At 39.9% G+C, this 144,179-nt stretch overlaps 1 protein-coding gene across 4 annotated transcripts; it reads left to right on the top strand.

Annotated features, from left to right (window-relative positions):
• Nucleotides 1-29,706: 29,706 nt before the first annotated feature.
• Nucleotides 29,707-136,522, top strand: zeb1b (zinc finger E-box binding homeobox 1b). Of its 4 annotated transcripts, none has more exons than XM_015354028.2 (10): nt 29,707-29,806; nt 96,669-96,860; nt 111,057-111,110; nt 123,940-124,098; nt 125,250-125,452; nt 125,635-125,740; nt 126,667-128,471; nt 130,440-130,457; nt 132,421-132,592; nt 133,936-136,522. In XM_015354028.2, the coding sequence occupies exons 1-10, from the start codon at nt 29,749-29,751 to the stop codon at nt 134,568-134,570; spliced, it is 3,402 nt and encodes a 1,133-aa protein (XP_015209514.2). In that variant the 5' UTR covers nt 29,707-29,748; the 3' UTR covers nt 134,571-136,522. The 4 variants fall into 4 exon arrangements, with proteins under 4 accessions (XP_015209514.2, XP_015209515.2, XP_015209517.2 ...); XM_015354031.2 differs by lacking the exon at nt 29,707-29,806 and adding an exon at nt 31,640-31,871; XM_015354030.2 differs by lacking the exon at nt 29,707-29,806 and adding an exon at nt 31,900-32,354.
• Nucleotides 136,523-144,179: the final 7,657 nt, after the last annotated feature.

Here is a 144,179-nt window from a genome sequence, read left to right as displayed (position 1 = left end):
TGAATGAGCAGTAGCTGTCCTAGTCCTTCTGTACGCCGTGGCATAACGAGAATAATAATAATAAGCATTCTTCATCTGTCCATTATTAGAAAGCCCCTTATTTCTGGTAAGAATCAGAGCAACTGGGAGCCCAGTTAAGGAGCAAGAAAGGATTCAATCCCCTGCACAGAGACAATTTACAGATCAGATTAATCTAATTAAGTTGTCTTTAGAAAGTAAGGTGGAACCAGAGCGTCTAGGGAAACTTCACACAAACGCAGGAAAAAATAATGTCAAATTCTGGACTCAAAGGCTGTGAGGCAACAAAGATAACCTCCATGCCACTGTGCTGCCCAGTTAGGGCATCACCTGTTCAATTCTTTATTTTCCTAATTTTGTGCAAACCATTCTTCAAAATGCTAACGTTTTTTTTATAGTTCTTTGCCAAATCCATCCATATATTTTCTCATTGGTTTAATCAGTACAGGGTTGCAGGGGAGCCGAAGCCTATCCCAGCAATCAAGGGGTGCAAGGCAGGGTATAGCCTGGCTGGGATGCAAAACCAATCGCAGTTAAATTATTAGTCAGCCTTCATAGGGGATGAGGCATTGGCAAAATAGCCACAAAGCTGGACAAAAAGGGGCACAGAGAAAGAGCTGTAGGAATGATTGCAGAGAAGAGAAGAGACAGTAGCAGTTAGCTCCAAGAGAGAATATATTCCCTTGTAGAGGAGGACTACAGAATGTCCAGGTAATTAAAGACCGATTCTAAGCCTGTAAGGAACTGGTGGTTTGTATTGGTGGACATAATGATATCCTATTTGTGGTATCCACCAGGCTAAAAAGAAATCTCTCCTTTGGTTAGTGATGCATTATTTGGAATTGGGAAACATGTTCCCTATCCAACAGGATGCTAGGCAGATGTTTAGCATCTGTTTTAGAGAAAAATGTAATCCTGAGTCCTTCTATTTGATAAGACACAGGCTCCTTATTTTTATCTTATGTACTATTGGTGCGTTGTGATTGACCTAAAGGCAGGTCCCCGCTTCTTACAGATGTGTAAATATTTGTACATACTGAAACTTGGTGTTCTGTATATTTGTAAATTTTGGTAAATAAGCATATGTTTTGGCTTTTTACATTTGCCTTCTGGTTATTGCTTTGTTGCCACGTTATGACAGAAAAACAACGAAAAGAATTAGAAGAGAAAAAGAAACCATGGGATACAGGGACTCTATTCCCTGACTATACTGGCAGTAAAACTGTTTAAACTCCTATCTTTGTTAACATTACCAACTGTGATCTCCAGCCAAAGCTTTAGCAATCTGAAATCATTTGAGACAGTTGTTAGATTAGTTCAGATGTTGGGTGTTTCTTGAATGAAATGTCATAGGTCCCCAAAGTGACTACTAAACACATACTGTATTCATTAAATGATTGATAAGAACTGTATAATTTTCAATTGGTAAGCATTTATTTTTCTTTGATTTGACTTTCAACACTGATTCAATTCATGCTAAATATTTATTTTTCTCAAAGATTGTTATAGTTTCAAGGAATTTTTTGTTTAAGCTTTAAACAGACTTAGAACAAAAAAAAACTAAACTGGTGAGATGAACTTTAGAATACACTTATAACTTACAGAAGATCAAAAAATAAAACCGCTTGGCCAAGACTTTGAAAGATATTAATGTTTACAGGAGCCAAATTATGGTTATGCTCTGGATGGCAATATTAAACAGTAAATCTAGACTTTATGGAACATGGGCTCAAACATCTGGAGCCTGGAAAAAACACACATTACATGATTTTATTGGATGATTGTGAACTTGCATTTAGAAGGAGTAAATCAATGTGGAAACTCAGCCCTAATTCCTATGGCATTTTTCATTCTGAACAACTACTTCCTAAGATAAAGCCAAGGAGTCTTTGTTCACAAAGGCTGTTAAACTACAAAATGAAACACTTCGAGATTATTTGAGCTTAGTTTCATCCAGACCATATCAGCAGAAAATGTAAAGCTGATCATTAAATGAAAACTAAATCAAAACGCTTAGCACTGGGTCATATGCGATAAAATACCTGAGGGAAACAAATATTTTGTTTTTGTATACTTCAGCTAATCCCAGAAGTGATGGTTATCAGGCATCAAACTGGAAATTATGCTTATTTGGTGCAAAACATGCCAACTTTACAGGAAGAAATCCATTGTATAAGAAATGCTACCCTCTTTTAAGAATGCTTCTTTCAGGTTGGTCAAAAAAGTGACCTAAGTTTTCACCCTTCATCTCTTCATCAAAGACAGGCACCTTGCCCAAACAGTTGTGTACAACTGGCTGAGAGCCTTTAAGGTAGGGAGGGTATTGTTGTCCAGAGTTCTCTTCTGTCAGAGACACAGTGACCTTGTAGATGCAAGGTGAGATTCAGAGGAGTCAGTCTTCACTTACTCATTTTCCCTTGTGTGCTGTTACGGGGTTTGTAGCCGTTAGCTGAGACATGAAAACTACAACCGGCATTTCCAAAACTGAGTGGGTGTCACTGAGTTAATTGGCAATCTTAATAAAAAAAAACACAGCTAGTTAATAATCCCCACAAGACTCAAACGAATGGTTAGGAGTATACAGTCCATCATTTACATCCCCATGTACTGTATGTCATTTACATCCCATTTGTGTCAGTAACAAGTTTGCATGTTTAATTTTAAAAGACCCAAATGTTAATTCTTGAGACTGAATAATTACAACGTTTAGGTACTGAGAGGCATTAAAACTGTGTCAAATGAAAACTCCATCCAGTAGCAGTTTATGAGGATTAGCAGTCCCCAAGAATCTGATGCATTATTGAGTATTTAGATATAGTGAGACTCGACTTCGCCTGATGCAGAGTGAGGAGTGAATCAAGGAGTAGCTGCAGAGGAGGAGGAGAGATGCATGAGATGAAATACAAAATGAGAGATATTTGCCTGTGATATGGTATACGTAGCTTCCAGAAATAACATTAGGAAGGATTAGTATTTAGAACGGCTTGGTTGTGGTCATCCGTCCCAGACTTCAGTTAAGATCATCCATTTGTTGCGATATTACTGCGTCGTAGTATATATACACTGTCGACCTGGTATACATCATATCAGAGCAGAAGTCTGTTTTTTGCGAGTCTGTCTTGGAAAAACCCTTTTGTGTAAGCAGTATTATTTATGGTGAGATAAAGTAGGTTTAACACATCCACGTTATTTAACGGTTTTAGTTTCATTATTGGTATTTAATTTAACATTCTATCTTAAACAGGAGATACTACTTCAGATTTGAGGAAAGAGTCTCGGTGCACAGAGTACAAAATCTGGTTTTATCCCGTGACCTGCTCCATCAGGTGCTGAATTGAGGTGGCCATTTGTAATTCACACCATATCGATGCGAATCTTGTAATTTGGTTTTAGCACAGCTAACACTATCATCACAGTATTGCCTAACAACAGACTATATTACTGAAAACACTTAACCTTATTAAGACTGTTCTGAAATGTCTTTAAAGACTGAATTGCTTCTTTTCTTGATTTTTTTAGATCACATATTACGTCTATTTGTACAGCAACGCCTTTGTCAGGAACATTTCATCCTTTCCACCATGATTCCCAATGTAGCTCATCTGGGGATACTACATTTGACACGAGAAAAAGTACAGTTGTGTTAATGGATTTAGAATAGGGGTATGTTAACCCAGAGCTTATTGTTATGTTTGTTTTCTTGATTTAGCAGGGAGGATCTATTTAATTTTAAATAAGATTTTGCTTCTATAATTGTGCTCTACTCTTGGGTATGCAAACCAACATAATTTTGTCAGCTTCTGTAGATTTTTGTAAGAATTGGCTCTGATTATTCATATAATATATTAGAATTTGCAATGCATGTTTTATGTTCAGGTTGTGATTTTTGCCCGATTATTAACATTTTCAATATATTCTTATTGTGTGATGACACTTGTCCCAGAAAATGTGCCAGCATCCTCAATGGATACACATGTAGGTGTAGCTTTGGGAGTGTTGCTACAGTACCTCTTACTTGACTTCTGTGTCCCCTAGACTTCATCCTGTCCTAAAATCAAAAGCAGAATTACATGGATGTTTCAACTCAATATTTCTGAAACATTGGTTCCAAAAAATGTATTTGCCTGCTCTGATCTTGAACTACAAGATGACAAAAATCAGTTCTCATTTAACACACCTGGATCTAGTTTTATTCTTAAAGGCAGTGCTGTGAATTTGCAATGAACACTAACAGACACTCTAAAGTGTAAAATGGCTTTCAGCTTCCTCCCTAATGTCCTAATTGTCTGGGTGCAGCACCGCCTGTAATGAGATCCTCCCACAGCTGTACAGATTGAGTGTGTGTAAACAGAGAATTTAAAGCCTGGTGAGCTGATCTGTATTAAAGGAGTTTCATATTACACTTCATTATTTGCTATCAGAATAAATAATCAGAATATTGAAAATACAAACTAAATAAAAACACAAATTTTATTTCCGTTACCTCTTTCCATTGCAGAAACTCTATCTACACACTGCTCAGAAAAAAAAACTGTACATACTGTATAAAGGAAAATGTCATTTATTTTCTGATTTGATGAACTATACCGCTATGTAACCCAGTGACGGGATGTCACCTTAGGTACAGTAATAGAGATTCTGATGAACAGTGAAGACAGAGACAGGAGAGAAAATGACGAGATGGGTTTTGTAAAAATCAATGTTTGGAATGGAAAGAGTGAACTCTGTGGCAATGCACTTTACATAGGAGAACAAGAAGACTGTGTACTTCAAACAGGTTCTGATAAACAATTACATGTGTAATATCCATGCTGTATCTGAAACAGAAGAGTCTTAGTCAGGAAGCTGACATGACAGCCGTGAACCGGGCAGGTTTTAAGATACAGAAACATGTGCTAGTGGTCAGACATATTTTTACTGTTTTTGTTAAAATACCCAATAGAAAAAAGGAACACCTGCCTGCTTTTTGTTAGAGAGCTAAGAACTGGCGCTCTCCAATAAAGGTATTAGTTTTGAGAGAGGTGGTGCTGATTATGAACATTGTGTTACCCGGACCTCACAGGAGTTTAAAACAGAGATGTCTTCTGAGTCCCATCCTATGCTGTGAATAGACAGTGTGATCATGTAATCAGGAAGCACACAATAACATGTAACTACACAACTATTTTCATCCTTGTACGGTACTATCCAATAAGAATAAATATAATAGAGAAAATGTAAAAAGGGGAGGATTACAGATATAAATTAATCACCAAAAACATATGTTAAAAAAATTTAACCAAAATAAGACCCAAAAAATCACAGAGCTAAGGAAATATCAGCCTGCAAACAAATTCCAGCTGCTAAATTTAGTATTTGCAATTTATTATAAATCAAACATTTATCAGCCACACTTCAAGTGCCTGTCCATTTTTTTCTGGTGGAAAATCCCCTCTCCAGCCCTAGAACATTTTAATAATAACATCCATATTTTTCTCTCTGGTTGATATTTAGGTTATTTCTCCTTGTGTTGAAGTAAACGCAGCATCGGAAAAAGGGATTTTCCCAAAAAATTCCAGAACAGTACTATGAAAATACACCAGAAAACCAAAGAGCAATGGCCTATTATTATTTCAGGATAATTAAAAAAAACTCCCTAGAAAAATAATAATTGCTCACACTTTTATAGAGATTTTCTGGACACTCCACTCAAAGCACTTTATGGGAAATGGGGACTCCCTTCCACCACCACCAATGTGCAGCCTCTACCTGGATGATGCAACAGCAGCCATAGTGCACCGGTACACTCACCACACATCAGCTATCAGTGGGGAGAACAGAGTGATGAAGCCAGTTCAGAGATGGTGATTATTAGGAGGCCATGACTGATAAAGGCCAGGGGGAAATTTGGCCAGTTCTCTAGGGTAACACCTCTACTAGCCAGCAACCACATCACTCTGCATTTTTTATTTTAACAGCATGGCCAAGAAAGAAGTGCAGTTTAGTCAACTTTTTAAATTTAATACATAAGCTACCTGACATACGTTTATGATGTACATAGCGTTCTGGAATGAAGTGGGTGCAGCCAAAGGTTAAGCTTTCACCTATGAAATGTTTCACATAGTACACTTTTTTTTTGCAAAGGTCTTTGCAGTTTCTCATAACAGCGTGGTACACTTCATAAACTAAACCCATCCATCCATTTTCTAACCACTTTATCTAATACAGGGTCACGGAGGAGCTGGAGTCTATCCCAGCAAGCAATGCGCACAAGGTAGGATACACCCTGGATAGGGTGTCAGGTGATTAACCTTTCTACCTTTCTACTTGTGCAGAGGCGTAGGTATTTTGGTTAAAGTAGCCAAATACCCTTCTATGAATGCATAGCTGTATGCAAAGTAACATGCAGTAACTGCAGTCACTTTCCACAGGTAATATCCTGTATGGATGAGGAGCCCTCTAGGCATTCTGGTCCAACATGAAACTGCTGCCCTGAAGCAGCTGGTGCTCTAAGAAGGCAACACAGATGGAAGGGCAGAGCACAAGAGGCAACCCCATAGCTGCACTAACGGCCTGAATGAAACAGGCAAAACTGCCTGGTGTGGGCATCAGTCCCCCTTAATGATTCCAGTTGTAAAGCAATCAGTACACGTCTTCAGTAAGCAGCGCCCTCCCCTTTTTGTTGAACCCAGGATTTTCCCCCCATTTGATCACAAGTGAGACTATTTTGATTCTTATAGCCGGCCAATTCTCTAGTGGTAAAAGATTTCTTAAAGAAGTCTTAATTTGGTCATCCTTATTTCACCCACAAAGAGCCACCAAATGGATGTTCGTTTGAGAAAAGAATTAAAGTAGGTTAATTCAAATTCATGACTTTTTTTTATCTTAACCAAAGCTCAAACTAATAAGCTTTTCAAACCCCAGCATTCAAAGCCACACAGGATATTATCGAAAACCTGATGTTCCACAACCAATACTTTCTGTTGGCCACCAATCAAATTTAAAAGACACACTTTGCTTCTGAGAATCACTAGAAGTTCCCAGAAGAACACATAGCTATTGACCTCCTTTACCTCTATATTGCTCTCGAAAGGTAAATTACCTGGATTATTCCTTTCATAAAGGTACATGCTTCTCATCCTGCCTCCATTCCAGCAGGTTTTCCTTTTTTTACAAGTCAGCCCTGGAAAAAAGTCAGGAAAAACGCAGGTCAGTTCGGGAACATTAAAGAAATTACAGCACTATAGACATAGACAGTTAAATACGGGTTGATTTAATAATCTATACTGTATATCTACTGTTACGTCTTTTTACGTTTTTGCATAAAAAAATAGGTTTGCACCCAGAAATGTGTGAGAAATCACAGAAAAAAAAATTACTGAGAGAAGCTGGGCCCAGGTGGTGAAAGGTTATAATTGTCAGCAGCCAATATCGCATTACCAAACGATACTCTAGACAGCCAATCGGGGAGCCAGGACGTACGGGCCAAACACAGCAACTCCCAGGACACCACTGTCACTGACCTGCAATTTCAGGCACTGGTCACGACTACAGTTACTGCCAGTGCTACCAACAATGAAAAACGAGAAGTGGTGGTTGCCGGAGACTCTATTCTCCAGACCTCTGCTGCTGAGAGGCTTTAGGTAACATAAGACGACTACAGTATGTTATCTCCCTGGAACAGAGATAGATATTGTTGATAGAGTTGACAGGCCCCTAGCTAAGGCAGGCAAAATCCTAGCTCTTGTATAAGCTTTCTATCCGTGGCAAATCCAAACATCTTGGTCACAAACTAAAGTAAACGGACAAATCAGTGGTCTTCTCAGATGAAGAGCATCATTGTTAATCCATCAACACAACACAGGGAAGAGGACATGGTGTGAAGAATAAGGCTTCAGGTCTCATGGTCACTGGAAACTCCCTACAGATGTGAAAAGTGGCACCTGAATGAGAAAGTCACTAGTCGTCTTGGTTCAAGGATCCACAAAGAAACCCAGAAACTTTTAACTTTGAATGGAAGGGGAAGAAGCTAAAAGAAAGTCACATGGGGAAGTCAGAAAAAGAACCAATGGCAAAAGACAACCTATGATCAGCTAACTGAAAGGTCATACAGTACCTAAAGGTATGGAGCATTGGAAACAAAATACATACATACCTGTGTAGAACCTACCCCATTAGCAGACAGGTTGTATTTTTTGGAATCACGGAGACATGGCTTACCAAAAAAGAGAAAAGCCTAACATCAGTGGATACACATAGTTCCAGAGAGACAGGAAATATAGAAGAGGGGGAGGTGTAGCACTGCACAGTACAGTATACAGTATTCAGACTTAGGAAATAAACCTAGCAGGATGAACTCTATATGGGTCATTACACATTCTAAAGCTATTGTAACGGCTCCCGCGAAGCATAGTTCAGGACCCTATGCAGACGGTATAATCCGTAAATAAGTGAAGAAGGACAACAGGTAGGAGACGACGAGGATCAGGATGGGTTGACAGACAGGGGGAGTGACGAGGCTGATCTGGTGATCGGGGGTTGTGGCAAAGGCAAATGAGTCCAAAGAGTCCAAGAGGGAAATCAGGGGCACATTCCACAGTCCAAAACTGGGGGATCCATCCAAGACGAGACAAAACATGGTTAAAATCCAGAACGGGACAGGGAATAAAAACAGGGTAACGAGGTCAGGCATTCCGAGTCAGGATGCCGTGATGAAGCCTATGCCGTCGGGTCTTTCCTGGATCTACTGGTAGGCATGCTTCCGGGCGTCCATCTCCCAATGCTGAGCCAGGAATAGTGGGAGCGCCAGGCTTAAATAAGGAGACAGAACAGGGGACAGGTGAAAGTAATCAACTAAAATACGAAAGAGTCGGAGCAGCCTTAAGAGGAAGGATCATAATCGTGACAGCTATAGCGTTGAATATAGCTCATTTGATAGCTTACCTAGTTTGTTGGAGCACTGACAACAGAAAATGATCGTAGTGATTTTGTCTTTTTGAACAATCAAGACAGAGGGAGGCAAATAGAGCTCAGAGGTAGATTAGAGAACTGTGTTCACAATATGGTGTGCTTTAAAGAATACTTTGAATCTGTACAGCCGGCCCGCAAATCAAAAGTTAGCAATTGCAGTTATGCATACTGTACTTTGAAGGCAGATCAAAAGAGACGGATAGGATAGACATAAAACCAATGGAGAATGGGTGGCAACAGTTAATAATGGGGAAACCTCTAGACAGTGAAAGGGAATTAGCTAATGTATAAAATGAGTATTTCACTCAGGTGTTCACTAGAGAAGAAGTCAACAACATGCCTCAGACAGAGCAAGGACAAGGTATTTTGTTCAATAGCATTAAGAAGAGGCATTCGTGTTATTTGTACTAGAAGCACTCAAGATTAATATGTTTCTACAGCACAATAGAAACCATTTGCACTTAAGGAATCCAGAGATGTTATTCATAAACGGTCGACACGATTCTTCCAACACTCACTCAAGACACTGGTAGTCATGTCATGTCATTTGCCAAACCGCTTTCTACCATACGGTGTCGTTGGAAGCCGGAGCCTACCCAACAAGCAACGAGCGCAAGGCAGGGTACACCCTGGACGGGGCGGTAGTCCATTGAAGGACACTGGTAGTACCTGTTCTTAGCTCGGGCGCCTCTAAACTTGAGGCTGTCCTCACACCTGGACCTCTGCAGCTCAGCTCCAGGACCGTCTCGTAAATTAAAAATTGAACACGCGATTTTTCAAGTTTCCAATTTCAAGGTTGTGTCAAAGACCGTAACTGTTTTATTTAGTTGGCTCATCGATTACATTTCCGAGAACAAAAGATTCTTATTTGCTCACGATGTGTGAATGCCTTAAAGATTGACTCGAAGAGGAAAAAACAGCCTCACAGACCCTCACCCTGAGCTGCGTTTCCGCATCTCTGTGCCAGATAGGTCAAGGGCCTACTGTCGCTTGAAACCTTGCTTATGTTTATGTTCAAACTAGCGACTTTCTTACATATCAGTATCTTTTTGTATAAACAGCTCATTATACAGTTAAAGCCAGGACTAAATCAATATTTGATTCACCAGCCAGCTGCAAATTACACAGTACCTGCTTGTAGCTTTTGTTTTGAGAGGCATATTTTATCTATCAGATGGAAACTAGCAACTCTTCAAAACACTATGTAATTAGATAGTCAAGGTGTTTAGAAAGAAAGCTCTTACATGAGTGCTACTCCGAACAGGATGCATCTTGTGGTGACTCCCGGAGCAGAATGTCAGGTCAGATTTTCCTTCAGCATTAAACATATCCCACTGACTAAGTGAACAAAAACAACTCTGAGTCGGTCTCAGAGAAGACAGAAAAAATTGAAGAGATTGTGCATTTTGCAAAGCACATCATTAACTTTCTTTGCTTTGTTTTTTTCTTGTGTTACTAAATATGGATAGTCTTATGCCGAAGGAAAAAAACCTAGTGTTAGGTTTTTGAATTTTTTAGAAAACCGATGGTGCTTTTGGTCTGGTTTTAGACATCCCCTCAGCTGAGATATTATTTCTCTGCATTTCCAAAGACACTAGAGAAGAATCCAAGGAAAATGGAAAACATTTTTAGTGTGTCATTTTGTTTCCACTGGATAATAACCATTTTTCCAGTCTATCTGTGTGTGGTCTGAAAGGCTCATCATCCATGTTTGCTGTCGAGAGTTTTTCCTTATAGTTTTCATCCAGAAATACAGTTTCACATATCGGTATTGCAATGCCATTCCATTATGATGATGTATGACATTGAGTATAAGTTTAAATGGTATCAAAATATGGTGGCATGATGCCAAATGTGGTTAGCATTGTTGCGTCTCATACAGTAGCTGGGGCCCTGGGTTCATTCCTGGGGTGCTATCTATGTTCTACTGGGTGTCAACAGGTCCTCCAGCTTCCTCTAAAGACACACTGCCAGGTTTATTGGCTTCTGGGAAAACTGGCCCTGGTGTTAGTGTGTGTGTGCCTTGTGATAGCCTGGTGTCTCATCCAGGGTGTATCCTGCCTTGCGGTTGTTGTTTGCCGGCTCCCCCTTGACCCTGAATTGGATAGAGCTGTTAGAAAATGGATGGATGGTATCAAATAAAAAATATAATGGGAAATTATTGCAAAACCCTACAACTGATGATTTTACATTAATAATTATTATATTTAGATATGCTCATGAACACATTTACCTGTAAATATGTACCCCCAAAAGATTCAAGTGGTCTAGATAAGGCATGACTATTCTTCAATGTCTAGCTTAAAGTTTGGTCTACGTGGCAGGAGGTTTTGTTTTTTAACCATATTATATAATCTAAATGTATGATTTTCATTTATACTGTATATGCAGTTCCTAACATTATTGGGTCAAAATTCTAGTGCCTGTTATACAGTAGTACTAATAAGTCAACAAAGCAACACAATTTTATATTTCCTTTGCTTCTCTCACACTGTATTTTAGCGTGTTGTACACTAAACAAGATAGATACTTTATTGATCCCGTGAGGGAAACTGCAGTGCAACAGCAGCTTAACACAGACAACACAGCCACAGTGTAACAAATGATGCAATAATACAACAATACAGTACATACAATTCAATATCTAACTTGACCTTCAACCTTCATGTTATTTCACATCTGGTTAACAGCAAAATGTAGCAAGTATAAAAGCATATTGCTTTATACTTTGAATAAGATGTACATTGAAGTATTTCTGACCGGTTCGCAAGACATTCTGATTCTTAGAATTCTGATGATTTTTTGTTGTTGTTGTGTTTTCATTTAAATTGTGGATACACGCAAAAATATGTGTGCCAACCATCACTTTTAACCTGCCAAATATGAGCAGCCTAATTAACCAGACGTGAACTGCCCCTTCAGGTCATTTTGGCTCAGTCGCACTGCAACAGAGAAGATATTGTCATCAGAGCAGCGGCCAGAGGACCCGCTGTTGTAGTTTGACATCCCTTCCCTAGAGGGTGCTCTATTTTACTCCTGTCAAAAGTTCCCTGTGATCGTTTATATGTGTTCCAGGTGTGCCTTGTTGTGTCTCCCCTTATTTATTCTTAGCTCCTCCAGTGCTCAGATGTCAACATTAGGGTACGGATGTCGCGAGGCACCGCCTAGCACCAGGATACCCTACGTCCATCTCCTGACGGCATAGGCTTCATCCCCGCCACCTCCCGTGTCCTGAGCCCGGGGTCTGGAGGATCTCGCCCCAGTATCCCAGGATCTCCATGTCGGTTGTCTGTTCGTGTTTTCCCCATTCCTGGGGATTTTAACTTCGTCACATCTCGGGATGGATCTATGGTTAATGGCCTCTTGGACTGTGCCCTGACCCTCCTTTGGACCTGCTCAGATTTGGACGCCATTCTTTGTCTTCCCTGCTCACTGTCTCACGGACTGTCACTGTTATTCTGTGCACCATTAAGCAATGAGGACTACTATTATTGCATATCGACAAAGGCCACTTGACTAATTCTGAGAATTTTAATTGATTTATTGATGTGTTAGGTTAGCCAAAGTAAAGGGTTTGAATACTTAATTGTTACCTTTGCATTTTGCTTTCATATTACTTATCTATTTACTTTTTTGTGTGTAGTAGGTTGTGTATATAAAAGGTTTTATCATGACTTCAAAGCGTCATGACTACCACAAGAGTTTAAAACAACAAAACAACAAAATGTGAAAACTGTCTGAATGTATTTGCAAGGCGCTGCACATATTTCACACCTTTTTTCTCCAGATCTCCCTTTGTTTAGACACTGTTTTCCATTTTTTCCTGAGCCCATTCTCACTTGCTCTGTCCTTTATTCTCCTGTGCTTTCTATTCAAGCTATCTTATTCACTCTTTCCCTTATACCTGAAGAATACCCAACAGCTGAATCTTTTTATTTCTTCCACTTTTCAGAATAGAATTAACCTTTCCTCGTACCTTTGCAACTTTCGCACACTCACACACCTCCCGATTTGAATGCGATCTTCAGTATATTCAGCCCATGTGACTTACCCATTGAACTACTGGATCGGTCGAAAGGCTTCGTGTTTTTCCATCTATCCGTAAATGTGGCGGGGGCACAAAGCCTGACAAGCAACGGGCACAAGGCAGATACACCCTGGGCAAGACGCCAGTCCATCGCAGGGCGCACACAGGCAAAGACAAACACACAGTTGCACCAGGGCCTTCTGGTGTGTTACTTCCCAGAGGCCAGTTAGCCTACCAGTATGTCTTTGGCTGTAAAGCAGCCATACTTACCACTGCACAACCATGTTTTCATAGATGTAAAATCACAGACCCTGAAAGAGTTTCTACTAAGATTTTTTTTAAATCATTATCCTGTTTGTGACAGTAAAGTTCTGGTCAACAAAACAGAAGACGGGAAGAAGAAAGCAATCCATGTGTCAAAGGATTACAATCAAACTATTCTATTTCTCTCTAGTGGCTTTAATTTAAAGTAACGTCTGCATAAACACAGCAAACGAAAGAAAAAAGATTTACACAACATTCAAGGTTGTATAAATAAATTGCAGGTGACATTCTATATAGACAAGTGAAAAATATTACAGCACATGCAAATAGCAAAAGCATCAACGATAAGTAAAATTTGAGAAACATCTGACTTTTCTTGACACATCATTTACATGTGGAGAAGCCATAAAAAAGGCAAACAAAATGTTACCATGCATAGTCAAATGTATAGAATTTAAATGAGGGATGCTGTATAAAAGTTGTACAGTGCACTAGTATGACCTCAAAAAATATACTGCTGCTCTTAAATCAGTATAGAAAAATAGCAACCAGATACAGTACATTCTGAGCTTAAAGGTACAGTATGTCCTACATTGACAGTCTAAAGGAGCTGATTCTTTTTTAGTTTCAAACACAGAACAGCAGTATTGAACCTCACCTAAATTTTTAAATCCTCAAAAACATCAACAAAGTCCCCACGCTGAATTTCTTCAGTATCAGAAACTACGTGGACATGCATTTCCAGTAGATCTGACAATAGGATGCATTTCTTTACACAGAGCGCTGTGGGAGTATAACACACACTACACTGCCAGGTAGTTGAAAATAGAATCCTGGCTTCCTTAAAGAAATAGCTGGGTGAGATCCTGAGGTTGAAAAGCTTCTACCAAAAGAATTATACAGGCTAAAGTGCCTCCACTAACCTTTCTTCTAGCAATACAACATTAATGGAGAAGGAGAAAAAAATCTGTGAATCGTGAGGGAATATACTAAATATTTTGGAGGGTGGGATAACTTGGTGGGATGGCAATACCAGTAAAAAAATAGTATACGATATGTGCATTCATCCATTTCATGGCGCAACAGGAATATTGTTGCTTAATGGAGTGAAGGTATGAGGACGTGGAATTCTCGGTTTTAAACGTAGTCCCTGGAAAGGCTGTTTTTGAATAACTTGTACTATATGATGATTGAGCTATGCAGCACTGTAGTTAGCAAGCATGTCATATGGGTGGGTGTGCACATAACTTTTTTAATCTTCGTTTGGAGATTTTTCAATGCTTATCTATGGACAGGGGAATGTGGATTAATGTATGGACTTAAATCAGTACTCTCTCCATTGGATTTTATATGATGACACATTAGTAATGGGAGTATGATCTATGAAAAGTGGTGTATTTTATATGAATTGTAGATACCTAATTTCAGTTCTGGTATCTGCACTTATATCAACCCCTGGTGTTGTGTAGGTTGAAGTCCAGTCTACATTAAAAAGGGGTGCATGACTTGAAAACAAGAATGTTAACGTAGGCCGGGGAAGATGATAGAGGCTTCACTGGCTCTTAAGGAGTCAGTCATAAAAAGTCACACAAAACAAATGGTATGCCATTTTTTGTGAAAACTGTGGGTGCTGTGACTGAAAACTGCGAAAAATATGAGAAGAAGGAACTTTACTTCCAGAATTCTCCATTAGCAAGCTCTGAAAACCACAGCCTTGCATCATCGTTTCAGACTGCCAGGGTAGCTCTGAAGAACCCTGAGCACTACCCCCAGGTAACGTCTCCTTCACAGAAGACTGATATTGATGAAGCATCCAGCTCTTAAAATCTGCTGGCCTGAAACGTTTAAAAGGATTGGGGTTACATCACCAGCTGTGTTGGCGGATTACTTTGTGATTTAAGCGAGAAGACAGATGCACCATCGTCATGTGTTCTCTCCTAAACAGGCACCACAAGCCTTGAAGCTATTATTGTCCAGCTTGATCAAAGAAATCTAGGTGAAAAAGGTGGGAGAGAATCCGAGCACCCAGAAATAACCCATTCAGACACAAGAACATATAACAAGAATGTACTGTAAAAGACACCCTAAACCAGAACTGAACCCATGATTAAATGTGATGAGGAACCAGAGCTTACTGCTGTATCACCAGGCTGTGGTAGGTGCTGACTATTTCTGATATTATTCCTATAACTTGAGATGTTTACAACTAATTTAGCTGTTAATATTTTCCTGGGATTTTTACTGAAGTAGAAGTCACTGACTGGCCTTCCTTACTGTTCCTTGAATTACATTAGTCCCTTTTCTATGGATAGGTACAATACGACATTTGCATTTTCTTAGCAGTGGAAACAGGTGTTATCATAATTAAGAGTCCGATTATCAAATGCTAGCCTTCATTTCTTTATGTGCTGTTTTAAAAATGTCCAATGTGCAGCAAAGTAGCTCTTTCTAAGAGCATATAGTTCCTGTAACACCTATGTTTGCTGTTACTTTTAACAAAAGGAATATTCACTATTCTTGTAAAGAATTCTCAATGTGAGGAATATCCATTCAATCCATTTGCCACTGTTGTAGCACTTGAAAAAATAAGGTTAGTTTAACCTCCAAAGCAACAATTCCTTTTTTCTCTGAGCCTTCATGTCCCTTGTAAGTGTTATTTGCAGCTCTCTGTACTGCTATTCTTGATTGACCTATTAAGTCAATTGGGCCATCTCTTTCTTGACTTAGGATTTATTTAACAGTGGAATGAATCTGCTTTGTGCCTCAAGCATTAAACTTTGAAAGTATAACCATCCATTCTCTACAGAGAATGCTATCTGCTCTCTACTGAGATATTGAAGACCTCTAAATTGGGATTTCCACCAAAATAGAGGCATACTTCAACCAACTGCAAACATAATTCTTTTTAACTGCTTTCCTTGTCAACATGCTTAGCATTAATCATGTACTCAATATCATCTACAAATGTTCCTTGAATTGCTATTTAGTAAAAAGACCTGTCTTCAAATTAATTGCAACAAGCCACTGTCAAGTCTCACATTTCTCTTCTAAACTGAACAAGTGCCTCTGTTCAAGGTCTGGCCTCCAAACTCCTACACATAGCCAAATCCAGCACAACTGAATTAAATAATTTGATCCTCTCCTTGCAAAGTTACATGAGACACTAGCTGCATTAATATTTTCCCAGTGAATAGTCAAAAATGTATATCACTACAAAGGAATCCATAAAAAAAGAATTCAAAGTCTATTCGCAATTGCGTAACACTATAGATAATATATAAACAAACTTAAAATATTTCCAGAATACATTCATCACGTAGTTAATGTGGGGGAAATAGGAACAGTTTTCCACACACATCAAACAGTGGACTAAGATATACTAATGAAGAAGTCAGGGAGACACTATTCTCACATCAAGACTTGTCAATCAAATATTTTGAAGCATATTGTAATACGTCTGAATAATAAATACTTCTTAGAAACTTCTCCAAATTAACTTCCCCTTTCCCATCAGCATTCAAGACCAAAATCAACTGGTGGACTGAAGAACTGCAACAGTTAATGCCACCGAATCACAGTTTTGTTAAAAGCTGTATTTTACTACACATTAAGAGGTCTTTCCAAAAAAACAATATACTGAAAAATGCTTCCAAAAGTGTCAGTACTCTTTTTATACTTATATTGTCACAGTAAAAAAGAACTAAACTTGATGAGTTTTTTAGTTATACATAGAAAGAGGTGGTTCTACGCATTTAGAGCCTAAAGGAAGAATAGTTTTTGCAGAAGTTTAAAGCTGAAAACAGTGCTGTGTGTACTATTAAAAAAAAACAGTACATACACAGTGCCACCAACACAATCACCAGTCATAATGATCGTCATCAATCAACACCATTCAAGACAATTAATCCTGCTCTGTATATATTATGCTCCACCTACAAAAATGATAATTACGTCAAATGATGTTCATTTAAAATATATAATGCTATACATTTTGATTTCTTTATTTGAATGTAAAGTAGCATAACTTTAAAACCTATTTGACAGCATAGGAACAAGTAATAGGTTTATTCCATGCTGAAAAAAAGAAGAAAGAAAACACAACGTTTCGGCCGTGAAGCTCCACGTTGTGTTCTCTTTCTTCTTTTTTTCAGCATGGAATAAACCTATTACTTGTTCCTTTGCAGCCTACGCATGCTGAAGCAGCTGCCCAGCTGAACTATTTGACAGCATGTCTACATTATGAGGACAGCTGGTTCAGGCAAGATGGCAGCTTCGGCCTGAACTACGTTCCCCAGGACGCCTTGGAGAATATCCTGTCTCCCCTAGTCAGCTGACCTGTTGCTGAGAGATAATTGGTCAGGAGATCAGTTAAAAATCAGTGTGTTTTTAGCTTTAGTTCCTTGTACTATAAAACAGAGCACTTGATTTGTATGGCTGCATTTGAATCTGGTTTCTTTGAACCCAGTGATTGAAAAGTCACCTGCTACAGTAAACCGACCCCAGGGTGTGCCACAAGATGTTGTATGTAGTATTGCAACAAAAAATTGCTTACTCTGTGTTTGGGCTTTAAAACTTTCTATATTTTATAAGAAAGCAAGTTTTATAAAGCCAAACATAGAATAAGCATTTAACGATTACAATTGCAAGGTGAACTTGATTCTGGAATATGTCCCGTGGGAACTCTTCTGTAAAAATCTGTACAGTATGTCCACACATGGTTTATTTAATACACTGATGCTTTTCTGCCTCATTCATAAACCCACTATCGGGATGGGTAACTTGACAGTCAATTTGCACTGATACACTTTAGGAGACTGACCATTACCAGCCTAGAGTCACAGTAATAGAAGTTGTAATGCAACAGAGTATCCACATCTGCTCAAGACAAGTTCTTGAATGGAGATTTTCAGCTTTATTATTTTAGGAAATCAGCTTGCAGAACAGAAATACATCCCCTGGATGCCTGTAAAAGAGTGAAAATACATTTATCATGACAGTCGCTTAATGAATCACAACTGGCCTTCTTCACATGATTTGAAAAATGTGAATGAAAGCAGTCAAGGCTCCATAATTATCCTTGTTAACTGCAGGAACATACAGTGCAGACCAAAAGCACTGGGACAGTGACGTCTAAGCTGATACTTCCACTTTGAACTATAATCATTTCTAATGGGGGGAAAAATCTGACTAATAAGTACAACTTTTAAGTATCTTATTTTAAAAAAGTCTGTGAGCTCTACCATTTTGGTTCTAAGAAAATAAACAATGTTCAACTATTTTGAAGGAGCAAAAGTACTGGGATAATTCATGTCTCCTGTTGGGTTAGTGTTCTTTGTTGGGTAATTCAGCATTTAATAAATTGTGAACATCCTATCAGCCTATCAGTCTCAGTTTGATTGTAATGTTTGGAGTCTGCAGTTGAAAATCAGAATGAAAACCAAAGTACAGTAATTGCTTAAGTAAAGTGGACGATTTTGAAGCTGAAAGGAAAGAAAAACTCATTCTGTCCCAAAACACAGATATAAGGCATATCAAAATGTTTTTTTTACCAGTCAAACCTGGTTCGAAGCCATGAAAAATATCTGTAGTTAATGACAGAAACATTATCAGATTTCAATTTTGATTGCCAGCAAAACCCAGTAGGTAAAATCACCTACAAACTCCAGAGTGTAGGGGTGAAGTTATCAAAATCCACAGTTCGCAGAAGATGAAACAGGCAGAATCACAAAGGCTAAACCACAAGACCTGGGCCAAAAACCTGGGCTGAACTGCGAAACATCTGCTGATATCCTGGATTTCTTCACTGGATAACTGAATTTCAACATTTCATGTGTGATAGCTTATTTGAATTTTCAAAGATGCATAATCATCCAATCTTCTTATGTTTAGCACTAGGATATTGCATGTGGATTATTGCTGATGTCTTGCTCGGGTCAGAATAGACTCCTCTTCTGAGTCTAGACAGTTTGTCAGTTAATGTTGGCACTCCTAATGTTTTTATTTTCTGTTCAGCTGGACATTTATCTTTCTGGTCAGGTCCTACATTTGCTTAAGTCTAGGGCAATGTTCTTTTTTTGTTAACCCCTAGTTGACTAGTTATTTTTTATTGGTCCAATGCCTGTTAGATGCTCAAAGGACCATATGTAGTTTCTTGTGGTATCAAGTACTCACAGTTTTCGAAAAGCTGAAGAAATGGGTACCCTCTCTTAGATGAGTTAAATGCACATGCAAGAGAGCTTCCTTCAGCCAGAGTCAAGCTTCAGAATCCTGGCAAGTTTGCTGAACCACCTAGGATCTGCAAACTGAGCCATCATATGTTGACTTTGTTTGTCTTTCTGAGACCTCTGAGATCTAAACATACTGTACCTACAGTTTGTGGCCATTTTTCTTCTCAACATTAAACACAGCCTCATATTCGGAATTTTCTTGTCAAGAAATACCCCATTAGAAAGATTTCACCTTTTATCTGTGCTTAGGCCAAGGATGGATTGCACATCATGGTCTTTAATCAGTGAAGTTCTTGAACTCCTTATTTATGTCAATCGCCATGCTGTGTCCTTTCACATGGATCTTTTCTCCCCTGTAGTCTGTCACGTTTTCATTCATTTTCAGCAAACTGCAATATTTACAAGAGATTAAGTTTTCTTGTACTCCTTTTCTCTCTCTCTAGGCAGGAATGTATTCAATGACATGAACAAAATGAAATCTTCATTCTCTCATATATTGCATGCAGTTCTGCTGCTTGGCAGCTCCTCACAAAGTGCTTTTCTTTCCACATTTTGTGCAGGATTTGCCAAATGCACGACAAGTTCTGGGCTTGTGACTGTCGGAAGCTGCCACACTCCTGGCTTAAAATTGTCCCTAGGCTGTTTCAGTTCTGTAGTCTGTCTTTTGTGAGCTTCCCACCTTTTTATGACAGGCGCAGCTGTCTCATCCTTTGCCAAGTGTTATTGCAGTTTCTGTGATTCGACACACTTTGTTCAATGTTAATTTCTCTCTCAAGAGTCTCTTAATCTATTATCTCAAGCTTTCCTACATCATACGTCACTCCTTCCATGGGGCATTGTCCATTTTCAAATGTTTATTTTAATTGTTTATTAATATCTGGTCTCTCAGTTTCTGATCAGTTACTTGTTTTATTCTTTTCTTTCTGCCTTGTCCCTCTTCTGCTGTCCACCTTTGAACTCAGCTTTTCACTGTGTCACATCCTGACGGGTCCAGAAGACATAACCATTGGCACTGTATTTTCTTCATGTTGTTAAACAAGTGAGCAGACAGGCATGAATTTCATAGGCTTTATAAAACTTTTGCTCAGTACACAGACCTGTGGTCCAGGACTCATTCACTGAAACTCCCTGATTCTGGTTGTGCTAAAGGACTGCTGGCTGTAAAGTTTTGTCAGGCAGAAATTGATGGCTATGAACATGTCAGAGAGCATACAGGTTCGATTTCTCTTCCTTGATTTTCACCAGACTTGGCAATCAACAGGTTAGTTCATTTCATAATCAGTTTCCAATCAACTCCTACACTAATGAGGTGATTTAATGCTTGTTCAAACATCACATTTATTGAAATGTATGTGTAGTTGACTTTTTGAAAAGCATACATGCATAAAGGTAAGTTTCTGTTCATCCTAAGTGTCCTAGAATGTTGATGAACACACACTTACAAGAGAACATAGGGAAACCTTGCTCTTTGCTTCTCTGTCTAGGTCTGGACAAAGTTTCTAAAGTTTCAACGACTGATCTGAATCCATGATTTCATGATCAGAAATAAATAAAGAAACGGTCATTTTAGAGTTTAATGGAACAGGATGAGAAGACCAAATTAAAAGATTAGATAAACACTGTCAAGTGTGTCTGTCACTGTCAATTGGATTTATGTCTATGTTACTATCAGAAATGAAAATTCCTCTTTAATTTCACTATAATATCTGGGCACAAAATATTCATCATTTATGTACAGATAAAACTAATTTGCCATTGTCGATTTTTTTATGAATCCCGTTCAAGTTATGCATACATAACATACATTTTGAGGGTATTGTCATGAGCGTCGGAAAGGACGAACAGTGGAATGGCAGGAGAGCGAAAATAGACCCTATGCGTAGCGGCGAGATGGGGGTTAGCCCGGGCTCAGCTGTTCAGGAAATGCTGTATAGAAACCTATGCCCTCAGGCCATGGACAGGAGTGACCTGGTGCTAGGAACAGGACAGAAGTAGAGCGCCCTCTAGGTGTACCGGGCGTGACAGGTAATGCCTAATGCCACCATACTATAATGATTGTGCCAGTCAATATTTTTATGAATCAGAAAAAAGCACAACAATACCATAAATAAACTACAAAGCAGGTTTTATGAATAACTCCCACGGGGTTTACGGTCAGTTCTCCTTGGAGCCACTGCTAAACATAGTGAGCTTTCTAAGTCCCAGCAATGATGACTATTTGTATTGACAAGATCATAAAATACATTAACATACATATTTATACATCTTTAAAAAATGAAACATGATTGTGTGTAAAGAAACATGTATCATAGTTTTTTTAATTCACATTTAATTTCTGGAGGACATTTACAAAAGTGACTTGAACCTTGTAAAACTCACAAAACCTGACAATTTAGGTTCATTTAAGGTGAATTTCATGCATGTTTTTTTCTCCACAAATGGTTCTCTTCTAAACCATTTCACCTGGCTCACTAATCCCACAGCTTCCACAATGCAACTGATTGGCACATACAGTGCCTTGCGAAAGTATTCGGCCCCCTTGAACTTTTCAACCTTTTGCCACATTTCAGGCTTCAAACATAAAGATATAAATTTTTTATTTTATGTGAAGAATCACCAACAAGTGGGACACAATTGTGAAGTGGAACGAAATCTATTGGATTTTTGAAACTTTTTTAACTAATAAAAAAATGAAAAGTGGGGCGTGCAAAATTATTCGGCCCCTTTACTTTCAGTGCAGCAAACTCACTCCAGAAGTTCAGCGAGGATCTCTGAATGATCCAATGTTGTCCTAAATGACTGATGGTGATAAATAGAATCCACCTGTGTGTAATCAAGTCTCTGCATAAATGCACCTGCTCTGTGATAGTCTCAAGGTTCTGTTGAAAGCGCAGAGAGGAACACACCAGGCAGGTCCGTAATACTGTTGTGGAGAAGTTTAAAGCCGGATTTGGATACAAAAAGATTTCCCAAGCTTCAAACATCCCAAGGAGCACTGTGCAAGCGATCATCTTGAAATGGAAGGAGTATCAGACCACTGCAAATCTACCAAGACCTGGCCGTCCCTCTAAACTTTCAGCTCAGACAAGGAGAAGACTGATCAGAGATGCAGCCAAGAGGCCCATGATCACTCTGGATGAACTACAGAGAACTACAGCTGAGGTGGGAGAGTCTGTCCATAGGACAACAATCAGTCTTACACTGCACAAATCTGGCCTTTATGGAAGAGTGGCAAGAAGAAAGCCATTTCTCAAAGATATCCATAAAAAGTCTCGTCTAAAGTTTGCCACAAGCCACCTGGGAGACACCCCAAACATGTGGAAGAAGGTGCTCTGGTCAGATGAAACCAAAATCGAACTTTTTGGCCACAATGCAAAACGATATGTTTGGCGTAAAAGCAACACAGCTCATCACCCTCAACACACCACCCCCACTGTCAAACATGGTGGTGGCAGCATCATGGTTTGGGCCTGCTTTTCTTCAGCAGGGACAGGGAAGATGGTTAAAATTGAGGGGAAGATGGATGCAGCCAAATACAGGACCATTCTGGATGAAAACCTGTTGGAGTCTGCAAAAGACCTGAAACTGGGACGGAGATTTATCTTCCAACAAGACAATGATCCCAAACATACAGCAAAATCTACAAAGGAATGGTTCACAAATAAACGTATCCAGGTGTTTGAATGGCCAAGTCAAAGTCCAGACCTGAATCCAATCGAGAATCTGTGGAAAGAGCTGAAAACTGCTGTTCACAAATGCTCTCCATCCAACCTCACTGAGCTCGAGCTGTTTTGCAAGGAAGAATGGGCAAGAATTTCAGTCTCTCGATGTGCAAAACTGATAGAGACATACCCCAAGCGACTTGCAGCTGTAATCGCAGCAAAAGGTGGCTCTACAAAGTATTAACGCAAGGGGGCCGAATAATTTTGCACGCCCCACTTTTCATTTTTTTATTAGTTAAAAAAGTTTCAAAAATCCAATAGATTTCGTTCCACTTCACAATTGTGTCCCACTTGTTGGTGATTCTTCACATAAAATAAAAAATTTATATCTTTATGTTTGAAGCCTGAAATGTGGCAAAAGGTTGAAAAGTTCAAGGGGGCCGAATACTTTCGCAAGGCACTGTACATGTGCCAGGTGACAGTTCTGCTGCGGCCTCAATTAAACATCCAACTTTTACCATGGTTTCAAATCACCTAAGCAACATGCTACAAATGAGTACAACACCAAAACATATTTTGATGAAGATGATGCTCAAGGAAATAGGGGCCATTCTTGAACTGCTCAAGGCCCTGATCAAGACCTTCTGGGATCATGCCCTGGTAATTCAGCATGCTGGTGCTTTTTAAATGTTTATGAAATCTACTATCTACTATAATATACTTTCATGTTTCATGATAATATATTTTCACGTGCATGTGCATGTATAGAGAGAGAAATTCCTTTTAACTTGTTAAAAACTGTAACCATAATTTATACTCTTGAAAATCTGCTTGTCCCTAACAAAAAGACAGCATGCTGATTTTTGATTAACTAGAAATTAATGTAATATACAGTGGATAACATCATGAATATTATAGACTGGCTCATTCGGTTAATTAAAGATTTACACAGTTGAGGAAATTATATTTTCTACTAATCTTATGCAAAAACAAGAAAATTAAAACAATCTGTTTTGTCAGAATGTCACGATTCTTGGAGATACAGCAGCAAATATCCCGTCACGCACTTCAAATGTGGGAATGTTCTGTGAAAAAGGCTACCTTTCAGTATATTACTATTGATACAGCTCACATCCCACATCATTGTTTGACCTCACAGTCTTCAAATGCCATTGATGGACTCATTACAGTGTAATAGGAGAAAGTTATGGCACCAGGCAGAGTTCCATTTTCTAATATCACTTGGTAGTCATCAGGTACAAAAATAACTCACTAGAATGGTAAAAGTTATTCCTGAAATTGATTATCCTTAAGATTAAAGACAAAACAGTACTGGTGTTCTAATGTGAATTTTGGTCTTGTACCATACAAAAGTTTTTTCTTCATTTCTGGAACGTGCTCAGGACATGTGACTGAATTATTGCCTATGGAGCCTAAAATTCCTTGATCTAATTGAGCACAAACCTGCTGAGTATTTTTTTTTAAGAATGGAACTGCATGATAAACACCACCCTTACATCGGAGAACAGCAAGGCCATTCTTTGTGAGGAGTATTAAATCAGAACAGAAAATCCCATGACTTGCACTGTATCACACAAGACCCTTGCTCCTGTATATGCTGCTACCTATATGTCAAACAAGAAAAATGAAAAGCAAAGTTCCAGCAAGGGTGTAAAAGATTAAAGATGCAGCATCAATAATGGAAATGGTTATTGAATGGCCCATCCAATGCATAGACAAAGTGTATGATGGTTTAGATAATAATGCACTTAACATGCTCATTTGTAAATCTCAAGTCAGTTTTGTCCACCACAGGCCATAAAGCTTACTGGCATACAGTTTAACACAACATTTAAATTGTCTAAGTCAGTAACGATGGGAACCTAGTTCACACTGATTTGGTTATTATGGATTTATGCCAAAAAAATTCCAATTACAAAACACTGCATATTCAAACACTCCAACCTGAACTTTTTGTAAAGGCACGACTCCACTAGTGAACTTTGTCAACTTCTGAAACTGTTTTAGATCAGTATTGTAATGGAAAGTCGTGTGATTGCTTCAGCATTACTCTGTTCTACTGTGGGAGCAGCAGACTGTATTTGTTAGTGTATAAGAGGAGTAGCAGAGGCTGAAAAGTAACATTCAGAAAAAATATTTCGGCGAACACCCACACTGCACCTTATTTACTTAACTTGTGCTGGAAACAAACATCAATGAACTATAAATTAACAACTGAATACCAGTATAGTACAATTACCGATAATAAAAATTCATTCTTACTGTCTGAAATTTAAAAGAGATTCGAACTGCTGCTCTGTCACCTTGCTCATTGGTACCTCTCACTGCTTCTAGTTTATAGACAACTACATTTGTTTAATGTAAAATTGTATACAGTAAAACCTCAATTCTCCATTTTGTGGGAAATGGAAGACAGGCCTTGCCTGAGAAGATACTTTAGCACTCCTACAGTACCATGTATCTCGCCAGACGAATCTAAAATGTTTCACTGAATATTGTTTTTCACTGAACTGTTTTCATTTAATGTGAATCTCATATTTGCACCCAGCTGTCATTAAAAATCTCTGTCGCATACCTTATATGACCAGCTATGTATGGATGCCTGATAAAATTGCTTCAGGATAAAATATGTTCTTGGACAGTCAGGTTTGAATTAAAATGCCAAGAACTAAAAAAATTATTTCACTGGATATTCCTAATATTAGGGCAGAATGCTGGTATGGTGGTTAGTGGTTAGTGGTGCTGCCTTTCAGTGCTGGGGTTCACTCCAGGACCTGGGCTGCTGGCTTGCCTGGAGTCTGTATGTTCTCTCTGTGTTTGTGAGGGTTTCCTGCTGGTTATTTGGTTAATGGGAAAATCGGTTCCCTTGATGTACGTGTCTGTGTGTCTGCCCTGCGGTGAAATGGTGTCCTGTCCAAGTTGTGTCCTGCCTTGCTCCCATTGCTTGCTGGGATAGGCTCTGGCTCCCCCCCTGCGACCCATTATAAATGGGTTATAAAATGGACGGACGGATTACAACCATTGGTGTATAAGGGACAGGGTGATTTTTAGGAGGCACTTTCTTCTATACACTCACAAATATGGTAATTGCAAACAATCAGCCAAACATCAAGCATGTTGTAATAAAAAAGACAATTTTTGACAAAGTTGCATGCTATTATCAGGTCTTAGCAATGCTTTTTTGCCATTAAAATATTATACCTATTCATGAATTGTATTCAAGTATTTTTCAGTTTCACAGCTTCTACAGTGTTTGCTTATTCCCCTACTTATTCCCCTACTTTGCCATGATCCACAATCATAAATTCTTTACAAACTATACCAAAATGCCAAACATTAATATAAAAGGCTCCAACTCCAACTCAACTTGTCAAAACTCTGTTAAGTTGGATTCACTGTGACACAAAGCAAACATAACCCAGATTCTCTCCTACACCTCAGGGGCTCAAATTATATAAAATAAGGCTTTCTAGTTGTTTGGAAATAAAGGAATAGGTTAATGGAAGATTAGGGCTTTTGTTTTCCATTACTCAATTTCATGTCACAATTCCAAACCTCTAGAACAGCATTTCTACTGATGTGCAAAATACTGGGACAAGAGGCTATAAAAGTGAAGGTAGAAAACTGCACTTTATAAATTCGAAATTAGTATCAGTTCCACTTCTTCTCAAACATGCGAATGAAACGTTACATTAACAGGAGACTATGGTTAAATATTAAAAGTATGAAGTGTATGTACAGTACGTAGTGAACTGTAACTTTGATTTTTTTTTGCTAAGTACCATGTTTCTACAGTTAGTATTATGGTGTCATAGCAGGTTATAATACATATCTTTCATAGGCTGACTCAACTGACTGGAATTCATTGCCATTACTTTCTTAATCGGTAAACAGTGCCTTGAAAAAGTATTCAGAACCTTCCAATGGTGTCCCATTTGGGGAACTTAAGAAATGATGCATACATCCTTTTAAAATGTTATACTATATTCAAAACCTGAATGCTCAGACTGAAAACTTTTAAGGCATTACAGTAAATGTGAGCAAAAACTCAAGTGTAAAAAACTGAAATTATACTGATTCTCTCAGTAATCAGACTTGTGAACTCAATATGTGGTATCTGGCAGCCATTACAGTTGCAAGTCACTTGGGTTGGTTTCTACCTGCTGAAAGGCGAAATTTCATCACAGATTTAGGTCTGAAGCAGGTTTTCCTCTGGGATTTGTCAATACTGTGCTCCATCTATGTTTTAATCAGTCGTAACAAGTTGTCCAGTCTCTGCTAATGAGAGGCAGAACTTTAACATAATTCTGTCATCGCCATTCTTGACTGTAGGGATGGAACTGAAGAGGGGAAGCACTATGTTGGGTTTGCATCAGATGTCATGCTTTGCATTCAGAGCGAAACATTCCAGTTCAGTTATCTCTGACCACAAAACCTTTTGCCATGCTTGCAGTATCTCTTTAGTACTTTGTTGAAAACCCCCATATGGGATCCGAGATATTTTTTAGCACCATGATTGTCTCCTTTGTCGAGTGGGATATCCATCCCACCCACAGAACTCTTTCGCAGTTGCCATTAGGCCTCATGGTGTCATCTCTGACCAGTATCCTTTTTGCCCCGGTGCTCAGTTTGGAGGGACAGCAATATTTAAGCAAAGTCTGAGTGTCTTCCACATCTTAAAGGTCACATTCACCTTTCTTAAAGAGATATCAGCGGCCATTTTCATAGCCTTCTCCTGATCTGTGTCTTTACACAACTTGACCCCTGAGTTGTTTTGAAAACACCTTAAAACCTTACAGAGAGAGTGCATTTATACTGAAATCATGTGAACCACTACTACTAAACACTGACAGTGTTCAATCAACTGATTGTGGTGCTCTTTAAGGTAATTTCTTTAGGTTTGCCAGAGCAAATGTTTTCAATGCTTGTATTCCCTTTAATATTTATATTCCTCTTTTATATGATCTATTCTTTCTTCTTTCTGTTTTTGCTTTGCAGAGTAGGTTCTGAATACGTTATAAATATTGTTACTTCAAAGTGTCATGACTGCAAGCTGTGAAAACTGTGTAAGGGTCTGAATACTTTTGCAAGGCACTGTATAGGAAAGATGAAAAAGGGGTTTAGACTTTTATAGATCTGTGAGTCATAGTCTTTTTAAAAGTTACCCGAGTGAGAAAGAAACAAACGAACTCGGCAAAGACAGATGTAATTATTATTATACACGCGAAATAAAAGCCAATTTCCAACATTTTCGAAATCACTTCAGAAATATGCCTAAACCAACCGTCTAACTTATAAATGTGACTAACATTTACGTTTGCTGCTTGGATAAAAGTAACGCACAAACTTGGTTTTACAGTTAATAAACGCCTTTCCAACTCCTCTGTGTCACGAACATTTTTTCACGCATTCTCACAAATTAAAGCACCACGCTTATGACCACTTTAACATTCCCATGTGGAACGACGATGAAGAGGTCTCTCAAATTACACTAACACTTAATACCAAAGTGACAGGAATTTCACCTTTTTCCCCCCCAGATAATGTTATTTTATAAGGCTTTGAAATAACAGGTGTGTTGCCCTAAAAACTTCCCCCACACAAAAAGCTACGTAAACTCTAAGCGGGCGTCTATTAATAAAACTTCAGTGAACCAAGGGGCTGATGTAATCCCCCTGAAACTGAATCTACTTCTGCTAACAGCCTCACGATCGCAAGAGGTGCGGCAACCTTTTTTTTTCTCATAACGGTGACAATTCGTCACAAGTTCAGCTCTGACAACTCGCTGGCGGTGAGAGCGGGTATTAGTCTTGCAGCTGCCCGGTTAGTCCTTCTGCAAAGCGACTGACTGCAAAGTCGTGACGCTTATTTTCAGCCACTCCTCGTGAGAAGGTAAGATTACACCACTCTGTGAAACGGATGACTAAAAACCAATGAGACGTCCAGGTGCCGAGACTGCCACCACCTGTGGTGCTGTATATCAGTTAAGACACGAACAGCTAAGCTCGTTGTCGTGGCTCGAACCTGGCTCGTTTGGGGGGACACCCTTACACCTTCTCGAAAGTCACGAAAAGGTATCATGAAGCGGGGCTCTTAAGATTATTTATCTCAGTCGATGGCTGAGGGGGTAAAAGACGGGAAGGTGGCTGTCAGACCGAAAGTTCCCACTTCGCACACGCGGATTTGCAGGCTCGACTGCACATTTAATTACCTGCACAAGACCCCCCGTACACACACACACCTCCACTCAACTACCGAACCGTGCCCTCCCCCCCACTACTCATAAAAGTCCACAGAAGCAAGTCCCACTTCATTAGCACACGTCTCCCCGCGGAACATGGACTCTGCAGCAGGGGGACGGTGAGCAGGCAGGGAGGAAAGAGCCAGCGAGAGAGGGGAAGGAGAGGGAGCCAGAGAGAGAGAGAGAGGTGTGTGTGCGGCGAGAAGGTGATGTCGTAAAGCAGAGTGTCGTAAACCAGGTGCAGGGAGGGGAGGTGGAGTGGAGGGAGGGGGGTGTGTGTGAGGGGGGGGCGAGAGAGGAGGTGACTCTCCAGCAGCATTTAGACACAGCGAAAGGATCATGGCGGATGGCCCCAGGTGTAAGCGCAGAAAACAGGCGAATCCGAGGAGGAATAACGGTGAGTAAAACTACTCTGGTCTGCCGGGCGATCCTTGGTTTGAGTGGAGAGAGGGGTGATTTTTGGATCCCCGACGCTCAGACGGCGGCGGGACCCCTCGAGCCTCGTTTTTTAGTGAGTCAAAGTGCAGGAAAGTAGAAAGTGAGCTTGTGCGCTGTATCCCTATGTGGTGCACCGTTATACCTGCCTTCGCTTCTCTCTCTCCGCCTAGCGGTCCGCTGCTCCCTGAACCGTTATACGCACCTAATCCCGTTACACTGGGGGGCTCCTTTTGTTTCCTACTGTCCGGTTTCTCCGCACTTCAATGGACCAGACGTCTGTTTGCTTGGTGTTTGATATTGCTAACTTTGGACAGGAAACTTCGGGCTGCTCTGTTTCTCGCTGTGTTTTTTTTAAACCTTTTGCTGAACTGAAACTTATTACCTGGTTTTGCAGCGCTGTGAAAACAACTATCCCGGCGGCACTGCGTCGTTCTGGGGACTCGGCTGCTTCCAAATAATATCCCAGCGATTGTCCAGACATTAGACTGGTTTGAAAATATCCCTGGGCGATGCGTTTCATTCTCGGAACTTCTCACCTGAACGCTGCTGAGTTTGTTTCTGCTTAGTAATAAATATGGAGCACTGTTGCTGCGTTAAGTTCTGTATTTTACTAATCTCTTTATAACACCAAGTGCGCGAATTAGAACGAGCTGAGTTTCTTTTTCTCGCACCTGTTTTTAAGTTTATTTTTTTATATAAATGACTTGACAAGGGTTGTTTTCCAGCAGCCTGGCTGGGTGACCTCTCCTGTTAGCTACGTCTTTTGTTGCAGCGTGTGAACTAAAGATCTTTTTTTAAAAAAATATATATATGTCGGAATCGGATGTTACCGTGCCACAATAAACACGCCCTGTGCGGGGCAAGGACTTCACAAAGTGCACAAAAAAGGGGGAAAAATACTGCGGTACTTTTTCTCTCTCTCTCTCTTTCTCAGGCTGAAAGCTAGAGATACCTGTTAGTATTATACGTGCTGGGTGGTAACGCTGTACAGAAAAGAGAGGGGCCCCTCTCTCTCTGTGTCTGTGCACAACTGCTGCAGTCTATATAAGGAATACATTTACATCTGCGACTGCCGCCGGACCGGGCATTCTGTGTATCTAATCACCAATACAAAGGTGCTGCAGAAAGCTTCTGGGACCAGCTCCCCTCTTCGCTTCCGTTTGCTGGACAGAGCTGTCACGTTTTCCTTTTTTTGTTTTCTGTGGTGTGTGTGTGTGCGTGCGTGCGTGTTCTGTATTTACAGAGATGAGAAACCAGTTTTTGTAAAAAGGAGAAAAAATGGAGCTTTATTTGCTATTGTTGGTTTTCGTGTGGGATTCCCCGCCTTGCCTGGTTTTGTGCGGAATTATTAAAGACGGGCTGTTGGAAGAGTGAACGTGGTCCAAGTCCTCTAACAAATCTCCTGTCAAAAGAATAAAAAAAAAAGAAAGTTTTACTTGTTTGTGGCAGATTTGTCAATACGCGTTAACCAAAGTCAGGTTGTTGTGAAGTCTTGTATTGGAAAGTGATTGATAAATATGATTTTTTTTTTTCAATAGTCGCCTTTTTTTACACCTATTTTGTTAAATTCATGGGCGGAGTGCTTCACATTTCTTGGCAAAAGATACTATTGGCTAATTTGATCAGAACGTAATTAATTTATTTGGATTTCCAGTACCTACATTTCGTTTTAGACTTGTTTAAAAGTGTTTTTGGAAGCTTTCGGGCTTTTAATGAATGTTGAGTAGCAAAAAAAAAAAGAAGAGAGGCTTTTCCTGCTTGCGCTGACGACATGTGTGTGACATATAAGTATTGAGCCACCCAGTGTCTGTAGCGGAGCTGTAAACATGTTTACCTGAACAGGGGGGAAAAAACGGGGCTTTGCTCTTGCAAATGTCCTCTTTAAAAACAATCCTGCAAATCTGATTTCGGGAGAATTAAATCCACAGACTGTGAAAAGGAATCGTTTCATGAAAGCCGATCTCTCTTTGAAAGCAGAAGGGAAAGAGATTCCTAAGCGCTGCAGCAAATGGCAACTTGTGCAGGTAGAATAAAAGATGGTGTTTAGTTTTCTCCTGCATGCTGTCAGCTCCCTTCTGTCCACCGGCTTCATTCTCATGGGAGGGATTTATTTACCACGCTTTATGTCGTTTTTTTCCTCCCTTTGTGTTTTTTTTTTTAATTCGGAGAAGTGATTTGTGTTCATCGCTTTTTATTTGACAAACGGGAGTTGTGTTTTTTTGGTGGGGGTTGATGTTAATTGTACGTACCGCCTGCCGACTATGCTGTAGCAAAAAAAAAAAGCTTGTCGAAAAATAAAAGTGATGCATAAGGTGGTTGCAAATGACATGTACTTTCCATTTGTACGGGTCGGTCGAGGCTCTGTATCACGCCCTTTAATGTTTTCCCTTCATTTTTCCATCTGTAACGTGTATCATTTCCTGAGTGAACCAGGGGAATGGCGATGTGATTTAAGCCGCTGCTGCAGTGCGTGCGGTGCTGCTTTATGATACGAGGAAACGGGCCAGGTAAGCAAGGTGATACCGGTACAACACCTAGAAGGTGGTGCCATCTAACGCGTTTTCTTTTCTTAATGCTAAGTATGCAATGTATGCGCTATGTAAATTTATTTTGTTGAAGGGTTTTTCTACAAAAAATAGAAATAAAAACCTTCCTTTTGTGGGGATCGCTTCCGCTGTAATCGTTCGTGCCCTCGTTTACAGGACTAAATAAGGTTAAAAATAGAGGAAAACGCATCATTCCCTGATCAAACTTGTACATATTTTCATCTTGTTTTTCTTGAAATGGGCACTTGGCTGCATCAGTAATAAAAAACATTGAATTTTTGTCATTGTTTTATAATTTGTAAGCGTTTATGCGTGAAAAGTGATAATTATGACGTTTTATTTTTTCCACTTTCTTGGATAGCTCCAGTTCTGTCGATTAGAACCATCATTTTAAAAAGGACGAGAAGAGTTTTTTTTTAATGTGCTGAAGAATTAAATTTTTAATACAGTAGCAGCATCATGTAGTTGTGTGGGGGGAGGGGCGGCTGTGAAACGCTAGTTGTGGTGATTTTACTTCTGTAAACAAGACAGTACACCTGTGGTTCAGCCTTATGTACTGGGAGTACTGTAATTTCAGGTAAATATCCATAGGTTAGTTAGTAGATAGGTTAGTTATCTTATTTACTGCTATTTTGTATTGTAAAATCTAATCTTCCTGTATGTTAAGGGTGCTTTGGAGATTGGTGAGGGGAAAAACGGTAAGTGGGTTTTTCCTGTGGATTAAATACAGGGTTTTCATTTGTGGAATCGTTGAAATCAGGTACACTGGTGAGGTCAATCTGAGGTTTTTGCAGTAGTTGGGAACTAATCGATAACAAAAGAGCTCCAGATTCTGCACAGTCACAGGCAGTGTGGTGCTGTGGCCTGCTAAGGCACTGAAGAGAAACTGAGTTCTGCTCTCCCCTCCAGGTGGCCCATCGGGACAGAGGCTTGTGAGGAAACAGGTCCTAGGCCACCCTGGATGCACCCCCTCCAAGTGTATAATGGACGTCAGATGTGTGCGTTTTTTCCACTGAGTCACTGAGTAAAGTGTCTCGGGTTTTGCTCTGCAGTGATATAACTCGTCGCTAGTCACTCTGGCTCCCGTAGGGCCAGGTTGGATATGTAGTGTCTGAGCGCTGGTCACTCTGGCTCCCGTAGGGCCAGGTTGGATATGTAGTGTCTAAGCGCTGGTCACTCTGGCTCCTGTAGGGCCAGGTTGGATATGTAGTGTCTAAGCGCTGGTCACTCTGGCTCCTGTAGGGCCAGGTTGGATATGTAGTGTCTAAGGGCTGGTCACTCTGGCTCCTGTAGGGCCAGGTTAGATATGTAGTGTCTAAGCGCTGGTCACTCTGGCTCCTGTAGGGCCAGGTTGGATATGTAGTGTCTAAGGGCTGGTCACTCTGGCTCCTGTAGGGCCAGATTGGATATGTAGTGTCTAAGCGCTGGTCACTCTGGCTCCTGTAAGGCCAGGTTGGATATGTAGCGTCTAAGCGCTGGTCACTCTGGCTCCCGTAGGGCCAGGTTGGATATGTAGTGTCTAAGCGCTGGTCACTCTGGCTCCTGTAGGGCCAGGTTGGATATGTAGTGTCTAAGCGCTGGTCACTCTGGCTCCTGTAGGGCCAGATTGGATATGTAGAGTCTAAGCACCAGTCACTCCGGCTCCCATAGGGCCAGGTTGGATATGTAGAGCCTAAGCCTCAATGATCTGGAAATAGCAGTATTGCGCAACCAACTGATTCCAGTAAGTTTGAGATTCCAGGGTGAGAATGGAAGCCAGAAGACAGGGTGGCCCTTGAGGCCCCACAGTGAGTAGCGGTGGTGGAGAGCAATGATCCAGCTGCGGTGCCGACTCTCATGAGTGGCCTCTCCTGTTTCTGAGGACAGCCTCTGAGTTGAAAAGGGCCGAATAACGGTCTAAAACTCCTGACCAATCGAATAAAGCCGTTCTGTGAGGGCAGATGTTTGTCGTGCCGTTAAATATTGGCCATGCAAGCTTTCACTTTTTTTTCACTTTCACTTTCACTGGTCATTTGATATCAACGTAGCGTTCAGCCACCCACCCAGACAGATGAAGGTGAGATTGAGTCCCAGCTGTAAATATCAAGGTGCTAAGACTTGGAAGGGGTGGCAGGTGTTGGCAGTTCTTGGGATCGGGCAGTTCTTTGTCATGGTTTCTTTGTTTGCTCCCCTTAGGTAGTGAGCTCTCGGCAGAATGGAAACTTAAGACCGCAATTTGGGAATAGAGGAATGCAGTCCATGTTAACATTCCTCACAGAATAAACAGACCTGCTTTGGACCAGCATTGTAGCTGCTTGAGAAGGAGATCCTGAACCCTTTATTTAATAGGAAATTAAAGATGCTTTAAGGATTGGATATTGCTTAAAACAAAGGTAAACTTTGTAAAATTTTGTAAAATTCCTGGCCGCTGTCAACTAATATTCTGAAAAGGGGGATTGAATGGCAGGAGATGTTTCTGAAGGTTTTATTCGTGATTGTTGGAAACACGGTCGCTGAAATAAATTAGTTGCCACAAACACTTTTGAGAGGCAGTGAGGCATGACGGTGAGTCTCGATACTTTCTTCATGGGTGACACACGGGTTTTAGAGGGGCAGGGGTGGACTCAGTCTGCCACTGGGGTCTACAGCCCTGCTCCTCTGGAGTGTCTTCTGGTTTCTATTGCAGAAGAGCTTTGAATGGCTCAGTTGAACAAACCAGTTGCTTAATTAGGGGGAGTTAACATGCGTTCCAGGTCTTTTCTCATTGACCATTTGAGGCTACCAATAAAACCTGCAGGACTACGCCTGTCTGGGACTAGGGATACAGACCCCTAGTCAACCATTTTCAGTTGTAAGTCCATCTGTTAACATTTAAAAATGTCTACCCCTGGTGTGTGGAGTTCAGTAAAAGAGGAAATTTTCATTTATCGGGCTGCTTTTGAGCAACTTCCTTTCCTTCATAGGAAAGTGCTAAGTCAGAAATAAGACCCCCCCCCCCCCCTTCCCTCCCCTCCACACACACACACTCTTTTATAAGACACAGTAGCCAGGGCACCTTAGTTGACCTTTGACCTAGGCACCCATGCGTGCTTTAGGTATGATTTCACTTTCTCTGCCTTTCTTTGTGAGTCTGAGAGCATGTCGAATTGTGTGTGTGTTTAGGTCCTTCTAATGAAAGGACCCAGCGGAATAACAAAGCAGAGGGGTTGTCCTGGGCATAATCCCCACGTTTATCTTGTTCGTTATATTGTTTGGTGGGGGAGGGTGTTGCTATGCTTCCTGAGGTGCTAGTGTGGGCAGTAAGTAGGAAGGTGATCTGTCTTTGCGTCTGGGCTTTGCATAACAACAGAGCGGCCCTCTTGAGATTTGCATGAGTGAATGTGTGGCTAGCTGGTTAGCTCCTTGTCTTTAGAGCTTGATAACTATTTGCTCTCTTCTCGGCACCGTATAGGAGGATAGGTCGATTAAATGTTTAATTATTAGAAATAAGCAAGAGAGTGTCACCTCATGAACGTTTCAGCCACCAACGGGAAAAGAGATCCTGAAGTGAATAATGTGACAGCTTAGCTGCTCTCATGTTTATGAATTTGGTGTCTAATTGAATCTGTTAAGAAAAACAAAATAACCGCTACTAATGTATTACCTCGGTAAACATTTGAAATGGACAAGAAGTAACGTGGCACCGATGTTTTGAATGTGTTCTTCATTGCCTAATTTTGTTTACTCATTCAGTCCTTGCCTTTGGTTTTCAGAAAATGGGAAAGGGAATGTACATCTGTAAACTGACACACTCTTTGAATTTTTAAAACGTTCTTCGTATTTACAGAACACTGCAGTACTTTTAACACATGGGAGGCAAAAATCTAGCTGGCCAAAGCATGTGGTGTTGATCTCGGTGTTTATTGAAAGAAAAATTATAATTTATGCCCTCCTAGGCTAAGTTGTGTAAATGACAAATGCCCCTTGAAATAAAGACGGGACTATTTAAAATGCATTTTCAAAATAAATTTTTCAGGAGAAACTACGATCCTATGTTGATAACCTTTGAGACATTTTCATTCATTTTGGGGAATTCGTTTATTTTACTTGAGGCACAAAATCAAATTCTGAATCTTTTATCATACAATATTCTTTGAAAATACTGTATATTTCTAACTGGAAAATATATTTTTTTCTTACTTCGATATGTTTTCATTAATGTTTCAAGACGTCACACTGGTGCAAAAATTCCTACTAACATTTCCAGCTGATTATCTGAAATTGGGTGGTTTTTATGTTTATAAATTCCATAGTCTCATTGCAGTGTTTCTACTTCAGTAATCCAATGATAGCGCTAAATGAGATGATTACTGTATATGCTCAGTGAGTGCTGTTCTAGGTCTTTCTATTTACCCCAAATTAATATGCATCGGGTCTTTTAATAATTTTAAGGGTTCATATTCCTAAACAGTTCATGCTTTGGTAAAGGCATTCCTATGGAGTAACCAGTTAACTACCAGTATTACAGCAAGTGTCAATTTCATCCAGAGATTCCAGCTGGACTTATTTCTCCTACTTTTTACATACAATTTACACATTTTACCTTTGATTGCTTTGGCTTTCTTTTGTCCTCAAAGGCAGATGTAATATTTAGAACAGTTGTTTCAAGAAAGGAGTTGCCCTTACTTGAAGTTAGCTGTAAGAATGGCTTTCCAAAGGCCTCTAATTATATATATATATTTGCTAAATCTAAGTCAGTTTCATTTACCTCCTGGACTGCAGTTCGATGTGCTTTATTGAGTTTTGTTAGACTGAATGCTTAAATGAGCTATTGTGTGTTAAGGCTTAGAGAGAAAAAGCCCAAGGAGAAAAGACCTAGTTACCTTTGCAGTTTGCCCGGTCTACCTCATACACTTTCTGTTTCAGAAGAAAGGGCCCATTCACTGGCTTCTGTATAGAGAGGGAGTAGTCTTTTCACACTGTGCTTGTGGGAAACTTCTTTCCATACTATGCATTTTATTTGCATATGTCCATTCTTTATATAAAAAAAGTCTTTTAAGACATTAAAGAATCTCTAGACCATTAAAAGAATTTATGAAATTCAATTTCTAATGCAAAGGCAGCTGCTTTGAAAGTGTTTTAGAATGTAAGGTTTTGAAATATTTCCCCCCACTTTTATACAAATAGGCCTTTTTTAAACTTTTTTTTTCCTTCTTTGCTACATTATACAATCCTCAAAATGGGCAAAATATTAGGTCTGCAGAGAGTAGAAACTTCTAAAAAAAAAATGTAGAGTCAGCATGGTTAGTAATACATACTTGACTGACCACATGAAAGAATACAAAATTCCTCTTAAGTGTTGTTGCCTGAGTGACAAAATATCCAGGAGGCGTTTTGTGGATGGCAGGTGTTTTTACACCCAGTACAGGGGTGTGAATGAAAGAGGCCCTCTAACTTGCCTGCTCGTGTTATAGGAACAAGGTAGATCCTGAAATAGCTATGAGTCTGGAATTTTTCCACAGTGTCATTACATTTCTTCTCCTAATCATGAGATTTGATCTCTTACTATATAAAAACGTGACCATGGTAAACTCTATAACTGTCTATAACTTTTAGTCAGAATTTCTGTGTGTTTTTGTGTTCTGTGTGTTGTCCTTTTTTCCCCTGTTGTAGGCTCTCAAACTGTATGTTCTGATCATGTTTTTTAGAACAAGCTGTTCCTATCCTATCTCTTTTTGTTTCTTTTCTACAGTTCTCAAATGTATGATCTGTCATAGCATCCTTTTTGTAATCTGTACTACACCTTTCTAAGATAAGATCACTTTATTGGCCATATACAATTTCTTGCATTAGGAATTTGTCTTTTTGCCTACCCCAGCTTGCTCTCCATGAGACACACAGACAGGGAGAGAAGCTTGGGGTCAGAGCGCAGGGTCAGCCGTTTATACAGCACCCCTGGAGCAGCTGGGGTGAAGGGCCTTGCTCAGGGGCCCAACGGAGTAGGATTCCTCTGCCGGCCGCGGGATTTGAACCGGCAACCTTCCAGCCAAGGAAGGATCCTGAAATCATCCAAAAGTGATGCTTTTCTGACCAGTAGATATGAATTTTCATTTCAATTTCAGATGTATTTAAAGGCATTGGAATATTATGTCCACTTGCAAAGAAAATTTGGTACAGCTTATGTTCTAGGAGAAATAATTTGTAATACTAAAGTTACTTCAGTATCTGTAGATAGTTAGTTTTGCAGCATTGCTTATAGTTTATCCAGATCTTTAGTTGCACAGTGGTTAGCATTGCTGCCTCTCAGCACTGGGGCCCTGGAGCTCTCTCTGTGTGGAGTTCTCCCATGTTTGTGTATGTTTCCTCTGGGTTCTCCGGTTCCATCCCAAAGTCCAAAGACATACTGGTAGGTTCCTTGGCTTCTGGGAAAATTGGCCCTAAGGTGAGTGTGTGCCTTGCGATGGAGTGATGTCCTGTCCAGGGTGTACCCCGCCTTGTGCCCGTAGCAGGCCAAGCTAACCTCTGGCTCCCCCTTGGGCCCAAGTTGGGTGAAATGGATGGAAATCTGGAGTAGTCAATGTATTGAAAAGCGCATTACAAATACTGCAACCAAATGAACATGTAGAAACGTGAGGTACTGCCATGGTATTTTCAGTGATGGGTCACATTCCTACAATGAGAATGAAGTAACTCAAGAGTTCTTCTCTCAGTAATGATTTCAGTCATCTGTGAAGAAGAAAATGAGACCCCTCACAAAAGTGAAGATCTCTGGCGTATAAAGGAACGGACCCATATTACTGAGTGATAGTTTTTCTGAATACCTCCTATGCCAGCTCATCTGTGTGCTCGCCTGTCATGGCGAATACACGTGGTATTGCTTACCATGTGGTATGATATGCAGTGATTAAATTCCCACCAGTCCTGGAGAATTCTGGGCAGTGACGGACCTTGAGATGACTTCAGCAATTTTCCCCTTTGTTAACATAAATCGGGGTCAGACAGGTGGTTTTGGTGGAATACCTTGTTAAATGGACCCCTGAGTTTTGTGGCACAGGAAAGCAAGGCTATGTGAGGGAGAAAAATATTTTTTTGGGGTATAGGCAAGGACCGAAACTGCACATGTGCATCATTGGCGATGGCTTAGTTAATTGGGTTCTTCAGGGCTACTTGTCCGTGCTGTCAATTGGAAACAGTACAGTCGCTGTGTTGATAAAACTATTTTAATAATCTGGGCTCTGTATCATTTTATGTGCTACGGTAAAGCTCCTATTGAAAGAAGTTGCCAGTGCGAGAGCCGCAAGGTCCCTGGTTGTGGCTGACGTGGCACAACACTTCCCCCGGTTTTGAGAGGAAAGTTTCGTACACTTACCCTACAGGTTTCCCCTTACACCTCCCCAAGGGCTTCTTGAGCTGGACCTGTTATCAAGCACCGTGCTAAAATAGTTTCCTTTTCCAACCTGGCTGTCTGCTAGCAGCAGGTGAAATCTTTAAAAATCGGAGTTGCACCACGCAGGTGACGTAGTGTTTATGTAGGTACCGAGTAGAAAAGAGATAACTCTACCAGATGTGTGCGACGTGTTTTTGTCATCACTTGAAGACTGTTTTGAGGAGGGGGGGTTACAGTCATAAGGCATTCTTAGAATTGAGATCATTTCTTGGGTATACAGAAGAACACATAATATCCAATTCCCAAAATGTGACTTTCTATTTTGGAAGCCAATAATAAGACTTTTCAATATAGCACAGAATGCAAGCTACCAATTATAAAAAGAAACTAGAATGGTATCCAGGTTCTGGCTGGGAATCTTCCCCCCCTCCCCCCTGTTTCTTTTACTTCCCTGTCAAGTTTCAACAGTGACTAAGGCTTAATTCATACAATGTGATTTAAATCAAAATTTCAGTAGAAAAATTAGTCATAGAACGTATTAGTCAGACTCTACGCCATGCTGAATGCCATTCTGCTATAAACAGATCACTAAATACAATACCTAATCTCAGGAGTAAGCCCTAGTTGCCAGGAAAAGGTGAAGTCCTAGCAGAAGGAGCCAAATATGAAAGAGCTGTGGGGCCTTAAGACAGGTGTGTCTTCCGCTGTAGTACCTGGAAAGGAAGTCCCAGAGCAGCAAGTACTTTAACGGAGTCAGTTGATCACATACTGTAGCTTTCCCATGAAGCCTCTTCGGAGAGGCTTAATTTCGTCCCTCTTCGCACCCGGTTCCTTTCCACAGCGAAGCGGGCTGCCGCATTCATTTCACAGCTGGCGTGTTTTTTGTCTTCGGAAGACGTAGCACGGTCTGGGGGGAAAAATACAGTAAACCCTTCGTTCATTGTGTCTCACACACAGACTTGCAGTATTTGTTCAGGTTGCTTATCATTTAACCCGGTTAATGAATTTACACTTTGTTTACCGGCCGGCCATTCTCTATTTATCCAAGGCCTATTTTTAGTTTCCGAACACTTCCTTTCCTTGTTGTCGGAGAGCATTCATCTCTGCTTGACAACCTTGGAAAAAGTTCCTTTCCACTGTACCTTGCAGCATAATGAGCTTGAATGTTCTGCATATTTTAGCTACTAAAGGGGTTAATTGCTATGCTATTTAAATCTTACTTTTTGACTTCTGTTCCCTCTTTTTAATTGGCTTTTTTTAAATACTTATTTTTTTAAAGGCAGTTTAATGTCGTGCCGTTTCCGCCTGTTAGTGAGGGAATTTCACAGCTGCGCCAGGGATTCTCATCGTCTGCTTCCGTCATCTCGGCAAATCATGAGAGAATGTGACCTTTCACCTGCGTTGCCTCCACCTGCTGATGTACAGTATTAAAAAGCGAGTAGCTTGAATTCGTACAATACTTTGTAGATCTGAGACTGCAGACTTGCTCTTATGTTTTTTTTTTTTTGAATCAATAAAGTAAGAACGGAAGATAATGCTCATCTCTTGGTCTGGAAATTTGAGATAATATTATAATGATAGCTTGTATTAAACAAAACTCCCAAGGTGTTTTAACTCATAAGTTAGGTTAGTTGGTGAGTTTTTACATTTCTATATCCATTTATTTTATATTTATTCACTTATTTTTGTGCTGCGTGTACCCTGTAGCAAAACATCTATAGGAATCCATCTTATTAGTGGTTGTTTTCACAAGTGGCCTGCAACTATGTTAATGATCAGCTCTGTTTCTCTGATCCTGGCAGCTGCGTTTGATACCCCATTCCAAGAGAGCAGGTGGCTCTTTGGCGAGCAGGAATTAAATTACATGTCTCATAAATAAACCCTGACAAAAGTTTGTGAAAATGTGGAAATTTGAAAGTGTTTCCTGCAGCGCAAAGGGGGATTTAATTTAACACCTACAAATGCAAAGTCTGCAAATTTTGAAGGACAATTTTTCCCATATAGCATTTCTCAAAATATCTGGTAAACATTTGTTTTGAAAATAGTATGTTGAAGCTCAGCAAAAGATTGTGACAATGTTGACTTCTTTGCTACTGTTTCATGCAGTGATGTCAAAATATTATTTTTGTACCAAGTGGTATTTTTAGCGTGGTAGTACAAGTGGAAGCAGTGAGGCCTACAGTTTCAAAGTTTTAGGGGCTAAAATACAGAACTATGAAATGCAGTATGACTGTAGTTTGAACTTGGAACAGGACTTTGTATATTGGTGCTCTTGTTCTGTAGGTGTTCACTCTAAATAGTACTGGGTAATGAAGAAAAGCATCGCTTCTGACTAGTCCCTTCAGTGGGAAAAACCATCCTAAGGAAATAACATGTTGGCATCAAGAGGAAGATATTCCAGTCCTGTTAGAACTTTTAGGTCAACAATTACACCTGGATACTGCCTCTGTATGAATATTAATGACCCTTTGTTGATCTGTGGTACAGGCTTTGGAATGTAGCATCTGACTTTCACCTATATTTGCTTTATTGTATGGTTGTTGGTTCCATACAAGTGTAATAGAAAACTTCAGACTAAAGTTTCAGCTATGCTGTTTCAAACGTCAGAACGAGTTATTTCAGGTGTAAAGAATGCACTTGATTTCGGTTTTAGGAATCCTTAGCCCTCCTTGTATTTAACTTCCTCCATTCCGTGCAAAACAACTGTATGAAAAGAATAGGTGCACAGACAAACACCCCTGGTGGATACAGAAGCCTGTGCTTTAATGGATTTTACTGGTGTTTGCACAGAAACGCCAGGTCTGTGAGGATGGTGCTCTTATTGCTGCTGAGCAGCCGAAAGAGGATCGAGTGACTAAATGTGGTTTTGATAGCTGCGTGAAGGCGTCGGTGTGCTTGTATGCATGTACTTCATTAATACGAGATCAGCATTTTTATTTCTGATGAACACACAGCTTTAAACGTCTCCTGCACAGAATCTTTTTTAGACTTGTATTCATAAGCTCTTTGTTTATCATCGTCTTAAATAAACAGCTTGTACACTCCGCAAAATGATGGACTGGGGCAAATGTGCTAATTAATAAAAATAATTAGTTATTACTCATGTCTTTATCCCTGACCCCAATCATATTTTAAACGGCAAATTTCACATTAATACCTTTTCGTACTTAATTGATTATTTTTATCTGATGGAGCACAGAACTTTTTATTTAATTAGCAGAGACTGTATAACAGTAAACCACATGCAGCTTTCCAATATAAAACCTGCACATGAAAAGGCAATTGTCTATAGTGGGTAAAAATGAAATTAATACATTGAAATAGATTGGATATTTTATCATGATAATGTGTTATCACCGTCTTCATTTCTACCATTTTTGGAGCACATGCTATTCCTTAGCCTCATGTGCTGCTTCCACTGCAGTGAAGAAAACGCACACAAGCAATCTGCTTGAAAGGTTTTATAAGACCTCTCCTCTTTTTTTTTTTATTCTATCCTGACTGGAGTTGCGAAATGAAAATGACACGTATTCCCTTCTAATATCTTTGCAGTCTTTTGTTTCCCCACCAGCAAAGGGCAGTGTGGTCTGGCAAGCCAAGAGTCACCCAGTCAGCTGCAGACAGATCTGGGATTCGTACTTAGAGACATCCTGCACTCTGACAAAGAGACAGAATGTCTCTGATACAGGGCTCCAATACAGTGTGCTCTAGTGCTTTGAACGCTTAAAATGAAGTCTAGTTTGATCACTTTAATAAAACTGGACTCTGGTCATATTAATGTTTTTTAAACCAGAGCAGTTGTGCAATTTGAATAAATATTGAAATACTGTACACATGGATTGCATTCACACATACTGTACTCATGCACATGTTATAGCAGCTGTTTGTTTTTTCACTTTTACAGACAAGTCATTTGTCATTTTATAGTTCCAAACTTGTTTTTTTTTATAGGCAAATAGTTAAAATGCCCATTAATGCTGTAGTTCTTAAAATACTAAGCAATTACTGCATTGTTGCCTGCAGTCCTCTAGAATTTACTCAGCTACCTTCTGTTTAAATCCGGGTATACTGCATTTTTATTCAATTAAACAAATGAATATCAGGAGCTACAATATGAGTAGGAAGGAATGTAAGCACCTGCTAAGATCCCTGATGCATAGCACTATGTAGTCCTTTATAAATTATTTGTGCAGTAAATGCAGTTCTAGAGCCTAACAAATGCACAATTTCCTGCCTCTCCAAGGCTTCATCATATACGGTATGATAGTCTGCTGTATCTTGTATGAAGAGGTCCAGAATGATACTGTACCCAGGTTTTATGTATAAAATACTTCATTTTAAATGTATGTGGATCTGGATGATTATCTCTGTTCATTAACTCTGTCTGGGTGTTATTACAATACTGCAGGATTAGGTGATCAGATTTAGAACAAGATTTACATTATCAGGAGGCTCAATTATTTATTATGTAAGAAACTCATACAATTGAATATGAGGGCATGTGACATTCTTAAGAACCTGCATTTTTCCAAACCTGTTGCATTTCCCCATGTTTACAGAGAACGGCGTTTTGATGAACCCTGAGAAAACTAATTCAATTGGTACCTGAACAGCAAAGTGGAATAGTTTCTGTAATTTTTGTGATCTATGAAAGGAGACGGAGAAAATCGTCTTTTGAAAACATGAAGTAGTAAATTATGTTTTTGCATCAGATAGGAATGTGTATCAATGGCATGCTGATAGGCATTCATAAAACACCTGGGGCCTTATAGTGAATCGAGTGTGGAAGAAAAACGTTTAAATGGTATCAAGAATTCTGGTAAAAGGCTAAAAGCTTGCTTTTGTGTTTACTGTAATTTTTTTTTTAAGCTTACCGAACTCGGCCGTTTGCGTGTCAGAAAAGGGGTCCCAGATGTGTTCTGTGAGAAAACCCTGAAAATAAAAGGTCAGTTTACAGAAGAACTTGCTTTGTGACGTTCTGAGAATAACAGCGACGAAATGGCAGAGATAAAAACCTGCCGTAATGCTAATTCAGCTCCTGGAGCCTATTAGAAATGTGTTCCTCAGCACATTTCAATAACAATTGAGTTGTTCTATTAAACTGACAGATGAAAGTTAGATAAGGTAAGCTGTCTTTTAAGTTAAAGTATTAGATGTGCAATGATCGTATATCATAGTTTTTTGTTTTCTATGAGAAGACCATAGCCTAGGGCATGGAAAATGTGGTTCTCTCTGGAGGTTTGCTGGCCACAGCAAGCACCAGCAGTATTTCATGTCCTGTTGGCAGGATGTGTAGTGTCTTCACAAGTCTCTGAGTTTGTCCCCATTATACTTCGGTCTAATGCAAAAAACAAGCCGTTTGCACATAACGGCTCTGTGGCTAAGGATCTGCGCCTGTGGCTGGAAGGTTGCCGGTTCAAATCCCGCAGCCGGCAGAAAAAATCCTACTCAGTTGGGCCCCTGAGCAAGGCCCCAACTGCTCCAGGGGCACTGTACAATGGCTGACCCTGCGCTCTGACCCCAGGCTTCTCTCCCTGTCTGTGTGTCTCATGGAGAGCAAGCTGGGGTATGTGAAAAGACAAATTCCTAATGCAAGAAATTGTAAAGGGTCAATAAAGTGATGTTGTTGTTGTTATTATTATTATTATTATTATTATTATTATTATAATTATTAGGCTTGGGATGGACACTAGGGTGGTGCTGACACTTATGCAGTCATAGTGAACTCATGTACCAGCTTCCAAACTACAGGTAGTGGGCAAAAAAAGAGGACCCCAATGTGAAGTCATTTCAGTAGGTTGTTGGGCCGCCGCCTGCGACCAATACAGCCTTTATAACCCATTGCACAGAATCTGTCGGCATCTGGGACGTGGCACCAGTCTTCCAGTCAATCAATTCGCCCGTGGTTGGCGGAGATGGAAAATGCCCTCTCGGTTGTCGTTCTGCAATATCCCTTAAGTGCTCAGTTAGGTTGAGGAGGTGACGGCGGAGGCCGCGACATTCTGCGTGGATAAATCGGTGTGTCGGGCTTATCAAACCTCCGGGCAGCCACGCGTGCTCTGTGAACGATGGCACTGTCATCCTGGGAGGCTCTGCTCCCAGCGGGAGACGGCTGCTGCAGCCTGGGGTGTGAAGGTGGTCATCAGGAAGCGATTTAGCTGTGATCTTGTCTTCTGGGGGAATGAGCGGTCCAGAACCATGCCAGAACGATGTGCTCCACAACGCTGGGGAGCGACCAGAACCCTTCAATGTTGGGACCAGCCCTTTGGGACTCTGTTCTTCTTCGGTTTAATGCCACACGTGCACTCGTCCAGCTGCTGCAGACAAGGGGAAGGGGGGACTCCGTTGCCTGTGCTCTGTGCACTGCTGGCTTGGCAGATTGTGCGTTGCAGTCCGACTATGTACGACCTGCTGATGGGTAATGGGTATCGTGTTCTGGGCAATCTTTTGATGGACCAGTTTTTGATGAAATGGGCCGCTCACTCGTAAGGTTGAAACAGACGGGCAACTAAAGATGAATCACCTGCAAGTTATGCCTCTCTCTTTGAATGAATGCGGGGAATATCACGGTCTTGGACTATTGGCTTTTGGTGATGCCTTTTCCCTCGGAGTTCCATGCTGGTACCTGTTGTGACTAGCTCAGGTTAATCTGTCTTAGTCGCTGCATCTCGTGCCAGATGTGTCCCAGCAGTCAGTCCTCTTTTAAAGTCTCTGAAGTCTCCTCTTCCAGCCATAATTACAGGTAACCAGGCATGCTGGGATGGTACTCGCTTGAGCTACATCCGTGTGGAAGCCCTTGCTTCCGATACACTTGATATCCCCAATTTATCCTGGTGTTTCTATTTTTGTTGCCCATATTAACCTCTAGGTACTGTCTTTGGCACAAGATACATAAGTGTTTTGTGTTATTGGTACGACACCTGTTTCTCTTGTTCAATTAAGGTAAACAGAGCTGGAAATAGGAGAATATGCATCCTGTGTTTATTCAGTGTTTTCAGAAATAATACATGGGGAATCCCAGTCCAAATCCAGCATTCCTTTTTTGGATTTCTTAGGTTGAAGACTTTTGTAATTTCTACCTGAAAAGAGAATTGTGAATATAGTTTTGTAGAGGGATAAAATGTGCTTTTAGTGTCCATTTACATTTTATTTGTATTTTAAGCCTAAGGTAATACTGGTAGTTTATTAGATGTCATTTTAAAATCTGTTTGCAAGCATTTTAAGATTGAAACATAGGTCTGCTACTTAAGCCACAGATCGTTGTTTTACATCCTGGAGCGGTCTGTTGAGAAAGAAATGCACAAGGATTGTTCTAATTGAAATTCAGAGTTGGTTCCAAAATGTTTGCCTGCTGTATTTCTTTTTCTCTTTTGTGGTAGTTTTTTGTGGTTTTGTGGTGATGGCTGGGAGTGTAACTGATACTATGTTGCTAAATATTGCTATGCTTGCTGTTCAAGAAGAGCGGTTTTCACACAGGTACCAAACATGCAGGCTTTGATTCTTGAATCTATACTCATTGTTTTTCTTTTCTTTTCATAAATTGGATGAGTGCTTTAACCGTCCAGTGATTTTCATCATTAAATAACAAATATCACTGTTTGTAAATGATGAAGAGCTGAAATTAAGAGTATTAATAGTGAAGTTTTTAAGCTTATGGCCTATTGAAGTTGCTTTGCTACAATCCACTGTTCTTGCTAATAAAAAGATGATTTCATGCAACAGCAGTTCATGTGTTAAAATATTTATTGAATCAAAGGAAAATCTACCAGCTAAGTGGCCTCTTATGTTGACTAACCAATAAATGTCTGTATTTAAGGGACAAAGTGTCAGTATGAAGTGTGCAGAAACTGTCTGAAATCAAGGCTTTAGTAGATCTGTTTTATTCAGAAGTAATTTAGAAGGAAGGCTTCTATAGGTGGTAGAATCACTGGGTCTCTGGAAGTGTTGATGATCATAAAATATTTTTTAGCATCATCATTTCAAGCTTCTGGCAAAAGAAAACATAGTGACGAACAGTATTGTACTGGTTCAAAACATCTTGTCTCTTATGTCTAGGGAGCTGTAAAAGTCAATTTTCTAAATGGATAATAAGCCAGCTGTTAATACATTTCTAGAACACTTTATGTGGAACAAGCCGACTTCTGCAAACAACCCAGGGAGTAGGGTTAGGAGTATTGTTCATGATTAGGGTTTTGCATTTAGTTTACTGAGTAATTTACTAATTGCTAGTCTACAGTAAAGTTTTAAATAACATGTCTTATGTCTCAAGCCACTTTTAAAGGAGCTATATAAAATGTTATCATTTGTTATGATAGTTAATCCTTTTTTTTATAAATGTCACTTACATTCCCTTATCTAAAATGTCACAATTTCCAGGACATCATTATTTCTGGTATGTAATATACAATATGTACTGTACGGAGTAAGAGTGTAATGTTGCTATCGTTTCTAGTCAGGTGCACTGTTGCAGGAATGCAGATCATCCTTATAAAGGGGGTTTGCATTGTTGTTCACACTGGTGGGAGCCAGTACAGTGTATTTAAAAAAAAAATCATTTACAAAACCTTTACCTAGACATTTAAATTACCCTCCCCCCCCTCCTTACAACAAGAGCACTTGCCTTTTTTGTTTAATCCTTCTGCCACATGAACAGCAGATCAATAAATACACCTGAGGTTTCCCTGAAGCTTTGTTTGATAGGAGACCCAGAAGGGGCAGAGGTGCTTTTACGACCACTCCCGCTGCTGGTGTAACGACAGACTTCGCCATAATAGAATTGTTGGGCTCCATCCAGCGGCGTGGAGATAAGCACTGTCCAGACAGCGCGAGCCGAGTGCGCTCAGGGGATGGGCAGCAGTGCATTAAGAACCAGGGAAAGCAAATCGGCCGCTTGCCCTGTGACAAAGTGCTGCGCTAGCCTGCAGCGCAGCCAGTAATATAAACCCTCTTCTATATTCAGCAATAATGGAGCAGCGAAGCTTGTGATTCATACAGGTAGATAGTGTTACCTTCTATGGCGAGCGTCTGTTTATACAAGCTGACAGGGCAGGGGAGTTATGAAATGAAAATAATGGCTTTGTTTACTTAGACTGTTTACACAAGCCAGATCAAACCCCAGCCTGCTCCATTCCATGTAGCATAAAGGACTGACCCCGCTTGCATGAATGTTTATATTACCGAGGCAAAGCTGAATGCTGAAGGGGGAAACTCCTTCATTCCATCAGCTGCAGGCCACGTTATATACCATCGGCACTTAATTGATCGATCGCTTGTGTCCGTAATGCTTTCTAAATGAAAATCCCACTTAATGTATTGATATTGGTCTGATATTACTTCCCCTTTTCCCAGGATTTTTCTGAGCAGATGTGATACAAAAGTGATTTTGCAGGTTGGGGCTTCAGCTGTAGGTTTGGAGAAGAATTTAAATGAACTATGTCACCTACCGAGCAGTAGAAGGTGGGTGGTTGCAGATTTTCAATGACCTATTTCAGAACGTGTTTTCTGCGTTCGTTTCTTTTGATTATCCTGTACTGTACAGCAACACAGATAAGCATATGACGAGTATTTTGTACCTCTTGTCATGCGAGTTCTGCCACCGAGTGTACTGTGCAGTGCTTATTTTAGTTTAATGCACTGCACTGCACAGACACAGTTCTCCTGAAGGCTTAATGTGCCTTTTACCCTTTTTTTTTCCTGAGGTCTCCTTGATTTACGAGATAGTCTCTGCACTTCCAGTTTAGTTTTATCGTTGTTACAAAAATACCCTTCTTGTTGACATTTTTTCCCTTCTAGAGCAACAGCACGGCCGATTTCATTTGTTTTTCATTTTTATAACTTGTTGTTTTGAGTCATGCTGCTTCTCTATTTCACATGCGTTCTTGGTGCGGCTAGGGATGGCTCCATTATACCTTTTCCCTCAATTTGTGCGTCCGAATATTTCGCTTCGGTGTGCGTCTCCTGTGAAGATCCTAAGGATCTACCATGAAAAAAATATTTTGAGCCACCTCTTGAGATAAACGTAACTCTTGCTGGATGTTCTCTAATGTGTTTTGTTCTGTCGTGGTTAATAAAAAAAGTGAATTGTATTGTAGAAATTAAATCTGTACTCGTCAGGTATATACATTACACATATGATGTTACAGTTACAGCATCATCTAGGCAGGGCCTTAAATGGCTGTAGGCTAGCTGTGTGCAGATCCTGCAGCTTTTTTCCCCTCTGTTCCTAGCCATTCCCCACAATCTCCAACAGCAGATGTTTCAGTTATTCTAAAATGTCAATGAAATCCAATTGGGACATAGAAATCCTGGATTTCTTGCACTCCAATTCCAGCTCATATCAGGAATGCAAGAGCAGATGCCTCTCTTAAATCAAATTTGAAAGCATAACTTCTTTATAACAGATTGTACTGGTGGGCATGTGTTGTGGTGTGCTTTTGCAGGGTGTAGCTTGGGATGCCATAGTCAAAGGGATCTTTGCTTATATTGGGAATAACTTTTTCTGAATATTTAAGAATTTATAATATACAATGTGGATTGCACCACAAAGGTCCAGCTGAGAGGTTTCCTGGGAGGTTTTCGGATATAGATTCCAGAGATAGTGTTTCCATCTACTGCATCAATTTAGAAACTTAAAGTGGGTTCTGCCCGTTTAAAAATATTTAGATTATGTGTTGTTGCAAATTCTTTGTTCCACTGCATCTGAGATGCAAAAGTACCATCGGTGCAGTAGCAATCCCTTTGAGTCGTTGGTCTTGTAGTAGTAATTTTGACATATTCTTAGCTACTGGTCTTTCAGATCATAAATCTGAATCCAGATAATTGATAAGAGAAAACATGTTTTGTACAGCTTAAGGGACTATATGATATGGAATTAAATGGTGGTTATAACTGGGGCCTTACAAACACAGCAGTGGACATTGTTCTAAAAGAGAAGGACAGCCACTATGCTGGGAAGAGTTCGATCAATTAGATACTGCATGTATGTCCTCAGCTTGAAGTACCCAGTCTTTTGTGTAATGGAGCTGTACTTGGGGCTGTAAATGGAGTCCCCAAGTACCTGATACTGATTAATACTTTAATCTCTTAAGGTTTTTTTTTCTTTAAAACGTAAATGTGGGAATGCTAATAGAAACCTGTTTTGTGTAATTAACTAAAATCTAGGTTTATAACCGATAGAAATGCATGTACTGACCTTTTTGTGATTTGTTAATTAGATACATGTATTGTAGAATATTATACATTTTTATGTTTGTATAGTCATGTGTGCTGTAAATTCCTATACTGTATACTCTCTATGTAATTTTGAAGTACAATAGTTTTTCTAGTGCGCTCTTGTACAACTTACCTAGTTGGACAATACTGCCTCAGAGCTGGGCGTTTGCGATTCAGCTTTAAAATTGGCTAGAACCAAAATCTGAAGTGAACGCTGCTTATTTATGTGTATTTACCCATTAAAATTGACCTAGAAGTACATCTGAATGCAGATTACAGAAAGGTGTTAATACAGCTAGGAAAGGAGCAAATGCTTCTGACCAGCATGAGAGCAGTGAGTCATTGCACTTCTGTTCCGCAGAAGGAAAAAAAAAAAGATTTTTAAATTCTGTTCTCTTCCTTCTCGGTTCCCTGCCTCAACCTCAGCCAGCTCCTGTAGGTGTCTGCAGCTCTTTGAGAGGAAAGGTGTGGAGGAAATGCTGTACAGTTTGACAAATGTGCTTTTCTCATTCTCAAATGAACCTGTAAGAATGCGTGAGTCCCAGTCAAGGCCACATGCCTCTCTTGTTTCCAACAGGGCTTAGCTGAAAATGGTTAACCCTCTAATCTGAGGTGTCCTGAGCACTTGAGTAATAGAAGACTAAGTGTGTTTCCGTGCAGCTGCATCTGTGAGTCCTGTCTAGCCAGGAAAGATGAGGTACAATTGCAGCTATGACTGGAATTGGGGAAAAAAAAGTCCCTAATGCTGTTGATATTCTCATAGGCCCAGCATTTGTGATGATCATCCTCTTAAAGTGATCAGTAATTTACTATAATGATTTTTAGAAAATGGGTATTTCAGTTTAAATCTAAAAGGGGGAGGGGATTAACTTAAAATATTCCCAGTTTAACTTGACATGACTAGCTGTTTCACTGTTTTGCTGAACAGCTGTTTGCTCCCTCGGGTCAATTTGGTAAAAGAGATGGTTTAATCCTCCTTGTCACTCATCCACTGGTTATCAAATGAATTAAATCATTTTAAGGGTTAAAACAGGAGGTTTAGAGATAGGCCATTACAGAATTCTTACGCAGTCATATTTGGAATTTGCACCTGCTTCATCACACAATGCCCTTGTTCCAGTATTTCTTTTGTTTTTTACAAGATAAAGAATTCCTCGCTAACACCAGACTGTAATTCTTACTGCATTTGGAGTCTAAATTGTTCAACATTTATCCCAATGCCTTATTTAGCTCGGTGTGAACAGCTAAATCCTAGGGCTTACTTTATTAAAATCTTGGAGAATGGAGGTTACACACCATCAAGCAAGTCTGAACTATGCTCTTCCTCTAGACTTGGGCTTAAAAAACAGCAAGTGTAATCATGGAGTCCCAGGAAGCACTACAGGAAATAAAGGTTGTCGTGGAAACATGGTCCTATTGATTAAATGAGCTCCTCAGTGCTGTTACATCTCCCTTTGGTGGCTGGATTTGTTGTAACTGATGTGGGCAGGCAAGTTTTCAAGCAAGAAAAAATAAAGCCCTCATTTGCACAAAAGCCAGCACATTATTAATATAGCCCTGGTACTCAATCTTTGGTTTTCTAGCTATACTGATAGTCTGTACAGTATCATAGAAAATCCTCTTAAAGGAGTAAAGATTTTCTTCGTTTTTGCATTTAAGGGCTAATGTTCTTTTAGATGAGGCAAAATACAAATATGACATAATTCTACACGAAATACAATCTCATTATCAAGTGCTAGATGTGGAAAAGCTCATTTTTCATTAAGTTTGAAAAGCTGAAAAGATTTTTGAGTCTTTGGAGAATTGTCTTCTTACCACTAGTGATCAAACAAAAATGTATATTATGTACATTAATAAAAATGTTAACATGTTCTGTCCTTTTAATATTCTTTTTTCCTGTGCATTTTGCTTTACTGTACTGCAGTTATTGGTTTCATCAAAACTTAACGTTAAAGTTAGATTTTGTTTTCATTCTGAGAACGTGTTGCTTGCTTTGCCAGACAAGGTTAGAGAATGGAAGTTAAAAACCTTGAATACGGTCACACGGTGTGCAATGTGAGCGTGTTGTAAGTGACTGGTCCACTACACTTGTGGCACAAATTGTTCAGCTGGCTTGTCACTCCGCTTTACAAAGGTCACTGAACATTGCGTCCATCAAGTTTCTCTCTTTCTAAAATTACAAAATTTGCATAAAAGCACAGATGGGAAACCTCTGCTTTACTGGAATGGAGGTCCCCCATCCATCCATCTCCTAAGCACTTTATCCAATACAGGGTTGCAGGGGAGCAAAGGGTACAAGTCAATTGCAGGGTACACAGGACACACAGACGCACTCACACCTGGGCCAGTTTTCCCAGAAGCCAACTAAACTACCGGTATGTCTTTGCACTGTGGGACGAAACCCACATGAACTCAGTAAGAACATACAGACTCCACGAAGATAGTTTCCCAGGTCCAAAATTGAACCCAGGACCCCAGTGCTTTGAGGCAGCAAAGCACTGCGCCACCAATGTTTATGTGCTCCCAAGCAGAAACCAAAAATTGGGTCTAACTAAATAAACCATTGCACTGTGCAACACAGGCCTGACTTTTTAGACTTGAGCCTTTTTGTGTATTGGGTCCACTGGCAATGCTGACCACAATGCCACGAGAAGAGTCTTCACCAAACAAGAAGGCCGAGTTGTCTCAGCAATGTCACGTTCTCCCCTGTCTGCTGCAGCTGGGAACGCCCAGGTGTGGCAGGAGATCTTGTGAAGTACGAAGTCCACTTTTAATCCCGGGGTTTCATGGTCTGGGACGTGGGTCAGTGGTCTGAAGTGCCACAGGATACCTCATGGAATCCATGCAGGGACCGTTCAAGCTTCCAGTTGTTTCCAGTGGTGGTTGGACTTGGAAAAACGCCGCCTGTCTGGAAAGTAAGAAAAGCACCTCAGTGTTTGTAAGTGACAGTGAGGATGCAGCTCTGGGAATTATTTCCTTGAATCTTCGTCTTCTGCCATAAAGTGTATCATCAAAGACTGTAAATTCCTATGTTCTCTGGAATAGTAGTCTTCTTTAGAAGATCTCCATTTGTTGTTTTGAAAATTTTCCATTTTCTGTACTTTTATACATTTATTGATAATTTGGTCAATATAGGCTGTATTTATCTTGCATTAGGAGCAGTGCCGTAAAAACCAGTAATATAGCAAGGAATGTGAAATTGTGAATGCTTTTCCTTCGATTGAAAGCCGTAGTTCCTAAACATTATATTCTGTTTTCGCTATAAAAGTAGTCTCTGATTTATTCACTCTGAAAATTGTGTTTTTGGTATAATGCGCTTCAAGAATGTATAACACTTCCCAATTTTGGACTCTGATTATTTCTCAGTTTAACATGCTTTAGATTGTCCAGCAACACACAAGTTGAGTAAGTATTCAAGATAACGTATAGTCTACTACCAAGTTGAGCAGCAGTCATCACTTCTTCTCCCTCTTACTAAATCTAGGCAATATATTGCTGAAAATCTTCAATGTAATCAATGAAACCCTACAGCAAAATAAGATACCGTGTGTAAAACCTTAAATTAAATTTGTTGTGAATAATTAAAAAAACCCACAACAAAGAAACAATCCTAAACCTTAACCTTCAGTTAATACCTCTGAATACAGTCTGAAAACCTAAATAAGAAAAATAAAACAATTTGTAATGTAACAAGACTTTCAAATAAGATACATTTAAAAGGCTGACTGGGTGTTAAGGCACTGAAGACAGTAGAGCAGCCCAGATGTTTCTATGAGCGCATGACTCATGCATTTTCCACACTGTTCTCCACCCACTCCTAACAATCCTCACTGCACGTTAACATAAAATTGATAAAGATTAGCATTGTTATAATATGACTTTTTTTTAGTACAACTACAGTACATAAACATCTTGCATAAATAAATGTGCAATTGTTTTTATTTGAGAGTTCAGCCCTCAGAACTGCATCTGCTCCCACTTAACGTGCGTTTTTTTAATTAAAAGTTTTTGATTTAGGTGATGTTTTCCAGTGATGCATCTGCTGTGTAAATGAAAAACTACCTGTACTGAAAAGTCGCCTTTAAAATTACTGCACGTACTGTAGGTGAAATACACTTGCCCATTGAAAAAAGCAATTATATAGATTCAAAGATAATTTTGAAGTTGCGGTAGCTTTTTTTAATGTATATAAACAAATGCGTTGACTTCACATTGCCCCCTTTATGATTTACAAGATCCCCAGAGACTCTAAAAGTGAAATGCAACTGTTCATCATGGCACCTCTGATTTACTTTCGATGGTCCAATACACAGCTCTGTCCTGAGAATTGTGCTCAGTTCATCTTGCCCAATACAAATCCTTAACAGATGTTTCTTCACACTTGTTTTAGTCATGCTTGCCTGCAGTATGAGTATATTAAGCCAGTGTCTAATGGATGAATAATGTAGCTGTGTAATGAAATACAGTATTCTGCAAGACCAAGCCAGCAGGCAGGCTGAAGAAGAGTGCATATTAAACCGAGGGTTGGGAAGTCCTGCTTAGAGTTCCGATTGAACTTTTCTAACCTCCCTTAATCTATTCATAGGGACAGATCTGTAACAGTGATGAAACTTGTAAAAGTACGTTTTTTGTATTGCATTCTATCTGCACTGTAGTATCTCTGTGTTGGCAAAATGGAGACATTTGAAGAATGCTAGCCATCATTGATCACATTAGAGCTCTCTCATACAGTAGTTCTGCTATGCTCTGTTGCTGCTTGAATGAGGGTTTTAGTGAATGGTTTGATTGCTTAACATGTGAACTATGACTTTTATGACCTCTTAAAGAGCAATTACCATGTCGGGCTCTGCAAGAATGGCTGTCCGGTGCCTGTTCTTATTTCTTACTCCAGAGTTAGCCGCCTTTTCATGGAAAAGTCTTGTAACTTGAGTACAAATAACAGCAGTGTAGAAATGGCGAATGCTGTGATGGTTTCAGGCATTTACCCTTACCACAGTTGCTTTTATTTACTTGTACTGCTCTGTGACAATATAGCAGGGATTTTGATCACCAAAAATGCAGACAATATGGGAGCTTTCATTTTGCTGCCCAAAAGCTCCTCCTTAATGCTGAAATTTAAAATGTAAAGCATACATACAGGAATAAGTAACACTACCCATCAACTACTGTAATTTAGAACATGAGAAATGACCACAGAAAACAAAAAATACAACTAATCTTACTTTTCATTTAATGCTGAAAAAATGTCAGATAATTCCTTATGTGCTCCTTACACTAACAAAGAGAGAAGTCTTCATCCTCATTATAAAAAATGATTTAATAAAAATATATTTGATAATGGCTGTCATTTAGAGACATTTTATTCTGGACACTTACTAGTTAAGCACAATTGGCTTAATAAACTGTGCATTAAAGGCAAAATCTCAATATGCATGTATTATAGAAAAAAAATATTTGTTGAATGTTTTTATTGTTGGCAGTTATACCGTAGTGACATTTGTGATCACCTTATTAGTAAGAGCTGATTGGGTGCAGGTGGTGAGGTGGTTTGATCTCTTGAGTGTTCATGTTTACCCTGTTCAAGCATATTTAAAAACACACAAGCCAATATATCTTAAGGGAGCCGAACCTTCATGCCACTGGCACTTTGGAGACTGGGTTAAGTTGGCATGCTGTCACGTACCGTCTGGAGGGTTCATAGCCGGCATTTTCTGATCTGGCAAGATGTTACCGTAAGACAGTCTGTCCATTATAGGCCACAATCTGGGTTAACCACAAGTTAAAACTCCTTGCCAAGATCGACACATCATGCTACATCTTTTTGCATTTTTGCACTGCCACTTCAACCATATCAGAAAGGCCAGATTGCAGTGACCCATAAACAAGCCGTTCTCATCTTAGAACATGCCACGTGCGAGTTCTGCGCCGACGAGCAGAACGGGAGTCTTTTCACAACGTTGTGAACATCAGCTTTCTTGTGGGATGAAAATGGGACTTAGGCCTCGAGTGTCTTCTTCACCAGTCTTGATCCCCATTCGACATCTGTGGGAGTAGCTGGTACGTTATGTGGCATCTTTAGCTTGGAGACCAGTGAACAGGCACATGCTTATGCAGTGGGCTTTTAAGTGTAAACAATCTATTAATGACAAGTATTCATCAGCACAACTTCCTCTGTCAGGTCCCGAGGTAAAGATTTGAATTGCGGGGCTTTCGGAGAGGTTGAGCCTGTAAAGGGCACTCACTCGTATGAGTGCATATGTGCATTTCCTGAATCTAGAATTGGGGCAGCATGGTGGCACAGCAATTAGCATTGCTGCCTCACAGGGCTGTGGCCCCGGGTTACTATCTGTGTGGAGTTCATATGTTCTCCCCGCGTTTATGAGCGTTTCCTCTCTGTGCTCTGGCTTCCTCCCACAGCCCAAAGACATACTACTAGGTTGATGTAGCTTCTGGGAGAACGGACACTGGCGTGCGTGCCCTGTGATGGAGTGGTGCCCTGCCTTACGCCCGTTGCTTGCCTCGAGAGGCTTTTGGCTTCCCTGTGACCCTGATTTGGAAGCGCAGTTAAAAATTGGATAGAAGATGAATCCAGGCAGTCGGGTTCAAGCCCGAGTTGTGTCGGGTGTGCTGGGGATTCACCAAGACGTGGCCCACGACCGGCCTTGTGGAAGTGTTGATGTCGGTCTGCCAATATTCCCTCGGTTTCCGGCTGTAAGAGATCACTGTGACTGCCTGGGCACTTACAGGCACACGGCGGTGTGGGTGAGGGACACACCTCTCTTCCAGTGGGCACTGAACCTCCAGTAAGGGGTTAGAGGCCGCTGATGCGTCTAAACATGTGGTTGCATGGTTTCAATAAAGTGGGATTCAAATAAAACAATGGACTTTTCTAATTTTTTTTCCAATTCAAACACATTAAAACATACAGGCACATGATATTTAATGGCTGGTAATCACAGTAATCCTTTTGTCTTAACTGCTTTCCATTATTCATTAATTGGAACATCAAGTATTTGTTATATTTATCATTGACATAAATCAGGAAGAACAGTGGTCCTATTACAGTTACCCATTGTACTAATTGTCATTTCAATTTGAACATTCACGTCTCATCTCTATTTTGATTTCTGTTAACCAATTCTTACCTCTCCCTATAGTTTGAAAAATATTTTTTATGTGGGACTTTAACAAAGGCAGACTTGATGATCTGTAGTAACTTGTCACCATCCTTATGGAAAGGGACTACATCAGCAATTCCAATAGTTGCCAAGGACAGGAAGAGAACTGTGTCAAATGTCTAATTGATAATTAAGAATTGAATCATATTCCTCCAGAACAATTGGCAGAATACCATCTGGCCCTAGAAAAGTATTCATATGAGTACTTTTAGTACCTGAATCGGGTCTACCTGTTCTATTGTAATACTATTATAATATCATATGCTGTTCTATTATGGTACTATTTGATAGTATCTGTTAACTATTTAAAGTATATTACTTTGTCATTCCACTGCCTGAGGCATGTTGTTCACTTCATTAGTGAACACCTGAGCAAAGTACACTCCTTTACCCATTTCCCTAAATATATGAATTATATAAATTACTACAATTCACATTTAATGGCCTGAACTAAAAATCTTCAACCCAAGAACTGATGCTGGTGATAAAGTAGGAGGCCAGATTGAAGAGGTAACAGGCAATGTAGCAAATATTATCACAGGTGTGATGCCATATATTTCACTTCCCACATACTCCCAGAATGAAAAGGGCAGTCACCCAAAGGTGAGTTTATATTTTAAATATTATTTTTGAGACCAGTGAGATTGAAATGCAGTTCCTTTCCTCTTCACAAAGGCAAAAAAAAACCCAGAACAAATAAAGAATGCTATTCCCATCCTGAGATGTGGTTGTAAAATAGAAGATTGAAGGGCTAACAGATTGATATAATCGTTCCTGGGTCATGGAGTCGTTTCTCAAATCCTTCAGTGTCTGCGTTTCTTTATTTGTAGTCCCTTACCTTGTCAGAGTTTCAAATAATGCGAAGGAAAATGTTTCATCTATCAGCAGCTCAGAATAGTAGCGAAGCACTGAGGAAGGATGTTTTCACAGTCACCTGACGTCGACAAAACTGACCCCGATGCTTTTTCCTTCCTCAGAAATCATGTGCAATTCTTTTTACGGCGTGTGATCAATGATTTTCAGTCTAGCCTGTCTCGGGCATAAGTAAACAGAAGCTTGTATAATTGTTTTTTTATTCTCACTATATGTGGTTTTAAAAATAGTAGTTTGACATCAGAAAAGAATAATTCACGCCAATGGGTTATTAAAACTATTTTAAAGAGTATCTTCTTTTATGATTATGCCACTTTGTACTAAATGAACTGTTGATAATATTGAAAAATAAAGTATCAATCTAAATGTTTACTGTTAATATAACAATGCTGCATAGGTTTATGTAGTAGATTTTGTAAAGTATCCATTTTCATAAATTGATGTTATATCAGGAATATCAAATGGCTTCATCTACTTTTGAAGACATTTTTTCCTCAGGTTAAATATTAATTTTCAAATACTGTACATGGATTTTTCTTTAGTAATTCAGTATTGAGATTTTTTTTCTCCTAAGGAGAGAAAAAGTATTCCTGAAGTCCTTTATGAAATCTGCAGCTTTCCATACAGGCAACAAAAAAGCAATTTCTAGCAAGGTACAGTATTTGCTAATTTTAGCAAAGTTTCTAAGTGAGGGCTATACATTATCTTATCTAGGCAGTGTCTTTTATCAGTATTGGCATCCTTGTTAAGGTGAGGCGGTTACAACTATTCTGTATGGTTCTGCTTATCGCACTGAGTGCCATGGCCTGACACGCTGGGCCCTGATATCTGCTTTAACTGCCACTAAAACTGCAAGCTGCTAGTGTTGCCCATCTGCACACACTGCTCAGCCCCAGAGAATTACTACCGCAGGGGTGGTTTTGCATTATAACCTTTTTGTTTTTAATCTTTATGAAGCAGACTAAGCTCTTCAACTTTCTTGATCAGTATGTAAGAAGCAGCCTGTACTAAACAAGAAGTCTTTTCAGCTGTGCACTTGTGACACTGGCTTTCTTTTGAGTATTGCGCAGTATCTGATGATCAGTGAGATCTGTGTTACCTTTGTTCTTGGGGTGTCTCCTCATTTCTTCATGATGGATTTGGAAGAGTTTCATCTGTCAAAATTGACGTTTAGAAAGGGCACCGATCCAGAGCCTTATGCTCTTGAACACATTTGCGTTTTTTACAACTTGAAAGCGGCACAAAACCTGAAAGCTCTGGCCATGCAGAATTTGGTAAAGCAACCTTCAGGTATTTCCTGCAAAGTGTTTCTAAAACTAAGATAGTTTTAAGATTTAAAACGCCTCTTCCTTCTGTCATTTGCAGTGTTTTTCTTTTGTACTCTTTGATATTTTGTACTGAAGCTTAACTTGTCATCTTTCTAATCCGCTTCTTCTCTTACCAAAAGGGTAGCAGGGTGTAGGCAGGTATGAAAACAGAGAAGGGGGGGCGATCTGTCCCTCGATGAATTTACTTCAGTGGAATGTAAACATTGGGACTAAACAAACTCCTTTCTGACGAAGCTGAGTGCACAGGGGCTGGCAGCAGTAGAGGAACTGCAGAGACACACTAGGCCTTGTGGAGCAGCAGACAAGGACGGTGGGTTCACCCCAAAGCATGGCCTTGCAGGGCCTTTATTTTATAACCTGTTCGTGCGGAGTGTTATTGGTCCCTCACCGTTTTAAGTTTGTTTTTATGCTTGCTGGTTTAGTGGCATAGAAATAGCACATGCTTACACTACAATCTTCTCCCGCGTGCCTTCTCCGTTTTTAGTTTTTAACTCTGCCATATTTTTTTCGGAGCTGTTCCACAAGGGGGTGTAAACTGCGTCTGGGGAAACAATGATTTGATTTGTGCTCTGGCCTTTAAACTAGGCCTCAAGTAGAAAAATCGTGTGCAATGTTTCTGTGAAAGAAATGTTAAATGTGTTTTTCCTTCATCTTTTTGTCAGTGAGAGAAAATAAAGATCTAGTTGCATAGACCAGTCCTTCCCTTCACTATGTTCAGCATCTTGTATCTCGCAGAACCTTGATTACTGCTTTGCCTCTCCACTCCCTCAGAGTTGTAACCACTCCCTCCCAGTCCCCCGGCTGTAACCCAACAGAGTGTTGAACAACTTTAAAAAATATCTAGATGGTGTAATAATTTCTTCACGCATTAAGATACACAAACTTGTAGGGCTTTGTGGGCCCACCATAACACTACAGTTAAAAAGCGGCCCCTTTTGAAATTAGAGGGCAAGATAAATTATTAGAATTATAAATTAACAGAAACCAAAATGTACTATACATGGAGTGTAACAAAATACAGCCTGTAATATTAGTTTCCAGAAACTGATTCACTGGATCCTTTCAGAAAAGTCCGGAAGTTTCAACCTTCTCTATGTTAATAATTCGATTTTTTGTTTTTGTTCAATTTGTTTTAAATAACACATTTAAGAACAAGTATTATGGTTAATTAACTGAGCATGGATGCTGTTTGCTCTCAATGTACAACATTATTAAAGTACTGAAAATGAACTAATTTCTACTGCATGTACAGTATATACTGTATGAGTGAGCTACAGTAACAGGATGTGATGTAAAGGAAGGAGAAAAATGGGAACTGTTCCACCCTACCATTACCTCAGATGAAATGTGACTCAAGACGGGGATAAAAATACCCAAACAATTGTGATTGTTTTTAAAAAGAGGTCGGCGCTGATGCGTAGCCCACAGGAGGCACCAGTAGGAAGTGCTCTTGTGAGGCTGAAACCTTCTAAACTTTAAGAATTTGCAGTGTAGCGTATGGTGCATTGTCTTCTTAACATGGGTTTACATATTCTACAGAAATGCTGGTTTTCTTCTTGAGCTCGGCCGCAGATTTGAGATTTTAGCTCTGCTGTTCCTTTGTACAGCTGGGTTAAATAGAAAACAACTAGCAGGTAAAACCTCTGCGGTCAAGCTCACGTCAGTTGGGCTCATACAATAAAGGCAAATTAAAGCTGTTAATTGGCAATTACACTGGTGATCAAAGGCAGGTGGATACCATTATGATGCTAGTGTTGCAGTTATTCTGCATCGTTGGCAACTGGGAATCCATATTTGCTTCCCAAAATGGGTTTGATATTCAGCCATTAACCCAGCTGATCACACCCTTTATAATGTTCAGCAGTATTGTGATTTCCAAAATTAACCAGCCATTTAAATTAAATGTTAAGTGTATTTCTTTTTTGCTTTGTGTAGGAAAGCAAACCCCTCACAGCAGTGTTGAGGTTTTTAAAGAAGGCCCTATCTGAACACTCTTCATTTATTACAGATTTGAAGGCCTCCCTCATATTTGTAGCACAGTTCCCTTTGTCAAAATGACTCGATTTCTCTTCTGACAGCTCTCCGTTTTGGGCTGTAGGTCCTCCGCATAATTGCACTTCAACAGTCATTTCTATTCCTAGTCTAGTTTTATCACAAATTGCCATTGTTCATTTAAGAAAAGCTTCAGATGGGAAACCTTAGATGAAACCTTAGCATCTCTTAAGGACGGATTTACCATGCTTTCTTACGCTGAGGTGTATGACTGCAAATAAACGCAAGTTTATATTAATGTTCATCACTGACGAAAACGTCGAGGTGCATAATGAGCCTGTGCTTCCTTACGATGGAGTTGCAGCCAGGACTGCACTGTTATTCATGCCGACTTCAGATTTGCCTTGTGTTGGCATAGATGTTGTACTGCAATACTACAGACTCTTTCATAGTACGTCCCCATACAGCACTGCTTGTTTAAATGTAAAAACTCCTTTTTATAGTATTTTTCATCAGCTTTTGCTGTTCTACTACTGCATAATTAATCTTGTGATTGAATGCTTTAATATTTTCTTCTAAATAAAATGGGCACTGTAGCATTTGTAGGAAATGTGGGAAAATGCGAGCAGCTGTTATATTTGCATAAACCTGACCACCTGAAAACTGTTGGCCTCAGTCAATACTAGTGCACTTCTGTAATTGTATGGTTATTGGGAAATGCATGTTTCCACTCTGGTGTTAGGCTGAGTGGTGCTATTTAAAAAATACGTACATTTTAATTTTGCCCATTGCTGGTGTCTTTCCACTAAAACAATGCCTGCAGTACACTTGCATAATTCATAGGTTTAGAATAGCAATTGATGGTATAAAATATGCATCAGGGTCCTTGAAGTATGAAATGGTCTTGTTTGAGAACTGGAAGCCATATGCTCAGATACAAGAAGCAGGTACTTGCCCCCTCAGAGGGAAGGAGGTTTTACATGGAGCCTCCTAAAATGGTGGTCTTGCAGCAGCAGCAGCAGCAACGTGGCCATGTGTCAGAAGGGCTGCGTTCTGAACAGGACAAAGAGGGTCAAACGGAGAGCGGGAGACCCCCGCTGCCGGCTGCGGATAATTGACGGGATCAGATTCTTCACTTAGGTCAGCTTGCCCCCTTGGGACTATAAAAAAAAAAAAAAAAGTGCGAGGCTAGCCGTTTCCTTGCCTCGCCTGCCAGCTGTTCTCCCTAGGTAAGTTGAATCGGTGCTTCTGCAGGTTTGGGCTGCGTCGCCTCACGCCGGCGTCTTCAGGTTCTGTGGCGCTGATGTGTTCCTCTGCCCCCCAGTTTGTTTAAAAGCGGAGCGGTAGAGACCCCGAGTAGCTTGGTCACCGAAGCGACAGTCTAAGCCTGTTGCGCTGCCTGAGTGCTGCCACCTCCCCCCTCTCTCTCTCTCTCTCCATCTCGCTTACTTTCTCAGGGATGTGTGGTTAGAAGAGTGGAGGGGGAGGAGGTGTGTGTGTGTGTGGGAGGGGGGCAGGGGTTGCGTAACACCTGAACTCATTATCTTCCTGTTCATTTTCAAAGAGAGTTATTAAAATGCTAAAAAGAGGTTGACTTTTTCCTTAATCCTTTTTCTCCTGGCATTGCGGTTTTTACTGGATAGTTTTTGTTTCCTTGGGAATAATGAAATATCTTAGTCTTGATTTGTCAGTAGATATTGTGCAAATATATGATTAATATATTAGCCATGGAAAGCTGAGAAGTGCTTCATTTACTCAAATGTGGGAAATGTGTTTGCGAAAAGGAGAGCTATCGTGACCATTTTTATTCATAAAATCCCAGATTTTGTTATTCTGAGTTGCTGTCGGTGACCGTGTATGAATATGTGTGGGAGTGTCATTTTTTTTTTTATGAATTCCAGTTTCATTTGAAGAGTTTGTGCCTCAACACATTCATTGTTTGTATGAAGATGATACAGTGTTGGTTGAAGTGGCATTTTGTTTTAATTGATCACTTACTGTAAAGGGCGTCTGCAGCATTCAGGAACAGAAGGGGAAAGACCCTCTGTGTTTTCTGGACATGGCGGTAGCAGGAACGAAACCAAGTGCTATTTTGATTTGTGTTTTTTCAGACTCGGTAAGAACACCTGTTGTCCTGATCTTTTAAGAATCAAGGCCCTTAATGCCCTGCAGTGCCACACAATCAATCCCGGTTAATTGGTGCCACTCAGCCTTCCCGAAATTGCCCCATTTCTAGTTGTCTGATATTAAACGTCAGATGATTGTGCGTCCAGTGGGGGAAATGCTGCTGCAGCCTGTGTATGTTGTGTGGAAAGTGTACTAGAGTGCTAGAAGTTGTGAGCCAAACTCTGGATGCCTTTAAATGACATTTAACAGTTGTCACTGTCGTAGTGATAAATGTTTACGGTATTTCTGACCCCAGGCTTTAACGTGCAAACGGAGTGAGATTTAGTGTCTGCGGCGCGTTGTAAACATGCACCGGCCTCTGTAAAAATAGACATGCACAGCAAAACGCAAGCTTGTAAACTTTTTCAGGGCACAGTGCTTTATGTGACAATAATAGGATGTTGCCACGGATGACTTACTGTGACGTATGACACTATCTACAACATAATGGGTTTATCTGCGTTCTGCTTAGGGTAAGTTTTTTTTTTTCCTCCTTTTACCTTAAGTTTATTTTACTTACTGGTACAAATGTACTGTTTTAGGAGTTACAGGTAGTTGGCAACACTTGAGTGGAGTGTGTTGAGGGAGAAGGCACTGTATCTGGACTGAATCTGCCCATATAGAGGTGCTTTCTGATGCTGCACATGTGTGTTGCCTGCGATTATATCTGTGCAGTGACCCAACATTGGTTGTAAGTGGCTACGTTTTGCTTGACAGACGTCGATCTTCAGGTCCCCAGATTGAACATCCAGAATTTCTAGTATGAATTGCTGGGCAGATTCTAATGCAGGTCTCCAGGTCGACTTAATTTAGTGAATGAAAGGCTTTGAATTCCTCACTGACAGGCAAGTGACTTTACAGATTGGGTTGACACTCTCTGTAAAGTAATCTGGGTTGGAGAACCATCATTTCTGCATTTCAGCTGACTGCAAGGGTTAGTTTTAGGTGATTACTTTGCAAGTTTTTCAAATTCTGTCACAGACATGCATTTTGAGACCTTCAGACATGCCAGATCTTCCACTGTCTCAGCAAAGTTAGCATAGAACCTTCAGCTTTTGTTCTTTCGTTTTAAAAATATTTAATTTGAATGGTCAGATCCATGAAGTCACTGAGTATTATAGCGAGTTTTTTGTACTGAGTTAGAAAATGTAATCATTTTTTTAAATCACTGTTTTCTTCATCCAAATTTGTCAAAAGGTAAATCTCTGCTCTTTGTACAAGACCTATTTTCCCTTTTTTGTCTATAAAACATTAAGCTATGGTAGTGGGATTGTTTTTTGCAACTGTAAGTCTGGTGTACTATCTTTTATCATTTTAGTTTCATTTGTACCTTTTTACCTGCAGTTTCACTGGTAATATCTTACCACAAAGTATGTTAGAAAGTTTTCATTTTGCGATTATCATCTGTAGTGATAAGGTGATGTTTTGCAGGTGGAATAACCCAAAGGAGGTTGGAAACTGAATGTGTGTGGAGGTGCTACTGTATCTCCCTGTGAAATCGGACTGAAACTTCCTATGCTCTCAAGTGTGCCTGTTTGATACAGAGTACTCTATCTCCTGCAGTGCTCTACTGCACTTCTCAGAATGCAGCATATATGGAGACTTGTGGGCAGTTTTGCAAAGTGACACGTTATTACTCATTTTTGCAATTTGCGCAGCTGGGTTCAAAAATGATCAACTATGCAAAAGCATCTCTAGCTCTAATGCCTGTTTCGGATGCCTTGGACAAGCAAATTATTGCTCAGCCTGTAACCAGGCACCTGAGGGGTACTGGCCAGTAGACATTCTGACTCCTCTAGGAACAGGTTTCCTTACTTTGTTCTAAAATTGGAATTGTAGCAAATAGATTGATAAGAATGACTGGGTTTTGCTGAAGAAACCTTCAAAATGTGTTCATACATAGTCTGTTACAGATGCATGGAGGTGACCTAGAATAGTTACCCCTAATTCCAAACTGGGGGAAAAACAGTCTATGTTCTGTAACAGGTGCTTTAAAACTTTATAATCTATTTATCTTTGTAAAAACAAAAACAGGCTCTCGGCTCTAATCTACTATGCAAAGAGTCTGGCAACATTTTGCAGTTTTTTTTTGCTCCGGGTGAAAGAGTATTAAACCAAAAACTCTGCGTGTTAAAGTACTCCGCTGACCTCTTATTTGTAATAAGCAAAATCAAATGAGCACTCTATGCAGGACTTTATGCCTTTTGTGAATCAGTGGTGAATAAGGAACACTGTTTTGCAGTTTGATTCAGTTTTGAATGCACTGTACAGAACTGGCATTTGTGTAGTCGTGTAAAAATGGAGGCTTGTGTGGGAGCAGCACCTTGACATCACACTGGTGCAGACACAATTATAAGGAAAGATAGAGATATTCTGGGTGAGCTCAAGGCACTGGCCCCCTCTGCAAACCGGCATTTCTGAAGCAAAAATCACAAGTGCTAAAGGAATTGCTGATGTGCTCGTAAAACATACTATTTTTACTTCACTCTATATCTTGTTTATTTGAAATCTGCTGTACAATTGCTGTTGACTTTCCCAGCTTGTTGTATGATATGCACTTACTGTGAACTTACTGTGTGCAGGCATCTCCAATAAAAATGGTTTTCTTTATCGGTTGTTTTTATATTATATTAAAAAAAATCTGATAAAAAAAAGGTTTGATTGGCTATTGATGTACTTGAAGACTTTTAAATCACTTCTTGTAGCAAAGGACTTATTACTCTAAATAATGCTCTTGAAGGGATATACACATGTCCCACAAGTTCCCAGAACCATAATTTCAGAAATGCTGTAAAAAGGACAGGAGTGTAAATCCGGGGAGCATTGTTCAATAGATTTTGGAATCAGACTCCTAGAATCAGAAATCCACTCTGTTGACCCCAGACTTCAAGATTGCCTTAATCTGGTAATCTCTTTAGGGTTCCCTTTTAAACTCACCCTTGTAAAATCCGATAAAAGACTACCCAATAATCTGAGCTGGATGACAATGGCTGTGTGAAAATGCATCAGACTTGGCTTCTGGTTAAGGCAGTCTCGAAAAAAAAGCTACTGTATTCACCGGTGTATTTTACATACTTGAATATCTTGAACATTCATGCAGTATAAGGTAAAGTTGCCACCGTTCTAGTGAAGCTGATTGTCACAATGTCTTATTGTATCTACAGGATACTGCTAATACTAGCTGTCAGGTAAATGTCACATGCAAGTGGGTTGCCTAGCTGCAAAAATCAGATTTTATTAATATTATACTGTGACGGAATGAGTAAATCTGGGCAAAATGAATGCTCCAGTGCATATAGTTTGGCAGTTTCTAAGCTAGATTGATGTACTTACAAATACAACTATGTATATTTTACCCATTGTAAATACTACTGAGACAAGAATTGATTTGTTAACTGGTAAAGAGTAAGACTGTTGGCTTTAAGGGATACGGTCATCCTCCCTACTCCCTTATGGAAGCATCAGGAATTAAAAGTCAGGTGCAATTTTTTTTCAGGTTTTTGTTCTTGTTTAGATATTGGCATGTTCAGTATTTTTAAAATAAAGTTTAACATGTGAGGTCCATTGGGCTACAATCTTACTTCTGCCACTTTTGAGACAACCTGCAGTATTTGATTTTTAACGTTTATTTCTTTTTAAAGCAGCAGTTAATTCTGCAGGATTTTTTTGTAAAACAAAAGGGGGTGTTTTTGAAATATCCAGTCTTGTGGTCTTGGATGCCGTGTCTCCTGCGTGTGCAGGTGCAGAGAGCCAGCTCAAACTAGTCTCAGCTAGCATGAACGCCATATCTGTTCGTTATCGCACCGTTATCTCTGGTGCAAGAACGGCAGGGAGGACGAGCATTGTATTGTTGGACTTCTGTAACGGCAGGGTAATTCCTCAGGAAAGGCTGCCAGGAGCTGATCAATGTCGTTGCCAATAACTTGTTGCGATCTGGGATTTCTGATGCTGTGTAGCTGAAAGTGTGAGAACGACCACAAAGATGGGGAATAATGTCGATGTCAGCAATGGGTTGTGGCCCATTTTTGATGGACTGATTGCCTGTAACTCCTTGCCAGGTTACAAACTTCTGTGAACACCCCAAATGGCCAGCAAAAGTGTGCTTAGTCTGGTCTGAACAAAGGAATTGTTTTCTTAATATGAATGGTGTATCATTTCTTTTTCTTTTCCTTTCTTGAGTTTCTACTGGTGTAATATACAGCAGGTTAAACCATCTTGTCGCCTGTGGCTAATGAACTCTCCCAATTGATGAGGTGATTTAGTGCATGTGCAACGCTCGGTCACTAGAGTGATCCTGGTCGGGCATAAATGATCAGTCAGTTGACAGAAACCTTTCATCGATATTCAAAATCCATGCGTTTTTAAAAAGCCTACCTTAAAAGCTACAAGTTTCTTCCAGGGTTCAGCTCATAGCTCACAACATCAAGGAGGAAATGGGTAAAAAGCCTTTCTGAAACGACAAGGACACTCATTCCACTCCATCGGTCAGGGCCACCGGGTTACTGAAGCTTTGAAGACAGACACCCCAAACTCTCAGAACAGCTCTGCGGCACTGTCACCCAATTGTCACCCTCCTGCATCACCAGCCATTTAGCGTGTTGCAGCTCGGAGTCCAACCAGCATTTTCTGTCTCTCCAGAGAAGGGTGCATGAGCATCGTGCTGGGCAGAGCAAGGTTGGGGATTTCAACAGTATCTAATTTCTTTATCGTGATCTGAAACTTTAATTTTATTTTCTGCTTAATCTGTGTCATCTTGGGAGCCACATTTTATATGTAGATACACTTGTGGACAAGGGTTCACACCTTTCTTTTTTAAGCCTGTGTCATCTATGGATTTATTAACGTGCGTGTTGGCACCCACTGTCAGAATTTGATTACTTCACTGAGTGTCCATAGTACTAGTTGTCAGAATGAATCGTGGAGTGAACTGAAAAGATATCTCAGATAAAGAAGTATAATTTAATGACCTATTTTCATTATTCACTAAAGTCAATGAGCAGTTCTGCCGAATGAACAAAACCAATACTTTTGGTTGTAACATTATATGTACTGTGCAAGTGTTTGATAACCTTGTGTTCTATCGAGATTATTTTCACTACAATGCAGATCTTGAAGTTGTCTTTTCATCAGGCAGTAGAATTGTATTCAGGGCTTCAAAGATCTGAAAACCTTGTATTTACAGTATGTGCCCAGTGTTTTTGTGGTATCATTTAATCTCAGGCGATAACCTTAAAATTGATCAAAGGATTGTTAGTATTCACTTTTTTTTTCTCATTAAACTCTATTTTAATGTATCAACTTATTTTCAGGCTGATACACAGCTGTGGTCCATTGCAGAATGTGGTGATCCCTGTTCACCCTCACTCGTTAAGTACTGCTTGTATCTTGCCTGTAACACGTGAGTTCAGATACAGCACAAGGACAGTCAGCTGTGTCATGCCCTTTTACAGTTAATAAAAGACGGAAAGCAAATACAAAAGCCATATACAGTCTTTAGATGTAATTATTAATTACTGTAAAAGACTGATGAAATATTTAATTCAGGAAAAAATGCCCAGGATGTCAATGTAACCTGAAACAGAAACAGAGAAAAAAACGTGTTTCGGTGCAGTGTGCTAGAACCATTAGAGAATGTAATCTGTCCTTCCAGCTGCTTCCTGTGGCAGGCCCAGGTGCTCAGATAGAGCCTGTCCATTCTCCTGAGACCTCCGTGTATTTTCACAGATAATGGCAGGAACTGGGTGACGATGGTGCCACAGAGCCTCTGTGTTTGAAACTATCGCGTGAGGAAACCGAGGGGGCTGCTGATCTGAAAAGCACGCCGTTTTTATGTTTACAATCATGAAATAATTATCCTCTAAGATACACCAAGGGAAATAAGACAAAAGGCTACATACAGTATGATAGTAATTTTCTCTTCAGAGTGCAGATAATGCTCTTCTTTGTCATAGGCAGGGGTGTAAATGGCTCAAAACTTAATTTCAGCAGATGTTTACGAAAGGCATCGACATAGAAACCCCACTGCCAAGTCAGAAACGGGGAACCATTACATTTTAACTTAACATCACTTCTCAAGGCCTTTACGACATTAGGCTTCCCAAGTGACTCATTTGGAAAGACCCTCAACCCACAGAACAGGATGTGTGCACCAGCCCAGAGGTCACGGGATTCAACCAGAGTCGCCCCCTGACTGATTTCGGGAGTCCCCAAACTACAATCGTGCGCCCCTCAGATAGGGTGGAGGGAGAGCCCACTGGAGGAACCCAGGTGGGTGCACATGTAAAGACAGCTCCCGCGGGGACCCCCAGACGCTGGTGACCCAAGTCACAGCCGATCTCCAGAAGTGTCCTTTCAGTGCCCTGCTCCTCCTTAGACGACACCTAAGCCCCACTGGGGTGCGTCTGGGTTGCTGTCCAATCTGGATTCATGTTTTAAATTTCACTGAACGGATAAAGATTCGATGCATTTTCACGGCATTTCACTTAACCACCCGTCTGACAGCATCCAGGGGTTACAGGATATTCAAATCCAGATTCCTTCTGAAGAACTCAGCAGGGAGTCTCTGATTCGATTATAGGTTCACAGTAAAGAGGAATTGCCACTTGGGCTTTCCTGAAGTAAAGTACTAAGTTCTGTAACGCTCTGTTATATGTTGATTTTGTAGCTGTTAATACTCAAATAACTTGCTGTTCTCATACAAAGGTTTGGTTAATATTGCCTGGTGCTTTACCTTCAATATTAAAATACATTGTACATGTGTTTTTCAATACTGTATTCATAAATATGCACTATTCAGAGCTCAAGCAGAAGTGTAAAGTTATTTTTAGTGAAATGCCTTTAATGCCTCTTATGTGAGTGTGTAGACTATTTCTAACTCCCTTAACCTAATCACCCCTTGAAAAATGCACTGTATAGTGAATCAATGGGAAATTTGATTTGTGAATCCATTGATTTGCTATACCAGCGCGCTTTTCAAAAACACATCCCCATAACACAAATATTAGCTGTAAATGCACAATTGAAAACACTGAGTAAGACGAAGCTGTGTAATGAAAGACTTCACTGTGGGACATCTGCATTGTCTCGACAGTGTGGGAAATAAATTCAAATGGACTGCGGGGATTTATATTTTTGAATGTAGAAGTTAATGTTGTACAGTTCACTGGTAGTACCTCATCTGCAATATAAGTCACCACGTTATAAGAAAACAGAACTCCAGTCGTAAGAAGAGCAACCAGGCTTTTCTGGTCTAAAGGAATGTCCCACATTAACAGGCTAAAAGAACTGAACTTTTTTAATGTCAACCAGAGGACATTTGGAAGACCTCCATCAGGTCTTCAATCCTCAAAAGACCTTTCGAATCAACTCTTGAGAATCAGAATTGAAACAAGAACCAGAAAACACAGGTGGGAATTCCAGAGTTCTGGAACTGGATACCCAGCTGTGCTCTCAAAGCTCAATACTTTTTCAAGAAATGACTGGATAAGGTCCCTGGATCAATTTAGCTCTTCGCAACCAAAAGGATCCGATTTCTGGAATGGCTTCCTCTCTTTCATAACCTTTCTTACGTACTTGTTTGCCTGCGGATATCTCCTAATAACCCCTAAATAAGCGCTACTGTCCTAGGTCACGTTGTCTAATGAAATTAGCTGAGGACATTAAGACACTCGCAGGCCTCCTTTTATCGCTTTGTCCTAGTTTCTCCTGAATGCTGCACTTACAGATGGAAGAGAGAGAGAGAAAGGAGGGTGCTTGTGACTTAGCTTTTTTGTTTTTGCAGCATTAGAACTTGAATGTCTTATTTTTAATGAATTCATTCTTGAAGTAGGGGAGCTCTGCAAGAGCCGTGCTGGTGTAATGACCCAGTGACGTGTCATTTCCATGTGCTGTACTGCCACTTTACCCACACCCCTTACAGTCAGGCAGTGGGCTGGATGGAGGTGCAGCCTCTCTCCTGGGGGGGAAGTCCCCGGCTCAGAGTAGCAGCTGAGTCTTGGGGGTTTCCTAAACAGGGCTGTCTGACTGAACTGTAAGTGGGAGTGAGTTTTTTTTTAGTTTGTAGGTCCACAAATCGGTATACTACTGAATGAAGTTGGAAACATTATAAATCTACTGAGGAGATATTCATTCTGAAACCCTCTTCTAAAGGTGATGTTATCATGATCATGTCTCCCTTCACGGGCTAGTATTTTCAAGAAGTGTCCTATAAGAGAGGTGTTGTTCCATACTTTACTTTTATACACCAAGATCACGTCCTCAAAACCATTTGAAAATCTATGTAATTATATATTATATAGATTTAATTTTGTCCAGTTATGAATATTGGCAGTACAAACTCTAAATCCCTTGTGTTTCATAATATTTTAACGGGTTGTAGAACTCTATTTCTATCTATATCTATATTATTAACGACCTAGACACCCCCTTGATTTTGCTACATATTCAGATTACTGTGGAAGGTTAACTGCAGTATGACAATTCATGACCAGTGATACCATCACAGCCTTTGACTTGCATTTTGACATTGCACAGCTTGATCATCTTTACCAGCATAGGGCTCTGGTGTATGAGACTACCAATGGAATTTTTTTTTTCCTGTCTCTTTTAAATTTGGGTAAATCCATTTTGAATTTACGTTTTCTGAAAGTCATGCATAGAAGTGTTGCTAACTAATCGATTTTATTTTTCAGCATCACTTAATTGTCTGACATAAGGCCTCCTCAGTCTTTATTTGGGAAATCGGTTTGAATAAATGGCCTACTGTTCTTTTACTGCATAATGTTTGGGAACAATTATAAAAGGTACCTTATTGGGTAATTTTGCTTAAAAGTTTATCTTTAGTCCGTTTAGTATTTCTGTTTCTGTGTGTATATATATATATAAACAGGTAAAGAACATTTGTGAGTTCTCTGAAAAATGACTTTTTTTTTTAGTCCATTTCTCAAATTTACTTGACCTGTTATAACAGAGTAACGTTTACTGAACAAGGCAGCTTTTAAATGAGTTCTGTTAGGAATTTACTAGCGATGTCATGCCCTAACTAGATGGGGGTGACCGCACACATGCTTTATCAAAGCTACTGGCTCCTTAATGGGGTGTAATTAACCCTTTCCCCTCAGCTGGGCTGTCTCCTAATGAACACAAATGGCACAGATCCGACATTCAAGAAAAAAAACATCCTGGCTTAGCTGGCTGTGAAGAAAGCCACTTCTCTACCTCAGGGAAGAACTGGGTGTTACTAAGGATTATAGGCTATGGGTCCATAGTCCCCAATGAAAAAGTGGCAGAATTGTGCAGGTAACTTAATTTTTCTTTGATATGTTAAGAAACACAATCAAGTATATTACATTTCTAATTGTACTTATTTAAACTAAGAAAATAATGCCATATCTTTTTAGAATCACACAGTGTATGTCACTGTATAACTGTTTAGTTAGTGTATTTCAGTACCAAATAATATAAAATGTTATAATCAAAAACTCAAAACTTCTAATAAATCATATATGCACTGAACCAGCCTTTCATCTTTTAAGGTCAGAGTGAAATGGAGCTTCTTGTTCAGGGATTTCATTTTGAATCACGGGTCTCGTTTTTACAATATAGCACACCATTTTATACATCTCAGTTTATTTGCAGGCCATGTATTTGATTTCTTTGCAAAGGGCAAATTCACCTGGTTTTGTCACGAATGTGATGCTTCGCTTCTGCGCGATTTTCTCGCACGGGTCACGGGCCAGTCACAGGGCACTTCAAAACACACTCATGTTTTGCTCTGTAATTTTCATCTCAACAGCAGGAACGGACAGTTGATGGGGATACATACAGAGGTGGCAGTGCTATCTATTTTTCTTCTAGTTATTTGTTGGGGCGGTGGGCGCTGCTGTCTCGCAGTCGAAGGTTTGGAGCAGAGTTTGGGCATGTGGAGTTTGCATCCTCTCCCCCTTTTCACATGGGTGTTGTCTAAATTGTCACTCTCCACAGCCCTCCGATGGACTGGGGCGTGTGATTCGTGCTCTCGGACCTGCCTTGCACCCTGCTCTTTCAGGATAGGCTGTGGGTTACCAGGGCCTATACCCAGGAATAAGCAACGTTCTATCGATTAGATGGATATTTATACAGGTTAACAGGTGAATAATCCAAAGTAATCTTTGGGCCAGGTACAGCCAGCAGGCTGGTATACAGGGGGTTTCTGTACCACGCAGCAGATACAAGAGATCAGAGAGGAAAGGATGGGAGATGAGTACAGTCGTGGGTGCTGTGGTATGGTAAACACTTCTTAAGTCCTAAGATTCCTCATCTCATTTATGTTTCTGAGCTTAGCTGTTTTTATTGTAACTTTGCTTGGTAAACGGGACTAAATCTTCACTTTTCTAGTGAAGAAATAAGTCTCGGTTATAGTACTGATGTTAAACCTGGTTTTTCGCACTTGGCTTGTGGCATTTTCTCCATGATCTATTACTCTTTTCTTGGAAAGAACAGCCCTTTGGAATGTCTATCCAATATAGTCTGATGCTCATTGAAGGAAAAGCACCCTTCATATACTGAAAAGACAATGTATTGTAAGTAGAGGCTTTCCTGAGGAAATGCAACGACAGTGCTTCACTTAGCTTGTCATCTCTATACCTTACAGGATGAAATATTTGGAGTGAAGGCTGGAAGTAAATATTCTTCCCACAAATAAAAGGCAGATTTGTTTTGGTTCTTGTGCAGATTTGCAGAACCTTAAAAAAAAAAATGCTCCAAAAATGCAGACCTTGTTAATGTCTTTGCTGTTCAGTTTTGCACTTATGTAAAGCATCTGTCATCTACTTTCACTGTTCCTGTACTTTCAAGTCTGTCATACGCAATGACTGCTCACCCCAAGTGAAGGGGTGACCTTTATCACCAGCAGAAAGGCTGTGCATCCCATGACTGCTGCCTTCTCATCTTTAAGCACAGAGCATTTCCTTCATCTTACTAAACTTGGCAGGGCTCGAAACACCGACTTGACTGCTTGTGACACAATTTACCCCCGAGCCAGTTCTTGCACAAATGAGCATTGTGGCTGACAAGCCAGCTTTGTCTTTTAAGTCATTAGCAGTTCCTCAGTGGGGTTTTTTTTCTCTCCTGCTAGTATTGCGAGACTAAGGGAGGGGGGGGGGGGGAGTTATGGGGATGTAAATGTGGGTTTAGGGTTTAGTCCCGACGAATTCGGTTTGATTTATTCCACTGATAGCTTGTCTGTTCGGTGATGTTACTCCATGCCGTTCCCTCCAAAATGGCCTGAAGATCACCCACATCTTTATCTCTTGCTGAGATGCGGTTCCTCAGTATGAAAGTAATGATGGATTGTGAGTGTCGAGGCAAAAACTACGAGAATAAAACGATCAATGGGTTCCATTCAGAAGAAATTCATAGCATGATTGTGTAGGAAGATTTCAGACTATGATATAGAAACTGCACAAACTGTAGTAGTGGAATTTAATTTTATTTTTAGGCCTCCATGGTGCATTGTGACTTTTTTTTTTGAAGCCATGGTTGTAAGAATGCTCTGAGTGAAGTGAAGTATATGAAAGAAGTGATTCTTTTTTAACTCCACATTATTCAAATTCAAATGGCAGTAAACCCATAAAAACAAGCCCTTTCCTCAGTGAAATACAACCAAATGCGTGGGAGTCCTTCTTGACCCTTTTGAGGGAGAACCTTTCTGTCTTTCTCAAGCAGGAAGAGAAGCGTGGATGAACAGATTAAAGTGTAGGCTGTGGCCTTGATTCTCTGGGGAGGCGCCTGGTTGGAGAATCACGCCTGGCCAGCTGAGATTTCTCCAGCGTCAGTTCACACCTGGTGCCCAGCAGTCACGTTAGGATGTGGGGGGTGAAGAGCTGGAAAAAACACTTGAGAATCAAATGAATGTGGATTTTGGCCCCCACAGACCGACATGGTGTTGGATTTCTGCAGTCCCAGGTGCTTATTATAGTACCATGTTTTTGGTTCTGCGCTGTGTTTTTGGAGGCTTCCCCTTTTAGCTGCAATTTTAAACTTTAAAGTCATTCGCTAGGAATTTTAAGTGTTACCACCGGAGCTCACTGGGAAGAGTGAAGTTCTCTCCAATGTTTTGGCAGAAACGAGAAACAAATCGGACATCCTGGATGTTTTCTGGAATTGACAAAATACGTTTTTACATTTAGTTTCCACCTCAGTGGATGTGTCTATGAAGATCAAGATAAGTTGTAAAATTATTCTCATATTCATTTACTGGTTGCAATTTCCGATGCTAAAAGCTTGCAGTATGCCTAATTTTTCAATTCGAAGTACAGGAAAGTGTTAGGTACCCCAGATGATCCTTGGCTATTAGTTGTAGAAAGAAATATCATTGTTGCCGTGGCTTTATATGAATTGAAATCTCTATCCAGTCAGCCGAGCATGATACATGCCACTTGACTCTTGGAAATGTCCGTTTGAGATGTCAGCTTGTGCCACTGCTTTCTTATTCCACACAGTATAGCAGTTTTCTAGTGCTGAAACATATTGATGGGAATTTGGCTGGAAGGCACCCTAGCCTCAGAATACAGGATATAATACATTGCCCGATGCCAAAAACATCGGTTCACTCAAACATGTTATTCAGAAAAGTACAAATTACACCTAGGACGGAGGCGAGAATGAAATCATGAAACGGAGGACATGATCTGCGGCCACAGCAGCCTTTGCCTTTTCAACACACCGGCCTACTCTGGGGAGAAACCCTCATCTCCCACCATCAACAGGTATCATCTCCCGCATTTTAATGTGATGGGAAAAGAGGGAGTGGAGTGAGCAGTCACCTGCTCCCACCCCAGGGCCGGCCCTGGACAAGAGCGTTCCAGCATTCACACACCACACACTGCCACGGATGCATGCGTGACAAATGTTGCTCTGTTCCTCAGCGGTTATAAAATTGATGAAAGTCTCCCTTCTGCTGTTTAGATGGAGTTGGAAAAAACTTCAAGGTGCGCACGAATGTAAGTGCAGAGGATAGAGAAAAGGTTTGAACATGGCGGCGTTCCGACTGAAACTATAAGCATCTTTGTGCAGCAGCTCTCACTGTGTCAGTTTGATTTTTAAGGGTATGTCGTTCTTTTTTTTTTTTTATAAAAAAGGATTTACAAAGGGAAGCTTAAGTAAAATCTGTGACTGAGGCTAACATTCCCGGATGTGAATCATTTGTTTGAAATACATTTTAAAATGAAGTGAAACCATAAATGAATTCCATTCAAATTCAAGATTTCACATCATCTAGATTGTGGAACCTGTTAATTATATAAAGGAAGCGTGCAAGATCTACGCCCAGGCCTTGCATAGTTCCTACTCTTCACTTAATGTAGGCGGTGAATAGGATTAAAATGATTTCCAAATACACAGCTAGTGTGACAAAGATGTGCATTCGAAAATTTACTACACATTCAAGAATGTAGATTGCATTGGGCTTCATTTAAAGATATCGGTTTGCTTACAATTAATCGTCTGATCAGTCCCCGTATGTTGTCAGCTGTTAGGACATTTAAATAGGGCACACTCCCTGTACGAATGTGACTTGGAAGCCTGTGGTTTGATATGCCTCCTCATGTTTAGCAAGTCGGTCAAATGGTGGGTCAGTCAAAAGGCAGGAATGTTCTTGTCTAGACTTGTTTTCTGACTTTTTTTTTTTTTACTTTGTCAAAGTAGTTAAGTCGGCAGCTTAGCAGGCCAAGTGACGCTGTGTGATGTAGGCATTACATGCCTGGAAAACTGCAGGAAGCTGTTTCTAAAAATAACTGGGAGATTTCCTTACGCTCCAAGTGTCAGTTTGCAGAAATCTGTGCTGCCCCCGTCTGTTGTATTTAACTTCAGTCCGAGGTACCCATAACACAAACTTTTTGACATCTTGAAGTTTTGGTTTCAGCTGACTAATACTATTCCTTGGATTTATCTATAGTACCAATATTTACATTTTCTGCTATCAGGCAGAACCCGTTCTTGATCCTGCTCTATTCATTGTATTTATACAGGTGTCCAATCATTTATTTTCAGCCCTTCGTTGATTTCAAATAATTTGTATGTTATTTGCTTTTTTATATAACAAAAAAATATATTTTTAGGATGGGTGGTGCTGGGATTTGAGGCTAGTGTTCAAATTTATTTATTTTTTACCGGAATTTAGGAAGTGTAGGACTTACGAATGTACAAATGTAAAAACAAAGTAGGGCCTAACTCTGCAGCTTTCTCAACAGGTATGTCCCTTGGGCATTACCAGATGTTTCCTCTGTTTTTTGTCAAATTATTTTGTTTCCTGCTTTTTAAGGTATAATTTTTAAACTGATGTAGCATGGTAGGACTCCACCTGACAGGCTTTTTAACATTGTAATTACACAGTATTTTGATCTTCTGCTTTGGTAACAAATTAATGTCTAAACAGTACAGACTTAATTCAAGGTACTGTGGATGACCATGTGTAATACAGGAAAGGCCACTGTACATTAGACCTAACACAATCTTAAAGGTGAAATGACCATGCACACTTGATGACACAGAGGTGATGTGGAAAGTGACTCTCCAACAGAAAAAATATGAAGGTGTGCAGGTGTGCTATATCATTTCATAATAACATACTGTAGTTCACTTTTGAAATACAATCACCACCTCCTCTTATTATTAAGGTTCAGGGGCTTTGTTAAGTACTGTGAATGTCCTCAGATATTCACCTACAATGAAAACATTTCTGCTCCAGAAGAGACAAGTCGGAACTATAGAGAAGTGAGTTTAAAACGGAGAACAGCAGGTGCTTATTTACCCAAAAGGTTGAACGAATATAGAACAAGCTGTCCAGCCATGTTATTGAAGCGTATACCCTGGCTTCTTCCGAAAAACAGATGGAGGCGATCCTCAGATTAATTACCAACTAGAAACTCAATGGGCTGAACAGCCTCCTCTCATTCCTCACCTTCCTTTCTTTTGTGATCGGTAATCAGGAGCAGAGGTGGAAGTCCTGTTTTGTTTTCGAGCATTTTGTTCCATTGGCTTCTCACTGCCGCTCCGAGAGAAATGCATTGGTGTGAACCGTGCACGAGCCTTGCCGACCCCCAAGGGCGTTTTGAAGCTGTTCTTTTAAAGAGGGAGACAGCAGGTCTAGAAGTAGCCAGAGGCTGCCCAGTCCCTCACCAGACTGTGCCAGTGGCCGCTCTCCTCCTGATTAGCGCACAGCTGCGTGACTGGAGGCTCAGGATGTCACTGCTCGCTTCCACCTTCTGTGCTGAAGGGAGCACACCTCCTGCTCCTCCCCCCACCCCCTCCTGCTGCAGACTGTGGAGACAAAGATAATTCGGCCCTGGTAGATTTAGATTTCTGCAGCTGGAATGGGTTTATGGACCATGCCTCTGTCCGCATACTGTCTCTGGTATGCCTGCCGTAAGTCTGTCTAATGGGGAAAAGCCTTCTTTGTCCCCTCAGTAGGTACGCAACCTTCCCAGCTCCAATACGAGGTTTCGTTTTGTTTTCTTTTTAGCCCTGTCCCTTCGGGGTTTCCCTCAATCCCGTCTTTGTTGAAACTATCTCGAGATAAAAGATCAGATCCGTTAAAGTCCCTGGTGAGAGGTAGCAGTTATTTCTTAGTGCTTTCTGTTTTTAACTGCCACAGCCTTTTGTACAGATTATATCTCGTCTACTGTACTGTTTCTTGAGAGACTTCAAAGTTTCAGATGTCAGATTCCTGCTCCATGCAGGTGCGCCAGCCCTTTTAGGCTTCACACCTTAGTGTGGTAGATACTCTGAAGTCCTGTAACATTTTAACTTCTCGGTTACATGTGGTTACATAAGGGCTTTGAGGTATCGAATATAATGGATCTTGAAAATGCAATTGTGTGATTCTTTGCTAGTTATATTTTCTACTCCTGTAGCATACAATACAAGGTTTTTATTTTGTCTACAGGAGCAAATTGGTGAAAAAATGCAGGCGACCTTCATACGGACTACAGTTTGTCTTAAGGGTTTTCTAAATTGCAATCAGTTCTCTTTCACCGTCCTTAAATAAACCCCAGCTTAAAACCAAACCATAAAAATACACAATCATTTCTCGGAAAACCGTCCTATTGCGCTATAATATACACGTTTGAAGTATCCATTATCTGCAAAGTGCCTTCCACCCGCCCAACATAAAAAAACAAAGTTTTTTAAATGGTTTTGAATATCTGATTTCTCACCAACATTTTTGGATAAACAGAGTTAACTATTCTCCACACGTCTGCTTCTAATTCCATTCAGCCCACTCCGCCAGCTGCCCACCTCTCTGCCTCGCCCTGCTCGCTCTGGCCTACTGCAGTAGTGCTGTAGTTAACCAGGGGTTGGCACATGAGCAGGGATGTAGGAGGTGGAGGACTCTGAGTCAACACTAATGCACACAAAGGTAGGCAGCTGCCTTTCATTTATAATTTACTAGTTAAATGCTTTGCATTCTGGGAGGTTAGCCTCCTCCGGAGTGAGGTGGTTGTTTTTTTTTGCAAACCCCCTTGTGTTTTGTCCATGAAGCTGATTATCACACACCGACAGGAAGGAACCTGTCAAATACTGCACAGGCCTTCGTGGATTTCATGGGGTTTTTATTTTCCCCGGTTACATATTTGGAACCTTCTTGTTTTTTTTGCCGTTTCTAAAATAATCTGAAAAAGTTTCAAGTTCCATGGTGTTGGCGCAGTGCATTAGTGTTCCCGTGCTTTTTTTTTCTGCTTGCAAATTAAATATTAAAGCTTATGTTGAGTAATGGTTCAGTTTTTTGTTTCCCGTGATTATTTTTACAAAAAAAAAAGCAGAGCTTTTAATACGTGATGTATGCGTGCTAAAAAAAGCTTTATTTGCATCAGGAATGCTCTGCAGAGCTCTTCACATCCTACCTGAGAATTGCTACCTGAGTAGGTGACCTGGGAAAAATAATTGACTTCTGAGCAAAGACTGAAATTATGCACTTTTAAAATTCTATTTACAAGTGAAATGACCAATTTGAAGTACCTTCTGTTGTGATTATTTTATATTTATACCATGTTAACATTTACCGGTTTCTTAATTTGGAAGAGGCATGTAAGTTTGGGTTTTCATATCAGAATTTTAAATTCTTGGGTTATGTTCAATATGTTCTCCTTAACAGGTTTTTAAAAACTGTATTCATAGTGAATTAAGGCTTTTCTTCAAATGGCAGAGAGCATTTCCTGTCCATGGCAAAATGAAACGTACGGTACTTGAGAAACAGCAGCTCTGAGCCCAGCTTGTTTTAAACCACAACTGGGTGTTTCAACACAACAGGGTTCTTCAGATTGCTTAAAGGAGAGTAAACCCAGGTTTCTGTAATGGCGTATTTAAAGTCCTAATCTAAATCCAACTGAGAATGTTTTATACGAGTCAAAGAAGACTGTGCCCAAGAGACATAACAGCATTTAGAAACCCGAGGAGGCTATTCGGCATTAGTAGTAAATTGATCTAATTATCTCTTCCAGTCACTTCTTGAAAGAAGGCTGGGTACTGGCATTAACAACATGGCTGGGTAGTTTGTTCCCTAATCCCACAACTCTTTGGGTAATTGACTCCTGTTCTCAGTTTTCAATGCACTTCCATGTAGTCTCCAGTACATGGTGGTAAAGAAAGGATAGTGTTTTTCTCCAGGAACTGTCCTGTTGACTATGGTCACCACTCAACCTGATATGGTTTAAATTTCTCTGATAATTTGGTTTCTGCCCTCAGGTAACAAAAATCACAGAGTGAATCGCAAAAGCATTCCTTCTCTTCAAAATCCCAGTTTTGTCCTGTAAGTGTTCAATACAGTCTATAGTTATGAAAGCCATCTGTTCTTTGTAAAAAAAATAATAATTAAAAGGCACAACTGTTCCAATCTGTATATATTATTTGGAGTAAAAAATCAGTATATAGCACACTCATGGTTTAATTATTTGCTGGTTCTATCAACAGAGAGTTTTAAACATCTCTGTTCTGAAAGAGTTCCAAAATGAGATAGCAAGTGCTGAATTGTTAGGTTAGTGCTAAATTTAATTGCAAGACTCTTTTTGGAGATACGTTTTTTTTTTTTGCCTCCCTGGCGTTTTTTTTATTTGAAAGTATTGTGCTTTTACAGCGATGTAAAGGTGGCTTCTTTTTCTTTTATTTTCAGAAACCTAACTCTTGCTGAACTGAAAACCTTTAAAACAGTTCCGTTTCCTAATTGGGTTGTCAGTTGGTGTCATCTACCTTATAGCCGATCATTTTTTCGAGCGTAAGCACAGTGGAGGACCCTGACCAATAATTGCTCCTTCGGCAGCCAAAATCTGGATGCCAGTCTGTGTTCAGGTCGTCCAGTGAGTGAAATGAAATGTTTGTCCAATTACTCTATCAATTCTAAGTCCTCCGTGTCCTCAAACTGCAGCCTTTGCAAGCAGAAAATAATTGCTTGGTTTCAGGTTGCAGATTTTTGTCAAAGTTTTTTAAAGTTTTAAAGTTACATTTTGGTCCAAAAACAAATTGGTACGTATGAGTGCTCATAATAGTGCCATTGTGGAAAAACGGTTGGATCGGAATCTACTGAATCATCCTTTATCACAGTTAATCAGAAACATTTATGAATATCGTCAGATTTTTTAAAGGGAATGTATTTTTTTTAATCTTCTGCTGCATTAAATCTGTCTCTTTTCTGCCGGGTTAGTAAGGTTGCATTTTGTGTGTTGTTGTGTGTCCAAGCAATAAACATGAACCCATTTATCTAATCTAGACTCGGTTAGGTACCAACTACCAAATGGGTTGTTGTGGCCAAATGCCCTCCTCTTGTTTGTCAGTCAGAACCTTACTCATAAACACATAATGGTGGCAGTCGTGTTGTGCACTGCAAGTGTTTCGCAACCCGTCACCTAAGCTTATATAGGGTAACTGAGAACAACTTTCCCTGTTCTGTAAACACCTTGTGTGCTGTCCTGTCATTTTTCATATACATTATTTAAAATATACATGTATAACATATATTTCTAGGAGTATCCAAACCATCTGTGGCATCTGCTGGACATCTTCAATCAGGATGGAAATTTTACATTTAGGCGCCTTACTTATTGGTAAAATATTTACAGTGCAGTGATTGTGAACCAAACATTCTGAACCTGAACTCAACTGTCTTCTCCAATCAGGGTTTCAGAATGTTGGTCTACAAGTCGTTTGGTTCTGATTGATTTAGATTTTATATACAGTGATATTTTTCCAGTCTTTGAGGCTGGGGTTCGGGTTCTTAATTTGTATTTTATGCATCACCTTCTGTTCTTATTTAGAAATCAACTTCTCTGTTGTGCTTGTACTTGTGAAAAAGGTTCAGTGTTCACAATATAATTTACCTTCTTTGTTGTTTAAATGAGGTTTCTTGAAGTTTTTTTTTAGTGAGGAAATGTTATTACACGGTGGACTTGTGTAATAGATGGTTAACACTAATGTTTGAAGTGTCATAATTAACACACGTGTACATTAATGTAATGAGCTCCACTAATGCCGTCTTGATTCAGTATGGTCAGTTTAATCAAATGTTTAAATGTGGTATTCATTACCTCAGTCTGTCAAAGTTTTAAAAAATAAGATGGGGTATTAAGGTAGATTCTGCACAGACGATAAAACCATGTATTGTTATTATTATGTCTATATCAAAAGCACATACAAATGAAGATTGTAAGCTTTGCCCTTGAATTGTTTCAGTAGGTTTGTAATGTACTTGTCTTCTGACTGTGATTTTCCTACTTAAACCCACACTGTAGAAATGATGCCCGCCTACAGTCCAATAGGGTGGAAAGAGTTGCTGCAGGTGTTCAGGCTTGGCATTATTTTAATGGCTGCTCACTGGAAAGCTTTAACAAATGCTACTGTTTTGTAACCCTTAACATATTTGCCATTTGCTCTAGTTTTTTTTACGTCGATGAGCCCTTCCAGTATTGCATCAGTGAGCTAAGTGATGATTTCCGAGACCCCCGACGGTGTTATTCAATTCTTGTCTTAATTGGATACCTGTATCACCGAGTACTTGGGGAGCCACTGCAGTTACTGTAGGTCTGGTGAAGCACATATTCCAGTTGCTGCCAATTGCATATTTTTAAATTTGCATGGAATTGATGGTGCTTCCAGCTTTACTGCAGTTTCTTTTTAATTCCCCGTCTGCTTAAAAGCAAATGGAGTTAATCAGCTCAGATCATGAAGAAATTTAATCTGTGTTTTTGAAACTGTAAGAAGCGATTATCCACTAAATGTGGAGCACAACTGAGAGGAAGTCGCCTGCTTGAAAACTTGTGACTACTGTACCTATAGGAATTTCTTTAAGTGCTAAGTGATTTGTTGATTTGTAAGAATGTGAAGTTCATTTCAGGCACTGATTGGTATCTTGTGCTTTTGTACTTTTACTCATTACAGACTTTATTAAAACACAAGACTTTAGCCTTGCCATTGTCTTTGTGAACGAAGCTGAGTTGTTCTTCATTTTTTGTGTAGTAACCATTTTAACCAAGTTATTTTGCACTTATTTTCAAAAATATTCTATTTTTGTACTCATTTTCAAAAAAGTGTTTTTTCTCCTCTCAGCAAAGAGTAAACCTTTACTTGTTCCTTTGCAGCCTACGCATGCTGACGCAGCTACCTACTTGAACATTTTCAAAAAAGGACTACATTTACTGTGCAGATTTGCAAACTACTCCGTTAGTTGGAATTTTTAATCATGTTCACACTGGTTGTATATATACCGGATGCACTAGTGAGCCTTTTCTCTCAAAACTTTAAATTTAATTAAAATGTTTTAACCCCTTCACATCAGCTTTGCTTACCAGCTTTTTAAAACTGTTAAACTGCTGTGTTACAATTGCAGGCAATTGCATGTGGGATATTCCAGGCATTTCTCACTTTGTTAATATGGGATATGATTCAAAGTTGGTGGGCATGAACTTAAACTTCGTTCTGTCCTACCCTGGTCATGAGGATCACAAAGGCAGCCCCTGTTGCCCTGTTTGCTGTATCTGGTAATGCTTTGCAGTGTGTGTCACAACAGGACATGATGTGTTTCTAATCATTGCAGGGGATCTTTAGAATGGACGGGCTGCTGGCTCAGTCACTCCACAGAACTGAAAGGTTCTTCCCGGAAGCCAGGCTGTGTAAGGGGATTTCTTTGGAGGAGCCGAGCTCCACAGTGAATGCAGCTCGCAGGCCTGGGAGACAGGGGACGGACAGTTGTACATGACTAGGAACTGTGCCTCAGGACTAGGAATAAATGATGTTGCGGTTGGTGTGTTAAAATGTCATGGCTGTGAACTGAAGTATTCCCTGTTTTAAAGGGTGAAGAAGCACAGCGTGATTGATTGCAGCAATCTGGTAGAATACAGAGAGTGTTTGGATTGTATCTTGCCTAGATTTTGTATGGGATGTAAACAATCTAGACAAGATACAAAAAATGTGGAAGTAGTGTACAGAGCTTGGTTGTCTTCTTTAAATGCATGCTTTCCTGTCTGTTTTGTTGCTTTTCTGTATTCTTGAAAAACCACATCTGCATCAGCCTGTTTTTTTTTCCCCCCACAACTTGTACAGTAAAACCTCAGTATTCACAAGGGTTAGGTAACTTGACGTTTCCACGAATGGCGAATACGCAACTGTGGGATTTAATGTCTTATGGGTAAATTAGGTTATGGTTCTGTGCCTTGTGAGCCAAGCATTTCCATAGTAATGTTTCTGTTGTAAATTGTTAACTATTTCAGAGAAGAGTGTTAGTAATTATTGGTAGGAAGTATTTTTAATGAAAATGATACTGGAAACCTCAAAACTGGTCATTGTTTTCTCCTATAATTCACATTATTTGTGCAAACAAATTAGACCACTAACGATATTGCAGCTTACCCCGTATTAGCGTTCAGTAGTAACAGACAAAGTAAATGATTGCACTTCCCTCTCTTTACCCAACTTGCTCTCCTTTTCCAGGAGACATGTGACAGGTGGTAACTTGGGCGACCACAGAGTTTTTTTAATTTAACGTTTCTTTTATTTTGCAGCACTATACCGAGTTACATATAGGCACTATTCCGATTACAGGCCTACACACAGAGCCCATCATAGCCCATGATGCTTCTTACAGAGACAGAAAGCAGGTTGGGTGAAGTAAACCCTTGAGCACTGCACAAGTGGATGCCTGCGTTTACTCTCCTACTGCGCCGCCCGCGCAGAATAGGCGATTTTGGCCCGAGAATGTTGGGGGGAAAAAGTGAAACATTTTGCGGGAATAGGCGGAAATATAGAACTGACCAGCTTTTACTGTATTGCATCATTTTTTCATTGAATGCATTCCTAATGTGTCTTAGACCAGTTTTGTGCAGTACTGTTATTTTGTCGTCCCAAGGTGATCACTGGATAGGGAAGTGTCAGTCTTTTGATAATACCAATTATGACCTACAGTAATATAAACATTTTACCTATGGTATTTTAAGAACAGTATTAATAACTATAACCTTTTTGACCAATTAAACCATTTGCTTATAAAAGTTCAGTTTTGACAAATAACATTTAATAACTGAAGCTTTAATCTAAAAGGTCAGCGGCACCATTCTTATTGACTTAATGTTTTTTCACTTTAACTGCGGTTTAAATATGCATTTGACCATCTGACAACTACTGCTAATTTAGCAATAAAATACCTTTCTCCCATGGAATCAGGACTATAGGCATTGTAGGTGTTCTGACCTGTACAGAATTGATTTACAAAAAAAAGTGTGAATGACTAACTTTGCCCTTTTTCATGCCTGTGGGTAGTTTTACCTACACTAGACCTCAGTAGTGCTCATAATGCTGTAATTTATGTTATGATAAAATAATGTACCTTAAGGTTAAACATCACAAATCCAATGCTATTATATTCAGAATGGTAATAAACACTACCATTTCTCATTAATACTCTGCTCTAACAATACACAGTTTGCTTTTAACCATCCTTAGAATGAAACTGTTTGAAGTCAAGGTAGTTTAGCACCGTGCTTTGCATCTCTTAACCTTTAATCTTTTCAAAAAGCCAGCTACACATTGTGTGCTTGGTCCCATTAACTTGGATTCCTCAAGGTGTTGACTTCAAGTTATCTTCATAGATTGTCTTGGAAAAATCAAGGCCCTTAGGCTAGCATCAAATCCCCAAAGAAGTGCTTCATTTTCAAATATAATTATATCAATCTCAGAGCTCCAGCATTTCCTAATGTAAGGTCTATAGTAGTATTTTGCCCTACTGACCTCAATGTTTCATGTAAAGAGGCCTTAACAGTAAATGCCACTGCCGTTCAATTTGTAGTTCTCCCCTAAACCCATCTAAAATATTTATTTTATCTGTCACCTGCTTTGCTGAAGATGCATTTTAAAATTAACAATGATTAAGTTTCATTATTTCATTGCTTAATATTTTATTATCCATGAATCTTAAGTCTGAAAACTTTCTTGATAGAGGAGAGAAACAGCATTAGAAAAGGGCTTCAGAAAAAACTTGTAAGTGTCTTCTGTCACATCTTCAGGTGTGTTAAAAGTAACTGACTGGTAATGTACATCTGCAAATGTAGTGAACACAGCTGTTTAAACATTTACCATGTTGCCAAACGAAGGTTCTTTTAGGGTTTTTGTACAAGGCCTACTTCACAAGGCATAATATTGGACCACCTCTGGGAGTGACCTTCTGGCAGTTGAACGGTTCAGCTCCACTTCCTCTCCAGGCTCCTCCCCTAGTGGGGAAAAAACACCCTGCACCCAGAACTGCCAGTTCTGTGTAGTGTTGCACATGAGGAATTGAAACTCTTAAATGAAATGCATAAAAGCTGAGCTAAAGATCTGCAGTGATTTAGCAGTTAAGTATGTGGGCTTTTCATGTTTGTATACTTCACAGATTGAGTGAGTTTAGGTTGACACAATACATGTGTGTCAGAAGTGAAGTAGCGTGTATTAGCCATGAAAGGTGAGGAGGTTACTGCTAGTTTTAAGTCCTTAATAATATTTTTTTTAATTGCATTTATTCTGCGGACATGTGTGGGTTTTGTTTTTCAAATTCCGGGTATGTTTTCACACATTCATCTCTGGCTGCTATTGTAATTTCTATAGCAGTCTTTGTGTCAGATAGTTATTTAATTCCTTGTAGACGTAGTTTGTGATTATCAACTTCTTTCACTTCCTCCCCCGAAATCCAGTCTGTTTCAAGGCTTTTGGCATAAACGGCAAACGCACTCAAATTTGGAAATGGCAAAGAATCCTTCCTTCCGTCTGTCCAGTACTGAAAAAGTGAAATGCTTGTATGTGCATTCAACGCAGTAGGAACTATTTTTCTCAAATGCAGTGGTACTTTTCCATACAGCAAGTGGGATCGTGAGCTTATCTCTTACTACACTGTCTTGATGGGTAAACCTTATTTGGGGGCATTGGTGGCTCCTTAGATTAACTCCTCGCTTCAGAGTCTTCAGACCACACAACTGACATATTGTCTGAGATGCAGCTGCTGCGTGACCATCTGACATGTTTCTGCAGAGCCCTGCCCAACACCTGTCTGTTGTATGTTGGTGCCTTGGTTGCCAGCAGATGCTAGTTGTGGCAAACTCCCTCTTCGCTCATAAAGGTTGAGTTCTGGGTTCGAGCCAAAATTCCACCCCTTCTGCATCGCAGCACTTTTTTTTGAAGTAGGGGATCCACAATACCCACATACTGAAGCCCTCCTTCCTTGTGCTGTGCCGTCAACGGGATGGGAGTGTGAAGTGTTTCGGGTCGGAGGGAGAGTTGAATCTCCTGTGGCAGGTCTCTCGCCTCAAAAGAAGTTCAAAAGGCTCCTGAGCACAGATTACAATTGTTGGCCAACTTGACCTCTCTGACACCAGTGCACATCAGACATCTGGGTTATAGATGGTTAAGCAAGAGTACACAGAGTAGTTCCAGTCTGGACCCTCCTCCCCCCTCCCTATGCACCATCTACTGTGGCTGGGCCACGACATCCACACATGAAGAGCTCTCTGGCTGATGCAGCCCAGTCTTCCTAGGTGTACGCGCCCTCTGCAGAACTAGGGACCGTGACTGTCTGGGGACAGGAATCTCAGACCTGTTCCTCTCCCTTTGCCATCCATACATGACCTGCTGGGCCACTGTTGCTCCCCTTGGGCCTCTTGTGGTCACGTTGGCCTCGGGGGGGGGGGGGTTTGGCAATGAAGAGAAGTGAAATTCCTGTTAACGCAGGGCCGCCGCCACATCAACACCTTGGTGCTGCAAGTGCTGTTCCTGGCACCGAAGCTCGACCTGCACCTCCCGTATGTTCATCTGCATGGACAGTGCGTCTGTCCGGCACAATATCGGCAAGCCGCGCCAACTGCGCAGGACACCCCTGCATAGGCTAGCACGCCGGTCTTGTCTGCCATCCCCAGACGGTTTGATTCCATGATGTGTCAGATGGCAGCACTTACTTTGCTGTCTCGTGGGAGTGGGACCTGTCGGCACAGAATGACGTCTTCATCCAGAAACTGTGCCGTCCCTCCATTCAGATGGATGGACGTGGCTTTTCGGGGGACAGCAGCAATGGCTCCCTGCCCTTTTTGGTACTGACTGATTGAAACAAAGGAGGATGGTTGGTTTCGCGTTAAGCCGAGCCTGATAGACCATTTCATGTTCTGTGTCCAGTGTATTCTTGTGGCCTTAATGTTCAACAGATCAAGAGTTGGTGTCAGTCAGTCACATCTGTGTGCTAAGGCACCTCAGGAACAGGCTGTCAAAGAGGTGTCTGTTTGGATTATTAAAGTTTATAGCCAGGCTGGCTTTGCCTCGACTTATGAATTTTACTGGACACTCTTAAGAGGAACAGAAAAACCCTGGGATCTTTAGGACTGCTGTATGGTCATCCTCACGTACTATTTCCAGATTCTCTGGACTGTACTGTATGTGACAGATTTTCAACATCCAGGCTTTGATTCTAGGATGATGATGATAAAAACATTTATAACGTCGTAATGCACTTTTCCAAACCCAAGGACACTGTACATTGTGAATAAAGAAAAAGACAAAAAAGTACAATAAAAAGTAAATGAAGAGAAGAAACGAGCATACAGGTTTTTTTCAGAGGCAGGCAATCAGACATAGGCCATGGTAAAAAGCTAGGTTTTAAGTTCAGATTTGAAGAGAGTTCAACATTTTCTCTTGTGTCTTGGCGTCTGCATCCTAGGCCCCGCCTGCTGTTTCTGACTCTGCATGTTCTATCCCGTTTGAAAGAGCTGGCAAGGCCAGTATGTCCCTGGACCAGTGATGGAGTTATTTTATGGGGAGAATTCACCTTCACAAACCATGCACCATGTTCTCTTGCATCATCTTAACTATGCTCCTGTTCAATAATGAAAGGGAATGTGCCGTTTGCATTGGTAGGCCTGGTAGCCTGTAAGGAGTTATAATTACCTGTGACATCTCTGCATTGCTCACTACACACCTTTGGAGAGACAAATTGGGTACTACCTTTGTCCATACTGGGATATTTCTGGTTATCAACTGGTGTAAACAGACTTATTGGGGATTTGGAATATCATCTTCGGCAGCAGGGGATTATGAGAAGGTTATCCCACTCATTAACCACTTTTTTTTTCAGTTTCAACTTTGTAACTAGTGCGTTTTGTATTTTCAAATATTTTCATAAATATGTAAGGCGTTTTAGCCGGAAAGAGAAGAAAATGTGGCTGTAAAGCAGGAGGTGGCAGAAAATGTGGACAATTTCTAAAAATAGAATTGAAGAAATTTGTTTGTCCTGGCGGATTTGCACAAAATGTGATTCACTTACTGAAATATATTCCAGAATAATATTGTTTGTGAACCACGACTTTGTTGCGATACTAAATAAAATGTATTTAGCCAAATATTATTTAAAAGATGTAGCCAACATAGATGTCCTTTCAACCTGCTTTTTTTAAGGAATACCTGTGTTGCTCAAGCCGGTTGCCATACTTATTTGTTCTGATATTTTACAATTTATAACTTTCCACATTCTTTTAAACGTTTTTGAAACTTAATGTAATATTATAATCCCTGTGTCACGGTAAACCAAACCAGTTAAGACACCTATGCATATTTCATTAAGTGAGCTTTTCTGCATGATTTACACTAAATTGTATTGAAAGTAACTGTATAATACTGGAATCTGAACTTCAGCAAGCGTATGCATTTCAAAAACCTGGTTCCATGAAAGTAAGTGACTGTAATTCATGAACTAGTCAAACTTAGCCAATTAGTCAGTTACTGAACTGTGGCAGAAAATAAACATTCCTCTTCACATCAAGTAATTACTGCTTCCCAAAAAAACAATTACAGTGCCATAAAGAGTAACAAGCCGCAGTGAATTTGCACCACATCAGAGGCATCCTGATAACTTTCTCAGTATCCAATTTACTTTGTGTTCTTTTATTTAAGATGTTTGACTGAAGACAAGGCAAAATTATAGGTACTCCACATGAGTTTGAAATATTGCCAGATTAATTTACTCCCAATTATTTTTACTGTATATTAGTAACTGCCAAGAAACTAATTTTATACTGTATAAGTTCTCAAAAGTCTCAAAATATCTCAAATGCACATTAGTTCAGTACGAATTGTTCTGAACTGTATTAAATAGCTGCATAAGTAGCCTGCAACTTTCTTACAGATTTCACAGCCATATTTTTATAAAGTGTTTTATCAGACTAAATCTGTGTGAACTGCCATTTACGGTACGCTGCTTCCTTTAGTTTAAGGAATAATAACAAATGTATAAATAACAATAAGATATTTCTGGCCAGCAGCTATATCACTCTGCAGCTCACAACTGGCAACCCACTAAAGCTAAGCAGGTGTGAGCCTGGTCAGAACCTGGATGGGAGAGCTAAGGTTGCGGCTAGAAGAGGAGTTAGTGGGACCAGTAGGGAGCACTCACCCTGCAGTCTGTGTGGGTCCTAATGCCCCAGTTTAGTTATACTGTAAAACAGGCGCCGCCCTTCGGATGAGACATAAAGCCAGGATCCTGACTCGCCATGGTTATAGAAAATCCCAGGGCGGTTCTTAAAAAGTACAGGGGTGTTACTCAAATTTCCCCCCTGGCCTTTACCAGACATGACCTCCTAATAATCCCCTGGCTTCATCACTCTGTTCTCCTCCCCACTGAGAGCTGGTGTGTGGTGAGCATTCTGGTGCACTTTGGCTGCCGTCGCATCATCCAGGTGGGGCTGCACATGGGTGGTGGTGGAAGGGAGTCCCCATTACCTGTAGAGCACTATGAGTGGAGAGTACAGAAAAGCGCTATATAAGTGTAAGGAGCTTATGATTATTATTATTAAGGATGTCCAAGCCCACAGATGTCTGCTCAAAGACAGCAGAGGACATAGCTAGGAATTCCTTGACCTGGTAATGGTCATCTTCTCTTTATTTCAGTATAAGGTGTGCCTTCCCCCCTACATTTATATGTACAAACGCTCAAAGCTCTTCACAGAGATGCTACCGGTTTCCTTCATTCAGATGACAGATCAGAATTCAGTAGGCTTCACAAACGAAGTCATATCAAATACTTCTATTTTTTAAAAGCACAATATCAGCTTAATGTAAATTTGAGTAGATGAAAGCAATACTGTTGCACGACAGGGCAGTACAAAATAAGCTTCAGCACAGCGCTATATTGCTGAGCGAGCACTCGGTAAAAGGAAATTAATTTGCACTAAAAGGTGGAGAAGTTCAAATGCAGAAAGCGGTGCCTCTCTCCTACTGTAAGACACATGCCTGCACCTGTCAACTACAAACAAAATTATTTACACCTTTTTAATCACCACCACAGCTTGAATCCCAAGTACCCTCATGCATTTTAATATAGGGTTATTCCTCAGTGCAATAACAAAGTACTCTGTAGAGATTTACCCACACAAGCAATTCAAATTCTGTAATACGGAAGAAACTGAGCTTTTTCAGCTGTCTGCAACAAATATCTCCCCTCCCCATTACTGCAAATTCCTGAAACAATATTCATTGTTTTCCGTTATGCAGATCTGTATACCCTGCATCGTAATGAAATTAGATTTTTTTTGTCATTTCAGTCCTGATAAAACCTGTTTTAAGAGGAAATATTTTTTTTTCGATAAATGGGCACAAAAGTAAAAAAACTGAGTTGTGGTGTATTCAGCAAAGCTGAGAGCTGCAGCAGAATTTCCCTCAATCAGAAAGGGGACAAGGGGTTAGGATGGCCAATCTCTCATCCTTCTGAGGAATGAGGTGCTGTAACTATAGCAGTGTACATGTAATGTCATCTATGTGAATAAACAAGGTCTGCATAGCTCAAGAGGACAGGTGATTACTTGTGTGAGAGCCTGGATTGATCATCAAATGTGATATTTCCCCAGATTCCATCCTTCTGCATCAGCAGCCTCAATATGAGTACAGCACACCTTCATTAAAGACATCTGCTAAATCAATGGGCAGCAAGTGATAAATTCAAGATGCTCTGTGGAGGGAACAAATTGTTGCGATTTGGGATTTTCATTTTACTAGCACAATTCAAAGTGTTTTTTTAGTCGGATCGTCCTGCCCATCATACCGCAATCTGTAAGTTAGATAAATATATGAACCTGCTGCATTACATATTCTAATTACATGCTGTGTTTAGATTACAGTGTTCAGTGGGCCAGTTCAGGCTGGTCTGCTTAGAGCACCTAAATCAATATTCCATTTTCGCCTACTGCTTTCCTTAATTAGAACTGCACACCTTGCTACACACTATATAAATCTGTGGCAATACATGGGATTAGAAGGGTAGGCTTTATAGCAACATGAACTAATTATATTACTCCATAATAAATGGTCACATAAACAAGCTTTCTAATGCAGGAGAGAAGGAGAGAAGATCTCTGCAGCTTTACGTCTGGCGATGAAATCGGCTGTTAGAATCATTTACTGTAACGCAGCTTGGTTATCGTCTGAGGCTGTTTTAATTAAAAAGAAAATGTAGCACACAGTACAGAAGAACGTATGAAAGGCTGAAAATGACAGGAGGCCATTTGGTCCATCTAGCTCATTTGCCAGTTTAGTGGCTAAGTGAATCTAAAATTTAATCGGGCCGTCTCTTAAGAGTCTGTTTAAGTAGGTTCTTAAAAGAGGCATCCGGGTGGAGGAGCCTCTTTGTGTAATGAAACATCCCCCGTTCCTCATCCAAATGAACTCCCTTTTAGATTCAGACTACAGCCTTGCGTCCTTATTCTACTGTTGAATGAGTCCCCAGCATCACCCCTATCTATACTGTGTTTTATTTCATATACTAGGATCAAAACTTCTCTCAATCCGTGACACTTTAGCTCCCTTGTCCAGTCCTCGTGTGGCAATCCCCTGAGTTGAAGAATTCTTTTCTCGTTGCTTTTTCGTTGCGTGCATTTGAAGAATATGATGTGCTTTTTGTGGTCTAGTAACCAAAACTGAACACAGTATTGTAATTGAGGTATTGAGGTCTTGCTAGTGCGTTGTAAATCTTGAGCAAAACTTCTATGGTTTTAATTCCAGATGGGACGAATGCCCACCCCCAACTCATTTGTAACCTCTGTTAAACATAATTTGCTCTTTACCCAATAATTCCATTTGTGGAAACATGAGAATTGCCATAAACACCCAGATCTCGTGTGCTTCGCTTCCGGCAGCTCAGAACCACTCATGCGAGATGTATAGTGGATATTCCTGCCCTGTCAACATTTTGGATTTAAAAAAAAAAACCTTTCTGCTTCCATTTCCATTTGCCACTCCTGCTATATTTCCATCATCGGCAAATGTACGTTTTTGGTCAACTCTATCAGAATCTGTATGTATCGCAACAGGAAAAGCAGCAGGCCTAAAACTGATACCTGCAGCACACTGTTTCTTACATCTGCCCAGTTAGGTGTGGTGCCCCTTAAGATGATGTGCTGTTTAACTTCTTGAAAGTCGATCTGTCCCATAACATCACCTTTGCTGTATATCATCCTCTTCCATATCGGATCATATAGAAAGATGCTTTCATTCATGTCCCCATTTTGTATTCTATGGCATAAAACTAGTGTTAATTCTGTTAATTATGTAATACGCTGATGATAAAAGTTTTTTTTTGTTGTTCTGCTGTAGATGATTTTCTTGATTTCTTACCTTTTCTAAAACAGGATTCTTTTATTCTGGGAGAATACTGCCATTTTAGAACATCTAGTGGCATTTTATGGAAGCAACCGTATGCAGTTCTCTGCCATGTATCCAGTTTTATACGTTTTTAGTTTGAAGAAAGACCACCAGCGGTGCAGTACTCTTAAAAAATTGATTTGCCCATACATTCCCTAAAATAAAAGAAAGTTTAAGAAAGAAGCTTATCTTAGCACCCTGTATTTTTTAATCAGAATGTCACAGTACCTGTACTTTGAATGCTCCTCATATCAGATAATAAGGTTAACAATGCGATATTTTTTCTAGAATAACAACCTGCTGTTTAAAAGTTGGTAAAGGCAGGCCTGTTCAATTGCAAGATAAGACTTTATAGTGAAACCTTTTTCTTTGAAGGAAGATAGACCCATTAAATTATGCCAAATTAAAAGAGAAACTATTTCTGGATCTTAATTAATGTGTAGACAACAGGCAAATGCCAAATACGTTAAATTATTTTGGTGCATAGCTACCAGTTGAAAGGAATAATTGTTTCACTCCTGTGGCATAGAGAATGTGTGGAAAGTGATGCTGCACACTAAAGTCCAGAGGCTGAACTGTAACAGGTGAGCTGTGAAGGGAAAATAGGGAACAGTAGTGGTTAGAGATCTGGGCACTTTACTTTTCTTCCTTGGACTGAATTTGCACTTCCAGGCAACATCCTGCCACATACAGTACAGCAAATGGATCTCCAGTTCATCATTACAGATAATTCCATTTTCAATTGTCTACCATGCATGGTGAAGCAAAGCAAAAGTGAAGGGAAGTAGAAATGGCTGATTGCTATGAGGAATTGAACTAAAAAGCCCCTACTGTATTGTTTACTCATATTGTGGGGCATTTTACCAAGGCATGCAGGAAAACAGTGTCTGCGAAAATCTGTATTGATGTGAGAAGGTATCAAGATGTGTAATGGGTAAAGGTAGGTGTGTCTTTATTGGCTACTGTACCTAAATTATATTGTGAATTATTCTGACACTTGTTGTTGGTTTGTTTTTTTTGTTTCCAGTTACAAATTACAATAACGTGGTGGAGGCGAACTCTGATTCAGATGACGAAGATAAGCTGCATATAGTGGAGGAGGAGAGCCTGCCCGACGCCGCAGACTGCGAGAATAATGTGCCAGAAGATGACCTGCCAACAGACCCTGCAGTATTACCAGAAGATGGGCAAGGAGAGGATGAGGAAGGTTGGGAGGAAGGTGGGGTGTTCTTGCACTGAGGGCTCCTCACTCCGTAGGGCGCATGACACATTTGTCTTTCAGGAAGAATCCGCCTTCTTGATTATATGAATTGCATTCTGCATTTTCTACAGCTTGGAGCTCAAGAACATAGCCGCTTTCTTTTATTCATAAAGCTAGAATTCATTGTCTTGCTTCAATCAAATAATGTAAAAACTGTAAAAGATCTAGTAAACAAAAAAAAGGATAGGTGATTGATTTTGGCAGCCATAATTTAAAAGAATTCTGTTCTGAAACCCCATTATCATCTTCAATATTGAAATAGTTTGAAATCTGTGACCAATTTGCAAAAATGCAACTTTTCCATGTTTAAAAGATTTGATTTTCTTCATGATATATCTATCATTTGTACTCTCTGTCAGTGAAAGAACAGTTAACAAAGAAAAATGATAAGCAGAGCTAGAATCGGCCCCTAAAAAGACACGTCCTTTCCAAACAAGTATCTTTAAATTATCAGGAAACATGGAGAACAGGTAGACACAAGCTGGAAATGATGTATTAGAATCCATTCTTACAAAGGAGCTCAAATGTTTCACATGTTTATATATGTTTGATAGATGTCAGGAGGGTTTTCCTTTAATCACAAGAATTAATTCATTTTTACTATATAGATTTGTTTTATAAAACAAACAGGTAGACACAAGCTGGAAATGATGTATTAGAATCCATTCTTACAAAGGAGCTCAAATGTTTCACATGTTTATATATGTTTGATAGATGTCAGGAGGGTTTTCCTTTAATCACAAGAATTAATTCATTTTTACTATATAGATTTGTTTTACCACTGTTTGGTTTTCTCAGAAATATCAAAGGTTTTCTTGGCACAGCCTCATAAATGCTTTGAAAACCGTAGAAGGACAGCTCTCCTGTAAATTCTTTACCCCAGTTGCCCCAGTTACAGAATGCAAATCTAATATTTATGAACATGGTTCAGAAACTTTGTGGCCTGATATAGAAGGAAGAAAGAACTGAGACCACTGCTGCTACAGCTACTTATTTTTTGTGATTGTGCTCAGACAGAAAGTCACATAATAGAAAGCTTTGTTCCTTACTTTTACTTTGTTTATTGTAGGTAGGTTATAATGGATGTAGGAATAAATAAAAAAAGTGCAAGTGCTGTGCTGTCATCATTTTTTTTGACAGTGCTTTCAGCATACGTTTGGATTTTTCACATGGTTCGGTGTTCTTTAATATCAACATATTGATGACAGAATGGTGCTTGATATCTTAGTTTGTATTTTTAGCATCCCTTATTATATACCTGCAAGATACGGAGCATCCGTAAGGTACAAAGGCATCTAAAATTATTCGTTTTAATGTTCATCCTCTTACTATATTTCTTACCGCATGCAGGATCTTTCCTTGGAGAGTCTCAGTGCTCGTGCGCTGGTGAAACACTCTGAAGCAAAAAAAATAGGGAAATGAGGACTCTCAGCTGTTAATCCCCAAATTTCCTCACATAAGCCTGGAAAGATGGTAAATGTGGATGTCAGGATACTCTTGAGAGGTAGCAGAAATTCATTGCACTATTTCGACATCTCACTCAACACCCTCTTCGTAGTTTCTTGTTGATTATTACCAAAATGCATGGGCGTGCCCACTGCACTGGGCCATGCTAAAATGTCAGTGTTTCCATCTTTTCATATATATATATTAGCATATAGTGTCAGCATTGAAGAGAAAAGAGGAAAAGAAATGTGAAACCTAAAGGTCTTACTTTGAAATGTAAAAGCAAAATAATACTCCTTTCTTTTCAAAGGAGAATGAAGTAGACTTGCTGAAATCTCTTTCAAAAGCATCATTCAGGCTGCCTCTTAGTATAGGCAGGTTGTTAACGCTTGGTGATAATAAGGTTCAAGGAGCAACCTCTCACAGACGCCATGATTAAATGAGCATGTGTCTGCTTTCCAGCGTGGACCATATTCTGTTATTGATGTTTCTCTTCATACTTATGCTTGTGTGTCTGAAATTAATAAGAACACAATGAAGGTTACAAATGAGAGGCCGTTTGGCCCATCTAGCCCATTTGGTGGTTAGTAGATAAATGATCCAAGGGTGTCATGCAGCTGTTACTTGAAAGAAGTCGGGGTAGTGGTTTCAGCAATGAGGGGGGGCGTCCTCCTTACTTCTATAATCGAGGATTATAGGGCGGTGGGTGCCGAGCGGTGGCTCTGTGGTTAAGGATCTGCGCCTGTGGCTGGAAGGTTGGGCCCCTGAGCAAGGCCCTTCACCCCAACTGCTCCAGGGGTGCCGTATAAATGGCTGACCCTGCGCTCTGACCCCCAGCTTCTCTCCCTGTCTGTGTGTCATGGAGAGCAAGTTGGGGTATGTGAAAAAGACAACAATTCCTAATACAAGAAATTGAATATGGCCAATAAAGTGATCATATCTTAATCCTTTACATTAAAAAACGTTCTCAGTTATAACTGCACATAGTATCCCCCGGTGACATCTGGTTCATATTTCGCTCTTCATTCTGAAGTCCTCTGAGATGAAATGCCTTTGAGGATTTTAAATACTTGTATTAGATCCCCTTGTAGTCTTCTCTGTTCAAAACTAAAAACATTCAGTTCCTCAGCACATCAGTATAGGCCTTTGTTTTATGACCACAAATATGTGTGGTTGCTCTTCTGTGGACAGATTCCAGAGCGCCAACATCTGTTCTGTAATGTGGTGACCAAAGCTGTGTATATGCATTCTAAATGAGGTCTTATTAGTGCATTGCCCAATTTGAAGATAAAATCCCTTGGTTCAACTACTAAACCTACAGTAAACACTTTGCCTTTTTATATTGCCTCCCCCACATTGTCTGAAAGATGTAAATGTGTCAGCATAAAGACATTTTCTGAAATAGCTTCTTCAGCGTTTCACATTGTTTTTTATCGTTTGTTTTTGCTATCTGCAAGTGAAATTATGCACTTGTCCACATTTAACAACATCTGCCAGATGCTCGCCCAGTCTTGCGTTTTATCTAAATCTTTTTAGATTTCATTTGCCTTCTAAAACGTTTGCTCTTATTTTGGTGTTGTTTGCAAACAAATAGTTTGGAACTAGAGCAGGCCTTTTGGTCCATGTAGTCCACATGGTTGTTAGTGTAACTAGTTGAAGTGTACGAGCTCATCCAGGGTCGGTCTTTCTTTCTTGAAAAAGACCCGGGTATTGGTTTCAACAAAGGCTGGGTAGCCTGTGCCATATTTCACAAGCCCGTTTGCTAGCTATACCAGAATCTAAAATCTGAAGGATTTGGACAGGGTAGGATGTGGACCAGTCAGGAGTGTGTGCTTGGTGGAATACAGCAAGACAGGTCTGTAGGAATTCGCCAGACCTGCTACATGATGCCCAAGAAAGCACCTGTGGCCACAAACCACACAGAACGCTTTCCAACACAGTGTATTCCAGTAAATCACATGCATGCTTAAGGTTTGTTTGGGTGTGTGCTTTTGTTGGTAGTATTCCGTGGTTGAAATAACCTTGCTGAGCTGCATTAGTTTCATCACAGCCTCAGCACAGCAATGTAGATCTCTGTCCTGAAGATGCACTGGACTTTGATTTGCGAATGTGCTGCTGAATAGTTTGTTTTGCTCTTCAGCTCCAGGGATCCCCTGAATGTTGCAACTGCCACCGTTTTCGCCTTTTGTTTTCTGAATGTAGTATCGCCAGGTGTTTTTATTATACCTGCCCACATTGGAATAACTGGGGGAGGGGGGGGGTGTTTTCATGTTGGCAGCTCACGGCTATGAGCTCTGTAGCTGCACACAGGAGAGAATGAGGAAGTATACATGGGCAGTTTCCTTTAACCCTCCCACCATCAAGCCACTGGTCTTACTCACGGCCCCATGTCAGAGGTTCTACGCCCTGTTGGAGGAGATGTGATGAAAGCAGCACTGCAGAGTGTGATGACCGATTGCAGGTCGCAAACAGGGAAGAGAAACAGGGTGTACAGGTGCAGTTTGAATAGTGGGTTATTTAAGGAAATGCCCCCAAATACTACAGTAGGTACCAGGTTCCACCACAGGGATGCATGGGAGTAGAATTACCAAGCACAAGAAGTAGGAAATTAAGAAGACGTTGTTATTGGCAGACAAACTGGCCGGAGGTGGGCAGGAGTAGCAGGAGGTGGGGCTAGTGGCATGAACGGCATGATTACTTTTGCGAAGTGCCTCACTTTGGAAAATGAAGTCCCAGCAGAAGACAAGACCGCAGGTCTATGAGCTGGGAGGCAGCAATCCCAGATAACTTGCAAACATTCCTCCCCTGCCTGCTCAAATTGAAAATGAAACTTAGTTCATCCTTGCCTTATTTGTTATGTCGGTAGTCCAAATCAGAAAACAGGCTGTTAAGCTGCAAACCTTCCAACAGGTTCTTAACACAACTGCGTTCTTGAATCACGCAGCTACCATAACAGTTAGGTTTCTTGTATGATAGCACAGGTACTTAAGTCATAGCACTGCGTAGGCCTGTTTGTTGGCAATAATAGCAGTGCATGGTGAAATCATTACTTGTAAAAGATTGCATCGTCTAAAATTTGACTGAGCCACCCCCTCCTGTATTTCCATGAAAACGTCATACTGCAAGGCATCACCACGGCGAAGAGATTCTGAAAGACATCATCACAGCAACAAATGTAGAATATTTACCAAAGGTAGACAACCCTTTGGCATTGAGCATGTGTTGGGATTGAGGAGGTAATTTTTTGGGCACCTGAACTTGACGTAGTTTTGTTCCCTAGGCCAGCAATAGAAAAACACTGGTACCCGGGTAGCGCTGTCCCAGCATCAGACAGACATAATAGGAACGTACTGTAGGGTTGCTGGATTGGATGTAGTGCTGTTTTTTACTGTATTATAAAACTGGAGGACCAGCCATGTTAGTGTCATCTGGTGCCTGTGGGTGAAGATGAAACAGTATATCAACACTATATTTATGTACCTATCAGTTGTTCAGCAAAATAAAGTTTTATTTGAACTATTTAATCACTTAAGGATAAAAGAATAATGGTAAAGTGTGTAGGCAGTAAAATTATGATTGTGGTTACAATGCCAAGATATGTAATTTAATCAAACTCATCCCAGTAAAGGGGAGCACATGTCCATCAGAGCCGCAGATATGGTCTCTTAAAAATGGGTTCTTTGTTCTGTATTATACCAGAGGTCTTTGATCCAGGTTCTAGAGAGCCAGAAACTGGTTTTATATCACTCTCGGCTTGGTTTCTCAAGACGTGGAACGATTTTGATTTTGATCAGATCAAAACTGGTGCTTTTTTCAGTTTAATAGATTAGAAATCATCTGAATTGAAAATATCATTGCCCTGTAGCTCTCATGTACCAGTGGGTACTTCAGTGTGTTGTTTCATTTCAGATTGAATTGGACAGATGAAGGTGTTAATCTAGTGTTGCAGGTGTCCAGAAAGCAATGACGTAAGAGCGACATGCGAGTCCTGCTAGACTGTGGCTCACCAGGACCACCTTTGCCCCCACCCAGTATTATGAAGTGGCCTGGTTAATGTGCCATGCCTACCATATGAGTACTGGCCATGTAAAAAATGTCTTTGAAAATGCAATGAAAGTCCAAAGGTTACCTTTTACTTGGAATAATAACGCTAGGAATAAGGTACATTATTCTTTGCTGTGAAACCAAGAAACCTAAATAAAACATAGCACTACGGGGACTGATCATATTCTGAATCTGTAATGACTAAACCTTTTCTTCAGCTTTTTAGTGTTTTTAAATTCTCTGTACTGGCTTCAGTTCGTTTTTTTCCCCAGAATAAGAACTTCCCCTATATGTATTTTGTAGTACTTAATCGACCCCCCTGTGTTTTTGCAGATTTGTCCTTAGCCCTGGGTTAGTCTTAAAGACTGCTGTTCACACATGGTGGACAAACACATTTATATACGTGTACACATTCTGTATTCTGTATTTCTGCTTGGTGTTCCATTTTGATGCGTAAGGTGCTTTTACCTTGAAGAATGACCAAATAATAGATGGGGAACGTAGTGTAGACCTAGCTACCCAAATAGTTATATTAACAAATACAAATTGTATTATGAAGAGATGAGTGACAAATATTATGATGTCTGTTTATTGTATAATTATTACAGAAAACCCCAAAGATGAAAACTATAATGGATACAAATACAGTTCACCCAGAAAGACTGTATACTGTAGGTGTGAATAGATGTTTGGTTAAGGTTATACTATTGTTAACACGCATTACTTTTTAAAACAGAAATAGAGGAAAAATGGCATTTGTCACTGTTAACACCTAGTTATTTAATCAGGAACTTGGCTTTCTAGAGTTAAGTGCCTGACTCTTTCAGTTATACTCCTTATCCTTCTATTCTCGTTTGTTGTCAAATCAGTTCTTGCTTGCCCCCATCCAGCTTCTGTAATTAGATATCTGAATTGCCACTTAAGGGAGCATTCAAAGGAAGACAAAGAAGGAGCTTAAATTAAGACAAACCCCTCATTTGTGCTCCAAACATCTACATTTTTGTTAATGATTTTCAAGGTTACATTCGCTTGTACCCAAATCAGGAATTGTGTTGTCGGCCTGCAGAAGCATTGTCAAGTGGTTCAAAGCCTCTATTTTGAATTCCTGCACGCTGTTATTCTTAAATCTGTAATGTTATCCTGTACTGTGCAAACCGTGCGCAGAGCTTATGATCTCTGAATTTGCAGAGCAATGCTTCTGAAAAAAATACAGAAAGTAGCAGGCAGGGAAAAAGTGAGAATAAGATGGTTATATATATGGCCTACCTCAGAGGAAGTGGGTTTCCTTGTGAGGCCATTGTTATCGGCTTCTGGCACTACAGAGGTTATACTGTGCTGAGAACTTGAAATTGGCATGGGTTTCCTTTTTATGTATGCAGTTTATCTTCCATTACCGTATAGGAAAGAACTCTTCTTACATGAGCAGCACAGAGTTTCTTTTTCAGAGGTAAATTACACTGGCTTTGGGAACATAAAACCAAATGAAATATGTAACGGATCATTCATATTACAGTGTAATAAAGCACACCTAATGTTTTTGGACAATGGTGGCAGATATGAGAAGGAACAATAGATGTCGAGCCCGTTATGCCAAAGCAGCATGTATCGGGCAATGAAAACGCAAGTAGCCAGTGTGTCCGCCTTCCTGGTCCGCAAAGGCTCTCCAGGAAAATGTGCCGCGCGGCTGCTTCCACCTTTAGCATTACAGGTCATTAAGTTGGAGAGCACAAAAAAAGGGAATTAAAAATTATTGCGGATCATTTAACAAAGCACATACAGAAAATAAAACATTTGGCACATAAGCTCACTATTCAGTGTAACATACTTTTAACAGTCATGTGCAACTATTAATTTGTTTTCTACAGAAACCTGAATCTTCAGCACTTCTAATCACTCAAAAAGCTTTGCTGTAACTGCTATGTGTTTCCCGTAAGACAATTTTGTTTTTTAATCAATCCAGATTTTGTGCTGTATTGATATTTTTTTGACCTGAAACAGAATTTACATTTACCAGTTGTTATCCTCGTCATGTTATTTCACCAGAACCGGCCTTAAAGAGGATTAGCTGCTTTCTAGATTTTATGTTGGAACTACAGATGGAATGTTACGTTGTCACCTGCTACCATGACCTCATTTTTCTCCTATTAAGAAAGTCATTGAGTCTCTTACTGAGCTTCACATTCGTGTTCTGATGTGCTTTACATAAATGAGTTGGTTGCCATGGTCTTTGAAATGGGTTAGGTGCCAATTGAGTGTGGTGCACCACTGAGAACATGCCTCCGCTCCAGTCCTCACACTTCTCATAAAGCATCTCGTAAAACTCAGTGCTTTTGACATGGGACCACCTGAGGAGAGATTTTTGTTAACTTTCCCGACTAGAGTGATCGGATGGGGAAGAGTAGCTCCCAGGTGTTCGAGTGGAACTTGTGCAGAGGTTCTGAGTGGCTCTGTGACTGGCACACGTCTGGAGGAGACTGCCATAATAAGGGTAAAGGGAGGAAGGTCACTGACTTCATGAAATCTTGGATGTAGGGTGTTCTTCACCCGTTTTATTTTAGAGGCTTTAGTTTTCATTGGAAATATCTCTGAATTTGGACATAGAATGACCGTTTGATACCAAATAGCCGTGTTATTTTTGTTTAACTTTGTGCTCACTCTTCTTTTTAAATGAATTACATTTTAAGGTATAATATCCTGTTTATTTATAAAGATGATGTTTCTGGAAGAGTCGCCAGGACATACAAATCACGTATTCGAAGATGTGGGAAAGTTGAGGTTAAGCACCAGCATGCATCAGTTACAGAAATCTGCAGGGGGAAGTAAGAGTGAAAATCCAGCTTTTTGTAAACATTGTCTGCCTATGTCAACGACTGGTCATTAGATAATTCACTATTAGTCAAGTTTTGTTTAGGTAAATTCACTGTTAAAACCTCAGTCCTTCTGGAGTAAAGACTCACATTGGTTCTAGTTAGTTTTTGCTCATAATTTGTTGTATTGCTATTGTATAGAATAAGAAGTCCTGGGGTTGTAAATAAACTTCAGATATTCTCACGGTGCATTTGAGTGTGCTCCTGTCCTGCGTTTTCCTTGATTTGAAATTTGTTGTTGATGCACTCCATCAGCCTGCACCTCGGTAATCTTGTTTAGGGGTATGGACCTTGTTGTATTGTATGATTTATTTTCATTATCAATAAGTATATTGCTTGTTCACAGACTGATGACTTCATCAGTCAAATCACATCCATCTGCTTTTGATGGTTTTGAAGTGAGGTTCTGTGTTACATTTGAAGATAAATATAGATTAATTAGGAGAGATAAGAAAGGCATGAAAGCAGATGTCTCATCCAAGTCTTTTATATACAGGACCACTACTGGTAATGGAACAAAAATGCAAAGTTTCACTTTCTCAGATTTACCTTTTCTTTTTTTTTTTTTAAATACAGTCAAAGAATAGATATCATTATACTTTATTCTCTACATACAATTTTAAAAACAAAAATATGTGGCTCACAGCTCTTTGTAGTTTCCAAATTCTAAACTACGGAGCAGCATTTATTTTCACAAGAAGAGACCATATTTCACTAGTACTCAAGTTTATTTCAAAGTGTTCTCTTTCTCTGTTTATTTCCATCTGAATTTCATTACTCACATTGAAACTGAAAATTGCTGCTTTACTGTAGTGCAGATTGAGTTTTCTTATCAGGTTCTGATGAGTTTTACTGTAATGAAGAACCTGCAGATGTGTTTGAGTACCTGTGCTCTCGTTGTCAGATTAGCTCTTTCCGCTTCTTGATTTAAGTAACTAGCTGCCTAAAATACCAGATGTTTCTTTGTGACATTTTTTTTTGCCATCAAAGCAATGCTGATAGTTGCAAAGAAGTACAGTAGATGGTAATACAGCTGTGAATGTTGGTTAACGCTTCATCTTTTATGGATTTATTTCCCCACAGTATACAGTCTCTCCCTTGAACATGCTTGATGGCATTATGGAAGATCACAATGCAATCAAGGAAAGATCTGATCAGATTTTTTTTATGGATTGTTCATGTTTGATAATAGGACAAGTGTCCCCCTTAAAATACAGAAAATGGAATGGCAGTTATCTTTTTTAGTTACTCTGTCATGTATGTGATTCTTCGTTCTTGGGAGAGATGGTAGTTACGCATGAACACTGAAGTTTTTCATGTTATCCTAGAACAGGTCCAGTTCATGAGTGGCAGGAAATAAAGCACATAGCCCTCCATGGACTGCTGAGTGTCAACGCCTTGAGTATGAGTGAAACCTACTGGGATGAGGGGGCAGCCCGGTTTCTCTGCTTACGCTGCCCTCTGGTTTAAAATGTTCAATTCCTGGTTCAGTTTTGTTACGGCAGCCTTTAGAGCCCATTTAAAAGAAAACCCGATATGTACAGATGAATCCCACACTGCATTTATCATGGTCTTCCTAACACACGTCTGGCTCTGATTTCCTGCATTGTAAGGGTCTTATTCTGATTTTTATTTTAAATGTTTATCTTGCCAAACCAAAAAAAAGTGCTGAGGCTGTGTTAAAAAAAAAAAAAAAGTCAATTTGTCAGGCTTAAGCCATAAGGTATTCGGAACCTTTTCTCAGTTACAACATTCCAAAAAAGAACAACTGAAAAATACATTTAACTGATTTGTAGACTTTGTGGAAAGACGATCAATTCTGTAAATGTTTCTTCTTCTGTATGAAATATGTAGTGTATTCAGTTTAGTTTACCGCCTCCTTAGTACTTTTCAGATGGGTTTTATTGTGATCTCATTTATATGATATGTAACCAATCCTATCTCTAAGGAAGGTAGTACTCATACAACGAAACATACTGTGCTAACAGTTTCTGCTTTTTAATGCACATCCTTGCTGTCTGTTCATATCAATTTTACCCTCGGTTCCTGTAAAACAGATGTTTGGCTTACCTTGAAAACCCTGGCAGCAGTTTGTGACCTCCAACTAAAAAGGCCCTTAATTTACTCACTGTACACTCTTGCGAAATAAGGCCTTGATAAATATCTTCAGATACAGAGAGGACGCACAAGCAGGAAATCAGTCATCCCTGCCAACTCTTCCCTCTTTGGAAGACCAGGTCCCCCCCCCCCCCTTAAATCATTCTTCATTATAAGACAACAGAAGCAGTATGTTTTGCCATCTTCCATTCGTTGTGGCATGAATATATTATTGAGGAGCGGTAGAAAGAAAGGAAATACTGTTATTTAGCAATGTGGATATGCTGGGTAGCCAAGCAAAGAACTTTGCAAAGGTAGTTGAAGATTTGAGAACCTTTTAAAATTGTAACTGGAGCATAAAGTCTAATTTATACTTACTTGAGCCTTTTAGAGAATCTGGTGCAAATATAAGTTTTGAACATGCAACCTTAAATTGCCAGGAGACTTTTTTTCTTTGTGTTTCTTTCTTTTTGCCCCTTTTTGTCCCATAAAATTGACATCAAGTGAAATTTAGCAGTATTTTTTCATGGGCTGTATAATTTCACGTATATATTGATTTAATGTTTTTGGCATCATTGTGGTTTATCGTTCATAAGTAACCATGATTACACTCAAGAGACTTTGTTACAGAAGGTCTAAATCACCTTGTTAGTGAGAGCATTGTTTGGACACAGGTCAAACCTGGTAAAAGTCAAGAAAGGAACCAAAATGTCTGTTATCAAAAGGGCAGGGTTTTGTGTGATCTGTATGTTGGAGGCTGGAAATAGCACACTAATTCTCACAATGTGGAGCAGTCACGGCCAGTGGTTTCTTACAAGGGAAGATTTTGCAACCAAATGCAGTCTGTCAGTGATGGACCATTATCTGGAAGAACATGAATCACAGCACCTTGCCAAGATCACTGCAAAGATCCAAGGGCGATTGCCCACTCAGGAGCATCCAGTCTCTACAGAACTCCACTTGTAGTGATTGATGGCAGCTTGACTGCACTGGGCAGGACCTGGGACCTCACCTGCTGCCCTTTCTGTGGGCTCATCTCGTCATGAACAATATGCCAGCAGCTTTACTGTGACAGTCATAACCTGATGGCCTTACTCCCCACACTTGAGCCATATTCAAGCCCCAGGGCACTCTACATGCCAGCAAGCAGCAACATCACTTCACTGCCTTCTTAGAAATGCTTTTGGTACTTAATGTCAAAAAGGGAGCACAACTAAGGCAGTTTCAAGTTAAAGATGCGTCTTTAGAAAGAAAGTAATTAAAATTTGTAGTTTTGTGCCAATAAGAAGGTGGTAGTTTCTGGTTTACAGATCAACCCAGTGGTATCCTTTAAAGAAACGTTAGAAGATGGGCAGTCGCAAGCGAAATATTGAGAAAATGATGCTGTGTAGGTGCGTACACACACCTCTAGAAGTTGGTAAATTCCTGTTTTTAATATTGAGGAATTTGTGATGACGGGTTATTGATAACTTTGGGCAATTACCCTAAATAGGTGGTAAATAAAATGTCCCCTGTTTGCTGGTTGTAATCATAGTTAACAGGGCCTTTAACAAGAAGGTTCATAGTAAATCATTCCTTACTGAAAAGTAATTCCTTGAAGAATTTGAAGAATTCACTGCTGTTAAAAAGTATGGTATCAAGTTCATGACAGTATAAGGAGAAATACTGGCAATCAATTTTAGTTTAAGGAGATAGAAAGTACTGTGTAAAATTATTTAAAAAGAACAGTATCAGTGGAACAGTTTGTAGATAAGGGGTACAGTGAGAGGCCAGGAGAGTGATAGAAAATAATATGGCAAAGGGATATTTTAGCTAAAATAAAACTGAATGGACCTCAGAAAGGAAACGTTCATAAGATGAAATGAGATTAGCTAATGAGCTAATATCTGTAAACGGGTGAAAGACACAGATGTCACTAATATAGGAGGATAAGCAAAAAGGTGTTGAAGTATCAAAGGAAGTTAAAAAGACCTAGACTTCAAGTCTGGAAAAAGTATGGGATTTAAATGACATTTAATGTAGCGATATGGCGAATATTCCATGCTAGTGGCAAATATAAAGTTCCAATCCCCACCTTTCCTCATCGTGGAACCTGGCCAGTGATGTTCAATCGGCATCAACGGGCTTAAGTATGGAATTAATTATTAAGTATGGATGGACTCCTACAATCCTGGAGCTGCTTTGATTACTGTTGGCAAATTTGCATTCCGTCAAAACCTGGGTAGAAGCTATAATGATTTCTCCACATTTAAAGATGTTGTATACAGGCATCTCCATCCTCTGTACGTTCTCCAAGCCATTTAGCAACTAAGCACCGACATCCCTGCCCTGAGAGCAATCCAACTTGTTGTGAAACAGCAGCTCAGTGAACATGAAGGTGATTATGAAGGCGAAATCAAAGGAAAAACATCAGATACATGTGAGTTTTTTCATTGAGAATTTAGGCAATGCAGTATTTGCAGAGGAGGCCAGAAGAAGTGTCGTAAAAGCAAGCATGAGTTAATCAAACATCGATATCAACTCCTGGGAGAAAATGGCCTGCGACTGACCAAATGGAGTGAAAGTATCTGGACGGAAGCCCAGTACTTTGAGAAACGGTGTTGTCGGAATGAGGAAGACAAGCAAGAGTGTAAAAGACAGTTTGTTTGTGCAGTGTGCAGTCAGTTAGGTCTCGCAACCAAACATCTCCTCGACCTGCCAGTGTGTGTGCAGTGGGTATTGGTCTTACAAGTCACTATTGGGTTTGTTCAAGTCCATCATCCTCAACCATATGAGACTATCAAAGATGTAAAAGCATAAACTTTAAACATAAAATGGAAACACTGAGTTTGAAGAAGATACCTATGGGGGAAAAAAAAGGTTTTTATGAGGACCTATGAGGATCATTTACCTCCACTAAACAATGTGGAGATGCAATAAAGAAGTCTAAGATCTGTACAGAAAAAGTTGACTTAATAAATGTTATATTATATTCAAGATAGTGTACACTTTTGGTTACCATTTTCCCACCAAAAAAAAAAGATAATGCTACTATGAAACTATAATTATATTATATAGACTATGTACTGTCCATTCCTAGGCTGAAAGAAATGTCCTAAATAGACCAGCTAAAATAACTGAATCCTTTCTGTCTTCGAGTCTATGACAGAAGACTATGATGGTACCCAATTCACTTACTGAGAATCCTCAAAGAGGCAAAGTGAACTAATTGGACATTTTTTAGAATCAGCAGTCATAAATGAAACAGGCGGCACAACTGGAGAGCACAGGAAAGTACATTTACAACTGAGAGAGGTAATTTTATTTCAAAAACTTAAAGGCAAATGGCAACAGGCAACAACATAGTCAGCCAGACTTTGGGACCTGACATCCACGCTTCTTTTAGGAAACGGCTGGATGAGATATTCGATTCAATTAGATATTAGCAACCACCCAACATAGATAGGTCTCTTTTTTTGTAACCTTTCATATGTTTTTATATTCATGAGCTGGAAATTTAGGCCATACAACCTAAAACTAACCATTTACTGACCAACATAAGTCATTTGCTTTATCAATTACATGTTGATTGAAAGTTAATCACAGAGGCATAATGGTGACCATCAACATAAGTCACCTAAGATATGAAACATTGTCTTTATGCTTTTGTTGTTGTCTATTTTTCATTCATGTAACAGGCTTTTTTTTTTACTCCTTACAGAAACAAAAGGAGAGGACACCCTGGGGCCTGACGCTCAAAATAATGGGTTAAAATGTAAGTAAAGGTTTTCATTTCAACACTAAATTAATCTGGAGGAATGCTCATGTTTATGTTCTTTTCCAGCAGTTCAGGCTATGGACAGAACTTACTGTAGTTGATGATCCATGGACAGTGCATCTTTAAGATCCATTACTGGGGTGAGAATAGAAAATTAACTGGGGTTCATTCATTTTTGTTTTCCATTAGGGTTGATATTGGTGACAATAAATTACAGGACAGAGTGAACGATACCCGCGACATTTATGATAAGCCTGCGTCTGGCTTTAACAGTGTCTTCAGAATTCTGGTAATTTATAGTTCTTTACAAAATGATCTAGTCAGATCTGGATTACTGCGAAATGTGATATTTTTACAGTGGAAAAAAAGTCCATACATCTTGTTTTTTTTACAAGTATATTAAAAAGGTTAAACAATTGTGTTAATAGGTTTCGTATACGAAGTGCAGGGCTGTAAAAATTCTTGATGAGACTATCCTCATAAAAGGTGGGGACTTTAAACAGCTTCTATTAGTCAGTCCTGTCATTCAGCCAGGGCAGCATTAGTGCTGCTGTAAAGTTTCAGAATTTCCCAGATAGAATCTCAGAACATCAGTTATGCAGGTGCTGTATTTTCTGCTAGCTTGCAGTACTTCTGCATAATTGTGACAGGGGAAATAAGGTATTAATCACTCTTTGTCAGGTACTTTTAGTTTGACATCTCTGAAGTATTTTGAGAGACTGGCAGTTTTACGCCAGTGTGCTTGCAAACAGCGTTGCTGTTCAGGGCTGCTTATTGAACTGTCGAATGCTAATCCCGATTCTTGTGTCAGCTTACAGACCATTGTCTTTCAGTCTTTCGCTTTGGTGCTTATTTTTCAATTGCTTGATTTTAACATGACGCTTGGGAGCTGCGTGGCTGATCGCCCACTGTTGCTGGCTAATGGAAACATTTTCAGATGCAGCCAACTCGGTTCCAGTTCTGCCTCCCCATCTCGTGTGTTAGTGGGGCGAGAAAGCAAGTTGTGATTCGAGAATAGAGGAGTGGTTGTGTTTCATTATTATTTTTTTTATGGCTGTGGGGGGGGGGTCATTATACAGTATGTAAAGTGATAATCTTTTCAAAGACGTGACCACAGTATAAAAAGAACAAGTCTTGGCTTCTCATCTTTAAATTTGGATCATATATTAATGCTAATGTTTATAAATGATGTTTATTTTTTGGGGTAGGAACAAGTATATTGTGCACTTTTTATCACAGTATGATTATCTGTTTTAAGAGATACCAAGCTCAAACCACTTGCGTTTCTTCTCATAACATTTTTGAATGTCACTTTGGTGTACAAGGACTGGCAGGAACCCTTATGAAAGGTAAATTAAGGCCACTTTACATAATGGAATTTGTCTGGAAAGACTGTCTGTAGAAATCTAATAAAATTCTAAAGGGGTTTCATGAATATTTTGTTTATGTAGAATCTGAAAAATTGTTAAAAATGGTCGTTTTTTTTGTACAGTGCTTTAAAATGTTTTTTGTTCTGTAGTGTTATTAAAGCTCAAATACTATAAAATCATTTGTGAGTTTTAGACTGTTGATGACATTTTTCCACTTCCTGTGTTAAGATGTTATAGTATAAAATTAAACAAAAATGATTTCTTTAAAGTTGCCAGAAGATTCGATCTTGTTCAGTCGTGGGTCAAATACAAAGATAAACAAGAAGGCAACAGGCACTCAAGCCTGATTTCCCTCATTTTATGAGGATGAATGTAATCCAGCAAACGTGAGTTTCTCAAGAAGCACCTGGCCCTTACAGTGAATTTTGAGGAGAGGTTGAGTGAGCTGGCAAGTGTTCCGCTCCTTCTGAAAGTATTTAAGAACATAGCAACGCCTGATTTTGTGTACAGCGTTGTTTCCCACTGGACTGAAGCAGGAATCAACACCACCTTCTGCGAATATTGTACAAGCATTACAGAGCCTGAACAACTTCCTGATGGCTCTGAAACTGGGCCTGCTTGTGTGAGCAGTGCTCAGGGCTGGGTGTTTCATCACCGGACACACAATGTTGGGTTTTAAATTCCTTTCAGAATGTTTTATTTAGGTAATCAAAGTCTCACTAGGCTTTTAAAAACGACGGTTTCCAAAATACTTGTTCTGTTGGCATTAAATGGCATTTTAAAACTTGTTTCCCTATCCTTTAAAATGATCGCTCACTGGCATCATACAGTTTGCCATGTAAAGTTGACCACTAAAAATGATTTATTTACAGTGTAGTTGAAAATGGTACATGAAGATACACGCTTCCTCTTTATGTCTAATTATATATATACAGTTGAGCGACAGGTTTTAGTATAACGAGTGTCAATGGGTGTGCAGTGTGTCCCTACATGAGGTCCACAAAACTCAAGCCGTAATATTTCAGGAACATGATGATTTCTGTTGTGTGCAAAGCCTCCCAAACCTCTTTTCTTCACATTTTCATTTTAATTTCCTTAAAATCTCTATTTGGTTTAAATATAGGTTTTAATTACACTTGGATCAGTGAACCATGTTAATGTGTAGAAATTGATTCATTAACACAGATAAAAGTGTCTGAATGCATCAAGCTTGTATATGATAATGGCGTGATCGCGAAGCTGTAGTTAGAGTTGTATAGACTGCTTAACAAATTCATCATCCTTTTAACAAAGGAATGAGGCTAAGTTCAGAACATGGTAGGCCAGCTCAAGCATTTGGGATCTATTGTTATTCTTTCTGATGCAAGCTTTTCTGAAACACTCCAGACACACAGCATTTTAATCTTAATTATTCATTTTGCAACACCAACCCATTTTGCCTGTTTCAGTATGAATTTATGAGAGATTTGACAGGCAAATAGAATGTCGCGGCTCTTGTTCCCTTTTTTCGTTTCTCGTTCCCTTCAGAGAATTGAACTTCAAGAAGCAGGCAGAGTAAGAAACGTGTGTGGATATGCGTGTGCCAGGATACTCGGTGCTTGCATTGAAAGCCCAAATCGTCACCCGTTTTAGTCATACTGTAACGATCGGTTTGGTAAAATAGAGAAGCGACGTGCTAAATCACATCAAAGTTAGTGCAGTGAGAATCCATCCACCATCACTACACAAATAACATGAGAAAGATGACTTACATACGAGAGGAGATCATTTAGCTAATGGTTGCTAGTAACTAATTTATCCGAGTTTATTATCATCCATCCATTTCTGGAAAGAAGCCAGGGTATCTGCTTTAGCAGTACAGACCAGACTTTCACAACTCTTTCTGTGAAATGAATGCTTCTCGTTCCTAGCTGAAATGCAGCTTCAATTTGTGTTCTCTGATTCCTGTTCTCCTTGAACTGACTGGAAGCACCAATGATGGACGCCGACCAGGTGTGCCCTACAGTTCCGCTGAAATATCCCACCCATACAGCAGCGACTACAGCTGATAACCCGCTTGGATCATTGAAGACTCATTAAACCTGATTACAGCAATGATTTGCCCCCACAAACATGGTGTCATGGTCCTTCGCCACCAGACTGTCACTCATGTTGATAGTCAACATGTAGATAAAATATACAGGATGGTTTTGTCTTGGTTGTCTCATTTCTAGTTGGCAGTGGTAGAGCAGGCATAACCAAATTTTCATGGTCCTGTGGATCATTGTTATTATGGCAGCAACATAAATGCATTATCCATCCATTAATGACAGCTTTTGGAGTTTCAATAGCTGTTCTCAACGTATTGCAAATAATTATTTGGTAACTTTTTGAGACCCATGCCACTCATGTTCTTAAAGCAACACAAAATGTCAATATAATTCCTCTATCTTGCACCTGTGGGGGCAGATGTGTTGATGCCTACAGTTCTTTTACAGATTCAGTGGATGAACTTCCCAGTGATCCTTGTGTTGTTTTACCATTTACATGCTTTTGCTCAAGCCAACAGTATGGTACTCATTAAGAAGACTTGACTTCAATGGAGTCTACCTGCAAAAGAGGAGTTCGTACATATTTATGTACAATCCCCTTTCCAGACCAGCATCAGCCCATCTAATGTTTTGTTTTTGAGCTCTGACATCAGTCTGTGAAGTGCAAGTGACTAAAATCTAGAATGGATTAAAATCTAGAATGGAGTACGGTTCTAACATTGAATTGACAACGCACTCGTCAAAGTCGTCACAAGGCGAAGTGGATAGGGCCCTGGGCTTCTGATCGGAGGGTCCTGGGGCGCTGCTGATGTTCGCTTGAGCAGGCCATTTCCCTCAGACGGCACCAGGTGAAGCCCCAGGTTATTCTGCTGTGTAAACGCGGCTCTAGGTCAGCAATGTCATTTAGTTTTTGTTCTGAATTGACTTACCTGGTAAAATAAAGGAATAAATAATGGTAACACAAAAATACTTCCAGACAATTGTTCTTCTTGTTATTAATGAGAAAAAGGTATGGCATGCAGCATAAGCATTTATTGCTTTCCTCTTTCAAATTACAAATCTCTTGCAGGAGCATTTAAGTTAACAATGTGGTTAGCACATTTAGAAGATAATCACACATTACTCTGTCTAGATTGGAGTGTTTAATCTGAGTTTTAAAATTACTGGCAGTGTCTTGTCACGTTCTATTTACTGTTGTTGTGTTCTTTGTATTGCCATCCTTCTTCCCACGCTTTGTTCGCTGCAGTGTAGTTAGTGATAGGCCTTTGTGTTGCACACTTCAATAAAGACATCTGCCATGTTTTTGGAAAATATTTTACTCTCCTTTATTGTGCTGAAAAACAAAAGATTGCAGGCGGAACAATCGGCGTTTCTGCTCTACTGACAACTTTTTAAAATTTGTAGAGTCTTTAGCCATTTTCAATGAATAAATAATAACATTTAATTAAGTAATAAAGTACTCTACAGGTCCGGTAATAAAATACATGTTCAAGACCAATGTGTGCCCCTTTGTTGAAAATCACATCGTGGACAGTGCCTTGCAAAGGTGTTCAGTGCCTTGCACAGTTTTCATGCTGTTTTTGTTGCTTTAAAGTGTGCAGTCATCTCCCGTACACAGCATACTCCACATATTAAAAGTTAAAAACAAAAAAAAAAAGTAGCTAACCAATAACAGCAGAAAGAGAAAAGGAAAGGCCAAGATGGCGTAAGTATTTAAACCCTTTGCCCATCCATCCATTTTTGACAGTTTTTTTGTAGTTCAGGGTGGTGGAGCAACTGAAGCCTCTCGGCAAAAAAACAGGTGCAAGGCAGGGAACACACTGGACAGGCTGCCAGTCCATCGAGGGCGGTCACACACTCATGCCACAGCCAATTTTCACTCATCACTCATGCCGTTGGTTCCCAGTTTACCTCAGAATCAGATAAAGCTCTCGCTGTAACGGGTGCAGTGTGATGGGGGAGTGAGGTAATTTGTGGAGTACCACAAGGATCTCTTCTAGGACCTCTGCTCTGCTCATCTCCTTATCACCGATATGGAGCCTGCTACCTTCTGCTGTCTAATCAAGACAGCAGAAGGTAGCAGGAGATGCCAGATTAGGAGGACTAGTCCATATCATTAAAAAATATGGAGAGAAAGTTCAAGCCTGGTAAGCATCTAGAAGATTACATTTAAGGTACATAAGTGCACAGTTTTGCGTGTGGGTTTCCCATACAAAATGGGGAATGAGAGACTGTATGGGGAAAAAAGGTATCTACATTGACTCACCATTTACATCTCCTAGACGACCTTGGGACTCGGTTTAAAGAGGAAATCAAAATGTTAGGATACAGTATATTGTTAAGAGTTAATAGAATTTAAAACAAAGGGTTGTTAAGTTTAAATTGTAAAGTGCACTAGTAAGGACTCATGTAGAATATTGTGTAGAGTTTTAATCACTACATTATAGAAAACATATTGCTGCTTTGGAATATGTCCAGAAAGGAGCAGCCAGATGTATTCCGGAGCTTGAGGGGATGTCCTACAATGACAGGCTGAGAGAACCTCATACAAGTGACTCGAATGCTCAAAGGCCTTGACAACGTAATATTTATAGATTTCTTCACATTAAACTGCAAAACACACACCAAGGGGTATACATGGAAATAATGTGGAACTGCATTTAGAACAAGAAGAGGAAAAACTCAGCCATATTATTGAAGCTGATGCACTGCCTTATTTGAAGAAACAGCTGGTTTAGATCCTTGGCTCAATTACTGTAGCTATCAACTACTGTGAGGGGGTGGTAGGTTCAGATAAGATGGAGTCCCTTGTGTGAAGTACATTTCCCAGAAGGCAATGCAAAATGACCTGCCATGCTCAGTCACCTGACCATTTGGCAATGATTTTTAAAAGCTTTGTTATAATTAATGTGGAACTGAAATCAGCTACAAGTTGAGTGCTTAGGAAAGGATGAAGTTTCAAACTTCACCAGATAATTTTTCTTGTAGTTTTCTGTTCTCTGTCACTTTTGTTTTTATAGCAGAAGGTATGCTAGGTACCCCTTGATTGTTGCCGTGAGGCAAAGTATTGAAATTTCAGTTTCCTTCACAGAATATACGTAATTGAGAAGGTTTATTCTGGGTACATGATCATTCATTACTCACAAAAAATAGGGTCTTGGTGTGCAGAAAGGCTGTGTAATATGCACAAATGACCTTATCTGACAGATTGCAGTTGACAACTCAAACCATGGTAGGTTAAATTAAATCAATGGCTCATTCTATGCTCCTAGTGATTCAATGTTATTGACTGAGGAGATAGCACCTAAAATTAAGGAGTAGTGTTAAACCATGAACTCCGGTCTGCCTAGGGGCTGTAAGTGTCTGTAGGAATTTAGCATGCCATGTGCCTGCCAGGGTGCAATGACAACACCTCACAGGTGAAGTGTGCTGTCTGGCTCCGACTGAAGATATGAAGTCAATAGGCTGAACTTGCTATGGAAAGGGGCACTTTAAAGAATTTTTATCAACCAACATTATTTCTCCAAGCCACTAAAATAACTGTATGAGTGAGAGAGCTAAGCGTGAATATCGGACACTACCTGGGCTGGGTTCCTCACATGGGTTTCCTTATTCTGTTTCCTGACTTGAACCTTGATTGAACAGCTCTGGGATCTATTGCCAGTCAGACTGTTCGCAACCAGCAAACATGCGATCTACCATGAGGAGTAAAGCACTTGGTCTCTTGATAGCATTTAGAGGCTCATGAAGTGTATACAGGGCCTATTGCTGTCTCAAGTGTTTAATTGGCGGAAATAAACTAATATGTATATTTATAGAAGTGGCAATTATTACACATGAAAATGCAGTATGAAATTGTTCAATGTCCTTAACCTCTTGCGCATTCATTGCGTAGTACATAGTATGTTTACCCGTGAGCTTCAGCTACTCTCCTCTCTGGCAGTTGAATTTCTAGCACTTTTGGGTAGCTGTGGTAATAGTAAAAAACAGAACATCTTGGCAGTCTGTCATACCAAAGGTTATATTTTGGATTTTGTTCGTGCTAATAGATAGTGTATTCATTTTAATCTAGACATCCTGTTTTTCACTTTACATCTATAGGATCTGTTTATTTAACGAGACGTTTTCACCTCTGCCAAGCAGTCAACTGTGCCGGTTTTCCGATTCCGTTCTGTGCTGGCTAGTTTGCAGATATGTTTTATAGATCCCTAACTCCTTCTCTTGACAGCTTGGCTCCTGTTAAACCAAGTCTGTTTCTGTGTTGCTGTGTTTCCATGGTATATTGACCAGGTAAATTCTGCGGAGGCATTCTCTCGTACATCTTCAGGCATCTAAGGAGTACTTAGTTGAATATAGGTGTGCTTTTGGCAACAGTTGGATTCTGCCCTTTCTCTCATATTATGAATACTATTCCCATAATAAGCCTGGATACATTTTGCCCAACATTAAGCAGCTTCTAAAGTTGATCTCCTGTAAACTGATACCTGCTTCACATTGTTTGTGCAGTACTTTTATAGATATTTTTACAATGAAACCTGTGAAAACACCACACTCTCAACTCCTCGCATACTTCTAATGCACTGCCTCTTTGTGTGCTTTTCTCTGTCTCACTTTTCAAACTTGCTGTGCCTCTCGGCGTGTCTTACTGCAGGGATCTCCATCAGGTCCTGGACAGAACCAGTCCAACAGGCGTGGAATTTTAGGTCACCATCATAATATTTTTGATGAGGTATCTTATCACCTCAATTAAACAGGAGGTTTCTTAAATTAAGAAATTGTTTAGGCCTAAAATCATATTCTCTTGAACAGATTACATTCTTAATTCATCAGTAGTTTATAGGTTTCCCAATCTTTACAAACAGATGACCTATACAACTGACTGGATTGTACATCTTCACTTATCTTAAGGAGTGCTTTGTTGAGTACACTCTAGGATCACAATCGGAGACTCCTGTCTAACTGAGTTTGAGGAAAACCCTCCTGCTATTTTTTGGATCCCATTCCTGAGTTTCTGCCCTTTGCCTCTTGGTGCTCCACATTATGAATGACTCCCTGAGCTTTGGAACGGTGCCATTAGCTTTAAAAAATTACTACAGTCATTACTGACTTAAAACCTGATATGGCTTTAGATAATCTGGCCCATATCAACCTTGTATTTTCTTGAGAAAACATTAGAATGTGCTGTTGCAGTGCAACTACTGTCAGTATAAATACGTTTTAGAGCTATTTTAAATTATTTTGAGCACTTTAGAATGTATTTTATTAATGATTTCCTCATGACAGTTGATACAGGTGCATTATATATCATAATTATCTTAAATTATAGTCCTACATGTACATGAGATACTGTAAATCATGGCTTCCTGTTTAGAAACATTTTGGCTTCTCTGGTACAACCCTTAAATGGTTTAATCTTACCTTGCTGAGTGATGACATTTTGTGTCTCTTAGTGGTTTTAGTTCTGAGGTTGGGTTGGTTATGTCTGGTATTTCGCAGGACTCAGTACTGTCCCCTGAGCCCTTTAGTATTTTTGTTCTGAGAGGCGTTAAAAATATAGCAAATACTGCTGGTTCTAAAGCTAATTGATCTTATTTCTAATCCCTCTCAGTACAGAGTAAGTTTTGTTTTGATTGAATAAACGCCAAAATTGTGTGGTCTGAATGATCATTTGTGTACTTTGTATTTTGTGCAACTAATTTGGAGGTAACTGTTTCAGTACAGTACTACAGTACTACCTTGCTTTCAGTTGTGCTGTGTTACTGTTTTTGTGCATCGACCCTCTTTAAAAGACACAGAAGCAGGTTACCTACAGTAGCTCATCAGCTATCTTGTTGAAGAGTCTCACCTATCTCTCTAGTCCCTTTAGTCCCAGCAAGCCCAGGTTCTGGCAGCCATCTGCAGCCTTTTGACCCAAAGAGGAATGTTAATTGTGTTATGAGGAATAGTTAGATGAAAGAAGCAACTAAAACGCCCATTCTCTTCTCCCTGAAATCATCGATTGCCGTTTGCATAAGACAATTGTTTAAAGTAGTTTTCCATTCTTGGTAGAATTTTATGAAGATTTAAGAGTATCCCCAAAATTTTGTCCATCACCTTTGTGATGTTTTATTCTATCAACCTGGAACAGTAGAAGATGTTTTGTGCTACATGAACAGGCCAATTGCTGTAAAATAGAAGACTATCTGCCTCCATGCCGTGATGCATGCAGCTGTGTCACAGGCTAGCCCTCACTACAATGTTATTGTCCCCTGAGGCCGGGCTCAGTGTCTGATGTAGTGGGCCTCTATGTCTGTCACAGGCTGGCCCTGCTACAATGTCATTGTCCCCTGAGGCTGGGCTCATGTACAGTAGTGGGCAGCTCAGATCCAGATGAATTATAGAGCAGTGCTCAACCTCTTCTGACTGTTGACACTGCTTGGGAAAGTGTAAAGAGGAGGCTTTGAGTCTTGAGGAGTGGCTTCATTCCACCATTGGAGTTCTCCGTAATTGTAAAGCCAGAATGAAAGTACTCTTTGTGCTTTAAGTGGCAGAACTTCAAATTAAAAAGGAACACCCCATATTTTCCGAATACCCGTTTGAGTGGTATATCTTATAATTAAGCTGATTATGCTTTATAAGGAACTCCGAGAACTGCACTAAATGCTTGGAAGTCCCAAGTATTAATAATGACAGAAAATGCACAGCACTTTTAGTTGTTTTGTGTGCATATTATATAAGGAATCATTAGGGATGAATGCTTAGTTTGCTTTACATAACTAATTGGTTGTGCCTGTGCTATCTCCAGCACTTTCTTTCTAGATCAATTCTAGTAAAAGTGTGTGCATGTTTTGCGCAAATGCATTACAATTCCTTATACAGAATTGCTCTTCTGTTATCTACTGTTCAGTTTGACAAAATGTCATTCTGCTGTAATTTCCAGAATGAGCAGTTACATGGACCACAAGCCGAGATTAGCGTAGAATGAATTCAGGTTGCCCATGCTGAGGTAATTCTTTTTTGTGGGTGCCACTAAAAATTAGTATTTATTCCTTGAAATCTTCAATAGTGATAGCTGATGTTATTAACACTTGAGAATGCACTCTTAATGAGACTATAAAATTGTTTTTTGTGGAACAAGATTATCTTTATTCTAAAAGCAAAGTTTTTTTGTGTGTTATTTTAGTGCAACAGCTGTCATTTCCACCTATGAAGGTGCATGATATATCACTTTGTTCTAACATACAGTGGTGTGAAAAAGTGTTTGCCCCCTTCCTGATTTCTTATTTTTTTGCATGTTTGTCACACTGAAATGTTTCAGATCATCAAACAAATTGAAATATTAGACAAAGATAACACAAGTAAACACAAAATGCAGTTTGCGATAACTGGCAATGAGTCTTTTACAGCACTGTGGAGAAATTTTGGCCCACTCATCTTTGCAGAATTGTTGTAATTCAGCCACATTGGAGGGTTTTCGAGCCTTAACCGATTTTTTAAGGTCATGCCACAACATCTCAATTGAATTCAGGTCAGGACTTTGACTAGGCCACTCCAAAGTCTTCATGTTGTTTTTCTTAAGCCATTCAGAGGTGGACTTGCTGGTGTGTTTTGGATCATTCTCCTGCTGCAGAACTCAAGTGCGCTTCAGCTTGAGGTCACGAACAGATGGCCGGACATTCTCCTTCAGGATTTTTTGGTAGAGAGCAGAATTCATGGTTCCATTTACCACAGCAAGTCTTCCAGGTCCTGAAGCAGCAAAACAGCCCCAGACCATCACACTACCACCACCATATTTTACTGTTGGTATGATGTTCCTTTTCTGAAATGCTGTGTTACTTTTACGCCAAATGTAATGGGACACACACGTTCCAAAAAGTTCACCTTTTGTCTCATCGGTCCATAGAGTATTTTCCCAAAAGTCTTGGGGATCATCAAGATGTTCTCTGGCAAAACTGAGACAAGCCTTTATGTTCTTTTTGCTCAGCAGTGGTTTTCGTCTTGGAACTCTGCCATGCAGGCCATTTTTGCCCAGTTTATTTCTTATGGTGGAGTCATGAACACTGACCTTAACTGAGGCAAGTTCTTTGGATATTGTTGTGGGTTTTTTTGTGACCTCTTGGATGAGTCGTCGCTGCGCTCTTGGGGTAATTTTGGTCGGCTGGCCACTCCTGGGAAGGTTCGCCACTGTTCCATGTTTTCTCCATTTGTGCATAATGGCTCTCACTGTGGTTCCCTGGAGTCCCAAAGCTTTAGAAATGGCTTTATAACCTTTTACAGACTGATAAATCTCAATTACTCTGTTTCTCATTTGTTCCTGAATTTGTTTGGATCGCAGCATGATGTCTAGCTTTTGAGGATCTTTTGGTCTACTTCACTTTGTCAGGCAGGTCCTATTTAAGTGATTTCTTGATTGAGAACAGGTGTGGCAGTAATCAGGCCTGGGTGTGGCTAGAGAAATTGAACTCAGCTTTCCAAAGATGTGATAAACCAGTTGATTTATGTTTTAACAGGGGTGGCAATCACTTTTTCACACAGGGACATGTAGGTTTGGATTTTTTTTTCCCTTAATAATAAAAACCTTCATTTAAAAACTGCATTTTGTGTTCACTTGTGTTATCTTTGTCTAATATTTCAATTTGTTTGATGATCTGAAACATTTCAGTGTCAAAAGACTACGAAATCAGGAAGGGGGTAAACACTTTTTCACACCACTGTATTTGAAAAAGAGTAAGCCAATATCTTTGATGTTTAATGTACGTGAGACTTAAAGAAGTAAGGTATTCTAGATGCAGTAAATTGTTTAAAATTCAGTGATGTTCATAGATGTTATCATCTGGTCACCATTCTCTAAGGGGGTGGCTGGTCACTTAGGGTGACCCGAAGTCTTCTCCAGCTGTCCCTGTCACCAGGTGCCTGTTCTAATCTTCCAGATTGTTCAGCTCAAGAAACAATGGCAGGAGGCAAGCAGATGGACATAATATTTCAGAAAGGTTTCAGAGTCCTGTTGTGCTTTCATATGGAGATCCCAAGAATGGTGTTAGAGAAGCTTAATACAACTTTTTTTTCTTATTCAAGGCAAGCTATAGTATTTTCTTAACCTTTTTTTCACTTTAATTGTATTGAATGAATTGTTCGAAAGCATTTTTTCTGACTCGCACTGACGAATTGTCTGCACAGGTACTGCATATATCTTCACAAAACAAAACTGGCTCTGAGGATTTATGTTAACCATGGCATTTGCTTAAAAATGGTTCGCAGTCCACTCACTCTGTGATATGATAAAGCCAAAGAAGACAGAGGGTCTTACATGTGCTGCATGAGTGTGTTGCTTTGTCTTCTTGAAGGCTTTTTTTTTAGAAATCGATTATAAAGAAAAGCCTTAAAACGTGTATTAGTGTTTTGCAGCAACCCACCGTTACCCATGGCTGTGCTGATTTGGTTTTGCAGTGAAGAATGAATGTGGCTCAGATGCTGAGGATGAGCAGAACAATGACCCTATCGTGGAGGAGATCCTGCAGCAGGGGGACACCGCTGTCATCTACCCTGAGGCACCGGAGGAGGAGCAGAGACAGGGTACACCTGAGGCCAGCGGCCACGACGAAAACGGTAATTAATAATAATTCCTTACACTTGCATAGCGCTTTTCTGGACACTTCACTCAAAGTGCTTTACAGGTAAGGGAGACCCCACCACCACCACCACCAATGTGCAGCCCCACCTGGATGATGTGATAGCAGTCAGACTGCACCAAAACACTCATCACACACCAGGTATCAGTGGGGAGATGTGATGAAGCCAGTTCATGGATGGGGATTATAAGGAGGCCATTATTGGTAAAGGCCAGGGGGGAATTTGGCCAGGATGCTGGGGTTACACCCCTACTCTTTTCAAGAAATGCCCTGGGATTTTTAATGATCACAGAGAGTCAGTTTTACTTCTCATCCAAAGGACGGCGCCCGTCACTATAATGGGGCATTAGGACCCATACAGACCACAGGATGAGCGCTCCCTACTGATTCCACTTACACCAACAACCTTTCCCAGGAGGTCTCCCATCCAGGTACTGGCCAGGCTCACACCTGCTGAGCTTCAGTGGGTTGCCAGTTGGGAGTTGCAGAATGATATAGCTGCTGGCCATCCAAGGTAAAGAGTCCTATGCAGGGTATATATGGGTAAAGAACCCACACTCTTGCCAGAATCCTGCAGAGAGGTTTCTCAGCTGTTAAACCTTCTGATCAAGTATGTTGTCAGTTTGATGCATCACAAGAATGCTCTGCATACCTCTGAGTTAAGCCCAGGGAGTGTTTTTAACCTTCAGTCACGGGAGAAAACTAGAGAAAATTACAAAAACTGATGTCACATAATATCATACATCCAGAATGTGTCACATACAGTCTTTCAGAGTTTGACATGTCTGCCATACAGATTCAGGCAAATGCTGTACAACACGGTAGCATCCCGAGTTTCAATTACATACCATTTTACTCAGAAAGGCCAATTTCCCTGCCATAATGAATATCATTTTAAAGTTTAATTTAATCTCTTTGCAAATTCTTTTCAATTATTCAAGGTCTGTCACCACAAGGTACATTATTGTTCTAATTTTATGATCATAGACACCCTACCTTGAATACTCATGTCAGTCCTTCCTTAAGAATGCACTGCTCTAGTGATATTTGTGTTTAGACAAAAGGTAGCTCTAACAGGCCAATCTGTCTTTTACAGTAACTGTGGTTTATCTGTCGTCTTCTTCACAGGGACACCCGACGCTTTCTCTCAGCTTCTCGCTTGTCCGTACTGCGACAGAGGATACAAACGCTACACATCTTTGAAAGAACACATCAAGTATCGACACGAGAAGAACGAGGACAACTTCAGCTGCTCCGTTTGCAGTTACACATTCGCCTACCGAACACAGCTAGAGCGCCACATGACGGCACACAAATCTGGGCGAGATCAGGTAGGAGCTGAAATGTCGCTAACTAATCCCAGAACATGGTCTGGAAGTGCTTAAAGCAGTTCATTCAATTGGCATTCAGCTAGACACAAGTGATTGCAGATTATTTTCATTTTCTAAACAGTCACTTAGAGACAAATTCACGTCAAACTTATGTTGGGCTGTTTTTCTTTGTAACCTTCCAGCGTCACGTCACGCAGTCTGGGGGAAATCGGAAATTCAAGTGCACTGAATGTGGAAAAGCGTTTAAATACAAGCACCACCTCAAGGAGCACTTGCGTATCCACAGTGGTAAGCGCAAAGCCTGTTTTTTCTGCACCTCGCTTCATCAAAACTCTCTCGCCCCCAAGCTCCTCTCAATTGCGTCTATTTTTTTTTCGTTGCGAAAACGTTTTAACTGACTCATTTTGAATGAGTCAATTTACGCTGCATAGGATTAAAGAAAACATGTGCCATTTTGGCAGGAACAATCAAGCTAAAAGTTTTGTTTTCATGACAAGACATGAATAATCTTTTCAGTGTGTTCATTTTCTAGTGTGCAAGTTGTACTCTAATGTACAAATTGTCCTTATCAATATAGTACTCTGATTTTGTTATTGGTATAGATATAGTGACCCCAATAAGCCTTTAGCTTGTACTAAGTCACCTAGTAATTTTAAGGGTGCTAAGACTGTTTTCCCCTGAAATAGGTTATTTATATATCTCAGATCCACCCGTGCTCCCACAGCCCAGCACAATACATTCGTTTCACATAATGACCCCTCTTTATTCCCCTGCATGTCGATTGCCAGGTGTAATAATGCATTGTCCCTACTTCTCATGCCACTCCCACCTCCCAGCCTCGAGCAATACCTGTACTACCATTCCACATGTCACCTCTGAACTGTATGGTAATTAACGCACATCTATAGGAATGTGTGTCGGTCAATCTTTGTTGATTCTTTAAGACGGGGACACTTAAAGAACAAAGAAAGATAAACACACCAACCCTTACAAAGACACTGGCCATTCTTTGCAAACATAGTTAACAGTGTCCCAAAACCTGTTGCCACCTATACCCACATTTTGTGACCCACATGGTAATTGGCAATATGTACAGCAATTCAAAAACATTTCCCAGTGCTCACATCAAATGAGCCTTTCATGAGTCGTTGGTACACGTGGAAGCCTAGCAGCAGGTTTCCCTCTTTTCATTTTGAATCTCTTTCGCTTTGCAGGAGAGAAGCCATATGAATGCCCAAACTGCAAAAAGCGTTTTTCTCACTCTGGGTCGTACAGCTCCCACATCAGTAGCAAGAAATGTATCGGTCTGATGCCTGTGAATGGACGACCTCGACCAGGCGTCAAGCCTTCCCAGTGCGAGTCTCCGTCTCTGTCATCGTCGCCCACCGCACCCGCCCGGACCCAGCTCCGGGAAAAGATTGACAACGGCAAACCCTTACAAGAGCAGCTTCCCATCAACCAAATCAAAACCGAACCTGTGGATTATGAGTACAAACCTATCGTGGTAACCCCGGGAATCAACTGTGCCACACCTTTGCAAAATGGGGTGTTCAATGGAGGCTCTCCTTTGCAGGCCACGGCTTCATCTCAGGGTGTGGTGCAGGCTGTGGTGTTGCCAACAGTTGGTCTCGTGTCTCCTATTAGCATCAACCTAAGTGACATTCAGAATGTTCTCAAAGTAGCAGTGGACGGGAATGTTATCCGCCAAGTCCTGGAGAATGCTCACATCAATGCCACATCCAAAGAACAAGGAACAATTGGCTCAATGCAGCCGGGAGGCCATTCCCTCATCTCTGCCATCAGTCTTCCCCTCGTCGATCAGGATGGAACGACCAAAATCATTATCAACTACAGCCTGGAGCAACCCAGCCAAGTTCAAGTCGCACCTCAAAGCTTGAAGAAGGAAAACTCGAGCAACACCGAGGTCTGCAAAACTGAGAAACTCCCCGAAGACCTCACCGTCAAAACCGAGAAAAGCAAAAGCCCTGAGACTGAAAAGAGTACCAGCACTTGTCTTCTTTGTGATGACTGCCCAGGTGGTTTAAATGCACTTCAAGAGCTTAAACACTGTAATTTGAAAAGAGAAGGTGGGAGTCAGGCTTCCCATGTCAATGGGACAGATCCAGAAAAATCTGGTTCGTCTCTTCCTTTGGACGGAAGTCTGTCTCCTGGCCAGCCACCCCTAAAGAACCTCTTGTCACTCCTCAAGGCATATTATGCCTTAAATGCCGAGCCAACCAAGGAGGAGCTCTCCAAAATTTCTGATTCCGTAAACCTGCCCCTAGACGTGGTCAAGAAGTGGTTTGAGAAGATGCAGACCGGACAGATTTCGATGGGGGCTTCGAGCTCTTCCTCAGGACAAGAGACACCCCCGCCTGAATCTGATCAGACCGAAGCGGCTTCACCCTCCACAGGAAAAGCACCGGACAGCACAACGACCGAGGACAACCCAGATACGTTGACTAAGTCCCAGGCTGTTTCCCTGCCGCCCTCCAGCAGGAGTATAAATGGATCTGGAAGCAACACCCCTTCCCCCTCACCACTAAATTTGTCTTCATCCAGGCCTGTTATTGTGAAGACTGAGGACAACTCTGAGGAAGAGGTGCAAGCAGAACCCCTCGACCTTTCACTACCAAAGCTACCCAGAGAAGAAATGGAAAGAGCCACCAGTTCCAGTGTTTACCAGAACAGTGTTTTCTCCATTCAGGAAGAACCTTTGAACTTGACTTGCACAAAGAAGGAACAGCTACAAAGTGACACTATTAGCGCAAGCCTAAATCCTATTTATGTTACCCCACAAAGTGCCAATCCTATCAACATCGCTATTCCCACAGTCACCACTCAGTTACCTACGATTGTTGCCATTACCGACCAGAGCAGTGTCCCTTGTATTCGGGCACTAGCAACCAACAAACAGACTATCTTGATCCCCCAGGTTGCGTACACATACACCACTTCAGGAACCAGCCCCGCAGGAACTGAAACCCAGCTGAAAACAATACAAACAAATGGAAACCAGGTTTGTAAAAAAATAATACTAATTCCTTGTTTGAGAATAGCTGCTTTGGGTCTGAGTAAAGCGTGTTTCTTAGAACTTTCTATTCAAGATAAAAAAAACATTCACTTTTGTCCTCTTGGTTTCATATCTAGTAACATTTAGAGTTGGCTTTGTGGGATTTGGGTTGTGTTTTCTCTACCACTTATCACTCTAGTATTGTAACTCCGAGTCAGTAGTATTCTGACAGAAAACAGAAGAACCTGTCTTACTTGAAAATTGAAAATGTGCATTTGCTGCCCCTAATGAAAAACAATTGACCTCAGGTATAAAGTTTGAGCTGACTGAGTCACCACGTGCTCCTTCCTTGTGTCACAAGATTGGGGAAGAGAAAGAGAAACATTGCAAAAGTGCATCTGCAGGGTGACGAAATTGAATTGTGTTAAATTGCACAATAAAGAATAATTCTCTTTTTTGTCTTTCAAAACCAGGCTTAGTCCTCCTTTGTTAGAGTTCATTATTTCCTGATAAACACACTTGAAAAGGATATATGCTACATGTCTTTAGGTTATACGACAAATCTGGATGATGATGTTATATATACAGTATAAGGCAAACATGTAAAACAGAATTAAAATCTTAAATTCGATGTTTAAAAATTAGCAACTAAGTATTTGCTGCTGTGTACAGAAGTACTGCTTATCAACATGTTTCTAATACGCTAACCAGTCAAACGTCTGCTACAAGTGTAATTGAAAGATAATTGTAGGAATTGAAAATTCAAGTTTTATTTGAATTTTGTTTGAATGTAAAAAAAGGTTTTATTGCCTTCCTAACCCTGCAAATCAAATATGAAAACGTAGTAACAGCAAAATGTGATAAACAGAACTTCTCCTCCATAAATCAGAAAAATGAACTTAGTTCCTTCTGACAGTGCAACACTCTGTCCATAGCAGGAGAGGTGAGAAGATTCAAGGGAATAAATACATTAAAAACATTTAAGTTCCTGTTTCAAGTGTATTCTAGCGGCCTTCAATTAAGTTGTGTGGTGTAACAGGGTGTTGCTTCTTAACACTAAATTTAAACTGTAGATGCATCACTGAGCCCTTGGGACTCTTTCATAGAAAATCACTGCTGCGATTCCAGATGTCTTGGAAACTTTCCTCTAAGGTCAGCTATTGCAGAGAAGCAAAGTTCCACCTATCTAGCCCAGTTTTGAAAAGTTTCCATATTTCATCTTAAGTAGAGGGTGGAGAAGGACAGTCCCTGGAAGCTTTGTGATATCTCATAATTCTTCTTTTATTTTAGTCTTTGGACTGTTACACTAAGCTGTTCACTTTGGAAACAAGAGTGAAGGTGGAAACACCACATGGGCCAGAAGCACTGGCAGGTCTCAGCGCTGGCTGAGGTCTAGGGTGATTTTATGCTTGTTTGTAAGAAGGAGTGGAGCGGTCTCGCCCATAAAAGAGCTGGGTGTATCCTGGTTCTTCAGAGGCATTTCAGTGCTCTGGTGTTCCTCTCAGGCAGTGCTTGAGAGAGCAGAAGGGGCAGGCCACTGCCAGGAATAGTGTACATATTATCAGGGCATCTCCAGGCATTCTCTCCATTATAGAATGTCGGGAAGTTACTGGGATTCCAAATCAGCAGGAATGTAAATGCCACGTTATGCACACAGTTTAGACAGCAGGAGCCATAGGGCTTGAATATGGTGCTCTCTCCACAGTTCTCTCTGCTGTTTTCCTTGTTAAAGATGCCATTCCTAATCCCTGACTCTTATGGAAATCAAGTTTTGCTTTGTGCATCAACAAGTGGATGATAGCTGCACTATATAAAACAAGTTCAGTTTTTGAACCGGTCAGAGGTAGTCAGTGGTTTTCTTGCTGTGATTGTTTTGGATGAGCTTTTTTGCTCTTTAGCATTTCAACTAACTGAAATGTGCTTAACATTTGAATTTTCCCCTCTGTTTTTAATTTCCCTTTTCTTTATTTTTAGCCCTGCAAAACAAAAAAGGTAAATATTTTTCTGCGTTGTGTTCTTCATCACTGTTTGTTTGCCCCCTAATGGCAAAGGTGTGTTAACAAGCATTTGTGGTTTTCCAGTTCATTCAAAGACACAAGACGTTTCCACATCCCAGATTTCCACTTGACTGTTGAAATCTGTTTATAAACCATGCATGACAAGGGATTTTTACTCATGCCTGTGAGTTAGCAACCACATGAAATGGTCCACTGAAAAAATCTGCCCAGTACGCTTGAACAGATGTGTGCTGTAGATACAAATTCAGTTTGTTTTTCTTTGGTCAGTTTTGTAGCCTTTTAACTTTATTTATGGATCTTATGTAAAATAAGTTCTGCACTATGATCTTGACTTTATATCATTGGCCTTGGTACACTCTATAAATTTACCACACTAAAGACCAGTTTGGCCTTGTCTGTGTTTTTTTTCATTGTTAAGAAACCTGGTCTGCTTTTGTGGTAACATAAAACAGTAATACGAGAGAACTCTGTTTAGGCAGACTAGTTTAGCTAGTCTTTACTGACACATTTGAAATAAATGTTACACTTATTTTTATGGTGCTGGCATAGACATAGTGCAGTACAGTAGGTGTAATTGTTAAGTCCCTGCTTCATCTGGCTGTTCCACTATCTGAATGAAGACAATAATAACAAATCCAAGGCAGCAACGTCTCATTTTAGAAACCACCATTAAGACCAAGAGCACCTAGCAGGCATTTATCAATCACATTTCCATTGGCTACATCTGTTACTTGTACTTTTTGAATTATACTCTAAAAATTCACTTATGCCTCCTTCCGGTACTGCATCTAGACTAAAATCCTTTGGCTCACAAGCTTTTGAGCTGACTAACTTAAAGCTAACACACTCAGAGTATTACGTGTCTTCCATTCTTCGTGTCCTTTTATGTGCTGTTAGTTTTCTTTTCTGTTTTAGTTCTGTAGAGACCTCAATTCACTCTTCCTAGTGCTATCATTTTTCTTTTGTTTTACGCACCACGAGGATGTTCTTGAGCAGTTTCTCATAATGGTGACAGAAAATGAAAAAGTTTCACTCTTACTTAATTTGACATTTTTAGATCTAGTTGTATTTTCACGCAAAAATGTGGTGAAAGAGCTGATGTATGAACCTACAGCTTGGTTTTGCTCTTTAAAGAAAGCAGCTTTCAGGCTTGTGTATGTTTCGATACAAATTACTATTGTATCCTCCATTTCTCTGTCCCCATCTTCTGTGTTCTGTAGTTTGGGAGCTCAAAAAATGTACCTGCCGGTACCTGAATACGGGGGTTTTGCTACTCTTCAGTAGCAAACAACTAAAGAAAAGCTGAAAAAATAACAACTTAAGAAGTTTTCCTGAAACCTGTAGTTTCCCAACTACGTTTTATGACCTCCCTGTCTCCATTTTGTCCCCAGCTTCACCCTTTAATTACAGTATGAAATGTGTACATACTATTAGAAGGCATTTGCTGTAGGCCTGATAAAGGTGACATCCTGGTATATTTATCCTGACATTTAACTAGTCAGTCACATGTTATTTACTGGCTGGGGAAATATATCATGTGCTGTCTCTTAAGTCTGCTTATAGAAAGAGCAGTTAGTTTTCTGTCAATTTTGTGAGATTTAAAAAATGAAATTTACCTATTTTAAGACTGCACACCTTTAAATCATAGCATTGTTTTGTGTATTTTGTGCCACTTTTGGTGAAAAGTGGCAGTATTGTGAAGGCTTGCCCTTTGTTTTTTATATGTTACTGAGAATGCAACTATATGTGTCTGCATATATATATATATTCTGTAACTTCATCACCTTCTTGCTTTTCATTTCATTATTGTTTTTCACATCTGATATATTATTAGCCTTGTAATGAAAGAAGTAGATATCCTGAAATAAGACGAGATTATTTTTTTTCCTGTTTGACCCGAGTCCTTTAAATGTCACCCCTCTCTCATTCTCTCACAGGAAGACACTAGTTCTGAGGGCATCTCCACTGTGGAAGACCAAAACGACTCCGACTCCACTCCTCCACGGAAGAAGATGAGGAAAACAGAAAATGGAATGTACGCCTGTGACTTGTGTGATAAAATATTCCAGAAGAGCAGCTCTCTGCTGAGGCACAAGTATGAGCACACAGGTATGTGGAAAATATCACCTCAGAGCCATGATTTATGACCACGGTTGACTCCTCTGTCTGCTGTTGTTGAGACATTGCATCACTGTGTGCTGCTGAGGTCCAGAGACATATAAAACAAGCCTGAAGAGATAGGAAGACAAAAATGCAATATAGCTATCCGTGACATAGTTTATGGATACTAGAAACAACCCTTTTAGCAATTGCTGCATAACATGCTCTTACAGCATTGTAAATTCTTTCCTGTATTTTAATTAAACTTGGATATTGCATCAGGGTTCTGCTTGTAATTAACTGTGTGCTTTTGGAGTAGTCAGACAAAGGAAGCACAGGCAGTGTCTCAGTGTGAGTGCAAATCACCCATATTGAAAATACTTTTCAGTTGCAACACTAGCAGCGGGAAAGTAAGGACATATTTGAATTGAATGAATTTATCATTGTCAGTAGCTACAATAGTTGTGTACTATAGCACTTGTGTTCAAAGTAGATCTTTCCTGTAGCAGTCAGAGTAAAGTTAATTTACTTGAGCACTCTATGTTTTACACATTTTTTCATTCTTCAGTCTCCTTGAATAGTTTTCAGCACATTTTCTAGTTCGACAGCACCTTGGCAGCTATTGCATTTTTCTGAAGTGACAAAGTCAAAGCTCACTGCTTTTATAAAAATACATGAACTGCTTTACAGCAGCTTGTGCTGCTCAATAGTACTATCTGTACCTGTCTTCTTTACAGTATTATTCAAATTATATTGCAGACATACAGCGTTAGCAATGCACATTAGCACAGCAGTTGGAAATTTAAATCTTTGTATATTGGTTGGAGTTTAAATGCTGGATTTCAGCTCTTTACAGTAGTTCCAATATGGATTTGGAAATCAGCTTTCCACGTCCTCACTGAAGCAATTGTGTCCTATAAGCAGACCCACAGTAATAAATTTTAACCCTTATGTACAAGGCCTAGTATAACACCCAGTACCTTTATCCCCATAATAATGATAATTTCAGTGTTTTATAAAGGGTCTTGATGGTCATAATGCTTTAAATATTAATACTGATATAGCTGATTAATTAAAACAGGTTTCCCTGGATTTCTGCTTCCATTAACATACTTCTTTATTCTAATACCACAAAAGCACTGCAGCTGCCTTTCCTGTGTAACCTTTTCATTTTTTTTTAAGGATGTTAAAAATCTAACAGAACAAATGGAACAGTTATAACTGGTGTGTTATTTATTGGGTTCTAAACCGAAAACGGCCTTTAATGTGCAAAGCGGATCTTGGGGGCCGATTCCGGCTCACCCGAGGTCGAGTCGCGCCGGTGCTCTGATGTTGTCCCCTGCTCGTTTCAGGCAAAAGGCCTCACGAGTGCGGCATCTGCAGCAAGGCCTTCAAACACAAGCACCACCTGATCGAGCACATGCGCCTGCACTCGGGCGAGAAGCCCTACCAGTGCGACAAGTGCGGCAAGCGCTTCTCCCACTCGGGCTCCTACTCGCAGCACATGAACCACCGCTACTCCTACTGCAAGCGGGAGGCCGAGGAGCGCGAGGGGCCCGAGCCCGACGAGGGGGAGGCCGAGGGGGAAGGGGAGGCCGGGCCCGGGGGAGACGGCCTGCCGGCAGAGCCGCAGCCCGACAGCAGAGCCACCTCCCCGCCCTCCCAGCTGGACTCGGACGACAGGGAGAGCAGCACTCGGGAGGACGAGGACAGCGAGGAGGAGGAGGAGGAGGAGGAGGCGGCGGCGGCGGCGGGGGCAGGCGCGGAGAGGAGCGTGAAGGAAGAAGTCGGAGAAGAAGGAGCAGGGGAAGACGGGGATGCCGAAGCAGGGGAGGAAATGGAAACGGGGGGGGAGGAGGAGGAGGAGGAGGAAGAAGAGGAAGAGGAGGAGGCACAGACAGGAGCAACCCTGATGGAAACCGAAGAAGAGGCCCCCGGGGATACACAAGAGCGAGAAACGCCTGAAGACGAGGGAGACGGAAAATGAAGTGTACCGGATTCTTTTTTTTCTTTTTTTTTAACGAAGAACGGAAGGAAACGATGAAGGAAAAAACAAACAAACAAAACCACAGTTTGCTGTACAATAGAAAATTTATTGTCGAAAAAACACGGTTGCTCGGATGCTGTTTCAGTTCACTACTGTGTATAAATCCAGGTGTGCCTGAACTCAAAAACTAGTACCTTTTCCACATGAAAAATTTTCAGTGTTAGAAATTGTTTGTAAAAATACTTAAAGTTTAATGAAAAAAAATGCATATACTGACTTTGAAAGCTAGAATCAACAAGTTTTAGATAATGTTTTATTACTAAGACATCATGGGTCATTTCTTTTATCAGTGTTACTAATTTCGTCATTCATGTTATAACCTTTCAAGTTGTACAGTTGGGAGAGATTTCTATACCTTTTTATTGCCAATGAAATTTGCTAAACCAGTATTTTGTTAAGTTGGAAAAAAGAACTCTGCACTACAGTATTCCTGGTTTACCTAAGGATACAACATGCTTCAGTGTTGTCTACCCTTCAGTATTATCGCACTAGAGTAGTTCTCGATAACATTAGCCAATGTTAGTATAGCATTTGTCGAAGTGGATTGTTAGCCTTAAGAAAAGAAAATAGTTTATGCTCTGGGGAAAAAAAATGTGGCATCTGATACTGTTAGAAAACTTATACCAGGGAACAGAATATCAGAAGTATTAAAGCCAGCAATTTTTATTTATTTTTTTTTTATTTTGCATTCAGTGTTATAAATTCAGAAGAAGCAAGACAAATTATGAAACAAAGCATTTGAATCCCCCAGCCTTATGCAAGACCTGTGTGCTGTAAGTGCCATTGAACAGTGTTATTTTGTAATAAGTGGCTGTAGCCAGTCTTTCTTTTATTGTTGGGCCCATATTAACTAAACTTTGTTTGCTGTCTCAGTCGCATCAAGTATCCAATCCCAAGAGGTTTTATATGCATCCTGACATTTGAAATGTTATTAATTTTAATTAAGCATTGTTTTCATTTTACAAATGCTGCATGCAGTCGGGTTGGCTGGAAGATAGGGTGAAAACAAAGTATATACATGGGGTTGGTTGTGTACTTTTCCTACCCTGGAATGTCTGTCCTTTTAGGTTCCATGCACTTGTTTAATAATGTTTGTGGCAAACTAGCCTGTATTTCAGTTAACAAATGCTAGTGAATATGGTCCCTAAATATTAAGTGTTAGATGGTTTTACCTGTCAGTATTATTTTAAGTTTTGTTTTATCCTTTAGAAGTTTTTTATGTTAATGCAAAAAAGTGTGTACTGTATGTTTCAAACAATGGCAGTATTAATACCCTACTCACTGATATATGTACCAGTTTAGTTTTAGAAAACTTTTATATTTATGTGTCTTATTTTTATATTTCTTTATGGTTATTTATTACACAATGTAGTGTATAATACTGTAGTTTGTATTAATACAATAATATATTTTAGTATGAAAAATAATTTGGAAGGTTGTTAAGATTTCCAAAGTTAGAAGTGAAGTTCTGGCACTTGAGGTTTGTTTTAAAAAAAAATGTCAGCATTTCAGTTTGTCTTTAGAGATACACCTTCAGCAAAAGGTTGGAACCTGTTATCTTTCCATCCATTATCAAGTTGGTTTTACTTTTTCCCACTTTAATATTAAGCTACTGAATTTTGAAAACTAACTGTGTGACTAATAGCATGAGATGTTGCTGTTGTATTGAAGGATTATCCTAACCATGAAGCTGTACTGTCCTTTATGAAGCCAAAATTATATTGACATACCTTTTTATGTTTTATCTGTGCCAATTCTTTTCTTTGTATGTCTAAATCAAGGCTACAATGTCTTTTATACGTCCCAATTTAATCCATGGTCATTTTTATAGTTTTTTGTTGTTTTTTTTTTATCTGACTGCCCATCTCACAATAAAATACATCAACAAAGCAGCCTTTTGTTGTTATGATTGCATTATTCCATGCATGTATTGTATTTCTTAATCTTTTTTCTTCTTTTAAGAAACATCAAAATAATGAGAATTACCAGTGATATAATATTTTAGAAACAGTTGACACTATTTTCACATTGGTTCCCTTAACAAATTTAGATCTTGGAAGACTGTTTACATTTTGTTGATATCCCCAAAATATTTTATTGTGGATAACATTATTTCAGAAAATTGAAAAATATAACACTACAGTAGATTATAGATTGCAGGTAGCAGAAGGCATACAAATAGAAATGCTTGGTTATTACTCTACTTGATTAAAAAAAGAATGCTCCCCCATACAGTATATGTGACAATTAAAATTGTCAGCAATTGTGTTTTTTTTTGTGAACAGATATCAGGTACATGCTCAACAAGACGCCAGATAGAAGAGCTTTGAATTGAGTCTTTTTCAGATGATTTCAAGTAAATATTGCAGAGAAAATTACAATTACCTCTGAGTTTAATGTCCTGGAACATATATCCTACCTGTGGAGTTTGACTTTTACGGCAGTCTATGGAAAAAAAACAGGCTAGTTACTTAACTGAAGGGCTGGAGCACAAGATAATTGTAACCACAGTGGTTATACACTTGAATGGGTTTCTGAACGTCCATTTTTTATTTTGCTATCAAATGACAAACAATTCTAAAGGAGCTACTTTAAAAAAATAGTCTAAGGAACATATACTGTGGCCTGGGGTGTTTTTGCTTAGTGCCTGGCACAGCCTGGTGGTCACATTCATGGTGTGCACAAGTATTTCTGACTTTTACTGAACTCCACACCAGCACACCCCTGGCTCCTAATGGTGTGACAGCTCTGAGATCTGAGTGTAGTCTGTATAATAACTTTTGAACGCACAGGGTTTTCCTTTTCACGTACTTATTCTCATGTCTCTGTGTGGAATGCACATTGCAGGTGTGTGTCGATTCCTAAAATGTCAGGCTCGTGTATTAAAAGCTTACCATATCCTTCTATGCTCTTGGCACTTCCTTTTCAAAGCGCAAAACTCTTTCTTATGGCTGTCATGCTTGGGGAAAAGTCTTCAGAGTGCCCTGTGCCTTTCAAAAAGACTAAGGGCACGACAGTGCATAATGTGGACATTTGGTCTGCTTCCAACAACCTAGTGCTCCCATACCATTGGACTTCTCTGTGTCTGTACAGGTAAGCAATATTTCAGTTTGGAGAACACTTTTTAAGTAACAGGACACAGTAGGTTTACAGGGACCTAATTCTAAATGGTTTTATTTACTCTGCTTCGTTTCAGAGGGATAACGGAGAATTCAGCTTCCAATCATCGTAAACAGGAATCAGATTAGCCTCCTGGAGATCACTCTGTTTCCACTGTCAGGACCCCTGGGATACGTTAACCCCATAAAAACTGTCCAAGTTCGAAGCAGCCCAAATTAGTCAAAACCTGAAGCGAAGTAACCTACATCAAGGTCATTTTATCGATCCAGCTAGGTTTCCAGTAGGCTGTAGAAACCCATGAATTAATAATGCACTGGAAGAAAAATCCATAATCTGACGATCTGTAATCCAACACATTTTTTATGAGCCTTTGGAAAATACTCCATGCATTTTCTGCTTGAAAATACACTGAACTGCCAAATCAAATAGGTATCACACTGGACACAAAGAGTCATGGAAAATCTTAACAGGAAGCTTTGCCTTCGAAGGATTGGGGGCAGGAGGAGGAGGTCACAGTTCTATGCTCCCTGAACAGCTGGCCACACATGAAACGGATCCCATTAAAACTAGACACTTAATCTTAAATGCTGGTGTCGGACCCTTTATCCTTTCCAGTGCCGAGTCCGTAGATAAGGTTAAGAAGAGAGAAAAATAATGGTTTAATAGTACAGCAGTACAGCAGTGGGCTAAGGTGTTAAATGTTTTTTCTCTAAGCAAGTTTAATGGAACAGAACAAGGGGTTTAGGCAGATTTTCTCCTCTCCTTAATAACACTTGCTAGATGTTTCCATTTGCCACATTATCTGTCCAGAGAAAACTGGAGCGAGCCAAAAATATGTCACCTTATGGCAGGAGTTACAAATGAAGACTAGAGCTGTGAAAAAAAAATGTAGCATATTACTGCTAAAGTGGATAAAAAGGGACTCACCTTCACAGGGAGCTTTTGGCGTACTCTTCCCTGGGAATCCTGTTCATGCCCCTTTTTCCAGACAAAAACACTTGACAAAAGGAATTGCAGTTATGCAATTCACATGGTTCCAGAATGTCACTCAATATTATAAAGCACATAATAGTGTCCATATAAGGAACCAGATAATCCAGGCCTCACAGTATAGGACAGGATTTTTTTTTTACTCTGGACCTGGTCCATGGAGTCTGGAATCTGGCAGGTTGTCTACGAGTCATCAACTTTTAAATGTCTCTTCACCTGGAAGAATTGTTCATTAATCCAATTAAGGTTTAACGGATCAATTTATCCTGTCCTCACGGCCTTAAGATGTTACCAGTTTAAAGAGGTAGAAGAAACCTGCTGGATTCCAGATGCTAAGGACCAGGTACAGGATTCTGTTATACTGAGTAATTCAAAGTAACCTACTGTGTATGTGAGATTAACATAGCATGGAGCTGCTAGTCCTTAGTGGCTTTATGGCTGTACTTACACAATTTTATTCCAAGAGAGTTCTATATTTTCCAGTTCTTGTCAAACAGCCTTCAGAGGCAAGTTATTTATGCAGCCATTTGTTTTGAATACTTTTTAAAGTCAAGAGTTGTTTAATTTCATTGCTTTGTTGGTAAAAACGTTGTAGAAAGCAACAAATTTCCCATTCAACAATGTCAACAGCTGTAATATCAATCGACGTGAGAGTGTGGAATCTTGCTTTGGGGCTCTGTGCTGTTTTAAGAGTTGCATATATTTTTTACAGCACCAGGGATTTAGCCAGAAGGATGGTAAGCACCTTTTCCTTGATCCCTGGTCAGTGATGAATCCAGTGAGTATTTTATAAAACCCAAGAGGATTTCTTAGTGCTGTAAAATTAACCAGAGAAATATAAAGTCTGGTTACCGTGGTATGTGTCAAAACAGTTCCTAAGATACCTAATGACAGTTGACATATATTTTAATGTGTGCTTTAAAGTAGAGGTAATGTCATATTATATAAATCCTCATTCTCTATCAATGCCCATTTGATCTGCCTTTCACAGGCATGTTTTAACCTAATTATTCTATGAAGGCATTCTGTATCAATGTAGAGTATCTCTCTATGGCAGATTATGTGACTGAGACAAGAAACATAATACCACGCATTTATAAATTTGCATATGCAGTGCCTTGCAAAAGTAGTTTGGCTCTTCATATTCTTTCCCATTTTGTGAAATTAGAAAATGATGCATGCATGGCTTTTTAAAACTGAAAGCTCAGTCTGAACACTTTTAAAGCTAAGATGGGTTACAGAACAGTAAATGTTCACAGACACTAAAGAGAAAAAACTGAAATATGTTGATTGAAATTGTTTTCAGTGAATTAGTTGGTGAACACGCCATTGACAGCAATTACAGTAAGCCACAGAGCCATTTTGGACAAGACTTTTAACAGCGTTTCATATTGGCTGGGTTTATAGTTTGCCTCTTAGCAGATTTGCTTGATCCCCTCAATTTACTTGGGGGGTGCTTATGAACTGCAGTATACAAGTCTTTCCAAATATCCTCAACAAGTCAGGACTTCAACTAGCCCACTCAAGGACTTTCACTTTCTTATTCTTCAGCCACTCTATTGTAACTTTGTCTGTCATGATCCTCCTCCCTCCTCTTAAGGGTGCTCTGACCCTTTCGTATTTTAGTTCATTCCGTGCACCTGTCCCCTGTTTGTCCATCTTTATTTAAGGCAGGCTCTCCTGCTATGCCTGGTTCAGCATTGGAAGATGGACGCCCAGAAGCTCACCTACCAGCAGGTCTAGGAGAGACCCGACGGCATAGGCTTCATCACAGCGTCCTGACCCTCTGAGTCTGTGCTCAGAGTGCCTGGCCTCATTACCCTGGTTTTATTCCCTGTCCCTGTTCCAGATTCTAACTGTGTTTGTCTCATCTTGGATGGATCCCCAGTTTTGGACTTTGGACTATGCCCTGGATTCCCCTTTTTGGACAGTCTAGATCTGTTTGCCCTTGCCACAACCCCCAAGCACCGGATCACCGTCGTCACGCCCCCTGCTGTCTGTCTATCCTGCTGTACCTTCCCCTGGTGTCCTTCTCCACCTACTTCTGGATTGTACCGTCTGCACAGGGTCCTGAACTACGCTTTGTGGGAGCCTGGACCGGATCCCGTTACATTAGCTTTGTGTTTTGGATCACCATCCAGCTGAAAGGTGAATTTTTGGACCCAGTTTAAGGTCTGAAGCAGGTTTTCCTCTCAGATGTATATGTACTTTGCTCCTTGTATGTTCCCATCATTCTTGACAAGCTACCCTGTCCCTGCTGATGAGAAGCAGGACTTCAACATAATGCTGCCATCGCCATGCTTGACTATAGGAGTGGTGTTGACTGAGTGATGCACAATGTTAGATTGCATCACATTGCATTTAGACCACAAATTTGTCCAGTCTGACTACAAAGCTTTTTTCCACGTTTGTAGAATCAGTTATCAGACAGGTACTTTGTTGCAAACCTCAAGTGGGATTTGATGTTCTGAGATCTCAGCCACATTATTGAACTCTGTAACTCTTTTAAAGTCAATGCCAGTGCCTCAGTTGTATCCTTAACCAGTATCCTGCTTAACTAGTTCCCTAGCCCAGCTTCTCTGCTTGGAGCTTGGAAAGACAGACTGATGGAGGCAGCGTCTGGGTGTTTTGCACTTTTTAATGATTAACTTCACAATGCTTAAAATAGACATCATGGTCTTTGAAATCTTTAGACCTTTCTGTGGCCTGTGCCTTTATACAACTTGATACCTGAGTTGGTTTGAAAACTCCTTCATGTTCAAGGTTGATTCTTTGCTTGAAATTCACTATCAGACGGAGGCATTTTACAGATACAAGCGGATTTATTCTGAAATATGAACCATTGTCATGCACCGACAGAGGCCACTCAAATTGTGTGGCTCGTTGTTTTGTGTACCTTATTTTGTGTACCTTAAGTAATTTAGGTTTCCCAAAGCAAAGGGTTTAAGTACTAATGCAAATTGGACCTTTCTCTTTTTATTTCATATTTTCGTTTTAGTTCTTTTTATCTTTTGCGTTGAATGTGTGGAGTAGGCTGTGTACGGTATATAACAAATATGAATGGGTACTACAAAGTCTCAGGACTGCCAGCTTCAGAGCAAAATGTGAAAAGTAGTCAAGTATAGTAGATAGTGATACTGTTGACATGCATTGTCTACATGCATAGTACCTTCATATCTTTTTCCAAAGAGTTCAGTTCTCTGTATTGTTCTTCAAACCATGTGTGTAGGATTCATTAATCCAGCTGTGATTACACATCTGTCTAATAATACTGTTTTTCACCGGAGACAGGTTGTTCAGCTCTGGAAAGTGGAGGAAGTGTGAATAGAAGGAATACTTCTGCAAAAAAAGTGTTGAAAGAGAAGAGGAGCTGACAGAGATGGTGAGTATTCAAAGTAAAATTTTCTCTTGTTCTTTGTGACCTTTTCCTTGAACTGTGCTGTTTGGAGTGGATTTGCTATGAATGTATTGTTCTATCACATGTATGTGTTCCCCCGATCCAATCTACAAATCCCAAGCAAGCATCAAACACCCTCTGCTGTGACACTGCTTCCCATTCACCAGGGATTTGAACAGAGAAGCAGAGAGATGCAGAAAGTAATGTCGAGGTAGCACGCTTGCTACGCATGGGGAACCCCGTCACACTCCATTAAAGGAACAAAATCTAGCCAATAAAGGTGGCTGTGGGAATAAACTTGCTTCCCTTACTAAAACAAAGTTGTGTTTTAGATAGTGGCTCATATAAAGTAAAAAGGGGTCACTAGTCTTTTTTTACTTGCATATTCCAAATAGAATAGTAATCTGAGATTCATGTTTTTAAAGTACTCCATCTGAGTAGTCACACAACTACATCTTATGGCTGCTTTGGGATCACCAAGAACTAGGCAGGAGTGTTTGACAATGAAAAGGAAGAAGAGATAACTTAACTATTAAGGAAGCATCATTTCTGAAGCTAATCCAGGCTTAGAGGCAAAGTTCCCCATGGGAAATTAGTTTTAAGAGCATCCTGGAACCATGATGTGCTGCAGTTATCCCCCAGTCAGCACTGAGAGAAATAAGTTAAAGGTTTATTCCAGGCTGAAAAGAGAAGAAAGGAAACGCAACGTTTCGGCTGTGGAACCTTCTTCGGGTGTGAGGGTGTGTGCTATGGCTCTGGGTTCAAAGAGCACACACCCTCACACCCGAAAAAGCTTCCACAGCCGAAACGTTGCGTTTCCTTTCTTCTCTTATCAGCCTGGAATAAACCTTTAACTTTTTCCTTTGCAAAGTACGCATGCTGACGCAGCTCCCTACTTGAACTACTGAGAGAAATAGACTGCTTGCTCTTTGAACCCAGAGCTATTTGGTATCATAGGTCCATTTCCCCAAGTCCGCTTTCCAACTTATGAATAATATTACTGCTCCCTATTAGGTTAGGGCCTTGAAGATGTGAATGGAGACAGACCCTAACAAGGCAGTAAAACACATCTTAGAAAATGCAAATAAAAGCTGTGTTAAAAGCACAGACTTGTTGTTTTGTTTTGTTTTTTTGTTGGTAAAACAGCTCTGTTTCATTATTATGCTGTAAGTCTCAGGCCCCTTAAACAGAAGTCTTGAGTTAGACATTTTACTGGTATACAAGCGCAGAGAGAAAGTATACTCTGGACAGGCCATTCTGCTAATAGAAAAGAAAAAAGTCCTGGAATAGATTACCTCAAATCCTGTAATACAAAGGAAAGTAAGGAAATAGTAAGGAAAAAGCTGTTCTTTGATGAGAACAATAGTATTGTGCTGTATGCATTTTGAAAGGAATAAAATGTTTGTTAACTTGATCAAGAAATGACTATTAAAGTATCAGTCCTGAGTTTCTGTTTGTACACAGCAGTTCATGGAACATCTATCATTGCAGAGTCAGAGACAAGTGTTCTTGCCAAGAGTACAGTATTTGATAATGAGGAAGATTAAGACAAACTCTTAAAGAAGCATAAATTCTGAAAATAATTAATAACACTTCTGTAAGGTGAAATAAAAGTTTATACAAGGGGCTTTGCAAAAATATGAATCCCCTTTACAATTATGTCATAATAAGGTTACCCATGAAGCTTTTTGATTTTATTAAAATTACTTACTTTGAAAATGTGTTTACATTATTTGTGCTGTAATTCAGCAAAATCACTGGAATAGGGTGAATACTTTTGGTACTGTAGTGTAGTTTGTCTTTTTAAATTTCGTTATTGTTTTCTTATACAATCATATTTTTAAAGTGTGGTTCTTTGGGAAAAAATGCCTTGTACATGTAGTTTTCTATTCGATTAATACCCTTTAACTGTAAATGGAAATTACATGTATTACCAATTTGTCAAGACTTATTGAAGCCCACACACAGAGAATTAATACAACTGCATATTGTAATCATACTGAAAAGAAAGTGGGCGTTTTAAAAAAATAGCACCAGCTGAT

Source organism: Lepisosteus oculatus, chromosome 6 (assembly GCF_040954835.1).
Source record: "Lepisosteus oculatus isolate fLepOcu1 chromosome 6, fLepOcu1.hap2, whole genome shotgun sequence".
NCBI classification, from domain to species: Eukaryota; Metazoa; Chordata; class Actinopteri; order Semionotiformes; family Lepisosteidae; genus Lepisosteus; species Lepisosteus oculatus.
This window is presented reverse-complemented; position numbering and strand designations above follow the sequence as displayed.

Bases quoted from the DNA above. Each gene is read 5' to 3' on its own strand.
- zeb1b (XM_015354028.2), top strand. From the start codon at position 29,749: ATGGCGGATGGCCCCAGGTGTAAGCGCAGAAAACAGGCGAATCCGAGG. The intron at 29,807-96,668 runs GTGAGTAAAACT...TTTTGTTTCCAG, and splicing joins GAATCCGAGGAGGAATAACG to TTACAAATTACAATAACGTG. The intron at 125,741-126,666 runs GTAAGCGCAAAG...TTCGCTTTGCAG, and splicing joins GCACTTGCGTATCCACAGTG to GAGAGAAGCCATATGAATGC.